At 50.1% G+C, this 136,461-nt stretch overlaps 9 protein-coding genes, 1 non-coding gene and 1 pseudogene across 15 annotated transcripts; 8 read left to right on the forward strand and 3 right to left on the reverse strand.

The window, feature by feature from the left end:
* The first annotated feature begins 4,915 nt into the window (after positions 1 to 4,915).
* Positions 4,916 to 6,760, forward strand: CLDN7 (claudin 7). The gene is made up of 4 exons (XM_037808655.1): positions 4,916 to 5,138; positions 5,992 to 6,156; positions 6,260 to 6,344; positions 6,434 to 6,760. The coding sequence occupies exons 1-4, from the start codon at positions 4,916 to 4,918 to the stop codon at positions 6,594 to 6,596; spliced, it is 636 nt and encodes a 211-aa protein (XP_037664583.1). The 3' UTR covers positions 6,597 to 6,760.
* A 264-nt stretch (positions 6,761 to 7,024) lies between these two features.
* ELP5 (elongator acetyltransferase complex subunit 5) lies at positions 7,025 to 13,144 on the reverse strand. Of its 2 annotated transcripts, none has more exons than XM_037808652.1 (8): positions 12,431 to 13,144; positions 12,203 to 12,263; positions 12,033 to 12,113; positions 10,235 to 10,455; positions 8,923 to 9,104; positions 8,288 to 8,383; positions 8,055 to 8,160; positions 7,025 to 7,427 (listed from the first exon to the last, which is right to left on the reverse strand). In XM_037808652.1, exons 1-7 carry the CDS (start codon positions 12,564 to 12,566, stop codon positions 8,056 to 8,058), a joined length of 882 nt encoding a protein of 293 aa, XP_037664580.1. In that variant the 5' UTR covers positions 12,567 to 13,144; the 3' UTR covers positions 7,025 to 7,427; position 8,055. The 2 variants fall into 2 exon arrangements, with proteins under 2 accessions (XP_037664580.1, XP_037664579.1); XM_037808651.1 differs by having other exon boundaries at positions 8,060 to 8,160; positions 12,431 to 13,131.
* Positions 13,145 to 13,376: 232 nt separating this feature from the next.
* Positions 13,377 to 19,346, forward strand: CTDNEP1 (CTD nuclear envelope phosphatase 1). Of its 2 annotated transcripts, XM_037808653.1 has the most exons (9): positions 13,377 to 13,793; positions 15,676 to 15,765; positions 16,453 to 16,519; positions 16,618 to 16,736; positions 16,930 to 17,001; positions 17,435 to 17,551; positions 17,780 to 17,891; positions 18,322 to 18,406; positions 18,709 to 19,346. In XM_037808653.1, the coding sequence occupies exons 1-9, from the start codon at positions 13,692 to 13,694 to the stop codon at positions 18,767 to 18,769; spliced, it is 825 nt and encodes a 274-aa protein (XP_037664581.1). In that variant the 5' UTR covers positions 13,377 to 13,691; the 3' UTR covers positions 18,770 to 19,346. The 2 variants fall into 2 exon arrangements, with proteins under 2 accessions (XP_037664581.1, XP_037664582.1); XM_037808654.1 differs by lacking the exon at positions 15,676 to 15,765 and having other exon boundaries at positions 13,383 to 13,793.
* A 1,132-nt stretch (positions 19,347 to 20,478) lies between these two features.
* Positions 20,479 to 22,518, forward strand: LOC119513446 (GABA type A receptor-associated protein). Its single transcript, XM_037808656.1, has 4 exons — positions 20,479 to 20,686; positions 21,227 to 21,305; positions 21,449 to 21,567; positions 22,028 to 22,518. Exons 1-4 carry the CDS (start codon positions 20,597 to 20,599, stop codon positions 22,091 to 22,093), a joined length of 354 nt encoding a protein of 117 aa, XP_037664584.1. The 5' UTR covers positions 20,479 to 20,596; the 3' UTR covers positions 22,094 to 22,518.
* Positions 22,519 to 23,569: 1,051 nt separating this feature from the next.
* Positions 23,570 to 27,951, forward strand: PHF23 (PHD finger protein 23). Its single transcript, XM_037809041.1, has 5 exons — positions 23,570 to 23,706; positions 25,303 to 25,334; positions 25,502 to 25,594; positions 26,191 to 27,037; positions 27,143 to 27,951. The coding sequence occupies exons 1-5, from the start codon at positions 23,673 to 23,675 to the stop codon at positions 27,355 to 27,357; spliced, it is 1,221 nt and encodes a 406-aa protein (XP_037664969.1). The 5' UTR covers positions 23,570 to 23,672; the 3' UTR covers positions 27,358 to 27,951.
* A 483-nt stretch (positions 27,952 to 28,434) lies between these two features.
* On the forward strand, positions 28,435 to 36,111 carry DVL2 (dishevelled segment polarity protein 2). Its single transcript, XM_037808207.1, has 15 exons — positions 28,435 to 28,859; positions 31,160 to 31,229; positions 31,481 to 31,626; positions 31,756 to 31,853; positions 31,958 to 32,093; positions 32,200 to 32,290; positions 32,443 to 32,512; positions 32,619 to 32,758; positions 32,850 to 32,926; positions 33,495 to 33,562; positions 33,723 to 33,851; positions 33,955 to 34,086; positions 34,224 to 34,403; positions 34,796 to 35,014; positions 35,136 to 36,111. Exons 1-15 carry the CDS (start codon positions 28,666 to 28,668, stop codon positions 35,582 to 35,584), a joined length of 2,199 nt encoding a protein of 732 aa, XP_037664135.1. The 5' UTR covers positions 28,435 to 28,665; the 3' UTR covers positions 35,585 to 36,111.
* Positions 36,112 to 36,202: 91 nt separating this feature from the next.
* Positions 36,203 to 41,371, reverse strand: ACADVL (acyl-CoA dehydrogenase very long chain). Of its 2 annotated transcripts, XM_037808210.1 has the most exons (20): positions 41,293 to 41,371; positions 41,141 to 41,216; positions 40,839 to 40,901; positions 40,682 to 40,754; positions 40,526 to 40,590; positions 40,290 to 40,424; positions 39,730 to 39,874; positions 39,374 to 39,503; positions 39,147 to 39,272; positions 38,592 to 38,790; positions 38,288 to 38,392; positions 37,761 to 37,847; positions 37,615 to 37,677; positions 37,425 to 37,526; positions 37,253 to 37,350; positions 37,102 to 37,174; positions 36,941 to 37,013; positions 36,783 to 36,855; positions 36,599 to 36,674; positions 36,203 to 36,507 (listed from the first exon to the last, which is right to left on the reverse strand). In XM_037808210.1, the coding sequence occupies exons 1-20, from the start codon at positions 41,352 to 41,354 to the stop codon at positions 36,367 to 36,369; spliced, it is 1,965 nt and encodes a 654-aa protein (XP_037664138.1). In that variant the 5' UTR covers positions 41,355 to 41,371; the 3' UTR covers positions 36,203 to 36,366. The 2 variants fall into 2 exon arrangements, with proteins under 2 accessions (XP_037664138.1, XP_037664139.1); XM_037808211.1 differs by lacking the exon at positions 40,839 to 40,901 and having other exon boundaries at positions 36,367 to 36,507; positions 41,293 to 41,369.
* A 2,400-nt stretch (positions 41,372 to 43,771) lies between these two features.
* On the forward strand, positions 43,772 to 65,235 carry DLG4 (discs large MAGUK scaffold protein 4). Of its 2 annotated transcripts, none has more exons than XM_037808209.1 (20): positions 43,772 to 44,133; positions 51,510 to 51,575; positions 55,004 to 55,057; positions 55,209 to 55,259; positions 55,407 to 55,531; positions 55,630 to 55,799; positions 55,903 to 56,039; positions 56,174 to 56,318; positions 59,160 to 59,455; positions 59,641 to 59,743; positions 59,844 to 59,958; positions 61,141 to 61,317; positions 61,619 to 61,655; positions 61,748 to 61,775; positions 61,892 to 61,939; positions 62,020 to 62,121; positions 62,475 to 62,647; positions 63,577 to 63,686; positions 64,202 to 64,293; positions 64,493 to 65,235. In XM_037808209.1, the coding sequence occupies exons 1-20, from the start codon at positions 44,104 to 44,106 to the stop codon at positions 64,597 to 64,599; spliced, it is 2,166 nt and encodes a 721-aa protein (XP_037664137.1). In that variant the 5' UTR covers positions 43,772 to 44,103; the 3' UTR covers positions 64,600 to 65,235. The 2 variants fall into 2 exon arrangements, with proteins under 2 accessions (XP_037664137.1, XP_037664136.1); XM_037808208.1 differs by having other exon boundaries at positions 43,773 to 44,133; positions 55,200 to 55,259.
* Positions 65,236 to 74,486: 9,251 nt separating this feature from the next.
* On the forward strand, positions 74,487 to 78,074 carry LOC119513838 (asialoglycoprotein receptor 1). 2 transcript variants are annotated; one of them, XM_037809290.1, is made up of 9 exons: positions 74,487 to 74,701; positions 74,996 to 75,107; positions 76,245 to 76,361; positions 76,499 to 76,594; positions 76,705 to 76,776; positions 77,010 to 77,096; positions 77,198 to 77,349; positions 77,426 to 77,532; positions 77,649 to 78,074. In XM_037809290.1, the coding sequence occupies exons 2-9, from the start codon at positions 75,038 to 75,040 to the stop codon at positions 77,803 to 77,805; spliced, it is 858 nt and encodes a 285-aa protein (XP_037665218.1). In that variant the 5' UTR covers positions 74,487 to 74,701; positions 74,996 to 75,037; the 3' UTR covers positions 77,806 to 78,074. The 2 variants fall into 2 exon arrangements, with proteins under 2 accessions (XP_037665218.1, XP_037665217.1); XM_037809289.1 differs by having other exon boundaries at positions 75,019 to 75,107.
* Positions 78,075 to 89,091: 11,017 nt separating this feature from the next.
* On the forward strand, positions 89,092 to 89,616 carry LOC119514986 (annotated as a pseudogene).
* A 39,927-nt stretch (positions 89,617 to 129,543) lies between these two features.
* On the reverse strand, positions 129,544 to 129,647 carry LOC119515064. The gene has a single exon (XR_005212959.1). It is a non-coding gene; the product is annotated as a U6 spliceosomal RNA (small nuclear RNA).
* Between the last annotated feature and the right edge of the window lie 6,814 nt (positions 129,648 to 136,461).

Here is a 136,461-nt window from a genome sequence, read left to right on the forward strand (position 1 = left end):
TTAAAAAAAATCAGTTGGATTTTTTTATTGGTAGTATAATTAATTATAAATTGTTCTGGGAACAATTAATATTTTTATATTAGGTCATCTCATTCAAGAGCATGGGCTATTTTGCTATGTATTCAGACCACCTTCTATGTCCTTTTTAAGACTTAAAATTTTTTTCCACTGAGGTCTTATAAATACTTGGTTAATTCCTAGATGTTTTCTAGTTTTTGTTACTGTTGCAAATTGAATGCTATTGTTTATTACATTTTCTAAATGGTTATTGATCTTGTATATAGCAACCTTGCGTAGCATCCTTGCTGGTTCTAATAGTCTTTCTGTTGATTCCATTGGTTTTTCCAAATAGATGATTATATTGCTGCAAGTAATCTGTTTTATTTTGTCCCTTCCCATCGTTGCACTTATTTCTTTTGCTTTCTTGGAGCATTGGTCAAGACTTCCAGGACTTTTTCAACCAAAAGTGGTAACAGTGGGCATCTTTGTCTTTTTACCATGGAAGGTACAGGTCTAAAATGTCTTCATTAACTATAAGAAGTCCTTTTTTACTCTTTGTTTGCTATGGGAGTTCTTATCATAAGTAGGTGTGGAATCTTATCAAATCCTTTTTTAAAATATTGATTGCTTTTTCCTTTAGTCTATTAATGTAGTGAATTACACTGATGAATTTTCTGGTATTGAAACACTCTTGCATTCCTACGAGAAACCATCCTTGTTTGTGATGGAATATTCATTAAACACACTTTTGCATTTGGTTCAGTAATATTTTATTAAGGATTTTTGCATCTAAATTCATAGATTAAATGGGTCTATAGTGCTTTTTCTTAATTAGGCTTAATTGAACTCAGAGGCAAGATTACCATAGTCTCATAAAATAAGCTGGTCACTTTTTGCACTCCTTTTCCACATCTCAACTATTTGCTCCAGAATGTACCATAAGAAATCACCTGAGCCAGCCTTTTGTTTCCCAAGCAGGCAAAATATTGTCACTTCTGTTTTATAGGTGAGGCAGTTGAGGCCCAAGAATAAGGCCCTGAATGAGGTGGATTAGAACTCAGAATATTCTAACTGCCTTGGTCTGGCCAGTAGAATAATCAATGGCCAGTCAGTTTTTAAATAATACTGCATAATGTTAAAATAATGCTGCAAGTTGGCAGTTTCCAATTTGCAAACAGATTGTGTTTCCCAAATCAATTTATTTATCAGTTGTTCAGAACTCAGAACCCATTTTCCCATGGAAACAAGCAAGTCGATTGGGTCGGAGTAGGTTGCTTAACTTGTAATATCATCATCCACCATCCATGCTGTGATGTATTTCACATCAGCCTTGATCTTTCAAACTCTTCCACTGTGACCTCTGGCCTCAAGATTTGTCATCATCCTTATCTACTTAGCCCCTTCTCTGAACATTCCTTTTCTAGACCTTACTGCAACCTTGCTGTCCTCAGGGACACACTCTTCCGGAAGCCCAGTTTATTGAGGCTTGATTTTCAGTCTCAGGGTCTGAAGTTGGGAGTATATGTTTTCCTTGCACCCCGACATTGCATCTATACCATTATTCTCCTTCATCCTTCAAAAGCCCTTGCTCCTTTGACAATCAAGTCTTGAAGTATGTCCCTACTACCTCTACTTGCTCATTCACTCATGTTGATCGATAACTTAGCACCTAGCTCATTGTCTTCCTCTTTACACTTATTTTACTGATAATCATTGTGCACTTCAAAATCCATCAGGGTAATCTATCTAACTGTAGCCTCTCAGCTCCTCAGTCTCATCTCCAGTGGTCTTTCTTTTCAGCCCATCCTCGCCCCCTACCCCAGGCTTTGTCATCTCCAAAACTGATCTCCTCTAATTTCTTGAATTTGATCAAGCCTCTCACCTGTCTGGAGACATTTTTGAGTGTCACACTGGGGAGGGGGGACGGTTCTACTGGTACCTAATGGATTTCAGCAGCTGGAGATGCTGCAAAATATCCCATCAGGCACAGGACAGCCCCCCACAACAAAAGAATTATCTGGCTCCAAATAATAGTGCTGAGTCTGAGAAATTCTACTTTAAATTAGTGACAGGTCTCAAAGGGGTCAGTCAACACAAGACCCTTTGTTCTGCTCTTCCCTCAGCCTGTGACATGGTTCCTTCCCTCACAGCTGGTTCCTTAACACGCTCCTCCTCGGAAGTGTACCTGGCTCATCACATCACCCTGTTTTATTGCCTTCGAAACAATCATGTCATATGTCTAAGATTTCATTGCCTTCTTCCTTCCTCTAGAACTTGAACTACTTGACAGCAGTGTCCTCATCTGTTTTGTTCACAGATGTGTTAATGTCCGGCACATTACAGGCACTCAGAAGACATTTGCTGAACAAATGAAACGGAATATTGTTTATCTGTAATTTATTCATTCATTCAACAAATGCTTATTGGTGAGAAAATCCAAGCACATCTCCACTCTCCTATGGAACTTATGGTACAGTTGGGAGATCGGCAATGAATAAATAACCACACAATGTAGTTTTAAACTATGATAAGAACTTGGAAAGAAAAGTCCAGGTAGCTGTGAGAGCATTTAGGAGGGGACTTGACTCAGTCTGGGGTGGGGTGGTCAGGCTTCCCAGGAGTGACTCTTGAGCTGAGAGCTGAAGTCGGTGTACTGGTGGGTGGGGGTAGATGGGGAAGTGCGTCCAAGCATAGAGGACGGAGCGTGCAAAGGCCCTTTTGTGGGAAAGAACATGGTGTGTTTCAGGAACAGGGAGAAGGCCAGTCTGGCTGGAGCACAGAGAGCCATTGTGGTATGGCGTTTACTTGCCAAAGCCAGTGGAGCAATAGAAGCAAGAGGGTGCCATTGAGAGATGAAAAAAAAAACAACAACAAAAACCAAAACCAAAGCAAAAACACAAAAGAACAAACTCCTCAGTCAAAAAAAAAAATACAACAGAAAAAATGAATATCCAAGCATTAGTCAAAGTCTGCATTTTATAGAAAAGCATGCTCATGAGCTTAGCATGGGAGGGGCCCTTCAATATGTTTACTGAATAAATGAAAGGAAGATTTAGGGAGAAATGTCTGAAAGGGAGGAACAGTGGTGGGAAATGAGAGAGCTGAGATCAAAAAAAAAGAGAAAAGAAAATTTTAAGGGAGAGAGACAGGGCAAGAAAGGTGTGTGAAAGTCTGAGAGGTGTGAGGAGGTTGGAGGAGAGGTAGATTGGGAGGAAAGTACACAAGAGGACAGTATGGGGCCAGCGATGTGTACACGGGAAGACGAAAAGAAAGGCTAATTGGTGACGCTGGGCTCGGGGGTTGGAGACGGGACGTGAAGGTAGGTGAAGAGATGGGAGTGGGATACCGAGCGGAAAACACGGGAAGGGAGAGATGACGAGATGAAGGAAGAATGAGCAGATGGGGATGCTTGGAAGAGATGTCTGGAGGAAGAATGGGACAATAGCCTGGGGACGGTGAGAGAAAGAACATGAGGGTGAGGTGGAAGTCCTAGGGCTGCCCCAAGGCCATGATTAGTGTCCAGATGTTAGGGAGGACATGGCCCTGAGGGAATGGGAGAGTGCACACAAATGCACACAAATAGGCAGGTCCAGGCTCACGTTGAAGGAAAGAGGAATGGGGGGGGGGGGCAGGTTTAGGAAATCTCCAAGGGAGGTGAATGAGGAGTGTGGCCAAGACTGGGACCTAGGCCTTACCCTGCCGCCACCCTGTGCAGGCTGTTTCCCCAGTGGGTCCTTCTGCTAGAAGGAAACTTTGATGTCCTAGGGGATAGCGACAGGCCCAGAGTGGGGCAAGAAGTGGTCCCGGCACTATCTTGTCAGGAATGCGGGGGCTGGAAAGATGGGGGATGTTGGGGACCAAGGCCAAGTCGGGTTGGAAGGTGGTGGGGACAGCAGAGGGAAGCTGTGTGGGAGGTAGCTTTGGGAGTGGAGACCCCAAAGACGCCAGCTGAAGAAGGGAGTCTGAGGGATTAGTGCCCCCGCCTGAAGGTGGAATTGGCTATGGGAGGAGACTGAAGAAAAAGGAGAAGAGCAGAGGGTTGGGGCGAAAGTAGGGCAGGACAAAGAATATTTAGAGCAGAAATCCAGGAGTCCCCGCGGGAGAAGGCGGAGCCGAGGCTGGCCTGGGGCTGCCCTAGGCACACCTGTCGGAGAGAGGGGAAGGGGCGTTGCAGGTTGCGGAGTGAGATCCAGTCCCGAGGGGCTGACTGAGCCCGGGACTCCAGAGAAGCCACCGCCTCCCCACCTGCGGCCACAGCCCGGCAAGTGAGAGGGCGTGACCCTGGTGCTCAGGTTTCTTCCTCTTCACCTGGGCGCGGAGGGGTAGGGGCCATGACTTCCGGTTCAGGTGAGTGTCCCTTCGATGACGTCAGGTCACCCTCGGCCGCCCCTCCGGTCCCGCCCCCCACCCTCCCGCGCGCCGGGTGCCCGCGGGGGCGCGTCCCCGACGTCCTACATATACTCAGGTGCGCTGCACCTGCCCGCCCACCGCAGAGGAACCTCTACGCGCGCCGCAGGCTCGGCCGACAGCCCCGGGGACTTTGGGGCCTGCCAGAACCCACAACCGCGCCCAGACGTCTCTCCACCTTTTATTTGAGTAGGGTCGCTGGGACGGCGCGCTGAGAGCCCCGGGCGGAACGGCCGGGCCTCGCCGGACCGCTTTGGTTAGAACCACTCCTCTCGGCGTCACCTGTTCCTTCTGCTGAGCGACCCTCGTCCCTCCCGAGCGAGCGATTTGTGTTTACTTTGGGTGGCAAGAGGATCTGCAGTCACCCGACCCAAACTTTTTTTTTGGCCTCTTTGAGGGACTTAAAACTCTACCCCAAGTTGCTTTTTGGAGGGGTCGCTCACCCCCTCCAGGTTTGTTTCCGGCAGGGTCGCCCGCCCGGTGCCCCCAGTCTTTTCTGAGGCCGGGAATGGCCAATTCGGGCCTGCAGCTGCTGGGCTTTTCCATGGCCCTGATGGGCTGGGTGGCCCTGGTGGCGTGCACCGCCATCCCGCAGTGGCAGATGAGCTCGTATGCAGGCGACAACATTATCACGTCCCAGGCCATGTACAAGGGGCTGTGGATGGACTGCGTCACGCAGAGCACGGGCCTGATGAGCTGCAAAACGTACGACTCGGTGCTCTCTTTGTCGGGTAAGGCCGCGGGTCCGACGGGGCGGACGCGCCCAAGGGCCGAGGGCGCGGGTGGGTGCGGGGCAGGGCCCGAGGCCTCATGGCCGACGCCCGGGGTTGCTGGGGAGCCGGCGGGGAGAGGAGGAAGCGGAAGCGGCCGGGCCTGGGCAGCGGGGCTGGGCAGGAGCTGCCCGGGAGCCGGGACGGGAGTCGGGGGCGGCCGGACGTGGGCCTGCACCGAGGCTGGCAGCGCCCCTCTCCCGCCCACCGCGGGGTCGTCCTCCCCGGCTGGCCGTCCGCAGCCCTCTCCTCCTCGTGGGGGTGTTGGGGTGGCAGCCAGGTTAGGCCGGGGTCGCCACCCCCCTCGCCGCCCCGGGCGGGTCCTGGCCTCCACCATCTCCCGCCCTTTTCTCCCGGACAAAAGGGGGCTGGCGTCGGTGGTCGCGGGCCGGGGCCCAGGAGCCGCGCCGGCTGCCAGACGCGGGCGGCCGCCTGTGGCCTCTAATCTTATCGGCTGATTAGGCGAAGCCACAAGCCCCGTGGCCTCGATAGCGGGGTCAGAGCTGGGCCGCGGCCGGGATCCGCGGCGGGTGCGGCGCTTCGGGCCGCCGCCTCGGCTTCTCTTCGCCGCTCCCCCCTTCCCCCTACCCGGGGCTGTTTCATCGAAACCCTGGCGCCCCGGGCGGGTCCCTGGGCAGGGAGAGGGCGGGGCGGGGACGGGAAGGCCGCGGTGTCGCTAGGGGGCGGGATCCAGCCGGTTCTGGCCGCGGCCAGACCCGACTCCCGGCAGGGCGAGGGTCCGCGGGTTAGCGGGCGCGACGGCCGGAGCTGCCCAGTGTCCCGCAATGACGGCGTCCCCCCGCGTTCCCCGCAGCGGCCCTGCAGGCCACTCGAGCCCTAATGGTGGTCTCCCTGGTGCTGGGCTTCCTGGCCATGTTCGTAGCCACGATGGGCATGAAGTGCACGCGCTGCGGGGGAGATGACAAAGTGAAGAAGGCCCGGATAGCCATGACCGGAGGCATCGTTTTCATCGTGGCAGGTGGGCCCCAGGGCCAGGGCAGGCTCACCTCGGCACACCGAGGTGGGGGCGGGCAGGGTGCCAGGTCGGGGCTCACACATCTCAACCCCCCTTCTCTCCCCAGGTCTGGCTGCCCTGATAGCTTGCTCCTGGTATGGCCATCAGATTGTCACAGACTTCTATAACCCCTTGGTCCCCATGAATGTTAAGTAAGTCTGGGAGCCCTGCCTCCCAGGGTTCTGGGATGAGGAAGGCAGAAGCATGACCGAGTTTCTCACCCCATCCCATTTCTCCACAGGTATGAGTTTGGTCCTGCCATCTTTATTGGCTGGGCAGGGTCTGCTCTGGTCATCCTGGGGGGTGCACTGCTGTCGTGCTCCTGTCCCAGGAGTGGCAACAAAGCTGCGTACCCCTCGCCCCGCTCCTACCCGAAGCCCAACTCTGCCAAGGAGTATGTGTAAGCTGGGACCCCCTCGGCCCAGCCTGTGGGCAGGGTGTGGGGCAGAGCCGACCTGGTCCCTCCCGCTCTGCACACCATGTACAGTTCTCCGAGGGGGGTGGGGGTGGGGACAAAAAGAAGGGAGGGTGTGCTTTTTGTACAGTAATAAAAATGTTTTGGAAAATAGGCTTTTTTCCCTTCAGGGCCTCTGCTTTCTTCTGGTCCAGAGTGTTGTACCTAATGTACACATACCTCAGCTCAGACCAAAAACTACTTACTAAGCACCAATGCTGTGCAAGCCCCCCCCCCCCCATTTTACTTTCATTGTTAATTCAGGCCCCGACACCTTGGCTATGAACTGGCAGATCCAGTGCTCTTCACTCATCTATTTCCACCCTCCATCCCCGGCCCACCCCTTTCAACTCTTGCTTAAAGAGCTACCAAAGAGTCTCTTTTTTTTTGTTAAAAAAATAAAGATTTTTATTAGGCATGGGGGGAGCCCTATTTGCTCACCTCCTCCTATGCCCTTATCTCACTTTCTGTCCTGATCAGCCGCTGCTCCCTGGCCCAGAAGTCACAGGGGAGGGCCTCCATAGACAAAGGGCACAAAGCAGGGGGCAGGGACAGGCAGGGGGCAGGGACAGGCACAGGCCAACACAAATGGCAGAAGGATGCTCCTAGGCCCAATTTCCCCACCCCCACCCCTCCAGTCACAGTCTAGCCAAGACTCTTGGCCAGTCAAATATCTAGGTCATCATCTGGGTCTTCTTGGTCCAGGTCATCGTAAGCATCTGGCTCGTAGAAGATACGGCTGGTAGCTTGCTTTGGCCCGGGGCACAGCAGAGCCTGCTGTCTGAGGAGGGATAAGGCGAGAATTGGTGCTGGTGACAGTGGGTAACGTGGGTCATGTCTGGATACCACCCCTCTTGGGCCTCCATGTTTTCTTGGTCCAAGTCTGCCTCCCCTTTCTCTGATCTCTGTTTTAATTAGTACTAAAACACCATATGGTACTGGGATAGATATTCTTGTGCAACTGTCCCATACCAAATTCTCAGCAGCTTGAGGGCAAGGATTCTGTCCCAGTCTTGCTTCACCCACCCCCACACTGGGCACGGAATAGCAGGCACCTGCTAAACCCTTGTTAAACTGCCTGCACCACACCCATCTGGCTTCCTGTGTTCTTAGCTCTGTTGCCAGGAGACAGGGCCACCTTCTCAGGGTATGGTCTGGCTCAGCCCAGGCCCAGGTTGCTTGGGGGACAACTGTGGAGCCGGGGCACAAGGCTCAAATGGAGAGAAAAGAGACATAAAGGCCCTTTGCCACAGTCGGGTAGTGAATGGATAGAGAACCACTCCCTGAACTTGTCTCTGGAGGTGGACTTCACCCCTTATAAAAGAGTTAATCAATAACCTGCTGTCACTACCTCTTCCTGGCCCAGATGCTGGGCTCTGCTCGGGGACCCAGGTGCCTAGGCCCTAACCTTACTTTTCAGAGCTGAACTGGAACGGCAAGGTCAGCCTATCTCTGGCTTCTCTTTCTTTCTTGGACAGGCGAAGGTTAAAGGTCAAATGAGTCGTAGGGTCCACCTGTGGGTACAAATGATGCTGCCACTCTGCCCCATCCCTGGAACCCCTGATCCCCACCCGCAAACTCTGCACTTTTAATTCTTTCCAGTCCTTCTGCCCCATTTCCTTGCTGTCCCTCTTAAGATACCGGGGATGTGTGAGGATCTGGGTGGGGCTCAGACTCTAGGGGAGGCTCCCCTTGGAGATCCAGGCTGAAGTCAGGCAGGATAGAAAACCACTGGGTCTGAGGAAAAGAAAGAAAGAAGTAAAGAGTTTTTTTTCCATTTTCTTTTCCATTTTGCTGAATAAACCAGGGAGAGCAACTCAGAACCTAACTTTAGCCCCTCATCTTTGTCTAACATGCTGCTTTCAGCACTTGCCCTCAAGTTCTAACCCTTCTTCAAGCTGCTCCACACAGGCTTGAGCCTTTCTCCCTCTAGTAACCCCAGTCTTTTCTTCTTTACCATTTCCTAGGAGGCAGTCTTTCCGTGGTTAAGCACACAGGCTCTGAGTCAGACAATCCTGAGTTTAAATCCTGGCTCTGCCACTTACTCTCTGTACCCTTGGGTAAGTGACTTAAATTTAAACCTCCTTAGACTTCTTTCCCATATGCAAAATGAGACTAAGATGATCTTCCTCACAGGGCAGCTATGATGATTAAATGAGGTAAACGACAGAATGGACAGGGAAGTGCTCATTCATATGAGCTTTTTTATTGCTCTTCCCATCGTGTCTTCTCTCTCTCTGACCCCAACCTTCAATCCTCCCGTTGCTCCTCCTGACCTGGTGGGTTGGGCGCTGCTGGGGTCTCCGATAGAGGATGTGGGCGGAGGTCCGGCCCAGCATGCCACCCAGGGTCACCTCTGCCTGAGCAAGGCTGCTCAATGCACCCACTGGGCCTGGGCCATGAAGCTCTTCATGTAGCAGGCCCAGCACCCGCACTTGATCCACTGGGGGGCTGCCACCTGGAGAGCAACAAGAAATTAAGGACAAAGGACAGTGGGGTGCAGTCAAGGCCGAGGACTGGGATCAAATAGTGAAGAGGAGAAAAGGAAGAAAAGGCCCGTATTCCACTGCAGCTCTGCCACAATCCTGATTTCTTTGGCCAATTTCATTGCCCTTCTGAGCCCTCTTCAGCCCTCACTTCTAATACACTTTCTTATTCAAATATAAATCTGATCAAGGCTCTACTTCAATCCTCAGTGGCTCCTCTTGGCCTTCAGTATGGTATTAACACTTTGATCATCTGGTCTCTGCTTCTTTTCCAACCTTATCTCATACACACTGAGCTATTTTTGCAGGTTTTAGAACTTGCCAAGATTCTACTCAGTTGCTTTCAATTCCCTTCCTTCCTCCCCTCCTTTTAGGGAGTATTTACAGTATCAGGAACCGCACTCAACACTTTCATGTAACATTTTAATCCTTCCAAAGGTCACCATTTTTTAGGTTGAATCATATGACACTGCTGATAATCGACATTTGATCATTTCTGACCTACAAAAAACAGCAATTTCAAGTGCTTTATGAGAGATCAACAACTTAATACAAAGCTAGGAGTGTCTAACTCCAAAGCCCTGTCTTTTTCCTTCACGCGCTTTAGGCTGTTCCCAGAGCCCCTGCCTTGGCCAAATTTGCCTGGCTGCCTCCTGCTGTTTCAAGACAGTTCCTTCACTAAGGTTTCTTATGTGTGTCTCTACAGCATCACGGTCCTTAACGAACTTTCTTATTTACTCATCCGTATCTTTTATGGAACTCTGAGCTCTGGAAGACAAAGTTAGTCCTTATTTTCCAACTATGTATTATGGCACCTGATATTCTGTATGTGCTTAATGTTTGAGTGAGCGAATGAATAAAAAGGAATTTGGAGAAAGAAAAATACAGTGATTAGTAGATGACTTTGTGGAAAAGTCAAGAACTACAAAAAAGAGTTAAAAAGATGGAAGATTGTCCAATTGAAGAATCTGTGATACGTTTCCCCTTAGGTTAGAAAGGAGGAGGGGCACATTCCTTGGTTTCCCCTTAGGTTAGAAAGGAGGAGGGACACATTCCCTGGCGGGGAGATGTACAACGGGAAGCAATGAAGGCGCTGACTCACCAGGGCAGGAGTCCCAGTGGCTCAGAGCACACAGGGTCTGGCAGAGGGTGGTGCAGGGAAGGTGAAGCAGCAGCCAGCTGAGCGAATCGACAGCAATGGTGACATGACCAGGACCCGTCTTCCTGCCCATGGCTCTCAAGACTCCCAGGGGCCCCCCAGGAAGGGCCTTCCCAGTCTTGGACCAGTTGAGAGGGTCTCTGAAGAGGTCATGGTAAATCAGCCTGCAAAGGGAAAAAAGGAGACAATATAATATTGCTCTTCCCCCTCAATCTCAAACTTCACCCTCTGATATTCGTGATTGTTTCAGCTGTAACCTAAATACAGTGGTTGAGAGTGCAGACTTTGGTGTCAGAACAGCCCTGAACTCCAAGTTTGGTTCTGCTACTTCTCCAAGGTCACCCAATTGAACTGATCAATTACTTAATCTCTCTATGACTCAGTTTATTTGTCAAACAGGGATACTTGTCAAACACAAACGAAATACTTGATAAATGTAAGCTGTCACCATTATCATATATTTCTGGGGTGGTGCCTAAAGGGCATCATTCTTTGGGTGGATAAAGAGAAAATGAGACACGGTTCTTGCCTGTAGAGCAACTTAAAGAAAGTCACGGTACTACCTATAGATAGGGTACTGCCTATAGACAGTCAATGGAGCAGTTCAGGAAGGGGAGACTGGTGTGAGCTGGAGATCCTGGGAAAACTTCATGGTGGTAGAACTTGTTCTCAGTCATCTCCTTCCTTGTGAAAGCCATCTTGACATACAGCACCACCTCTATCAGAACAATGGCTGATACAAAATTAGGACTCAACAAAAGGGGGTAAACCACTATTATCATCATCCACTCAGCTGCCCAGGTTCTTAATCTTTCCTGATGGACACAAAGGTGGGTTCTGAGATGCCCTGATCTGGATGCTTTCCGCTACTCCTTTTACATGTACCAAACTCTCTATCCCTACTGCTACTGCCTTAAGCCAGGCCCCTGTCACCTCCCACCATTATTCTCTAAGCTTCACTGCGGCAGATACCATGTCAGCCTCATTCACTGGTGTATCTGCAGTGCCTAGTGTGGCACCTGGATTACAGCTGGTGCCTAACGACTGAACCAGATTACTGAGATAGCCTTCCCACCTGGGCTCCCTGTCTCCAGGCTTCTCCTTTTAATCTTTTCTCCACACTGTGATCACCAGAGTAATCTTTCTAATAGGTATGACCTTATCACTCTCCTGCTCCTGAATTTTCAAATGTATTCCCACTTAAGAAAAACATCTAAACCCCTTTCATGTTCTAGAAGACCTTTTATGATCAGGAACCAGCTTACTGTTCTAAACGTGGGTACTCAGGAAGTTCTTCCACCTCCCATGAACGCTTTACCACACACCCCTAATTTTGCATATGTTCTTTTGGCCTCTAGGACAAGTTCTTCAGCAGCTTGCAGTCAATAATGATTGATCTGGGATCCATCTGGTGAATTAAGCACCACCAGATTCTGAGTAACTCAAAAAGCAGAGCGTATTTATTCTTATCCTCTAATAGCATCTAGTACTAAACTGTACTATCTGCTTTCTATTACTCTGTCTCTCAACTTCTATGGTCTCTGCTTTGGATTGCCCAGACACCACTCCTTGAGATCACTCCTTTCTGTAATTTCCTCCTTCTGAAAGAGTCATATCCATTCCCTCAGTAAATATTACGTGGCGGCCACTATGTAGCAGGTTCTGTGCTTGTTGCTGTAAGCGAAGTCCCTTAGCAATACAGGTTCCACGCCCAATTACATATCTCCCAATCTGTACTTACCGGCTGTTGACATCCGAGTCAAAACCTTCACGAAACTCTTGCTCGCTCACTTCACAGCCCAGGATGTGGACTTGCTCCCCACTGAGACAGAGATGAAGGGGCATGTCAGAGGGTGGGGCCCAGGCTCCCTTCCCGGGGCAGAATAGGGGGAAGGATGGCGGGATACTCACCTGAGTGCAGATTTCTTGATAAGAGCCTTCAAGAAACTGCGCCCCTCCCACTCTACGCAGTCTGGAGAGAGCGAGGGGCGGATAAACAGAGCGTGAGAGCGCACTGCAAAGGTCTCCGCCTTCGCGAACCCGCCGCGACCTCCACCCCTAGCCCGTAACTCACGGCCCTTCCTCTCCACTTTCACCCCCTGGGCCAGGCCCTGAATCCCCTGTGCCTCTGCCCCTCACCCCGAAGTAGCACCAGGCCACCAAGGGCCAACAGAGACTCCAACATCTTCGGCTCGCGTCCCGCCACTGCGCGGGCGCTCTCTGATTGCGTCACGGAGAGCTGCCCCGCCCCGTGGGGGTGACAGACACTGGGCATTCACGATTCCGCCCACCATTATGAACCGACAGTCTGGAATGAGAGGTGATTATGCTCCATATTCTCAGGAGAGCTCACGCGGAAGGCCTCCTCCCAAGCCCTGGCACACAGACGAAGGGACTACAGCCCAGTCGACATTTTCTCCGCGCCTGGGGCGGGAAGAACCGTTGGGTGTCGCGGGAGCGGGCGGAGGCCGCGCGAGCCACTCGGACCATCAGAGCTCAGGAGGCAGAGGACCGCCCTCCGCCCCGCCCACGCCGCTGGGGCGGGGCCCGCGTCGCCACTTTCCACGCATGCGTGGTACTGCGGCCTTGTTCGGAGCACACTCCACCTTCCTCACCCCACCCCATAGAGCAAGTGGAGGGAACATTGGTCCGGCAGAAGCGAATACACGTCACCACCGGAAGTAGTGTCAGAGGGGAAGAGGAGGGGGGAAGAGAGGAGGAAGGAGCCCTCTGGGCGGCAAAATGGCGCCTGTCAGAGTGGGAAACCCAGCTGCAGAGGCTGCGGTCCCGCTCCCCAGCGGCTAAGGCACCCCTGACCTCGGGGAGGGGGAGGCCGCTTCCGCTCAGCGCTCCGCGCCCTTCGGCTCCCCCTCCCCTTCCTCCGCTCCTTCCCTCGGCGGACCCGTTAGCCGCCGCCGCGGCCCTGGGCGCGTCGCTGTCCCCTCCCGCCCCTTTCCCGCGGGCAGCCCCCTAGTGCGCCTGCGCAGCGGGCCACCTCTTGCTCCCTCCTCCCCTCCCCCTCCTCCCTCCCTCCCCTCTCCTTTCCCCCCTCCCCCACTGCCCCCTCCCCCAATTCTCTATCCCCTTCCCCCTCGGGCTCCGAGGACCCCGTCCTGGCCCGACCGGTCTCGGCCTGCGACCTCCGCGAAGCCGTCGGTGCCACTCCCTGCCCATGTGGGCCCCCGCGGGCTGCCCACGCCTGGGCCCAGGCTCCCCGCTCCGCTGGGCTTCCCCCTTGCCGGGGGTGGCGTTCTGAGCCGCCCGCTCCGTGCCCCTCTCTGCAGCTTCTCCTGCCACTCGGGGCCCCCGTTTCCCCTCCCGGCGGCGGGGGGCTGCCCCCGGGGGGCTGGCGGAGCTGGGCCGCGGGGGCCCCGGGGCCGGCGGTGCCGGGGTCATCGGGATGATGCGGACGCAGTGTCTGCTGGGGCTGCGCACGTTCGTGGCCTTCGCCGCCAAGCTCTGGAGCTTCTTCATTTACCTTTTGCGGAGGCAGATCCGCACGGTGAGCCTGGGTAGGCGCTGGTGGCGGTGGAAACCTCTGTCTGCGGTGCCCACAGGCTTTCGGAAAGTGGCGGGCCTCCGTTTGGGCCTAGAAGGGAGTCCTGGCGGGGTCTTCTCCCGTTGGGTTAGGGCATCCCGGGCGGGGCGTGGGGGTGGTGGGGAGAAGAAAAGGAAGACCTTTGTAGGAGAATTGGGATCTGGGGGCTTTGATGGAGCCAGAAGGGGAAGCGATTTGGTCTCTTGGGGTCTAGGGTGGTGGGTGGGGCGCTCTTTAAGAAGGCTGAAGTTGTTGCTAAAGAAATCGAGAGGCGGGCAACACCTGTTTGATGGCAGCCAGATCTGTTGGTGTGGGTTTGTCAAAGACCCTTCCTATTGGGAACCTCCGTGTGTGCTTGGTCTTACAAGGGAGAGCTGGTTTATGTGTCAAGGGAGAGGATGGGTGGAGAGAGCAGACATTACAAACATGAATGGAGACTCAGGAAAAGTCTTGGGTGTGCAGGAGAAACACTTGGGGTTAGCTATAAGGGAACTATTCCAAAAAGGCTGGGAAACTTAATAGTGTGAGTGTGGGTATCTGGATTTATTGAGACCCTGAGACTCAAAATGATGCTTTTTATGATGGGCTTCTTTAGTTGCAGGAGGGAGCACATTCAAGTTTGGGGTCCCTTATCAGAAGATGCCGCTTGTTTGAATCTGAGGGCACACATTCTTCTCCAGAAGACCCAGTATCTCATTGTGAGGGATACTATGGGATCCAAGCCTGTGTATATCCGCGAGCATCTCTGTGTCCCTCTCCCTTATCATTTCCCCAAGGTCAGAGCTTCTTAGGCTAATATCATTTAATGAATGTGCCCTTGTGTTCTCATCACCACTGGGGAGACTTCTCTTAAGGAATGTGGGGAAAATTCAGTGAGCTGGGGCACAGAGGTTCTGAAAACTCAGTGAGCTGGGGTACAGAGCTCCTGTGAGGGGTACAGAGCTCCTGTCTATACTGTCTGGCATGTCTCAATAAAATTTGAAAGAATAAAACCAGTGGGAAGGGGCTGTCCAGGTCAGGGAAATTTCCAGAAAGCCGTGGGTGATAGGGGTCCTTGACTTCTTGATTTGGGGGAATGTGCCTGGCTTTTGATTCATCCTCTCCTTTATGAGTCTATTCCTTTCACTTTCTGATTTAGGGTAAGGATTGTTCTGCGTGGTGGTGGTTGTAGCTAGGAGCATTTTCCTGAAAGGAGAGCTGGGAGTGAAGGAGAGTTTAGGGTCCGAGATGCTAAGATGCCAGCTCCTGGGGTTTTTCTTTACATGCTGGCTACTATCCTCTCTGCCTGACCTTGTCCTAAGCTGTCCTTTGGCATCCCCCTCGGCTTCCCCTAACTTCCGTTTGTTGTTCCTGGGTGTGGAGAGTAGTGCTCCCAGAGGCTAGTTACTTCCAAAATTGCTCTCCTTTGGGCAGCTCTGACCCCACAGCCTTTTGTCTTCCCTTCCCTTCCCTTCCCATCTGGCTTCTCCCCCCACCCCCTTTCTGGCAGATGCGTGACACATTCCCTGCATGCCCAGCATGTGCAACCCGAGATAGCAGGGCAGGACACTCGAGCTGTTCGGCCCTCATCATGGCCCAGGGAGGAAGGAAGAGGGGCCTTGGGATTAGGGGGAGAGGGCCCTTTGGTTTGCAAGGGGGGCCTTGTTGGTGAGGCTGGGGCCTAGGGAATGGACAGAGAGCACTTGTCTGTGCCTTAGAAGGAGAGAGCAGAGGAGGGAACTACCAGGCTTTGCATGAGATGATCATGGGTGTTAGGAAATCGGAGGCCCAAGAGAAGGCTTGGAGAAGCAGAGCTGGAAAGCTTAGGTGATGATGTCCTTGTCCCTTCCTCATCTCTCCCTCACAGCCCTTACTTCACCCTGGCTTTCCTGATGCCCTGTCAGTCTGCCTGGCGGGTAGGGCTTTCCAGTGCTCTCTGTCTGGCCTTGGTACCTGGGTAAGGAGAATGTTCAGAGGGCTGAGGTTCTCTGGAACTTGTGACTTAGCTGGTAGAGACAGAAGTGGACAGGTGGTTGGTTAAAATAGGCCTAGAGGAACTTAGCCAGAGGAACTTAGATGACCTGACAACCTCTGGGTTCCCTCATCCTCCTTTCTCCTCAGGTCCAAGGACCTCCCCCCCTGACTCCTACTCCTTGTCCACTAAGAACTGTGGCTCTTGGTTCCCAGCACAAGATGATGGGAATTCCCACGCAGAATCCTTGGGTGGAGGGGAAGAGGGCTGTGTGTTTCCTTATTCATTGTAGCAGAATAACATCCTGGGTCAGAGGGCAGGTTCCCGTGTCAGGCTGCGTGGGCCCGGCCCCGGCCCCCCTTCACGCCTTCTACTGAACATCCCTGTTCTTGGCACTGGAAATACAGCCGTAATCAAGACAAATCCCTGCTCTCAGGGCGTTTTCAGTCTAACTGGGGAGACAAATAACTAAATGAGGTAATTCCTAGCAGTGTGACCTCAGGCAAGGTATTCAGCCTCTCCAAGCCTTGGTTTCTTCATCTTTAAAATGGGGATAATAATACTATTATAATCCTTAGGGTTGTATTGAGGGTTAAACGATACATGTTCCCTGGTATGGGTACTGGGGAAGATTTCCCTCTGGGTTCAAGTCCTCTCCCTTGCTATTCTTAGGTAATTCAGTACCAAACTGTTCGATATGATATCCTTCCTTTATCTCCTGTGTCCCGGAATCGGCTGGGTGAGTATGCTGGCTGGGATGACTTCCTTTAAGGTGAGGCGGGGCCCAAGCTCTGGGCTGGAGATTGGTTGGTATTATCCCTTCCCATCATGGTTCAGGCCAGGTGAAGAGGAAGATCCTGGTGCTGGATCTGGATGAAACGCTTATCCACTCCCACCACGATGGTGTCCTGAGGCCCACGGTTCGGCCTGGAACGCCTCCTGACTTCATCCTCAAGGTGTGTGAGGTGGCAGTGGTGAAATGGTCACGTTTGTTACTCTGTTCAGACTCGGACCCCCTTTCCCAATCCCACATCATCTCATTCCCATCCCTTGGCAACACAGCCCAAAGGAGGGAAGTGGGGAGTGGGGGATCCTCTAGGCCTGGGTTGTCCTCAGGACTTCCCCCAGCACTTCCCTGTTACTTTACAGGTGGTAATAGATAAACATCCTGTCCGGTTTTTTGTACATAAAAGGCCCCATGTGGATTTCTTCTTAGAAGTGGTGAGTTTGCAGGAGCTAAAGGGAGCTGTGGGATGAAGGAATCATTTTAGGGCTCTGGGAATTTAGGAGATTTGGAGGAAGGGGTAGGAAAATGGGTAAGGGCAGTTTTGGAGAGGGGAGGCCGTAGGATAATAGGGGAATAGATTTTACTTCAGGTTCATTTGTTGTGCAGATATAATTCCATTTTCCCACAGGCACCCTGCTCTTTTGTTCTTGGATCTCTGAATCTTAAAGGGTCTAGGATGCCTGAGACTCTTGAGTTTGGGGGTTTGGGATGGGGGTGGGGGGAAGGTTCAGAAGTTTTCCCAGAGGTGCATGATGTTGTTGGAGGGTCTGAAGGACTAGGCCAGTGTCCTGGGGGAAGATAACTGTATGTCTAAATGTATGATCAACTTTACTCCCTGACACCTCCCTCTCCTCCAATCTGTTTCAGGTGAGCCAGTGGTATGAGCTGGTGGTATTCACAGCAAGCATGGAGATTTATGGCTCTGCTGTGGCAGACAAACTGGACAACAGCAGAAGCATTCTCAAGAGGAGATACTACAGACAGGTAAGGGGCTAGAATTCAGGTCTGAGAGGGATGTTTGGAAGGCAGGCCAGCAGGGAGGGACCTGAATTTGAGGCAGTTGCCCTGGAATGGGACGTTCTGGGGGCGTGGGGGAAGCATACTGCATAATCCCCTTTGTGGAAGTCAGTTGTCCATGGGCGTTGCTGGGCTTGGGGGAGCAGCCATAGAGGGTTAGTCTCCTTTTGATGCCCAGCTCATCCTGCCTTCCAGCACTGCACTTTGGAGTTGGGCAGTTACATCAAGGACCTCTCTGTGGTCCACAGTGACCTCTCCAGCATTGTGATCCTGGATAACTCCCCAGGGGCTTACAGAAGCCATCCAGGTACGGGGGAAGGTGTGAATCTGGCAGGACCAGGGAGTGGTTCTGAGAAGGGATTCTGATTGCATGAAACTAGGAGCCTTGAGAGCTGGGACTCTGATTTGCTGGGGGTTAAGATGCAAGACGTTTCTCTGTTTCAAATGAGACACCCCCCTTAAGGTCCATTTCGTAAATTGGATTTCTCACATCAGATTTGTTTTAAATTGGGCAAAAAGGCAGTAAGTTTGACTAGAAGCCTCATTGTAGTAAGAGATCTGGGTGATTAAAAATGTAATCTGACTTTGGAGGATGAATCAGGAAGGTTTTACATAGGCGTTGGTGGGGGGGGGGATGTACTCTTAGTTATGATTCCACCACCCCCCAAATCAAAGAAAAAGCACCCCATCTCTCTTCAATCTTTATTTCTTCCCATCTGCATTTTCACCCACCCTAGACAATGCCATCCCCATCAAGTCCTGGTTCAGTGATCCCAGTGACACAGCCCTTCTCAACCTGCTCCCGATGTTAGATGCCCTCAGGTAAGAAAATGGACTCTGGGTATTTGGGGATCCCAGGAGCGAATAAAGGTTTGTATTTTTTTTTTTTTTTTAAAAAAAGACTTAACCTGTCTTCCCTTAAAAACTTAGCATTTGGACCCAGGTCATGTTTAATTCCAAAACTCATCACTTATAGTCACTGGGTTTTAGGTAACAGAACCTCAGTCTCATCATCTGAAAAATGGTGATCATTTCTGCCCCATATCTCTAATGAAACTACCTGACGTTGTTGGGAGGATTTAAATTATAAGGCACTCTACCAACACAAGTTCTTGTCAACCCAGGTTCACCGCTGACGTTCGTTCTGTGCTGAGCCGAAATCTTCACCAACACAGGCTCTGGTGACAGCTGCTCCCCCTCCACCTGAGTTGGGGTGGAGGGGAAAGGGAGGGTGAGCCCTCGGATGCTGTCTGATTCCCTGTCCAATGGTGAGGACTGCCTGGGCAGGGTCTGCCCTTCCCACCCCTCTCTGCCCTGAGAGCCCTGCACTCCACTTGGAGTCTGGATGGATGCGTGGGCTGGACTCTGAAGCAGCCTCACCCTAACTTCGTGTTCACGCTCCCTGGAAACCCCAGACTGGGACACAAGCCAAGGCCTAGGAGAGCCGAAAAGAAACTGTGGAAATGCAGAACTGGCCAGAGTGAGCAACAGGCCGATCCGGGAAGCTCAAAGAGAAGCCAAGCCAGCTTTGTTGTGATTTGATTTTTTTAAAAACTCTTGTATAAAACTGATTTAATTCTTCACTCCTGCTCAAGGGCTGGGCTGTGGGTGGGAGACTGGGGTTTTGGGCTACTGGGTTTTTCCCAAACTTGTCCCCCTTTCTTTCCCTCTATTTTTCTCTTTTCTTAGATTCCCTTAAACCTGTAACCAACTCTCTTTTTCTTCTTTCTTTTCTTTTAAACCATGCATTATAACTTTGAAACTGGAAGCTGCCCTAGGTCCTTCTCTGCAGTTTTGGGGAAGGGGAGGGGTCTTTGTTCACATCCACCCTGTCTGGAGACAGACAGGCAGAAGACTGCTGTTGGCCCCTCGCAGTAGCAGGAAAGGTGGTGGGGGTGGAGTAGTGAAGGTTGAAGCGAGATGCTTTGGCGGGAAGGACTCAGCAGGATGGAGCCCTGGTGGGGAGTGGGAGATGCGTCTCTGGGGGAACGTGAGCTTCCCAGCAGTAGGATACAGAAGTATGAAAGGATGCGGAACCTGGACGCCCGCAAGAGCATACGGCTGGAGAAAAGCCGGGCTTCGTCCGGGTCATTGACATGGACAAGCTAAGCTGTTCCCCCGGGCCTGACCCAGGCACCAAGTGCCCAGACACTGCCGTTCTCCCCGGCCCTGACCCAGGCTTCCTCCCCGCTCCGGCCCCCGCCGGCTCCGCCTCCAAGCGCCCTCCTCCCCGAGGCCGGCTCTACTTCCCTGCGCCCGCCACGTGACGCTCCGCCCTTCTTCGAGATCACATGATTACACGGTAACATTCCTGGACGTGTTCCTCCGCGCTGACGTAGTCCCTACCTTTCGGACCTCCTCTCCAGTCCCAATTGGTCCACTCATTCTTGGAACTTTAGCGTTTTGTGCGTCTCTACAAACCCATATTTCATTTCTGCCCTCCTTTTTTTTCTGGAGACTGCCTCCAACACTTGGGTACTACTTTGTTTTGGTGTCAACGGCCGCCTTCAGCGTAACAACACGTTTCGTCAGTAGCTGTTCTTCTGAATTACCTCCGCTCCTTTCCTCTATTTCCGCAAAGAACTTTTGGAGAATCAAATCTCAAATGATGACTACCATCTCCTACCTCTTTTCATTCCCAGCTTCGTGAAGGAAGGTCGGGAAATGGGTTTTCACTTAACTTCCCACGACAGCAAAAGTCAACCACCTTTGCTACGTCGCCTGCGTAGCCCACAAGTTGATTCCAAAGCGATTACGATGATGGCGTGTGGGGGGTGGCGGTCAGTGGGTGGTGCTACGCCAGGGGCGTTAGGCCGCCACGCTAGTGGCGTACCTTAGCAGGCGGGGCAGCCCCTGAGGGTCGGGGGCGGAGTTGGTGAATAGGGAAGTGGCGCAAGTTCTGGAGATCGCTCCGCTGAATCCGCCTGCGCGTCGCCGCCGTCGCCACCGCCCCCTGTCCCGGCCCCCCCGGGTTTCCTCAGCCCAGCCCGGTCCAGCCCGGTCCCCGGGAGGATGAAGTTCGTGTACAAAGAGGAGCATCCGTTCGAGAAGCGCCGCTCTGAGGGCGAGAAAATCCGAAAGAAATACCCAGACCGGGTCCCGGTGAGGACAGTAGCCTGGGCGGAGGGCGCGGACGCTGACGCTGACGCCAGGCTAGGGCTTGGGTCCGGGACGGGCAACGCAGGGATCAGGCTGGGAGTTGTAGCGGGGTGGGGGACGAGCCTAAAACTGCTGTTCCGGGGTCTAGGGGTGAGAGGAAGGGGGGGGGCGCCAGAGCTGGGGGTGAGAGGGATGTGGGTGGGAAAACTAGACCTTGGGATTCCTGTGAGCGGCGGCTGTAGGGAATTTGACAGTCATCCCTTCAGCCAGCTAGGCTTGCGAGACTGTAGCGCTAATAGGCCCAGTTTGATTAAGAGCGTTCCTATTTATTATGACTCCGTATTCAGGGATCGGGGACGTTTAGCTGAGCTGGAGGCGCTGGGGTCAGGATCTCCGGATTTGGTGCTGCACCGCGTGTGCAGAGACAAAGAGAAATGAGACGGGTTGATTTGGGTGCTGGGAATATTGTCGCTTGAGTTTTTGATAGGTAGAACTGCAGAACTGTATACCTAATGTCCTAATTTTCCTCATCCCTTTTATCAGGTGATAGTAGAGAAGGCTCCCAAAGCTCGGATAGGAGATCTGGACAAAAAGAAATACCTGGTGCCTTCTGATCTCACAGGTGGGAACGTGACCCAGGAGCCAGCTTTGCTTCCTGCGGGTGGGGGTGCAACCTCTGTGGGAGGAAGGAGGCTCCACATAGGAGCTGCTATGCTGGGGCATTGGTGACCTCTCTGACTTTATTGCTCCTTGTATCTTTGGCAGTTGGTCAGTTCTACTTCTTGATCCGGAAGCGAATTCATCTCCGAGCTGAGGATGCCTTGTTTTTCTTTGTCAACAATGTCATTCCACCCACCAGTGCCACGATGGGTCAGCTATACCAGGTAGAGCAACTGGGAATTAATGGAGGCTTTGGAGAGGAGTCTTGGAAGCACTTGAGGGGAAGAAGGTTTTAAGTCGGCAGTTTTTCTTGCTAGCTGGCTTGTTTAGCCCTCAGTTTTATCTTTGACTTGAAGACTGCAGGGTAGTCCTGGGTTGAAGGTTTGGGCAGGGTGGTAGGAGAACAGAGAAGGGAAAGAACGGTCATTTGGAGGAACTGTTCTGACTGGGGACTCTCCTCAATCCCCCTTCCCGTTCTGAGGCACTAGAGAGCAGTTTGAGATCTTTTTGCTAGAGATAAACTGCTGGGTTGCTAGGCCCTAGAGCCAGTGAGGGACAGGATGGATCAGGCACTGGTTTTAGGGGTCTTCAGAAAGAATGATTCTTGAAGAATGTGGGCCATGGATGGTTCCAAGTACTGAAGCCCCCATGCCTGAGCACCACCATTTTCTGCTTTCACCCCAGGAACATCATGAAGAAGACTTCTTTCTATACATTGCTTACAGTGATGAAAGTGTCTACGGTCTGTGAAGCTGCTGCCCCTGAGGTGGGGAGGTCCCATTCTACAGAGAGAGAGGTGGCCCTCCTTCCTTGACCTACCCCTCCTGCAGGCTCAAACACCACCTCCCTTCTTCAGGACCTGCACTTCTTAATGTTTGAAGCTTTCTCTCTAGCCCCTGCTAGCAGGAGAGATGGCCCCTAGTACCCCTCCTTTTTCTTTTCTTCTTTAACTTTCTCTGCCATCTTTCCCACTTTCCCTCAGATTTCTTGGTTGTCAATCTCTGTCACATCTAGTGATTGTTTAGGTTTCTCTTTCTTTTCTAATTGCCCAAGGGGCTCAGAACCCCAACAGTCCCTTCTTTTTACTATCTTCTTTTTTGGGGGTAGCTGGAAGGGACTGAAATCGTGGGGGGATGTAGGAGGCACATCAATAAAGAGGAAACCACCAAGCTGAACTGATTTTTGCCTTGTGTTGTCCCCCTTCCCTTTGATTTTTTAGCTTTTCTCAGGCGTCATGGGCTTCAGTGGTGGGGAAAGAGGAAAGGTTACAAATTGGAAGGATAGAAATACAGTTCGGTTTATTCTGTTGCTGTTAGGATTTTCCCTGTCTGCATAAAAAAGGGTGCTTTCATTATGATGGGTGATGGAATGGGATGCTCGCAGTATCATTTCATGAAATGTCAGTTTTATATACTTGTTTATTGGGTGCTGATGTAAAAAAAAATACTGTTTTTTACTGTGGGTTCCCGTGAAGAAAGTTTGAAAGCACCTGCTTTGGATAACCATATCCAAGTTTGTTACGACTGTCTGGATTAAGGAAGAGTATTTATGTGTGGGAGGTAGTAAAAGAACCGTCCTCAGTTGCTTGTCACTTGGCCAGACGTCGTGTCGGCCTGTGGGATCCAATGGAGTGGAATCGGAGGGAGGGTGGCAAGACGGGGAGGAGGCAGCCATTATCACTAGCAGAACTTCGTCTCCCAGAAATCTCTTCTCCGCCTGGCCGGAAGTGGGGCGGTACCCTGGCTGGGGGGGGGGGGGTGGGGGAGAAAGAAGAGGCCGAATGAGGCCGATGGTGGCCGAGAATTATAAATCCCTTCTTCCTCCTCTTTCTTGGGCCCGCCCAGCCTACATTTCCCAGGAGCCTAAGCGCGCTCTTCCTCTCTAGCCTCTTGCTCCCACTATCCCCGCCACTCCCCGGGGCGGGTAAGGCGCCTTAGTGCGCCTGCGCCAGCCTGTGGCTCGATGGGAACTGTAGTCCCGGAGGCCTATGCTGGCCTCTTTCCGCTGTGCCTTGGAGGACTACAAGCCCCTTGGTGCATTGCGCGTCAGCGCCGGCGGAGGGAGGGGGAGAGAAAAGGAGGGAGGGAGGGAGAAGAGAGAAGGAGGAGGGAGCAGGCGGCCGGCGGCGCGGGGGGAGGGGGCCCGGTCCGGGAGTGCGGGAGGCAGTGGTAGAGGGAGGTGGCGGCAGCGGCTAGCGGACTCGAGTCACAACCGGGCCGAGGCAGACACCTCCTTGGAGCGAGGTAGTAGGAGCACCGAGCACCGGAGGCGGTACCGGGATCCCGGCTAAGGGGAGGGGAGCGCCGGACCCGGAGGAGGGGAGGGGGCGATGCTGGAAGCCATGGCGGAGCCCAGTCCCGAAGGTGAGCTCTAGACCGGCACAGAGCGCTGAGCCGACGCGGGGCGGGCGAAGAACCAATTGGCAAACTTGGAGGTCGAGCCCCAGAGCCCAGCGGGGTAGCGCGGGGAGGGGGCCGGGGGCCGGGCCCTGGGGGTGGGAGAGCGACGAGTTGAGAGACCTTGGAGAAAGAGGAGTGGGAGACTCGGCTGGGAGTAGTTGATCAGACTGTGTGTGTGAGGCGGCGGTGGGGGTGGGTAGAAGCTGGAAACGCGGAGCTTCGGGGGTTATGGGCCGAAAGGGCCTCCCGCAGGCTGGGACCCCGGAGCTGGGAGGTTGGGGGAATCTGGGGTCCGGAGAGTTGCTGGGGAGGGAGAACGTGGAAGAGGACAGAGCGAGGGGCCCGGTAGTTCGCCGAGGTGGGGGAGTTTGTGGTGGTGGTGCCGGGGCTCCCGGTAGTTGCCGCCGGAGATAGCCCAGTGTTTGTTGGAGGGGTGGGCAGGTAGTTGTGGGGGGTGAGGGGCGTCGGGGTATTGTCTGCTGAAGAGGGACCTGAACCGATGGGTAGTTGGAGAGAGGGCCGGGACGCGAGGAGAGCTGGGTAGTTGCAGGGGGCGGTGGGGCGGGGTGGGGGTGGGGGCTGAAGACCGGCGATTCGCCGGAGGAGGGTGGGGGGGTTGGCTGGCGAGGTCGTTAGAGCCTGGGAGTTGCGGAGGGCGAAGGGGGCCGCGGCAGCAGCGGCGGGGGTTGTTGTGGAGGGAGAAAGTCGCTGGTTGGGGGAGGGAGGGTGCTAGAGTTTAGGGGTCCGTAGCCTAGTGACTTGGTGGTGAGTACGGGGGTGGAGGGGGGGGCGGCCTGAGAGAGCTCGGAACTGGGCCCAGGGGCCCGGCGGGGAGCCCAAGGAGCTCGAGACGGGGAGGAGCCAAAGCCCCGGATGGGGGCGGAGGGACGGCGAAATTGTGGGGAGCGCGGCTTGGGGGGGCAGGTGGGGCCGCGTCCGGGTTAGAGCCCTCTGGTCAGTCCCGGGCGCGAAGTAAGCGTTGGATGTGTGTGCCTGTGTGTATTTGGGGTGGGGGTGAGGGGCGCGCCGGGCCTCGTGCTCGAGTAGAAGGGGCTGGAGGGCGGGGAGCGGTTTAGCGCGGTCAGATCGGATCCTGGGAGCCGGCGGGCGGCGTGTGCGATCCGGGAGGCCTGGGGCGGTAGAGCTCGGCGGGGCAGGAACGCGGGACACTGGGCACGTTGTGAAGGACAGGGCGGGCGGCGGAGCGGGCTCAGCCCGGGGTACTGTATGGCCGGGTGCTGAAAGGTGGGGTGGGGCGTTAGGAGATCGGAGTAGTCTAGAATCTGGAGAAACCGTGAGTTGTGGGGGGAGGCGGGGCGCCGGGCCTCCGGTGGGGGGAAGGGGAGCGGTATAGCGAGGCCGGGGAGGGCGCCGCGCCCAGGCTCCGCCCCTCACGGGGCGGGAGGGGAACCCGGGCGGGACCGGCACAGCTGGGGGCCCGCTGGCCCGGCAGACGACCTGGCAGAGGAGGGGGTTCACTTGGGATCTTCAAGGCTTCAAGGTGGGGCTTTGCAAGGACTATTTGCCAGTACCTTGACTCAGCTTTTATTGCTTCCGCAGATCCACCTCCGACCCTTAAGCCAGAGACACAGGTGAGGTTTCCCTTACCTTTACAGCCCATTTTCCCTGCTGGCTTCCCAGCTCTTCTCCCTCCCCCACACCTTTCCCAGATTCCTCACTTTAGAAACTATGTCTTTGGGAATGTCCCTGTTAAACCCGTGTCTGGCCTCCATGTGATCCAGGTTTCCTTCCTTTTCAGCCACCAGAGAAACGCCGGAGAACAATTGAGGATTTCAACAAGTTCTGCAGTTTTGTCTTGGCCTATGCGGGTTACATCCCCCCTAGCAAAGAGGTAGGGGCAGAACAACTGGCTGGAGGCTGGTGTCCTAGGACTTCAGACAGGCTGTTGAGGAAATGGAACTGTATTAGTTTACAGGAGAGCTTGCTAGAAATCATATGTAAGACTAGGAAAATTGGCAACTAGGTTTGTGATGAGAAAATTAGTATATGTGGGGATATTGGAAATAGGTGGCTTGGGCAGCAGCGATAGGAGGCTGGCCAGGCTCTTGGGGTCAAGATTTGGAATGGTATTGGGGGTACTGTAAATGGAAGGTCCTTCTGGATACATTTTAGGGAGCTGAAAATGGTAACAAATGAGGCTATACAGAAACAGCTAAAGAAATATGGGTTCCTCAGGCCCTGGGCAGGGGACCCTGGGGAGATGGTTAGAATTTGAAGGCAGAAGTATACAATGTGATCATGAGGAGATGATGATGGGAATTGGGGTAGGGATAAATTTTCTGAATATAGTGAGATTTGGTGATTGGATACCAATCCAATTTTGGTGACTGGATACTTTGGTGTAGCTCTAGTCCCTGGTTTTCAGCTTAGGTTTATGGAGGGATGATACTGCGTCCCCTGCTGACCCTGGTCTCTTCCTCTTTTAAGGAAAGTGACTGGCCAGCCTCTGGCTCCAGCTCTCCATTGCGAGGTGAGAGTGCAGCAGACAGTGATGGCTGGGACTCAGCCCCGTCAGATCTCCGAACCATCCAAACCTTTGTTAAGAAAGCAAAATCATCCAAGCGAAGGGCAGCTCAAGCAGGTCCCACCCAGCCGGGACCTCCAAGGGCCACCTTCTCTCGCCTGCAGTCCCCTGACAGTGCCACTCTGCTCGAGAAGATGAAGCTCAAGGACTCTCTCTTTGATCTGGATGGGCCCAAAGTGGCATCTCCACTATCTCCCACATCCCTGACACATGCCTCTCGGCCCCCTACTGCTCTCACCCCAGTGTCCCTTTCCCAGGGGGACCTCTCCCAACCTTCTCGAAAGAAGGACCGAAAGAACCGAAAGTTGGGGCCGGGAGGGGGGGCTGCCTTTGGTGTGCTTCGGAGGCCTCGGCCAGCCCCGGGGGATGGGGAAAAGAGGTCTCGAATTAAGAAGAGCAAGAAACGGAAGTTGAAAAAGGCAGAGCGAGGGGATAGACTCCCACCTCCTGGGCCTCCCCGGGCACCCCCCAGTGATACAGACTCTGAAGAGGAGGAGGAGGAAGAAGAGGAGGAGGAGGAGGACGAGGAGGAGGAGATGGCAGCAGCGATAGGGGGTGAAGCCCCGGCCCCTGTATTCCCAACACCCCCTGAAGCTCCTAGGCTCCCTGCCACAGGGCCCCCTGAAGTAGCCCCTCCCACTGACAGTGAAAGCAAGGAAGTGGGCAGCACTGAAACAAGCCAAGACGGAGATGCCAGCTCCAGTGAGGGCGAGATGCGGGTCATGGATGAGGATATCATGGTGGAATCAGGTGAGGGGGTTCGGGGCTGCCCAGGGGCAGCTAGGAGGAGGGGGTTGGGGGTGTTGTGGCCCCAAGAGCTCAAGCAGAACACCAAGCAAACCTTCTCTTCCCCAGGTGATGACTCATGGGATCTCATCACGTGTTACTGCCGAAAGCCCTTCGCAGGGCGGCCCATGATCGAGTGCAGCCTGTGTGGGACGTGGATCCACCTCTCCTGTGCTAAAATTAAGAAGACCAATGTCCCTGACTTCTTTTACTGCCAGAAATGCAAGGAACTGCGGCCAGAGGCCCGGCGGTTAGGGGGCCTCCCCAAATCTGGAGAGCCCTGACATCGTCAAGTCCAGGCTGGAACTTCCAATTGACAACATGACTTGGGAACTGAGCCTCAGGGTCCTCAGCCCATCCCCTGGGGCTTGGACATTGTCCCACTTCAAGGCAGAAATTCCCAAGGGAGGTTTGTTTGGAAGGTGTCTCATGGTGGTCCTGCCCTGCCTTCCTCCCCACCCTCTGGACTTGAACTTGGATCCATTGCAGTTGGGGGTCAGAGGTTGTCTGGGTCCCTAGACACAAAATCCCTGCCTCTGGACCTGCCGCCCCTCACTTTTTGGGCCAGGGTTGAAACTGGGATGGGATGAGGCATTGTCTGTAAACTCTAGTGTAAATACAGCACTCCCCTCCTTCATCTTTTCTTCTCCTATTTCACTCCCTGTTTATTTTCTTCTGTACCAGTTGTATTTTTAATTTTGGGCTTCCCCTTTTGGGCATGGTAGCTCAAAGGTGGAATACCAGAGTCTGGAGGGAGGAAGGAACGTAGAAAGGTGACATTTCTCTCACTCACCTCTTTTGTTTTTAATAATATTAGACAGCTGTATAGACAGCCTGCCTGTTGTAAATAAAGCAGAATGGGCTCTTTTGTGTTTATAGCCCTCACTGATTGTCCTGCTTGGGAGGGACGTTTTGGAAAAGTGGGGAGAAAACTGCCTCTTAAAGTCCCTGCTGGAAACGCCCCTGCTTTGGGCCTTTACCACCCGATTTCTCCACAATTCGAGGGCCTCGGTCGGCATTGCCCTATCGTGTCCCCCGTGTGGGACCCCCACGAGCACACTCCAATGGCATCAGAGTTGCCTCGCGCTCCCCACCCGGGCTGGGTGGAGTGGGGTGGGGGTCGGTTGCCTGCTCCCCCAGGGCAGAGGCCACATTGAGCCCGGGTGCCCCGGAGGACGCAGGTGGGGACACATTTGGGGGCAAGGCCGTGGAGAGTCAGGAGACCGTTGCTGAAGGCAGCGATCATGTGGCGGGGGGCGCTAGGAGGACTCACGTGATCGGGAGGAGTCACGTGGCGGAGAGACCGGGCCGGGAGCGCGAGGCAGGCCGGGCTGGGTCACGTGACATGGGGAGAGGTGGGCGGGGCCGTGGAACGCGTTCGCGGCGGTGGCGGCAGCCGAGTCCGCGGCTTTGGGTCGCGCCCCACGGCCCGCCCCCGCCGCCCGCTACCTTCCCCTTCCCTCCAGCCCCTCTCTGGGACGCCGCCGGGCCTGTCCGCGCGCGCGTGCCGGTGTGCGGGTGTGCGCAGGCGCGGCGTGGGCGAGCAGCCCGGGTGGGTGGGCGTCGGAGCCCGGGAGCGCGCGGACGAGACCATGGCGGGCAGCGGGCCGGGGGGCGGTGGTGTCGGAGAGACGAAGGTGATTTACCATCTGGATGAGGAAGAGACTCCCTACCTGGTGAAGATCCCCGTCCCCGCCGAGCGCATCACCCTGGGCGATTTCAAGAGCGTTCTGCAGCGGCCCGCGGGCGCTAAGTACTTTTTCAAGTCCATGGATCAGGATTTCGGGTGAGCGCGAGGCCTAGATCGGGACAGACGGGGAATGGATTGGATTGAGCCATCCTGATGGGCACGGATCTGTTTTGGACCATGCTGTGATTTTTCTGGGCTATAGTAGAGCAGACTGTTTTAGGCTGGGGTTGATGGGCTCTCCCGGGACGGACAAGGTTATGCTTGGGCGGATGGAGGCACACGGAGCTAGCTGTTAGAAGGACAGACCGGGCTGTCCTACACCAGATTAGAAAAGATTAGGCTATACTGAACTAGATGGGGGCACACGGGCTTATTTAGGGGATATTCTGAGCTGTACTGAGCTAGATGGATCTGTCCACTGGTTACTGAGTACCTTTTGAGCAGTCTTGTAACACACTGAGTGTGTAGGGATATTCTAGAATCTCTTTGAGGTAGATTGGGCTATCTTGGGGCAACTTGGGACAATCGGACCTTTGATGCTACATACAGGGTTTGGGGGCACATTCTAGACTCTGCTAATGCAGACAGTGCTGTTTTGGGATGTTCTAGCTAGGCTGTCACAGAGTAGATTAGGCTACTCTGGAGAAACTTGGGCTGTTCTGGTCTGTACTGGGTTAGAGAGAATTGTATTGGTTGATCCTCGTTTGTATTGGGGCAGTTGTTTTATTAGAACCCTTGATACGGGGGCAGCAGGGGCTGTTTGGGTCTAAACTAGTACAGACAGCTGGATAGGGATATCCCAGTCTATATTTGTGCAGGCAGCTGCAGGTGGGGGTGTTCTAGGCTGTGCTAGGATACAGTAGGCTTTCTTGGGGTTATTTTGGGAACTTCTGGACTCTCCTGAGCTAACTTCGGGCTGTCAGTAATGCAGAGCAAGTCCTTTGTTTTTATAACCTTTGGGACAGCTCCTTGGGGCACTCAGTCTCAGCTTTGCTGGAGGCAGGCTAGATTAGGTTGGGAAGGATAATCTGAGTTCTAGAAACAGAGTGAAAAGGACCGACTGACATTGGGAGAGTGATGCTGTCTGAAGAGTTCCCTTGGAGTTAAATCAAGGTTCTTTTATTTGTCAGCCATGTAAACTTGGACAATTTATTTAACTTTCAGTTTATTTAATTTTCTGCCTATGAAATGGAGATGATCCTCAAATTAAATGCTTGGTAGAACTGCATGGCATACAGTAAATTCTCAGTAATTGGTAGATGTCATTATTTGTATTGAAGCCAACTAGTCCTGGACTAGGTTATGGTGATACAGAATAACTTGTCTTGGAGTCAGATGGGCTGTGCTGAGACTGGGTGGTGTTGGAAAGGAAACTACATTACACTGAGACAGATTGGTAGTGACTAGCTGTGTTGATACAGAGCAGGTCATGCTGGTAGCAAATGGATTAAGTTGGCATATATCCTGGCTCCCAGAACCCGTATTAGGCTAAAGGATTAATCAGACAGGATGTCTCAGTTTGGATGTGGGCATGTGTGTGTGTGTGAAAGAAAACAGAAGAACAGAGTTTCTTGGTTCGTATGTTTATTCATTCATTCAAATATTGGCTAATGCCTCCTACACGTTGGGCATGAGCTTGAGTGGTTGGGGCACGGTGTTGAACAGAAAAGGCATTTGTCGTTTTATGTGGTGCTGTAGAAGAAGGGGCAAGTCCATCTCACCCTCAGGAACCCAAAAGAGAGATGACCCATAGGTCTGGGCTTTGGAATCTGTCAGGCGGACCTTCTGCCTTGGGTAGATTGCTCCGTGCAGAGTTGTGTGCCACGTGAGGCCGGCGGCAACGGGAACTCAGGAGGGCTCAGCCTGACGAGGTGCTGTTCTTTGGGCTAATGGGTGTTTTTACCTGGACAAAGAGCACACGTGGACAGAGCTCTGACAGTGAGTTAGAGACACATAAAGGGTCGCATGATTGGAGAGATGAGGATCAAAGCCTTTATCTGGAAGCTGGTTGAGGAAGAGGGATGGGGGTGGGAGGAGCGACCAGTAAGGCTCCTAAGGTTAGGTGGCTGTTTTGGGCACTGGCGTGGCCGTGGGGGGTGGTCTTTCCAGTTGGCCTGAGGGATGTGACTCAGACTCAAGGAAGTCTTTGGAGTAGCATTGAGCCCCCAAGGATGCACTGGGGAGAGAAGGAAAAATAAGGAAAGGGATTGAGTTTAGAGACTTCTCAGGGGCAAGGGGAGGTGTTGCAGTGAAGAGAAGAGGACTTAGTTCGGGAGAGAGGAAGCCAGCATTCCTGAACTGGCAGAAGATTGGGAGGATGCGGAAACTTTGAAATGGGAATGGGAGCTGGGGAGGGCTCGCCTAGCCTCGTTGACTTTTATCCCATCTCTCGGCAGGGTGGTGAAGGAAGAAATCTCAGATGACAATGCCCGCCTTCCCTGCTTCAATGGAAGGGTGGTCTCCTGGGTAAGGGGCCCAGCTCCCTTCAGCCACAGCCTCGTTCTGTAGCCCTCCATCTGCTCCGTCGTGGAGGCCCTGGCTCTCTGCCTTCCTGCCCATTTGCAGGCTGGAGCCCCTCAGCCTTCTCCCTCTGGAACCTCTGCCTACTTGCTGCTGCTTTCTGGGCTCTTCTCTCGGCTCTCTCAGACCCTGTCCCCTTTTCTAATCCTCTCCCCACCTCCCAGTTGAGCCCATATTTATCGTCTGCACCCTTCTAGCTAGTGTCATCAGATACCCCCCAACCAGAGATGGCTCCCCCAGCCCACGAGCCTCGGGCAGAACAGGTGCCTCCACCCCCACCCTTACCCCCTTTGCCACCGGAGAGGACCAGTGGCATTGGCGACTCCAGGCCTCCATCCTTCCAGTGAGTCCTTGGGGTCCCTGAGTCCAGGGGAGGGAGGTGAGGAGGGAGCACCAGCCGCTTGGGAGGGGGAAGCTGAGGATGTGGAGCCCTGTCCCCCGACTGGGGTGGAAACCATCTCTGCCCCTGTAGCCCTAACGTATCCAGCAGCCGCGAAAATCTGGAGCCGGAGACTGAGACGGAGTCAGTCGTGTCCGTGAGGCGGGAGCGGCCTCGCCGGAGAGACAGCAGTGAGTGTGGCGGTGAGGGGGGCTGGGGCGGGGGGCCCCCGACCCGAGCCTTGGTGGGGTCTGGAGCACGAGGCCCTGCTCTTGAGGTTCCTGTTCACCCTCAGGTGGAGGCCACAGGCCCGGCGGCCCCTCGCGGCTGGAGCGTCACCTGGCTGGGTACGAGAGCTCCTCCACCCTGATGACCAGCGAGCTGGAGAGCACCAGCCTGGGGGACTCAGATGAGGACGACACCATGAGCCGGTACGGCTCCTCAGCTCTCCCCAGGGCGCCCGCCCTCCTGCTGGTCAGTCCTCTCTGTCTTCCTGTTGGCCCCAGGACCACTTCCTCCTTCCCATCCCCCTGGCAGGTTCAGCAGCTCCACGGAGCAGAGCAGCGCCTCGCGCCTCCTCAAGCGCCACCGACGGCGGAGGAAACAGCGGCCGCCCCGCCTGGAGAGGGTGAGGGGCTCCCCATGGGACACTTGGGCAAAGAATTGGGCACGCTGGGGGGATTGGGCCTTGGCTTGGGGGGGTGCTGGGGTGCAGACAGTGAGAACCCCCCGGGGTGCTTGGAGGGAATTCCAGCTCCTTTCCCCCTTTCCCCACTGCAGACCTCGTCCTTCAGCAGTGTCACCGATTCCACAATGTCGCTCAACATCATCACGGTCACACTCAACATGGGTAAGAAGGGTGCCTGGGGCCGGGGGCTGGGAAGGACCTGGTCTCCTTGGGTTCCCCGGGGTCCCGAGGCTGGGCCTCCCCCTCGGCACACGGATTCCCTCCACAGAGAAGTATAACTTCCTGGGCATCTCCATTGTGGGCCAGAGCAACGAGCGGGGAGACGGCGGCATCTACATTGGCTCCATCATGAAGGGGGGGGCCGTGGCGGCTGACGGGCGCATCGAGCCTGGGGACATGCTCTTGCAGGTGTGTGGGGACAGGGCCTCCGCTGTGCTGCCGGGGGCAGGGGCTCCATCCCCTCCTCCCCCTGACCCGACCCACTGCCCCTCCTTGCCAGGTGAACGACATGAACTTCGAGAACATGAGCAACGATGACGCGGTGCGGGTGCTGAGGGACATTGTGCACAAGCCGGGGTGAGCTGCGGCGCTGGGCGCAGGCCCTCGGGCCCCCCTCCTGGCCCCTTTCACTTTTGCTTTGTAACTCAAAAACCTTGTGTAACATAACACTCGTATAAAAGCATATAAAACAAAAACATATAGTGTAACAAATTCAAAGACGTAGAGCATAATGAACATAGAGTGAATACTCATGTAACTGCCTCCTAGACTAGGACAGAGAAAACCCCAGTACCCCAGAAGCGCCCTACCCCCAGGGTCTTCCCTGCTCCATCTCCCCAGGGGTAACCACCCTCCTGACTTCTTTGTTCATCACCATAACGAAGCAGATCTTCGCTTGGCTTGGTAGTTTGTGCCCAGGCACGTGTCCCTCAACAGCCTGCCCTTTCCTTGCTCCGGAGGGACCGTCTGTGCGTGCTCCCTCATTTCACTCAGCGGCCTGGCTTTAAGAGTTGCCCATGTCGTTGAGTCGTCCATGCTGTGGAGCCAGGCTGGGGTTCTGTTCTCTCTCTCTGTCCCCCAACCCAGGCCTGCCCCGTCCCGAGCCCCCGCCACCCCTGGTTCACCGGCCTTCTCTCTCCAACAGCCCCATCGTGCTGACTGTGGCCAAGTGTTGGGATCCCTCTCCCCAGGCCTATTTCACTCTCCCTCGAAGTGAGTGATGCCCAGGGAGGGGCCCGGGAGGCTGGGGGACGGGGTGGGGATGGGTCAAGGAAGGTTAGGGCCGAGGCCGGTGGGAGCCTGAGCCAGGGAGGGACAGGGCTGGCTTCCCGGGACTGGGGAGCGACCGTGCTGGCGGCCTTCCCTGCCCCAGATGAGCCCATCCAGCCCATCGACCCTGCCGCCTGGGTCTCCCACTCCGCTGCGCTGACCGGCAGCTTCCCAGCCTACCCGGGCTCCTCGTCCATGAGCACCATCACGTCTGGATCCTCTCTGCCCGACGGTGAGCCCCCAGTGCCACCCCACCCAAGCCCACCCCAGACAGCCTGACACCCCCACCGTGGGAGCAGGCCCTGCCCCTGATGCCCTGTTGTCCCCTCTGTCAGGCTGTGAGGGCCGAGGCCTCTCTGTCCACACCGACATGGCATCCGTGACCAAGGCCATGGCAGCTCCCGAATCTGGCCTGGAAGTTCGAGACCGCATGTGGCTCAAAATCACCATCCCCAATGCCTTCCTGGGTACAGCCGGGCCGGGGCAGGTGGCGTGGGAAGAGGGAGGAGCCCAGGACTGGGAAAGGTCCAGGAAGAGGTGGGGGGCAGGGGGCAGGGGATCCTGAGGCTTTCCCTGCCTCACTCCCCCCGCCCGGCCTCCCCAGGCTCGGACGTGGTCGACTGGCTTTACCACCATGTGGAGGGCTTCCCCGAGCGGCGTGAGGCCCGCAAGTACGCCAGCGGGCTGCTCAAGGCGGGCCTAATCCGGCACACGGTCAACAAGATCACCTTCTCGGAGCAGTGCTATTATGTCTTTGGAGACCTCAGCGGCGGCTGTGAGAGCTGTGAGTTCCCCTTGGGAGGGCCTTTGGTGGCCTGGCCCTGCCGCACCCACCCGAGACCCCACGCAGAAGCTGCAGTGGGGGCCACAGTTTACCACTGAGCAGCCTGGGCCCTGGCACCAAAAGCCACTCCGCCCCATGGCCAAGCTTCAGGGGCACACTGTGTCCTGTGGGGTAAAGGACGCCTTTTTCTGAGTCACATACCCGTCCCGGCCTTGCCCCTGCCCCGATGGCAGGTGTGGGTGGGGAATCTCCTCCAGGGGCCCTCGTAATCCCAGTTTGAACCCCATCACATGTGGTGCTAGGGAAATGGCTCCCAGTTCCTTGTCATTCTAAGCCTGGGGGGCCTGGCCTTTTCAAACAGCGACTTCTTGGTCTCTTCTCTTGCTTTCTAGACTTGGTCAACCTGTCTTTGAATGACAATGATGGCTCCAGTGGGGCTTCGGACCAGGACACCCTGGCTCCTCTGCCCGGGGCCACCCCCTGGCCCCTGCTGCCCACCTTCTCCTACCAGTACCCAGCCCCGCACCCCTACAGCCCCCAGCCGCCACCTTACCACGAGCTCTCATCCTACACCTACGGCGGAGGCAGCGCCAGCAGCCAGCACAGTGAGGGTGAGTTGCCCCCGGATCTCGCCGTGGCCTGGGAGGGTAAGCCAAGGGTACAGAGGATGGCATGGGGGCTGGGGAGCCCAGGGTCCCGGCTCAGTCGCTCCCATCCCCTCGCCACCCACAGGGAGCCGGAGCAGTGGGTCAACGCGAAGTGATGGGGGGGCAGGGCGAGCGGGGCGGCCCGAGGAGCGGGCCCCTGAGTCCAAGTCTGGCAGCGGCAGTGAGTCGGAGCCCTCCAGCCGGGGTGGCAGCATCCGGCGGGGCGGGGAGCCTGGTGGGACTGGAGATGGGGGCCCTCCCCCATCCCGGGGCTCGCCAGGGGGTGCCCCCAATCTCCGAGCCCACCCAGGGCTCCATCCCTATGGCCCACCCCCTGGCATGGCCCTGCCCTACAACCCCATGATGGTGGTCATGATGCCCCCACCCCCACCCCCTGTGCCCCCTGCCGTGCAGCCCCCGGGGGCCCCTCCAGTCAGAGACCTTGGCTCCGTACCCCCTGAGCTGACAGCCAGCCGCCAAAGCTTCCACATGGCCATGGGCAACCCCAGTGAGTTCTTCGTGGATGTCATGTAGTTCCCAGTGGGGTCGTGGTGGGTCTTGGCCCTCGGCCGCCCCCCATTTGCTTGGTGCTCCCGTCCCATCCTCGGGGGGCTCCCCCCGGGCCTGGGGTCAGCCTCTAGGCCACCGCCGGCCTGAGGTGGTCGCCACTGTGACCCTCACAGCAGTGCCTGGTTCCTTCCCCGACCCTCGGGGTCTACAGGGGACTTTTGGATATTTTTAGCTTTATAGTTTTTTATAAGTCTTTGAGGGGGGTTAAGATAGACTTTTTTTTACACTCCTGGGATATTTTTTTATAGACTTTTCCCTTTTTAAATGAAGAATCCCCATCTCCTGGGCCCCTGAGAACCCCAGAATGTGACCTCCTGCTCCAGTCGCCCGCTGGCTCTGCCCTGCGTGGGGTGGGGGGCGGTCACGGTACCCTGGGAGGAGGAAGGGGTGAGCAGTCCAGGGGAGCCGGGGGATGGGGCATTTGGGGGCTCGTGTAGCTGCCTGTGTTACTCTATTTATTTTAGTCACTTGTGTAAAACACTAAATAAAGCAATAGAGGCAAACTCCCGACGGCCCCTGGCTCCTTTCTTTGGGAGGGAAGCCGGCAGCTCAGGGACGGGAGTGAGGTGAGATGGCAAAGCGTGCTGCTGAGAGACTTTATTTCTGTGAGGCAGTGAGTGCTCCCTCAAGAGCAGCAGGCACATCCTGGGGGCTCACAGCCCCCTTCAAGGCAGACCCAGGCCCTGGGGAGAGGGGCCCAGGCTTTGGCTTGAGAGAAGGCACTTGTCTCTCCTGGGGGGGAGTGTTCAGAAGCCCAGGGGGTTGCTGGTGACCACCCCACCGCGCTCCACCAAGGCCTGGGAGATACTTCTGAAGTTGCGGAAGAGCTTCTGCTGCTGGGGGTCGGACTGCAGGGCAGCCATGTTCTCCCGGATCCGGGCCGCAGCCTGTGGAGAGAGGAAAGGCGGGGGCAGGGAAGGAGGGGTCGGTCCTGGGCCTTGAACCCCCTCCCCTGTACTTGGTAACCCCGAGTCTCACCTCGATACACCAGCTGTCACAGAGCATTTTCTCATGCTGGGCTGAGGGGTGGCCCTCACTCAGGGCTCTTGAGGCCCTGGTGGGAAGTGGGAGGGTGGGGGGAGAAATCTGTGCTGTGATCCTGGCCCAGGACCCCTTCCCCCCAGAACCTCCTGGGGCTCAGGCCCCCCTACCGCCCCCTCACCTGGAGAGAACCACCACCATGGCATAGAGGTCGATGGCAGCGTCTGCGAGGCGCTGCAGCAGGAACTGTTCATCTATCAGGTAGATGGGAAGGGGGGTTAGCTCGAGGTGGGGAGGAGGGAGGGCAGTGGGACGGGTTGGGGGGTAGAGCTCACTTACCAACAATCTCCTTCTTATGTTTTATCAGCTTGGCCTCTACCACCGTGGCAAACTGCTCCAGAGCCTGCACTGCCTGGAGAGATTGGGAGGGTGCCCAGGGCTCGGCGGGTGCTCCACCCATTGGCCCTGCACTCCGGCTGGCCCCGCCCCTCACCACCTACCAGCTCGCCACTCCGACTCAAGTCCTGGTGGATGGTTCCGCTGAGGCTCAGGCCACTGCCCAGCCCTGTCCGCCTGAGAAGGGGAGGACGCCGGGTCAGTTGTCACAGTCATCCCACCCTCCCCGGCCCTAGCCCCAGCCCCTCAGCTCACCGCCTCAGCTGCTTGCCTGCCTCTCCCAGCAGGAGGCTGGCGTTCCCAAAAGGATTCTTCAGAGCATTGCCAAGCCCAGCGAGTTCCTTTCCTTTGTCCTGCGGGGGAGGAGGATACGATAATCAGGGCTCACTGGGCACTCCACTTCCTTCCCCCCAATTCCCCCTCTTACCATACAGCCCTGCAGAGCTACAAACAGCCGGAGAATGTCGTTCGTCCCCTCAAAGATCCGGAAGATGCGAAGATCACGGAGCACGCGTTCCACCCCGGGCTCCTGCCGTGGCAGGAGACAGATGCTAAGCCCTCCACTGAGGGGTGCCTCCCCCAGAGCTTGGCCCACCTGAGGATGCCCCACCCCGTACCTTCATGAAGCCCATGCCCCCCATGATCTGGATGCACTCATCAGTCACCTTCCAAGCCGCCTCCTGGGGACAAAGAACCAGATGAGATAGTTTCCAAGCCAGGCTCCCAAACTGGGGCCTCCTCCCAGTGTGCCCGGGGACCTCACCGAACCAAAGATTTTGCTGATGGCGGCTTCGATCTGGAAGTCCTTGGATCCCTGGTCCATGTTGGCACTCACCATGTAGGCCATGGACTGAGGTTATAAGGTTGGGACATGGGAAAGAAAGACAATGGAACAGGGTGGCATCACACACGACATGATCGCCCAGATGGCTGGACTGGGCGTGACGCAACATCCCTCGCCCGCATCCACCTCCCAGTGTGTGTCAGGCACATCTAAATATGTGTCCCCTGAGGCACTTCATCAGGGACTTCCAGGCATTTGACTTCCTGGAAGGAGCGAAGGGGTGGGGCTGGGGGGAGAATTGACTGCACACCCGGCTGGGAAGCCCCTCAGCAGGAGAGCCCCCTCTCTACTCTGCCATCTCCGCTGAGCTGACTGCGCCTCCCCGCATCCCCTAGGGCATTGGTGTAAAGCTGGAGACCCACTGCCCCAGGTGCTGCTGGGGGTTGTAGTCCCACCAACGGGCAGAAGGCCACAGGGCTCCAGGGGGAGGGTGGCAGGGGCCTTACCTCTGTCACGTACTGCAGCACAGCCATGCGGGCCAGCTTCTCCTGGATCAGCCCGAAGTTGTGAATTTTCTGCCCGAACTGGGTCCGATTAGCAGCATGCTCCACCTGGAAGAGGGCATCTGTGTCCTGGGGGGGGTTCTGCAGTCTCCCCAGGAGAGAAGCTGAGCTCGGGCTGGGATGCACACGGGAAAGAGAACTAAGCTAGCAGGCTGGGAGCTGCCTGCGGGGGGGAGGAGGGGCCATGGGCCAGGTGACCGGGTGACTCAGACCTGGCCTGCTGAGGGAGCCGGGCAGGCACACTCACCGCCTTGGCAATGATGCCCTTCATGGTGCCCGCGAGGGCCGCGGCCATGCCGAACCTCCCGTTGTTGAGAATGTGCATGGCGACCTTGAAGCCGCCCCCCACCTCGCCCAGCACGTTCTCCGCCGGCACCTGGACGCCATCAAAGTACACCTCCGCTGTGTTCGAGGCCTTGATGCCCATCTTCTTCTCGGGGGGCCCGCTAGGACAGCGCAGGGTCAGAAGGCAGGGGTGTGACCCACAAAATGCCACCAGGGGAAAAACTGCCCCCAGATTCCTTCTCAACCAGGGAGGGCCACAGTTCCTCTTGCTATAGGAGGGTACCAGCAATGGTTCCCCCCATGCCCAGAGGGCTGCAGAGGCCTGGGCGCATTTTGCTATCATGTGTTTGGCCCCCCAGTTGCCCAGAGCCAAGGCTTTCCAGAAGCTTCATATGTACTGGTTCCAAAGGGAAGCTGCTTTGGTTTCTGCACACATCCCCAGGGTGACACCTAGCAGCCATCAGCCTTGGGGCCCAGCACGACCCCCCCGCACCACCCTCTTCCCAAACCCACTTACTGGGTAACGCCCCCAAAGCTCCTCTCCACCACAAAAGCTGTGATCTTCTCCTTCATGGTCCCTGTAGATGCATCTGTAACTGGTGTTTTGGCAAAAACGGTGAAGATTTCTGCTATACCCCCATTGCTGTGGAAGGATGAGGGGGCAGTCAGGGCGATGCCAACTGAGGGCTGTGGGGCCTGGGTTCGGGGAGGCGTGGAGAGGGGAGAAACGGGGGGTGGGATTGCCTGATCCAGATCTTGCTGCCATTGAGGGTGTAGTATTTTCCACAGGGGCTTGGCACAGCTGAGGTCCGGATAGAGGCAGCATCCGACCCGCTGGCAGGCTCAGTGAGACAGAAGGCGGCCACAGTCTCTCCTGTTGGGAAGACACCTTTACCAACGGGCCTCACAGGCCTCGATGTCCCCTGTGTGGCCCCTGCCCCCACCAGCAGGTCTCCTTTAATGCCTCAGGCAATATTCAGTTTCTTTGCATTTCCCAAGACTCCCCTCCAGCGTATGGGTGATCTTGGCACCTACCGGTCTAATTGGTGCCAAGCCCAGGACACCCCCCAATCCCCCAATTTCTCCCAGGGCTGCCTCACCAGATGCCAGTTTGGGGAGGTATTTTTCTTTCTGGGCCTTTGTGCCAAAGAGCAGGATGCCTTTGAAACCGATGCTCTGATGGGCCCCTAGGGTGATGCCCACGCCGAGGTCATGCATCCCCACGATTTCCACCAGGCGGGCATACTGGGTGGGGGTGGGGTGCAGGCAGGTGAGTGTGGGTGGCATGGCCTGGCCTGGGCCATCCCCACAGAGTAAGTACAAAGAGGAAGGTTGACTGTGAGAAGGGCACAGCGGAGGACACTGGCTTCCATCCCAGTCTTGGCGGTTGGGGGGCTTCCCGCTTTATTGTCAAGGGGTCCCACCTTAGAGATTCACTTAAACGTGGCAACCAGAGTGAGGTCCGTGGCTCTAGGCGACGGCATGTGTAGTTAGTGTGTTGGGTTTGAGGGTGTGCGTGTGGACGACAGGGAGCCTCAACATCCCACAGATCCCCAGGGCAGTGGCTTGGCAGGGACCTGAACCCTAGGAGTGAAGAAGGAGCTGACTGCCAGGCTGGAGTGGCCCAGGGTTCTGGGAAGTGACTCCGGGTCCCCCTCACCTGAGTATTGCAGAGGCCCACACCACCCAGCTCACTGGGCACTTGCAGACCGAAGGCCCCCAGCTCCTTGAGGCCTTGCAGAGTGGTTTCCTCCACCTGCTCCAGCGCATCATTCTTAGCAGGATCATTCACCTCCTAAGGAAGAAGCCAGGGGATCCCACATGCGGGCTTTTAAACTCTCCAGCCCCCTTACTACCACCACCACCCTCCATCCCGCAGCTCCAGGCATTCCTCACTTCGAAGAAACGGGATACAGGCCCCACCAGCTCTTTGAGAAACTGTGTCTGCTCCTCGGTGAGCACTGGGTGGGGACAGGAAGAGGGACAGCAGGTCAGGCAGGGCTGTCAGGGGAATGCCTGCCCCACCCAGCTCTTGAAGGGCCATCCCCTTACCTGATGGGTATGGGAACACCTGATCCGTGGTGAGCTGGCCCTTAAACATCCCCACAGCAAATGACTTGGATTCCTGGTCAGGGAAAAGGGAGTTGCAGGCAGTTGGCTGGGATGGCTGTTCCCCAACTCAACTCTTCCCGGCCTGGGGACCACGTACGGCCTGGGGCTGCTTCTCCTTGACGGAGGCATCACGGAGGGAGTCTGGCTTCTCCAGAACCGCCTGGGAAAAGGGGTGGTTAGCGAGGTCGGGGAAGGGGCTTCCGGTGTGCCAAGGAGGGCACCAGGAAGGGCTGGGTGCCTGCGAGGGCGCATCCGGTCACCTTTCCCCTAGTTCCACCCAGAGCCTGCCCTTTCCCCTACTTCCGGTGCCAGCCTGGAGAACAGGTGCCGGGGGCGAAGAGGGGGAGCCGTGCCGGACCCCCACTCCCACACCCCTCTCCCAAGTGCGCCCTCACTTACCTGGGCGGCCCCACTGGCATAGGGTCGCCAGGCAGGGGCCGGCGGGGTCTGCCCCAGGAGTGCGCCGCACCGCGAGCTGCGGGGAGTGGGGGTTCAGTCCTGGCCAGGGTTCTGGGCCCCTCGCTCCCCGTCCCGCCCTGTCATGCACATACCTGCCGCCCCCCAATCTCAGCAGCTGCCGCCCCACGCCCGAGGCCATCCATGCCCCCTGCATCTCCGCGCCACTGCGACCGCCGCGGCCCGAAGCTCAGACCTAGCGCTTAGCCCCGCCCCCAGCAGCCCGGGCCCCCTACCGTCGACTCATCCTCCACAATGCACCGCGAGGCGGGCGGGCGGGGCTTCCTGGCGCCGGGCATGCTGGGAGCCGCAGTCCCGGAGCGCCCCCCGGGCCCCGCATCCTAACTGACCTGTAGTGATCTCCAAGCGTCACTTGTCCCCTCAAACTCCCTCATCCCCCCTCTCCTCCTCGGGAGGGATGGTGAGATAGGATGGGACGGAAGAGGGAGGAGCTGAGGCAACTGCAGCCGGAAGGATGGAGGGTAGACTGAAGGGAGGACTTCCCAGGTAGCATTAGAAGGGAGAAGTTGAAAGACAAACGTAAGATGAACTCCAGAGGCAGAGACATGGAGAGACGACTCTTGCATTCCCAAAAGACATCAATCCATCACTTTCCAAACAAAAACCAAAGGGAAGGGAATGGTTGGGTGGGGACTCAAGCTAGGGTGTGTGTGTCCCAAGCCTATCCTCTTGAGACCTAGGAAGTGGCGCTCTCGACGCAGCAAAAATTTCACGGTAGATGGGACTCCCACCCTGTGTTCACTGCCTCCCTCCAGGGCCTCTGAGACCTTGCTGGTCACCCATCTCTCCCTGCCCTCTGCTCCTTCCAGAACCCATTGTGCCCAGGCTAGACCTCTGTGCAGACGGATTCCTCTCAGGCCTGAACAGAGCCCTAGGAATCCTTACGCTCTCTCTTTCTCTCTTTCCCACGCTTCCGTGTCTGCTGACCCTGCCCTGGGTCAAGAAATCCCCGGTAATCTACACCCCACTTCTGCAGTTCCCACTGGGGAAAGGCCCAGGAGGAGAGAGCTGAGCTCAGCTTCCTTTCCTTTTGTGCTGCAGGAGCCTCCTTGGGGGGAAAAAACTCTCTTCCAGCCCCTCAGGCAAGTAGCTAAATTATAGCTCATTTGGGGCAGAGGGGCCAGGGAATGTGGAGAAAGGGGGTGGTGCCTGGGGACCTGGGAAGGAGGGACCAGTAGGGACAGGTCAGTCAGAGACTGATTCCTTTCCCCAGCAGCTAGAACTGGGGGGGGGGAGAGAAGGCAGCTCACCAGGGGATTAGGGAGATTAAAATGAGAGGCGAGACAGATGCCTGAGAGAGATGTCTGAGACACCAAGAGGTGCAAGATGGGGGTCTTTGGGAGGGGACGCCTGGGAGCAGAGTGGGAGGCTGGGCTGAGACTCCCAGATCCTTGTCCTGAATCTTCCCACAGGGTCTGGGGTGAAAGGGCAAAGGGTGACTGTTCGTGTGGGTGTCTCCTGGCCTGACTGTCCCCTCACCTGCATTTCTCCAGCCCCCAGGTCAGCCCTCTGGCTTCTGGCCCCCCCACTATTGCGGTGGGCACCCCCACTCCTCACGGTGCTGCACAGTGACCTCTTCCAGGCCTTGCTGGGTGAGTAGCCCCAATTTTCTGGGGATCAGTGGTGGAAAGGGCTGGCCCAGTCCCCTGAGGGCTGGTTAGGACCCTGGAGCCTGCTGGAGGAGCTGGGGCCTTCCAGACAACAGTGACAGGAGAGACCCGGATGGGGAGGGTAACTCAGCTCCGTTCTGTGACAGATATTCTGGACTATTATGAGGCCTCCATCTCAGAGAATCAGGTAAGGGGGTGGAGGCCTGGGGGTGGGGGCCTGACCTGCTGAGGGGGCCGGTAGGGCTGGAGAGACAGGAAAGGATTGCTAATATTTCATGGAAAACTGGGGGTCCCGGTGAGGGAATCTCAAGTCAGGGGCTTAGGGGCCTGGGGGCACCTGAGAATATGCTCCCTCCAGCCCTTCTCCCTCTCGCTTCCCCCTTTTCTCTGCCTGCCCCAATTTCTGGCAGGAAAGAGTCCAGGACACAATTATTTTCCAGGCTTCCTCCTGGGAACCCTGAGGAAGGAGCAGGTCCCCAGGGATTCCCTCCTGCCAGCCCCTCCCTCACACCCTACCCCCCACCATGGCCTCCCTCCAGGATTTATTCCATGATGGGTGCTCCCGGTCCCAGTGATGGGTGCTCCCTCCCCTAAGAAATGGAATCCGCCCTCCTCCTCTTTGCTGTCGCCCGCTGGTGGCTGGCCAGGTCTCCATGTTTGCCTCGGGGCCCCTCCGCCCCTGGTCGACCTGCCTTCCCATTATCCGGGTTCCTGCCAGCACCGAAGGAGTTAACTCTGCCAAGGCACCCCCCACAATCTCGCTCCTCGCTCTCTCCCTCCCCCTGCTTCCTCTCTCCTCCTCTCTCCCCTTCCCTCCTCGGCTCCACGGCTCCCTCAGCCGCTGCCGCCTCCAGCCCCCCCCACCCCACTCCCCCGCCACGGCCCTTAGCCCCCGGCCTTTAGGCGAGACCCCCCCTCCCCCGGGGCTCCCCGAAATCCACTTCCCCTCCCCCATCCCATCTCATGCCCCAGCTCCCGAACCCCGGGGCTGCCAGCCCCCGGTGCCCCAGCCCCTCCTGAGAATCGGGGTGTGCTCCCCAGACCCCCTCCCCTCCATTGGGGACCCCCTTTTAGGGCCCCCTTTCCCTCCCTCCCACGCTCCCCTCCCCTTCCCTTCTCCAACCCTCTCCTTCCCCTCTCACCCCTCCCCCCATCCTGGCCCCCCCTGCAAAAGTGGGGTGCGGAGGGGGGAGGGGTGAGAACCTGCGGAGGGGAGGAAGGAAACTCCGATGAAGTCAGAGCCCCTTACCCGCCGCCGCGGCCAGGCCCCCCAACATGGACTGTCTCTGTATAGTGACAACCAAGGTAAGCGTGATGGGGGGGTGATGGCTATGAACGCGGGTGGGGTGGGTATGAGTTTGTGGGGGGTTAGGCAGGCCTAATCTGGGGCTGGGAGCTCTGGAGGGCAAGCATCAGAAATAAATGTATCTGGGGGTCATAATTTAGTTTTGGGGTGCACATCTCAAAAAAGGCTGGGTTCGGCCACAGGTGCCCCCTGGAGTGATCCCTTTATACCTGTAGAGAAATTGAAATTTTGGGGTGTTCTGTGGTTTGGGGGGGTCTTGTGGGTTTGGGGGTTCACCAGTGATGTTTGAGGGAGACTTATTTAAGGAGAAGCCTGGCTCACATGGGAGTCCTGCTTGTGTATGTTGGAAGGTGGGCTAAGTGGAGGGGGGTTGTCTGTTTCCCTCCTGGGGGACAAACTGGCTTCCAGGTCCTTTTCCAATTTTGAGGGGTTCTTGTGTGTGTGGGGAGGCAGAAGGTTATTGGTTGTGAGTGCCTGACTGGTTTGAGGGTGTCAGCTGGCAGGGAAGAGGTGGGCCTTCAGTTTATAGAACAAGCATCTTGTGATAAATATATTTGCGGGGTACACCATCAATTTGAGGGAACTGCTAATCTGGGGGTTTGATCATATGGAATGGGGATAGTTGGGAGTTGTCAGAGGGCCAGGGCCTGACACAGGATCACCTGAGGGAATGGACCAGGTGAGGTTAGGATTTCGGGTACTCCCGTGGGAGATGGTGGGTTGCAGCAGCTGAGGTTGCCAGCTCTTGAGAAGGATGAGGTTTCCAGAGACGGGATTTGAGGAGGGGGACCAGGTGGATGGTGTGAAATTTGGGGGTGGCCCAGGCAGGTGCCCAGTCTTCCCATCTCCTCCCACACTGCATCTACCCCTGGACGAGAAAAAGGGAGAAGGGCAGATGGAGGGGAAGGCTCTGGCTACCCCTGACACTTGGGATCAGGGTGGGGGGAGGACACCTGGATGTAAGGGTCCCTGAGGATTTATGACTGAGGTTACTGGGGTGAAAAGGAGTGGGAGGAGGGCAGGGCTGGTGGCAGCCAGAACCCCTTTAAGGTTTTCCCTGTGGTTGGACCCTGGAACGAACAGGAGATCTTGGTGGGATGCAGAATACCTAGGTCTCTGCTGGGAGACTCTGGGATTGGAAAGCTGGGTGCCTGGTGTGTGGAGGGAGGCTTGGGCGGGTGGCAGGCAGCTGGGGGCTGGGGGGTGGGACAGGAAGTGGGGGCCGGGGGGAGGTGGGGTCCGGGTGAGTCACAGGCTGGGGAGGGGGTTATATTTAGTGGGAACTGCAGCTTCTCAAGGGAGGAAGCTGAGGACACACATGTTCCCTGCCACAAACTCACACATGTGTGTACACATGCGTTGTGCACGTGTGAGCATGGATGGAACAGAGTGGTTGAGGACCTTTGGTTCTGGAACCCCTAATGCCTTCCCAGGGCTACTTGCTTGGCCCTCATTCTGTGGCCCATCTGCCTAGGCCACCCCCAAATTTCAGTCTGCTCTCCTCCGTCCCTGGGCCCTTTTCGTAGATCTTTGTGCCTCAGTTTCTCTGGCCCAGCCTCCTTTAATGTGCGCCTGATGCTCTGCTCCTCCTGGGTCCATCAGATCTCTGGCTGTGGTCTCCCCGTGTACAGGTGTATATAGGAAACCCGTTGGAATGTGTGGGCTCTGCTTCCAACACTTGAACACACATATGCGAGAGAGGGGTGAGGGGCTTGCCTGCTCTGGCAGCTATTCTCAGGGGGGCTTATTCACCCCTCCCCCACAGATGCCTACAGAGGGTCATGCATTTGGGGCCTTACAGAGGCGTGGAGACAGAGGCTTGCCACATTCCGTGGCCGGAAAACTTGTTTGCCTCGCGACGGCGGGGACTCCAACTCCCATAAGGCCCCGAGGCACAAGATCCCTTAATATTCGAAGGTTGCTGCCCATCGGGCTTTTGGGAGTTGTGGTTCAACTCTATCCAGGGCAGCAGAGGGTTGCCCAGGGGGAGCCAGCAGGGGGCACACCGCTCCTGCCCCCCCCCCTTCCTAAATGCTGGGTGGAGTAAGCAACGCTCAGGCTGCTTGCGGTCGCCGATCTCCCCAGCACTGTCTGAGAGCCCTCCATCTTTCCTTGCCTATATTTAGGCTCCTGCCGCAGTAATTTAGGGAACCTTTATCCGATACCTACTATGTGCCAGGCCCCGTGCTTTGTGCAAACTCTGCCTTACAGCTTTCACTTGGTCTAACTCCGTGCCTCTCTCTCTGCCGGCATCTCGGTCTCGGCATCTCTTTCTCCCACTCCGCCCCCGTCCCTGCCCCCTTCTCCCCGCGCGGCTGCCGCCGTTGCCATGGTAACCGGCGACGACTGAAGTTGCGTGGCTGACTTGAGGGCCGGACGAGGGTGGCGGAGGGCGGAGCAGAACGAGTGGGGGAGGGGAGAAAGTGGGGAAAAGACGGGGGGTATTTGGCCAGAGTCCCGGAGGCGAAGCGGTTAAACCCTCCGGGTGGTCCTTATTGGACAAAGCTAAGATGCTGGGGGCGGGGCAGTTTGGCCAACGGCCTCATTCATTGGCCGATAGAGGCGTGGCGGAGGGACAGTGTGGGCGAGGCCGGGGAGCGAATGGGCGGGAAGTGGACGGAGGCGTGGTTTCCTGGAGGCAAGTGGGCGGGGTCTGGCGTAGTCTGTTGAGGGAGGCGGAGCAACATCCCCCGGGAAGGGGCGGGGCCTCGGGGCTGGGTTACCTGACCCAAATGGGGCGGGCCTTGACCAAGGAGGGGCGTGGCGTAGTTCCCATGTGTCACCCAGGGAGGCAGGGTGTGAGGGCCTTGAGGTCAAAATCACTGTGGAGGCATAGGGGTCTTTGGAAAGGAGAATCCGGGATCAGGGAGATCTGACGTCTCAATTTTCCTAAGATGGAGGGCTGTTCAGATTTCATCAGAGCACCCCTCCTACCTCAGCTCTGTGTTCCAGGGAGATGGTTGCTAGGCGACAGCGAAGTCCTCGATTGCCGAGTTGCCAGGCAACGGGGAAACGGAAAATGGAGGGAAAAAGGAAATGGGGAGTGGGGGAGGGTCCTAATGGGCCATAGCGCCCACTGGTGGAGAACCAGTGCATTTTCTATTCTAGAAGGAATTTCGAGTCCGGGCCTTTTCCGTACTGGCTGCCTCGAAGAAGCCAATCCCGCTGTGAAACTGGGGCATTGGGGGTCATCTTGGGGGCACATTAACAGATGCCAATCATCGAGAAGAGATGGGGCATGGATGAGATTCTGGGGAAAGTCGGTCCTTTCTGCTATGTGTGGGCATTTTAGAGGAGCCAGAGAGCAAATTTGAGGAGACCACTCTCGGAATTTTAAGGGCTGGAAATGTTGGCGTTCAATGGGAGAATATTTGGAAGAGAGGCTTTCAAGTTCAGGTGTTTGGGAGAACATGGAAGCCTCTGGAGCGACCTGAGGCAGTTGGTTTGGGGTTTTATGGAAGATTTTCAGGTCTCTGCAATTTGCAGGCCAGATCTTATTTGGGTGAATATTTTTTGAGGCTTGGATGTCGAGGAGATATGTTTGGGAGCATCTGCAATCTGGAATTCAAAGTCAGGGAGATGTAGGGAAGGCAGGCAGAAAAAGGAGTAAGGGAATAAGGAAATATCTTTTAAGTTAAGGATTTGGGAATAAATTGAAGAGACTGCAATTGAATTTGGAGAGTCAGCTTTAGGGTAGATTAAGGATTCCCTGAAATGGGAGTGTGATGGTGTTGGGGACTGATATATGAGAAAATCATGAGTATCTCATTAAATTCAGAGATTTGGACCATCCTCAAACAAATCTGAGGACTCCTTTGGATGTCTACATCAGAGAAGGGTAATACTTGCTCTAATTTCAAGGTCTCTGTTAGTGGATTTGGGGATAGATGCGATTTAGAAAGGGCTGATTTATGGGATTTATGAATTTGAGGACACAAGGATCTGTGGCCCCCTTAAAATCTTGAAGCATCGTTCTGGCTGTTAGGTGGGGCTGGACTGCAGGGAGATGTCTTGGAATGTGAGGCAATGCTGTCTCCCTTTAACAATCTTTGGCGAGTTTGGTGTCGGGGCGGGGGGCACTGGTGGGAGAGGCAGTTTAGATCCCTTGGGGGTTCTTAGGAAGTGAGAGAGAAGTCCTGCTTCCTTCCTGGTCCCCTGGGAATGAGGAGAGGACTAGTGAGGTTTTGGAATGGTTAGGGGTCTGGTGATTTGGGGAATGGTGGAAGATTAGATGGAATAAGGGGTTCTTAAGGAGAGCGAAGAATTGGTAAATTTTATGAATGTCTCTATTTGTAGAGGGATTGGAATAGGAGTACGCCGTGGGATGTGAAGTCCACCGAGAAACAGCTGGAACCAGGGAAGTTAGTGGCTAGGAGGGTCTCCCCTCACCCCTCTCTCCCATCGTGACGCTCTCCCGCACTGCGCAGGCGCCGCTCCCCCCTCACCACCCCCCCTCCGGCCGCAGCCTCCTGTCGCCGCGGCCGCCGCAGCCCCCGCCCCTCTGCCCCTCCCCCTCCCCTACCCTGGGACCCTTGCTATCCCACCCATCCCCTCCCCTCAATCCCCTTCCCCTTCTCCATGTCGGCTCGGAACAGATTCGCCTCCATGTGTCTCTGCGTGGTACGTGCCGCGGTATGGGCTCCGGCCCCGCTCCCCTCTTCCCGGACTCCCCAAATCTCGAGGTGCAAGCTTCAAGTGCTGTTGCTCTTCCCTCTGCTTGGCGCAGGGTCTCTGGGTTGCAGCTTTCTCGCGGACAGGCACAGTGGGTTGTCCTTCTTATCATCATCCACTTTTACTCACACCCCTCTATTTTGGGGGTGCCAGCCTGGGTTGCAGGTCATCTAGTGCAAATGGGCTCCAAGGGGGGAGGAACAACAGCAAACCCGTCTGTCTCCCCAGGGCTTTTACTTGTCTTATGCCCTAACATATTGGGGATGTCAACTTGGTCCCAGTAGCCTATGAGTCGTGGTGGGTCAGGGGCCTGAGTCCCAGCCGGGTAAAAGGGGGATCCCCCTTTCCTGCCTCCCTGCTTTAGTGGCCCTATAATCCAGGTTTGAGGAGTACTGAACTGAACCCCACCCTCCCCACCCCACCCAGTTTGCAGTTTCAGAATTACTCCCCCCCTCCCCCAGAGACGACTGCTTGCTTTTTTTTTTTCCTCCCCCTTATTATATATACATTGAAAATTTTCAGGGATGGAACTTAGGCCCTAACCTCCTCCAGTAGCATTCTGGGAACTTTGGTGCTCCTTCCTTGCTCCCCATCTCCCTCTCCCAGACACCCCTCCCTGCCATGGGGGTGGGGCCAGGAGAGACGTCTGGGGTCTCACTGTGATTAAGTTTACCATCATTGCCCCTCTAGAATGAACAATGAAATGTCCCTCTTCACACTTCCATTTCCTTTAGGTGCACCCTGACAGTTTCTTCATCAGATTCAGGAATTTTCTATTTGAGGTGGGATGAAGATGGACGGTGATAGGGCTCAAAACCTCCCCCAGACTCCAAAATTTAGAGGTGCATAGTTGGCCCTGGCTCCTTTATCATGTAGGGAATTGGGGGTCCTTGTGAAGTTAGACAGGAGAGCTGCTCCCCCCCTTTTCCACCCCAAACTCCACCCCCTCTAGTTCTGGGGTACAGTCATTCAGCTCCCGCACTGTCCAGGCTGAAGACCAACTTCTTGGGGTGTGGAATGAACAGCATCGTTCAGTGCATAGAATTCTGTGATCCCCAACAGCTCTTGAGGAGGTCTATTGGCTTCCCCCCTTCTCGAATCTCTATTTTTGTGCGCACAGTACTGAAACTTGAGTTCAGGGAACTCTCTCCAGGTCCGTGGCCCAGAGAATAGACCTATCTTGGTGAGCCCCTATTTTCCTTCTTTAAGGCTCCTTGAATTTATTGGGGCGCATCATGATTCTAGTTGTTTCTATATCCTGGGTTTTGGAGGGCATATCCCTCCTCCCCTTCTCTTAGCCTGGGGCCAAAGATGGGTTACGTCTTCAGCCTTTGTCGGTCATCCTCAGAACTTTCTGAACCATGTTCTAGCATCAGGCATTGCCCTTGATAAGCTTCCTCCAGTTTGATATTGTAACTGGCGCCCTCCAAATGTTGGCGTACTCTTAGCTTCTCAGAAACTTTGGGGGGGGGGGAATTCTGCCTTCTCTTTCTATTCATGTATATTGAGGGGTGTGTTCTGTCTTCTCCAGTTACTGAGGGAGCCCTGCATGTGGTCCCCTACTTCCCCGTTGCTGAGCCTGGCATTTGGGAGGGTCTGCTTCCAGGGGGGTCGGCTCCTGAGGAGAGGGCCTGCAGGAGGGCAGAGGCAGATGGGAAGGAGCCACCCTCCACTGCTGTCTCCATCTGCCCTTTTCCTCTCTCTCTAGCCCTCAGTTAATCTCATTTGCTGGTGTCCCTATTAGGCTAGCACGGGAGGCCCCCGAGCTGGCAGGCAGTTAGCCGGGCAGGGAGTTAGGGGTCATGGTTGAGTCTTTCACCACCCCATAAGGCCAGAGGGAGACCTGGGGATACACTCTGAGGCTCAGCCCTCTACCCCCTTCCTGGGACCCATTCCTGCCCCCCTCCTGAGTCCCCTTCCTTCCTCCCCCTTCTTTCCCCATCCCCTTCCAGCATATCCGGATTAGCTGGCTAGGCTGTGGGCCATGGTGGGGAGGGGGGCTAGACCCCTGGGCCCCTTTGCTGACTGCTTGGGAACCCCTGAGGCCGGGGGAGGCTTAGCCTTGGCCTCCTGGGCAGCTGAGGTTGAAGGGCACAGCCGCGCTCCCTGCCTCGGGCCTGCCAGGTGCCGGGGGGCCCATCAATCCCGGGCTAGAGGCTGCAATGGGGAGACTGAGGCAGTGAGGGTGGGGGTGGGGTGGAATGCAGAGCTGGGGTACTGGAGGAGGGAGGCTGCAAAGTGGAAGTTGGAATGGGGAATGACATTAAGACAAATAGGGAAGCAAAGATGTTAGGGATGGGACTTAGAGAATGGGGGTACAAGTGGCAGAGGGGTTGGAGCTCTGAGGATGGAGGAACTTGAAGAGGAAGATGTGGGAAAGGGTTGAAGAACCAGATGTGGAAGCAGGGCATATGTGGAGGTGGGAAGCCAGGGTCCTAGGATGTGAGGAATGGGAGTTGGGGGGGTGGGGCTGGGACCTGTGGTGCTGGAGCCCCGGCGGGAGAGGGGGCTGCGGGGAGGGCGGCGAGAGGGGAGCCAATGGGCTGGAGGCGAGGGCGGGGGAGGAGCTGGCCAGGCCCCCGGGGGCCTCCCACACTGCGCTGGCGGGGACGCGGGGACGCGGGGACGCGGAGGCGGCCTGGCCGGGCGGCCTGGAGCCCCGGGCGCTGGCCGGCCCCAGCGACGCTTCCGTCCCTGTCCCCAGAAATACCGCTACCAAGATGAAGACACGCCCCCTCTGGAGCACAGCCCGGCCCACCTCCCCAACCAGGTAAACGCCCCCGCGCTGGTGCACGTGGCGGAGAGGAACTTGTCCCACCTCGAGGCCGTCCGTGGGGTCGTGGGCCACGCCCACCTCTCCCCCCTCAAGGTAGGAGACCCTGGCGGCCCCCTCCCAGGTGCGGCCCTCGGAGGAGCCTCGGAGCTGCAGCGACCCCCAAGGGGCCGGTAGGGCGAGTGACAAAGGGGAGGGAGGCTGGAACTGGGGAGGGGTCTGGGGTTGGCCCCCGGGGCCTGACGGCTAGGGCATTTGGGGGGCTGGAAACACCTTGGTCCCAGAGAGGAGAAACCGAGGCCAGGCAAGTGAGAGGGGGTGCTGAGCTCAAAGCCAGGGTGTGTGAGTGTGTGTGTGTGTGTGTGTGTGTGTGTGTGTGCGCGCGCGCGCGCGCGCGCGAGTGTGAGTTGAGATGTGTGCATTCCCCAGGATGTGCCTGCGGCCCTGCCCTCTTCATTCCTTCACACCCCCCACCTCCATTGCTGGTTTTCTGGGTCCCCAGCTCTGTTCAGAGCTCCTGCCGCCCTCATTTGCTCGTCCTTGTCCCCATCCTCCCCACCCCCACCTCTGGGCCTGGCTGTCCCTGTCCTGAGTTTCCAGCCCTTTCCATCTGCCTGGCCTGAGACTGCTTCATGGGGCTTTCCAGACTCGGTCCCCAGTCCCTCCTGCACCCTCCCCCTGCCTTCCCTCCCGCTGCCTGGCTGGTTCCTGATGCGTCTCTGTCTCTCTCTCTTCTTCCCACGCACGCTCATTCTCCCTCTCCGTGGTCCCCGGCTCAGGCCTCTGTGGCCTGATCTGTCCTCTCCCACCGGCAGCCGGCTCCCTGTCTCCCACTTAGCCCCTTCCCTCTCCATCTCTATCTTCTCTCCTCTCCTCCTCCTTTCCACCATGCCTCCCCTCTCTCAGCTCTTGGGCTGTCACCTCCACTCATATCTTCTTTCTGTCCCCCCTCTTGTCCCCCCATTATCATTCACCACTACCTGTTTCCCCTTCTCCCCCTTCTTGGTGCCCACAGTGTGTTTTTCCTTCTCCAGCTCCGGGAAGTCCTTGTTTCTGAGATCTTCCATTTTCCAGGCCCCTTTCCATCTTCTTCCCTCTCATTCTTCTCCCTTTTGGGGACTCAGAATGGGGAGGAATGGAGAGTACCAAGCAAGCTGTGAGATGGAGAGGAACTTGATGGGGCTGTGGTTGGGGACTCCAGGATGCTGTGGGATGTCCCAGGAAGGGGGAGGTTTCTGAGCCTGGGATGCAGAGGCAAGAAGGGGGCAGCAGAAAGCCCCGTGGTGAGAAGGAGGTGGCAGGAGAGGAGCTGGAGGTGGGGGAGAAAGACCATTCTGTGGCATGTAGAGAAATGGGGAGACAACAGGAGGGCAGGAGGCCCTGGGGCAGGGTCAGACAAGGATCAGAGTGTGGAATCAGGGCGGCTGATTGGGCTGAGCGAGAGGAAGGATGGGAGGCTCTGGGGGTGGTGCAGTCTCCCGAGGACCCACTGGGGGCTGTTGAGCCCCTGGGAAAGGGGCCAGGGTGTCGGGTAGGTGTCTGGGGTCAGAGCTCAGGAAGCAGAGGAAAGTGAGGGAGAGAATGCTGGAGGCCTGGATTCAGTGTGGGACGGAGGCCTCAGGACAAGGCCTGCGCTGGGGGACTGGAGAAGCCCCAATTTTCAGAGGAGATGGAGAGTGGGTTGAGAAGTGAAGGACTGTGGTTTGGGGATAGACTCTCGGTTTGGAGATGGGGTAAAGGAGGATGGCGATGATCTCTCTGGGGACTCAGAAACTGGGATGGAGGTTGAGGGCAGAGCATGGTGTAGGGATGGGGGATGGAGAATGGAGGCTAGATTGGAAGACAGAAATGGAAAGGGAGGACCGCATAAGGACAGGGATGTAGTTGGAGAGTGTGGGAAGGGGTAGAGACTGAGATGGGAAGCAGATGAAGGTGGCTGTGGATGAAGCATGCAGCCTGGGGAAGGGTGGGGATGGGGATTGAGGAGGGGGTAGGGATGGAGGGTGGACATGTGCCTGCGATTTGGGCAGGGAGTGGATATTGTTGGACAGCAGCATTTGCTGAGAGTCGAAGAGTCAGAGTATGGTGTTAATAGGTTTATGGGTATGAGCAGCTTGAAAATGGTCAGTGGTTTGTAGGATTGAGCAGTAGGAAAGAGGAGGGACCCCTTTGGGGGGTGAGAGCTGGAAGGAGACTGGGGAATCCGTGATGAGTGCCTCGCGCCTGGTAGGCTCCGAATAAATAATTTGTTGAAGAAGGAGATAGGTTGGGGACCCCGGAAGGAGGCTCTTGGCAGCCTCCCCCATTGCCATGGAGACGTGGCTTCGGTTTCCCTGGCAACCGGGGAAGCCCCTTGGACAGCCCTAAAGCTAGTCTCGCCCGGGTGTCTTCAGCCCCTGCTGAGTCGAGGCCAGTGACGTCAGGGACCCGGACACGCCCCCTTTAACCCTTTCCTGAATGAAGTGGGGGAGGGAGTCGAGGAGGCGGCTGGCACCCGGAAGTCTCTCACCACTCCCCCTTTCCTGGCGTCCTTTGCACAGTGCAGGGTGAGGGGCGTGGGGCAGGAGGAGAAAGGGAGGTTCTTCAAGACGCATTGTGCCCACGACCCTCTTCAGCTGGGACTTCTCAGGACCTGGCTCCCAGGGGCGGGGCCAGGGAGGGGCGGGGCTAGCGGAGCCCTCCCGCATCCGGGAGTCTGGTCGACCCTCGGCCACGCCCCCCGCCCCCGCCTGTTGTCCTGACGACGGGGCCTCCAGGAGGTGGGTCTCCCCAGGCCTCGGCTGGCCTTAGATACCGTTGCTAGGCAACATGGTCCCTAGAGGAAGGGGTGAATTGGGTGGCGGGTGGGTGAGAGGGAGGGAGGGACCTGCAGCTTGGGGGAACCCCGGATTCTCAGGGCTCCGGGTTTAGGGCAAATGTGTGTGTGAAGGAGAGGGGCGCATCCGGGGGAGGGTTAGGAACACATGTGGGTTTATGTGGGGGGATGAGAACAGGGGCGGGGGGCAGGAAGGGGGAGCAGGGCCTTGTGGACATGGGTCCTGGGGTATGTGTGTAGCACATAAGGCATATAACACCCTGCAGTGTTACATCCGGTGAGAAGCTCCCTTTCCCCTCCCCCAAGTCTGCCCCCCCAACCCCCCTTTACCATCTGCTGCTCCCCTCTCCGTCTGGCTGTCTCTCCCTTCCTGCTTCTCAAACACCTCCTTCCACATGCGGGGCCTGGGCTGGGCAGAGAGAGATCCATGCACGTGTGTGTGTACACGTGTGTGTGTAACATGGGTTGAGGCTGGGGCCCTGAGGAGCTCTTGGGGTGGTGCAGGGGGCTTGGCCAAGAGGCTGAAAGGGGAGCTGGGCTGGGAGGACCCTGTTACAGGATCCTTCTTGAACCCAGGCTCAGGCAGCTTTTCATCTTTTTCTGCTCATAGGCCAGTTCTCCTCCTGTGATTGTCAACACAGATACCTTAGAAGCCCCAGGATATGTGAGTTGTTTAGATTTCGGGGCTGAGGCCATTGAAGAAGGGAGGAGGGCGAGAGAGAGGGCCTGGGTCGTGCTGCATGGTCAGGGCAGGTGCTGAGGTAGGAGCATCTGTCTCACTGTTTTTGTGTTTCTGGCCCGTGCTGGAGTTGCAGGTGAACGGGACCGAGGGGGAGATGGAATACGAGGAGATCACACTGGAAAGGGTGAGCAGACACTCCCGTCTCATGCTTTCCTCCATGCCTGTGTGTTCTAGGTGGCCAGCCCCTTAACCCTTGTCCCTTCCTATTCTGGCCTCAGTCTCCCAGCTCAGCTCCGAGGGGAGCTGACCTTCTCCCCCTCTTTCTGCCCAGGGTAACTCGGGCCTGGGCTTCAGCATCGCAGGTGGCACTGATAACCCACACATCGGTGATGACCCATCCATTTTCATCACCAAGATCATTCCTGGTGGGGCTGCGGCCCAGGATGGCCGCCTCAGGTGGGGAGAGGAGACAGAGGTTAGGATGCTGGTTCCCTTGAAGGGGAGGGCCGGGGTGGCAGGGAGCTCCTGGCTCAGGCCCATCCTCCTGCCCCCAGGGTCAACGACAGCATCTTGTTTGTCAATGAAGTGGACGTGCGGGAGGTGACCCACTCAGCGGCAGTGGAAGCCCTCAAAGAGGCAGGCTCCATTGTCCGCCTCTATGTCATGCGCCGGAAGCCCCCTGCTGAGAAGGTCATGGAGATCAAGCTCATCAAGGGGCCTAAAGGTAGTAACCCATTTTGTCCCCACCACTGTCCCGACTGTCTGCTGCCCGAGCCGTCTGCTTCCCAGGTATCTGGGCACCCACCTCTGCCCTCCCCTCCACCCAGGTCTTGGCTTCAGCATCGCAGGGGGTGTAGGAAACCAGCACATCCCCGGAGATAATAGCATCTACGTCACGAAGATCATTGAAGGAGGGGCTGCCCACAAGGACGGAAGGTTGCAGATTGGGGACAAGATCCTGGCGGTGAGGACCCCCACCACTTTTCTAGCCCACCGCTGGCTCTGAGCAGGCTCAGGCTGCCTTATCAGTTCAGCCCTAGTGCATCTGCTTTGGGGTCATGTCTAGCTCTGTCTGAGCTCTACTTCCTTTGACCCCAGGTCAACAGTGTGGGGCTGGAGGATGTCATGCACGAGGATGCCGTGGCAGCCCTGAAGAACACGTATGATGTCGTCTACCTGAAGGTGGCCAAACCCAGCAATGCCTACCTGAGTGACAGCTATGCTCCCCCAGACATCACCACCTGTGAGAGTCCTTCATACCCCAGAACTCCTTGTGACCCTTCCCAGTCACCCCCATGACTTCCAGCCCCATGACAGCCCCTGTGGCCATTCCTCTTTGGATTTTCCCCACGAGGTATTCACAAGCTCTGATATTTCCTGTGGTTGGAGAAATGGAAAATCAGCCACCATAGAACTAGTCTCTCTCCCAGAAGGCACAAGGCCCGGATGGTTTTATGCGAATTTTTATCAAACACTGGAGGGATAGTTAATTCTTCTGCTCTTTCAGAGTACAGGAAAAGGTAAAAATTTTCACATCCTGTTTTCATAAGGCTAGTCCAGATATTGACAAAGATAGCGAAAAAGAAAGAAGGCATTAGTGGATTTTGCTTATAAATAGAGATGCAAACATTTAAAGTTAACAGAGTAGCAAACCAAACACAGCAGCATGTTAAGGGAATAACCTAGTCACAAATCAGGGTTTATAGCAGGAGACCAAAGGTGGTTGAAGATCAGGAAACCTGTCAATATGATTCATTGTACTAAAATAATTAAGGAAGAAAAATTACTTAAGATGACTGTAAATAGATGTGGGAAAGGCAGTTGATGAAATTCAACTTCTGTTTTCATATAAAAACTCTTGGTAAACTAGGAAGAGAAGAAATTTTTCTTTACATGATGAAGGGTAGTTAACAGAAACTACAGCAAACATATTTATAATGATAAAATCGTAGCCATGTTGTCCATTATGTCAGGGACCGGGCCAGGATGCCTCATTACTGACGTTACAATTCATTGCTTTAGAACAGGGTTTGTTAACCTCCATGCTGTTGTCATTTGGACCCGATAATTCTCTGTTGTGGAGGCTGTCATGTGCACTGTAGCATGTCTAACAGCGTCCCTGGCTTCTACCCACTAAAAGCCAGTAGTATCCCTCTCCTCCACCAGGTTGTAGCAGTCAAAAATATCTTGCAGTATTAACAAACATCCCTCTGGGGGGCCTGATCACCCCCGGTTGACAACCACTTCTTTAGAGATTTCAGGCAGTATGATAAGACAAGAAGAATAAATACATTTTGAAATGGAGAAACAGAATTATTCTTCTTCATAAATCATATTATTGTCCATGTAGATTAAAATCCCAAGTGAATTAACTGAAAAGCCTCAAAATAATATGGAAGGTTAAAAATGTGACCACGTGTAAGATAAATAACAAGAATTAGTAACTTCCTAGCAATAAAAAAAATGTGATGGGAAAAATCTCCTTTTTACTGTAAGAACAAATTATATAAAGTTCCTCAAAATATAAACTTGAGAAGAAATGTGTAAGATTTTTATGAAGAGAAGTCTGAAACTTTACTGATGGACTTGAAAAAAGACTGGAAGAGATGGGGTGTCACCCCAGGTTTCCAGATGGAAAAACTTACTATTCTAAAGCTCTTCACCTTCTCTGAATTAATCTGTACATTTTATGCAATCCTCATCAGAATTTTAATGTTTGTTTTTCCCCTGGGAACTTGGCAGGTTAATTCTGAAGCTCAATGGGGAAAAATACATTTGGGAAAATAGCTAAGAAATTTTTGGAAAAGAATAATGAGGTGTAATTGCCCTCAGCAAATATTAAGCCTTTAACTGTAAAAACATATTAAAATCACATGACACTATTTCTAAATGCTATAACCTACCAAAAGGAACCTTGGCCCCTTGGAACAAGGGCTGATTCCACACACTGGGCAAGGAAGGATGCAAGATGAGTTTGTAACATCTTTTTATGCTACAAAGCAAGGAAGGTATCCAAGATCACTAGAAGCACATCAGAGACACAGGGGCCTAACTGAAGGGGCTTCTGCTGACCAAGGAGGGAACAATTTGAGAACATTAACCACTGGCCAAAACTCATTAAATATGGTAAAATCCACAAGACCATAATGATACTAAAAAATAATTGGGTACCTTTGGAGGATGCTAGGGAACCAGTTTGTACCGAAAACTGGTAAATAAAGAGAATCAGCAAATGTCCTCAGAGTAACCAATGGGGAAGAAATTTGCATGAATTAATGCTATCCCCTCCCCTGCCTCCAGAAAATAACCAAGTTAGACTATCACCCTTTTGCAGTCTCTGATGAGATAGGAGAACCAGGAGTGACCATCAGTGGCTGCTAAAACTGTTAGGAACAAGGCTGCCCTTGCAGAAGGGTACCAGCTGAGCCCACAGAGGGACCATAACAAGAGACAAGCTGACGGATTGAACCCGGTCGTGATGTGATTGGAAGCACCGAGCATTAGCTATGAAAAACTCTTCTCCCCAAACTGAACTTGAAATCTGATTAAGCTTCTAGAGCAAACCATTGGTTTACAGGAAATACAGGGGCAGAGGCACAGGTTAAACAGCACCCCTGGGAGGCAATCAGTAATTTCCCTGTTAGAATTTCCCTAATAGAATGTGGGGAATTCTATTAGACATGTGACCTAGTTCATTTTCACAAATGAATGGCCAAGGGAGGAAAAAAAAAACAGAGGGAGAGGAATTTTACAGATTGAGAGATGTGAGTGAAACTACCAACAAAAGAAAACCCCAAAAGCATGCTATCGATACCCCATCACCATACCTGGGACATCCTGTAAATTTTGAGTCCAATATCCCCTAGGGGAAACAGCCTCATTGTCACCTGTGAATTCCTGACCCCTGACCCCTGTGATCTTGACGACCCCTTTACCACCTCATCCTAGAGTCTCTGGCTGAGTAACTCTCCCATAGCCTGCGTCTGGCTCCCTGGTTCCCTGGTTCCCTGGGGAGAGGGTGGGGTAGTGGGTGCTTGCTCCCTCCATCCATGCCCCTCATCCTTCCTCCCACATCTTCCCTCAGCTTATTCCCAGCACCTGGACAACGAGATCAGCCACAGCAGCTACCTGGGCACCGACTACCCCACAGCCATGACCCCCACTTCCCCTCGCCGCTACTCCCCGGTGGCCAAAGACCTGCTGGGGGAGGAGGACATTCCCCGAGAACCAAGGCGAATCGTGATCCACCGGGGCTCCACCGGCCTGGGCTTCAACATCGTGGGTGGCGAAGACGGTGAAGGCATCTTCATCTCCTTCATCCTGGCTGGGGGCCCCGCTGACCTCAGTGGGGAGCTGCGGAAGGGGGACCAGATCCTCTCGGTGAGGGCAGGTCTGCCCCCTGCCCACCCCAGCCACTGCCCTCCCCGCAGGGCTCAGCCTACAGCTCCTGGGGTGGGGCTTGGGGTGCGCCCAGGCCTGGGTTCTCTGGCTGGACTTCACTCTCCCGGGACCTGGGAAGGGCCGCTCCTTGCCTCCTGCCTCTCAGACCCTCGTCCTCCCTCTAGGTCAACGGGGTTGACCTCCGCAACGCCAGCCACGAGCAGGCTGCCATTGCCCTGAAGAACGCGGGTCAGACGGTCACCATCATCGCTCAGTATAAGCCGGAAGGTACTGGGCCTGGTGCGCTGGCAGCTTCTGCGGGCTGGGGAGTGGGAGCGGCAGCAGATGGGGGGCAGAGCTCAGGGGCCTCTCTCTTGTCCTTCCTCAGAGTACAGCCGATTCGAGGCCAAGATCCACGACCTCCGGGAACAGCTCATGAACAGCAGTCTGGGCTCAGGGACGGCCTCCCTGCGGAGCAACCCCAAAAGGGGTTTCTACATCAGGTCTGAGGCCCCTGGGCTGGGCTCTTCAAGCCCCTCTAGACTGTTCTTCACCCTGCGGCCACCGCCTGCCGCAGCGGGCACTGCTCCTCCACCCGGCCTGGGCCTGGGCGTGGCCGCACGGGTTCTAAACACTTGGAAATACTCCGTCGACTGGACAGTGGCCATTGTCCCAAGTATCCTCTTAGCACCTGGTCACCCTGGCACTTCCTCAAGGACTCCCAGAGGGTCCCACGTTTTGGCATCTTCAAAGTTTAATACTTGGCATAGCAGGAGGCCTCCAGGACCCTGGTGCCAGTTGTCAACTATTTTGAATAGTGTGAATCCCTGTGGCTGCCCAGCTGTGTTGCATGTGTCTCCCATCTCTTCTTCTGCACTTTGGCTCCTTTGTGGGGCTCCTTGTCCCCAGACTCCTCTTTCTTTCCCTGCCAGCTGTGGGCACCCTGTTTCATGTTTCTGCCGTCACTCCTTCTCTTCTCTCCCTCTGCGATCCTACCCATTCACACAGCCCCCTGGCGCCATCATCTACCCAGACACCCAGCTCAAGCCCTGGTCCTTGCTTGACCCTCTCCTCCCTCCTGGGGTTCAGTTGGTCCTCAAGGTCCTTCAGTTCTGTCTCTCAGGTGACTCCAGATGCTCCTGGAGTTCTTTCTAGTTCTGCGGCTCCGCTCTGTATCTTTGCTGCCTTAGAGGTTGTTCCTTCTCTTGTCCTGACCCCAGGGTTTGGGATTTATTGCCAGGCATCTTATACTGGTAGCCAAAATGCAAACAAGAGCCTTTTTTTTTTTTTTTCTTATTAATTTGAGCAGATTCAAGGTTACCCCCGTGACTTTGTGAGGTGTACATGTATTGCAAACTGCTTTCCTGAGAGGGTGGAGTTCTATCTCTCACAAACCCACAGTTGGTCCCGACCCTGACACACTGTGGACCGAGTGACAGTTGACAGCAGTGGCGATTACAAGTTAGAGTTGAGCTGTTATTTTCCACACACATTTTTGGGGTTCCTCAGGATCTGTGGCACGCATGGGAGGGCCATTATAGGCCCATGCTCTGCTGCAGACCTTTAGCCCAGAATCTCCGGGCTGGGTTCTCCAAGCGGCCGGTGCCCTCCCTGGCCAGCCTCCCGGGCCCCCGCCTTCCTGGAGTCCTCAGCCAGGCCCTGACTGATAGCCACTTGCCCTCCAGGGCCCTGTTTGATTATGACAAGACGAAGGACTGCGGCTTCCTGAGCCAGGCCCTGAGCTTCCGCTTTGGAGACGTGCTGCATGTCATTGATGCCAGTGACGAGGAGTGGTGGCAGGCCCGGCGGGTCCACTCGGACAGTGAGACCGACGACATTGGCTTCATCCCCAGCAAACGGCGGTGAGGCTCCCAGGGCCCACACCCCCCAGCCTCCCTGCCACGGGCCCTGCAGCTCTGCAGGTCCCCCAGGGTGGACCACCCAGAGGGGATGGGTGTGCCCTCTGATTTCCTGGGTTCCGTCTGCCGGGCCCTCCTGGGTTCCATGACTCCCATGAGCCTTTGGGGCAGACAACTCATTTAGGAGCCCAGGGGCCGAGAAGCCGCTGGGGGATGGGGTTTTCAGCTTGGTCCAAAGGGTGGGGGCCTAGGGCTTCTTGCTGGGTGTTTCCCAATTCCCCCATCCCTCCCATGTATCCCACAGGGTCGAGCGACGAGAGTGGTCAAGGTTAAAGGCCAAGGTAGGCGGAGGAGGGGGTGAGCATGCTTGGAAGAGTGGGGGGCTCATGGGGCTGAACTCTAACCAACCACGTGGCCTGCTTTTTCTTCCCAGGATTGGGGCTCCAGCTCTGGATCACAGGGTAGGTAGGGTCAGTTTGGGTAGCCCTGAGTGTCTCTTGACATCCTCAGGAAGGTGGGGCAGGGGCTCAGGGTCCCCCGTCTCAGAGCCCCTCACAGACACCTTAACTCCCACCAGGTCGAGAAGACTCTGTCCTGAGCTACGAGACAGTGACGCAGATGGAAGGTGAGCCCTGGCGTCCACCTCAGCCCCGGCCTCCCAACCCCCCGACTGCCCCCTCCCTGAGCCGGGCTCTCTCTCCCCAGTGCACTATGCTCGCCCCATCATCATCCTCGGGCCCACCAAGGACCGCGCCAATGACGACCTTCTCTCCGAGTTCCCCGACAAGTTTGGGTCCTGTGTTCCCCGTGAGTGCTGGGCCTTGGATGGAGGGGAGGGTCGGGCTGGGGGAGGGCCGAGAGCCCCTTCCATAGGGGCCGTAGGCAGAGCCCTCTGAAGGCATCAAGGAGGAGGAGGTCAGAAGTTTGTCAGAAAGGGGGCTTCTCAGCCACCCTCATGTCGTACATGTCGTACACTCGCCCTTCTCAGGCCAGGGACACGGGAGACCCCAGAGGGTTCTGGGAAGGGCTGTTCTATCACTCCTCAGTCTTCACCTCCCCAGCCACCCTCCATCCCTGAAGGACTGATCAGGCAGGGTGGGGTTTCACGCGCTGGAGGAATGGTGGTCAGATTTCTGGGGGGTGGGCTGACTTCCTGGCAGATACGACCCGGCCGAAGCGGGAGTATGAAATCGACGGCCGGGATTACCACTTTGTGTCATCCCGGGAGAAAATGGAGAAGGACATTCAGGCGCACAAGTTCATTGAGGCCGGCCAGTACAACAGCCACCTGTATGGGACTAGCGTCCAGTCTGTGCGAGAGGTGGCTGAGCAGGTAGGGTCTGCTGGGCACCCGGTCCTCCTCCCCCCCACCGCCCCCGTTGCCTCCCCCCAGCTCTCTCTAACTCTCTTTCTCTCTGTCTCTTTCCCTGCTGGGTCTCGACTCCGACCCACTCCTCCATCTCCTTCTCCTCTTGGGCCACTCTGCCTGCCTGCCTGCTCCTCTGCACCCCCCTCCCGCCTCCCTCGCTTCCTGACCCCAAACTCCCCGCCACCATCTGTCCCCTTTCTCTCCTTCTCCCTCCACTGCACCCCATTTTTCCTCTCTTCCTGTGGCTTCGTCTTTGACTTCGTCCCTCCCTCTTTTCTGACTTCCCTCTCCGGTCTCTCCCCTTTCCCCTCACCTTTTCCTGGGGTCCCCTCTCCCACTCCTCTGCTACCTCTTTTTCCCTGCTGCTCCCCACCCTGCCCTCCTTCCTCCACGGCTCCTCCTTTCTCCATCTGCCTCTCCTTCCTCCCATCTGTCTCCTTGTTCCTTCCATCTGTCTGTCCTCTGTCCGTCCTCCCTCTATCCTACTTCTTTTCTCCTTTTCCTTTACTATTCCCCACCACCTGTATCATTCTTGCCTTCCACACCCCACCCTGCTCACTGCCACCCCCTCTTGCCCCTGCTCTGACCCCCTCCTTGGGGCCCCTACCTGCCTCTTCCTTACCCCTTCCCCATTCCGTGGCGGATGCCCTCCCGCCTGGCTGGATCTCTTGCCTCGCTCTCTGTCTTACCCTTTCCTTTTTCTCTCTGTCACTCTGCCTGTCCATACCCCCTTCCCACCCTGCTTCTCTCTGCCCGTCTTTTGACATCCGTCTCACTTCCCTTTTGGCCAATGCCCATTCCCCACTTTTCCATGCACCGTATCCTGTCCTGGCCCCTCTGTCTGTCTTCCTGCCACCTGCCGGTCCCCCTGCACCCGCCCTGCCTGCCCCCAGGGGAAGCACTGTATCCTCGACGTCTCGGCCAATGCCGTGCGGCGGCTGCAGGCGGCCCACCTGCACCCTATCGCCATCTTCATCCGCCCCCGCTCCCTGGAGAATGTGCTGTGAGTATGGTCCCGGGGGCCTCCCCTCCCCTCCCCACGCCTGCTGCCCTGCACTTTGGAAGGCCTCAGCGTCGCGTTGCACTTTCCCCTCCGAACCCCGGACAGTGGCTCCAGCAGCCTTTGATGGGCATCTGCACCGGAAGCCAGAGGATTCAGGGACTTCAGGCTTTCCGCTTTCTCACGCTTGCTCCTGCCTTGGGCAGGACTACAACTCCCAGCAGCCCACGGGGCACATATCCGAGGGGTGAGCCGGAGTCGCAGGGTCTTCTGGGAGTTAGAGTCCCAGTCCCTGCCCTGAGGCCCAAGGCAGTTAAGGACGAGGCTCTGCAGAGGCCCCCTGGAGAGGCCGCGCCCTCTGGGGTGGGTCAGCTGTGGCCCCAGAGCATACGGGGAATTTTAGTTTCAGGCACGTGCAACATATAAAAAAAATCAGTTGCAATGTCACATCTCTGGAGGGAGGAGAGAAAACGCAGGATGGGACCCACCCTGAGGCCTGCACCTCTCCTCATTCACAGAGAGATTAACAAGCGAATCACAGAGGAGCAAGCCCGCAAAGCCTTCGACAGAGCCACCAAGCTGGAGCAGGAATTCACAGAGTGCTTCTCAGGTGAGGCTGCTCTGCGGCCGCTGCCAGCACCCGTGGCACCCGCGTCCACATTTGGGACAGGTGGCCCCGCTGGGGGGCAGTTTAGAAAGGTGCCCCCTTTGGGTGGGGCAGCTCCGTGGGCATGTGGCGTGGAGGGTCAGAAAAGGGGGCCACAGCCCCTGGCACCCAGGCCTCACTCCCCACCCCACCCTGCCCCCAGCCATCGTGGAGGGCGACAGCTTTGACGAGATCTACCACAAGGTGAAGCGCGTCATCGAGGACCTCTCAGGCCCCTACATCTGGGTCCCGGCCCGAGAGAGGCTCTGACTGCTGCCCGGCCTGGCCTGGACTCACCTCCCTTGCCCGGGCCCCGGTCTGGACTGAATCGCTCGAGCCCTTCGCAACCCCAGCCTCCCTCCCACCCCTTCTTATTTATTTCCTTTCTAACTGGATCTAGCCCACTGGAGGGGGGACACTCCTCTGCATGTATCCCTGCACCCCAGAACTGGGCTTCTGAACCCCAGGAAACTGGGGTCTGGGGGGGGAGCTGGGCTCCTGGTCCCGAGCCCTTGCTCCTCAGGACCCCCACCCCTGCCCGCCCCCAACGCACACACAAACCCATCGGGGGCCACCTGCCCTCCCCCCTCTTCTCCCACACACATTCCAGAAATCAGGGGCCCCCCTCAAGGAGCACCCTGTTGCAGGGGTGCAGGGCCGCAGGCCTCCGCTTCTCCTGAGGCAGGGTCTGGGCTCACCCCTGTCCCCATCATGACTCCCCATGTCCCTTAATTTCTCATTTATTTTTTTCCATTTTTTTCCTTCTCAAAGGTGGTTTTTGGGGGGATAAGTGGGGGGACTCCACTGTGGGCCCCCTGCCTTCCACATGCCCCTCACCTTTTTTCTTTGCCGGTTTGCATGAGTGGAAGGTCTAACTGTGGCTTTTTTTTTTTTTTCTGGGATTTTTTTTGGGAAAGGGGAGGGATGGGTCTAGGGTGTGGGGAAGTGGGAGGGAGGGTGGGGGGCAGGGGTCGGGGGTCTGGGAGCCAGGGGATGACTGGAAATGCTGCCGCCTTCTGCGATTTATTTATTTTTTTCTTTTGAGAGAGCGAAAGGAAGAGATAGATACTTGAAACTCGGTGTGTGGCCTGGTTATTTGGGGCCCCGGAGTGGAGGGAGAGGGGGTGGGGATATGGGGGTGGGGGGTCTGGTAAAGTTAGATCTTCCTTATTCCCAAGCCAGAGGAGGGAACCTGCAAATCAAGGTCCAGAGTTGCGGCAAAGAATGAGCCCGGGAAGGGCTGGAGGCTTTGAGACCCAGAGAGAGGAAGCTAGACTTGTGTGGGTTCCTGCTAACTTAGCCCAGCCCTGGTCACTTCCTTGGCCTTCTCAGTCCTATCAGGGCAGCACAGTGGTCTCTGAAGGAAAAAATACAGGAAACTCTTCATTCTTGTTCACAGTTTTGTGGACAGAGCTTGACTGGAGATGACCTTTGCAGAGGTTTGCTGGCTGTGTATTTACATCTTTATGCTCCATAGGAAATGGAGCATAAAGATGGAACATAATGAGGGTAGGAAGATAGAAGCTTGATACCAAGCATAAAAACAAGAGGAACCAACATACTAGCTATGAGAATAAATAATGATCTCTGAGCTTCCTGGTAGCCAGGGCAAAAAGGCAAATAATCCATTTCTAAGTTCTTTAATGGTAAAGGAGAAAGAATTCTAGTTGTTTAGGGAGACTTTTTTCCTGGCCCTAAATCATAGCTGAAACTTCTCAGAAGCTGCTACATAGAGTCCAGGCGCCCGCCACAGAGTCCTCCACTGTGGCATGTATGAAATAGGCTGTTGCTGGCACCAGCTGTGTTACCACGCCTTCCTTCCTCCAATTCAGGGGCCTCAGTCGGCAAGGCTGAGGTGGAGGGCCCTGAAGGTTATGGGGGGTAACTCCTGAACAGTGCTAAAGGGGCAGCTTTAGCTGCCACCCCTGATAAAAGTTTCAACTTGGACACAAAAGACCAATCCAGAAGCAGCCAATCTGGGGAGGGCATGGCTAAGTGATCCAAGGATGGGGCAGAGATCTTGGAAGGTGTGGCACTTAAACTGGTGGTCCCCTCTAAGGACCAAAGTGCAGAAGGTTCTGTGCAGAGCCCTGTCAACACAATCCCACCCTTTGAATCCTGGGGGTTGGGGTGGGGTTGGTACAGGGATCTGCATTTCAGGAAGTCTCCCAGGTGATTCTGATGCCTTGCTTGGGGGAGAACCCCTGCTTTGCAGAGGATGTTTTCCCAATCATCTTTCTCTTAGTTTGGATCTGCGTAGGAGCAGATGGTTTGAGGCTGTGCCGATGTTTTCCACAGTTGGCTGAAGGGAGAAATCTGTGAGATGAGGAAGGTGTGTGCAGGTAACGTTTCTGTTTCTAAGGGGTTAAGGATAGTTTATCTAGAAGAAGTAGAATCTCTAGGTTCTGCATACATTAAGTAAAATTATATAAGTAATACATGTACCTTACAAACTTCAAATAAATATAGACATACATATGATTAAAAAAAGCTCAGTTCTGTCACCATCTCATATCTCATTCTGCATATCCTCAGAGGGAAGCACTTCAGCGTTTTGGGATGTATTCTTCCAAATCTATAGGGAGCTCTTCCCTGGCTGTTTAAGGAGGTACTGTGTTTAGTGGGTTCCCAAACAGACTGGGTTCAAACCCCAGCTCCTTTCCCCACTTCCTTCCTTTCTTTCCACAAATGTTCATTTTGGTCTTTCTTGGCGCCAGACAGTGCTTTAACTGCTGGGAAGGCAATGGCCCAGCCCTCAGGGAACTCACTGTTCATCCAGCAGGATGCGGATAATGGCAAGTAAACGAATGTGGATACTTTCAAATGATGCGGCTGCCAAGCAAATAGCGACCGCGGGGTATGTGTCCTCGCTGGTGGTGTAGACAGGCTGGTCAGGGGAGGCCTCTTGCTGGAACAACACTGGAGCTGAGACCTGGAGGGTGACAGAGAAGCAGGAGGGGGAGATTGGGGTGAGGGAGGGTGCCAGGGAGAGAGGCAGCCGGGGGGGAATAAGGTTGGAATGTTGGAGGACAGGAAGAGGTCATTGTCCCTGGGGAGGACTGAGCTGGGGGGTGTGGGGGGGGGGAAGAAATAGGAGATGGGGTCAGAGAAGTAAACAGGGACTTTGTAGACGGTGTAAGGAACGTAGATTTTATTCAAAGTGCTGCAAAAGGTCCTTGGAGGGCTTTAAAAAGGAAGCGTCGGGATTTGTACTTTGACAGCCTTCCCTGGGTGTGCAGAGAATGGGCGGCAGGGGGCGATAGAGAGCCAGCCGGGAGGCGGGAGGCTGCTGCCCGGGTCGAGATGAGAGATGACGGGGCGCCCCAGAGCGTAACCTCTCGGAGCCTCAGTTTCCCTAGCTGTAAAGTGGGACTAATAACTCCCTACACTGGATTCTTTTGAGGAATAAAGGAGATAGGACATGGAAAGCCCTCAGTGCCGTGCCCGGCACATGGTAGAAAATGATACTGGTCTCTTGTTCTCTCTTCAGTTATTGGATAAAACTGGAAATAATAAGAATAAGAATAAAACACCTGGAAACAATTGGAATTTTAAAATTTTCTAAAATTTCACCCTCTAAAAGTAGGGTCTTGGGTCACAGAACCCTGGCTGGCCCCACCGTGAAAAGTTGGGGTGTGCCTGGAGCAGACAGGGTGGAGTTGGGTGGGGGCAGCATGGAGGGAGCAAGACCCTGCCCCAGCTCCACAGCCAGGTTCCCGCCCAGCTGCAGGGTCGGGCTGGGTTTTATCATCGCAGATTTTGAACGGGACGGTTGCGGCCGGCCACCTCCTCTCCTTTCTTCCCTTGGCCTTGACCCCCGGTGCTGGGCCCTCCAGCTGCCTGCGGCCCCTTCGCCTCTCCTGCTCCACCTAACCCCAGCCCTGCTCAGCCCTTCCGCGTGGGGAGCCACGGGGCCCCCTTTTTGGCAAGTCAGAGCTTGGCTTCCACTTTGCCCCTCCTGCCAGCTGCTTGGTCATTCCTTTCTGAGATCAGCCGGGTGCCTCAGGGAGTGGAGAGGCCCGAGGTGTAGTCGCATCCTCTGCTTTGGGGTGAGGGCTAGGCAGGCCGGGTCTGGGGGGCTGAAAGCACTCAGAGGGGTGGCCCCAGCTCTGGGATATGGAGAGACATCCTCTGCTACCCCGTCCAGACCGTCCCCCATTGCTGCACACTCTAAAGAGGCCCTGGGGGCCTAACTCAACTCTTGGTTGCGCTGCTAACGATTGTAATGAAAAGAACAGCTAGCGTGTACCGCTGCGCGTTAGTGTGTGCTCAGCATCCTTCACTCCTAATCTAACCTGGACCTTAACTCTGAGACAGGCATCAAACCCACTTTCCCCATGGGGTCAAGGTAAACGCAGCTCCGTCCGCTATCGGGCTTCAGGCTCTTCCCGCCGCGTTAGCCTCCCACTCCCTGCACGTCCTTCCTGGGGGCCACCAGCCTTCGGTTGTCCCCCTCAGCATCCTCACACTCTCTCCTACCAGCTCAGTCTCTGTTCACCACTGCTCGGGCCTCCCCCAGCTCGCTAAATTCTTCCCTCTTCCTGACTCACCCAGATGGGAGACCCAGCTCCCTCTCTCCTCCTTGTCAGTCTAACCAGGTCCTTGGAGCTGCTCCTGAGGGTCACCCACTTCCTGGCTTGAATGACTGGTGGTCCCGGGGCTCTTTCTTCTGCTTCCCCTACTGGCAGGGGCCTTTATTTTCATTGAGCCCTCTCACGAAGTGGGGTCCACATCACAGGGCCCTTTCTGCCAAGTGTTTGCCACATCTGGGCCATGCCCAAGACTCTGCCTTCAGTGTCTTCCAGCCTAGAAATCTCTGCGGACTCCAGACCCACCTCCAAAGGCTCCCGGACTCTGGTCAGGTGCACCCCTGTGGCCCCCATCACTCCCCTCCCCCGCCTGCACTTTAGCTGCCATCAGGTCCCCTCTATTCCACTCTTGAAGTCCTGCCTTATGTGACCACCCCTGACCTCAGGCCCCCACCCTGCCTTAAAGTTCACAGATTCTTACTGGGACCAATATGGCCGCCTCCCGATGATCTCTCTGTCTCCGACCCATCACCCATACCAAGGTCAGGCCAAGGTCAGGCCATTGTTCAACTTGGAGATCTGACCTCACTGCTGTCCTTGCTTGCAACTCTTCATCTGCCCCGTAGTCCACAGTCACAGCCTTTAAACTTTGTTAATCATGTGCCCCATCAGCAAAATGTTTTTGAGCCTGTGTCTCTCAATCTATATTGTTCTAGTTTGCTAATGCTGCCAGAATGCAAAACACCAGAAATGGATTGGCTTTTATAAAAAGGGGTTTTTTTGTTAGACAGTTAGTCTTAAGGCCATAAAGTGTCCAAGGTAATGCATCGACAGTCAGGTACCTTCACTGGAGGATGGCCAGTGACGTCCAGAAAATCTCTGTTTAGCTGGGAAGGCATGTGGCTGGCATCTGCTCTGTAGTTCTGGTTTCAAAATGGCTTTCTCCCAGGACGTTCCTTTCTAGGCTGCAGTTCCTCAAAAATACCACTCTTAGTTGCTCTTGGGGCATTTTTCCTCTCTTGGCTTCTCCAGAGCAAAAGTCTGCTTTCAACAGCCATCTTCAAACTGTCTCTCAGCTGCAGCTCCTCTGTCAGCTCCTGTGTGTTCTTCAAAGTGTCCCTCTTGGCTGTAGCAAGTTCACTCCTTCTGCCTGAGCTTATATAGGGCTCCAGGGAGCTAATCAAGGCCCATGCTGAATGGGCAGGGCCACACCTCCATGGAAACTATCCAGAGTCATCACCCACAGTTAGGTGGGGTGCATCTCCATGGAAACACTCAAAGAATTACAATCTAATCAACACTGATATGTCTGCCCACACAAGATTACATCAAAGATAATGGCGTTTTGGGGGACATAATATATTCAAACCAGCACATATATTTACTCATTTATTAATTGTATGCATGTTGTGGTCACCAGCCTTCAATTTGTCCCTCAATTAGCCTCACCTCCTGCTCTGCATGCCCTTGTGTAGGACCACCCTGAACAGGGGTTGCCCCTGGGACCATCAAGATGTTGAGGAAATGATGGAGTGTAACTTCTGAGGCTAGGTCATAAAAGAAATTGTGACTTCCACTTTATGCTCTTGGATCACTGCTTTGGGGTACACCAGCTGCCGTGTTGTGAGGACACTCAAGCAACCCTCTGGAGCAGCCCGTGTGGTGAGGAACTGAGGCCTCTGGCCAATAGCCGGCGCCAACTTGGCCAGCTTTGTGAGCGAGCCGCCGTGGAAGCAGATCCTCCAGCCCCAGTCAAGTCTTCAGATGAACAGAGCCCTGGCTGACTTCTCCACTGCAACCTCCTGAGAGACCCTGAGCTAGAACCAACCAGCTCAGCTGCACCCAGATTACTGATCCTCAGAAACTGAATGTGATAATAAATATTTGTTGCCTTAAGTAGCCAAGTTAGGGGGTAATTTCTTTTGCAGCAATAGATAACTAATACACATGTACGACCCTACAAGTCTATTATACACATTATGAAATTGACTCCCAAATAGAAATCAAAAGAAAAAGGATAAATACATTCTAATATTTTCTTCCCCCACTCCTAATGGATTATCTTGTGACCCCCTGGGATGTGTGTCCCCTGCTTTGGGGATCTCTGTGTCCTGAATGACGTTGAGAACACCTTCACTCGGGTGCAAAACCCCCTCATGTGGCCCAAAGTACCTCTCTGATTCCCTTCCTGTTCCTAGTCCCTCTCCCCAGGCCACCACTGATGAAATCCTACCTGTTCTTCTAGGCCAGCCCTGTAGACCTTCACTCAGCCTTTCTCAGTTGCCCCAGTGGGTGGCCTCCCAGGTTCTGGCCCCAGCTAGGTCTGTTTGCCTTGCTCTCAGGACCTGCTCCAGACCAAGATTGCCTTCAAGGGGCGTGCTACGGAGAGGTGCACTCAGGGGTGATGGATGGTGAGCAGAGCCCTGCAAACGGAGGCCCATGTTCCAATCCCTGGAACCTCTGACCACTATGGGAGATCCCTCTTGTGATTATATTATGCTATGCTCTATAATAGCACAGTGGAACTTTTTTTTATTTATTTTGTTTTGAAATAAATTCAAACTTACAGGAACAGTTGCAAAAACAATACAAACCCCATACACAGAACTCCAGCATATCCCGACCCCCCTCCCCCGATACCCCAATCCACCAACTTTAACATCCTGTCACGTCACCATTTCTTTCTTTCCCTTCCTCCCTCCCTCCCTGTCATCCATCATCTATTGCTCTGTCTTCTGAACATATGAGAGCAAGCTGCACACATCCTTGAACAAACAATATAATTCACATATACACTTCCCATGAACAAGAACATTCTTTTATATGATCCCATTAAGCGCAACTAAGAAGTTCAAGAGATTCAATATTGATACAAAGCTTAGATTCTATATTTCTTTTTTTTTTTCTTATGTCCCAACTGTGTCCCTTTGAGCCTCCTCTCCTCCATCCTCAGATCTCAGCCAGGATCATCCTTGGGATTTAATGGTCATTATCTATTTAGACTGTCTTTTTTTTTTTTCAATTGTGGAATCATATACAGCCTAAATCTTCCCATTCCAACCCCTCCCTAGCATTCCATTAGTGGGATTCATCACGCTTAGAATGTCGCAATGCTATCACCTTCCCATCCATTACTAGAAATTTCCCTTCACCCCAAACAGAAACCCTACACTCATTTCTTAACTCCGCATTGTCCCTTCCCCCGCTTCTCATAACCCATACTCTACTTTTCATCTCTATGGTTATATTCTCTGATACTTTCTTTATGTTTACCGTGGGGCTTATATTTAGCATCTTAAATCTATAACAATCTTGTTTTTCTTTGATACCAACTTAACTTCGAGAGGACACATAAACTATGTTCCTATACTCCTCGCACAGTGGATCTTAAGACAGGGAGATGCCCTTGGTGAGCCTAATCTAATTACAGGAGCCTCTTGAAAAGCACAGGATGGTCAGAAGGAGGAGTCAGCGGGAGGTGAGGGTCTACGCAGCTCACCACCTGTTGCCGGGTGGGAGGATGGAGGGGCCCCATGATGAGGGATGTGGGTGGCCTCTAGAAGCTCTGTCTTACAGCTGTAAGGAACTGGATTCTGCTAACATCCTGAATGAGCTTGGAAGTGAAATCTTAGCCTCCACAAGGGGACACAGCCCTGCTGATGACAAGACGATGACCTTGATTTTGGCGCTGGGAGACCTGGGGAGAGAAACCAGTTGGGCCTGCTTGGGCTTCTGACCCACAGAGCTGGGAGCTAATAAATGAGTGTTGTCTTAAACCACTAAGTTTGTGGTGAATTGTTACTTGGGAATCTAACATGCAAGGCTCTGTGCCCGAAGACTTGCACAATTCAAGGTATCTAAAGGAGTCCATGTAAAGGGTGGATAAGTTCTCGGAGCTCAGAAGTGTGGCATAGTTTTGGTTTTAGCCACTTTTTAGTTTCTCAGCCTTGTCTCTAGCATTTTGCAGAAGGCTTGCTTGTAAATTAGCAGCCCAGGTAACATGTTTGTTTGACTTTCTTTACAATGTTTTCTCACCCCCTGACTCCCATGCTAAAGTGTGATTTTCAGCACTGGTTCCACGCTGAAATGACTATTGTGGTTATCAGATTTCACAAACTTCTTATTCCAGTTTAACATATAAACCGAAATGCACACAGGTCATAAGTGAATAGCTTCCTGCATTTTTACAACCTGAACACATTTGTGTAATCAGCATCCAGATCAGGATGCAGAATATTCCATCACCCCAAAAGCCCCCGTGCACATTTCCAGTCATTCTGCAATGGTAATCACTGTTCTGACCGAAACAGCAGACATTAGTTTGCCTGAATAAGCCAGATTTTTTTTTTTTAATTGGAGAAGTTGTAGGTTTACAGAAAAATCATGCAGAAAATACAGAGTTCCCATGTTATCCCTGATTATCGACACCTTGCCTTAACGTGGTACCTTCGTTACAATTGATGAAAGCAGATTATTATCATAATATTAACCATAGTCCATAGTTGACATTAAGGTTCACTGTGTTTTACAGTCCTATTGAATAAACCAGATTTTAAGCAATAATAAGGGTGATTGTTGAATTAACACCCCAACAGCTGCCAAAATTATTGGCCAGTCTCAGCACGTGTAAACAACACTGGGGTTTCCATGATTCACACAAACGCGGGCACACATTTTATGCAAGAGATGTGTTCCTGAATATCCCACATAATTCAAAACTCCCATAATCCAAGACTAGTTCTCTCATTGAAATTACCATAAAGGTAGGATTTGTATGACTTCACTTGGGGACCTAAAGCAAAGCTTTTTAACCTCTTTGATATCGCCCAGCTTCCAACGAGCACAATACTAATCCATAGGCTCCTCTCCGGACCCCCCCACCCCCAGGGGCTGGGAGGGACCCTGGGGCCAGCCCTGCCAACACGATGGGATCTGGTGGTGGGTCCGGAGGGCAGAGGGGTTCTGGGGGCAGCGCCTGGGCCCTGGACTCAGGCTACCCAGATCCCCGTCCTCCCTCGGCCGCTCCCTGTACTGTGACCTGGGTCAGCTCCTACTTTTTGGGGTGCCCTCTGCGGGCGGATGTGACCTGGGGAGAATGGGGGGAGTTAAGGCCTGAAAATCCTCTGCACGCAGTAGGAGTCAAGTGGAGGTTGGGTGGGCACCCAATCCCAACTTGGGGGGGGTGGGGAGCCAGCTCTCCCGCAGCCCCCTGCACTCGTTCCCCTTCCCGCCCCCTGCTGCGGGAGGACTTTACTCCCCTGGAGCCATCAGGGGAGCTGGGGAGCGTGGCCTCTGAGCCCCCCGGAAGCCGGGGCTTGGGAGCCAGGGTCACAGCCCCAGGTTGGGCAAGAGCAGAGGGCCGGCGCCTCTGATCCTGCTCAGGGGTATTTGGAGACACCAACAGTTCTGGGAACTTCGGAGGCGGGATGTGAAAGGGGGGTGGGGGAAACAGCGGCCGGCAGCCCCGGCCCCTCCTGGCCTGGCTCCCCCCCAGATCATGAATGAGGAGGGAGGTGACTCCTTCCCTCCCAGGGGAGGAGAGCAGAAGCCAGCCCGTCCCCCACTCGCACCCCCCACCCCCCGAGTTCTAAATTCGTCTCCACTTCTGTTTACTGTTCAAAGTCCTGGGCACAGGAGATGCCAGGTTAGGAGTGCTTGGACACACGGACACGCGGACGCACAGACGCCCAGGGCTCAGGGCCCTCGCATGGACACTGCCCCCTCCCCGACCACCGTCCAGTGCTGTCCACGCACCCCAGTTCTCCAGGCTTTTAGTCCCCTCCTTAGCTGGGATCTGCCCAGCACTGAGGGACCCAGGAGTCAGACCTTGAGACTTTCCACAAGTAAAACGGGAAGAAAGACGGGGACAGGATGGGGGAGCATGTGGGGGACGGGATGGGGGAGCAGGTGGGAATGGGATGGGAGGTCGGGGGGACTGACTGGGGGGGAACTTGGGGTCAGGGAGGGGTGGGGTTGGGTGGGGACACTTCAGAGGATGGATTTTGAATGTCAGGCCTGGGAGGGAAAGGAGGAGAGAAGGGAGGTCTCCAGGCAGCCCCCAGCCTCCGTCAGACCTGGAAAGGAGCAGGATCCCCCTCTCAAGCTCCAACTCAGGTCAGCCCCACCCTCACCCCCAGCCTCGGCCTTTTCGTGGTCCCAGGGCCAGCCCCAGACCGATCATGACGAAGGAATATCAAGATCTTCAGCATCTGGACAATGAGGAGGGTGACCACTACCAGCTGAGGAAAGGTGAGGGGTTGCCTCTCCCCCCATTTCCTCAGCACAGCTCCTGCTTTCCTCTACTTCTGGGTCTGCCCCCCTCACTCGGAGAGCTGTGACTGAGCCCCTCGCAGGGGGAGTGCAGGGTGCGGGGTTGGAGTCCCTTTCTGGGTGGCAGATGCCCAAGGCCTCTGCGGGCCTCCTGACCCTCACGCTGGCACCCACCTCTGAGGACCCTGGAGTGTGGGAATATCTGGAAGCCAGAGTGGTGAGGTCGCCCCTGTTTGTTTTAAAAAATTAGGCCCTCTTCAGACACCCAGTGGGCCTTGGCCATGTGTGTTCATGTGTGAATGGGATCAGTTTGGTTCTGGGGGGAAGGTTTCTGGGAGGAGCCTGAGGCGAGAGCTTGTGAAGGAACAGGAGCTTCTAAGGGGCAGAGCTGGAGAGGGTGAAGAAGCGGGAGCGTGGGAGACCCTGAGAAAGGGTCATTCCTGGAGGGGCCTGCTCTGGGGCCACTGTTTAGGGTAACAGGGCAGCGGAAGGGTCTGGCCTCGGGGTCCTTAGGTGTGGAGTGGAGGGAGCAGGGCCGGGTCTCTGGGGGTCTCTAGTCTGAGAGGGGATGAGATGCTCCTGCATTAAAATCCAGCTCCCTTTCTTTCTCATGTGAGCAGGGAATGCTGTTTCGGTTGAGGAAGGATGAAGTTTGGGGGGATGGGGAGTGGGCAGTGCACTTTGAAGGGGGAAGGGGCCGCAGGGGAGGACAGCATGGCAGGGAGCATGGTGAGAGGCGTCGTTTCTGGTCTCCCTGGGATGGGGGGCCACGAGGAGCCTGATGTCTGGCTACCCCACCTTCCCTGCCTGCACCCAGCCAAGGAGGGTTAGGATCCAAGCGACGCCCTTGCTGGCCACCAACCCCACCCACCCCAGCCACCTCTGCTGCACAAACCCCACCCTTAAGTCTCTGCGCCCTGAGGCACACCAGCTGCCTGCCCCCCACCCCTCACCTCTCCAGTGGCCTCTGACCCCTCAGGTCACCCACTGCCCAGATTTCTTTTCCTACTTGGGTCTTCCCAGTTCTGGCCCTTGCCTGCTCGCCCCGCAGGACCCCAAGGCCGCCCCCGGCTCCCCGCTGGCCCCGCGCCCCTGACCCGCGCGCTCCTCCTGCAGGGCCGCCCCCGCCGCAGCCCCTCTTCCGGCGCCTCTGCTCCGGGCCCCTCCTCCTCCTGCTCGCCCTGGGCCTCAGCCTCCTGCTGCTGGTGGTTCTCTGCGTCATCGGATCCCAGAGTGAGTGGCCCGGGGTGGGCGGGGAAGGGCGCACAAAGAGGGGTTTGGTGGGGGACAGGGGGGAGGGGGAGTGATGGGTGCCCTGGTGCGGGACGCGGCGCCCTCATTTTGTCCTGTCCGCACCCTCTCCTGCCCAGACTCCCAGCTGCGGGGAGAGCTGCGCTCCCTAAGAGAGACTTTCCGCAACTTCTCAGACAGCGCCGAGGCCGACGTCAAGGAGCTGAGCACGCAGGGTGTGGGCCGGGGGCGGGGCCGGGGGCGGGGCCGGGGGCGGGCCGAGGCCGGGGGCGGGGCCTGGGGCGGGGCCGGCGGCGCGGGGACACTGAGCCTGTCCCTCCCCTAGGAGGTGGTGTGGGCAGAAAGATGAAGGCCCTGGAATCCCAGCTGGAGAAACAGCAGAAGGAGCTCAGTGAAGGTGGGAGAGAACGCGTGTGCTCGCGTGTTCATGTGCTTGGGCAAGTGTGTGCATGTGTGCGTGTGTGCAAAGTACAGGGGGGTCTCACGCCAAGCCATGAGGTCTTGGGGCTGGGGCATCTGCTATTGGTCTCCAGGCCCCTGTATGGCCCCCCACCCCCAGCCCACACTGACCTCATCTCCCTGTCCTGGCCTCCCCGCGCTGCCCCGTTTGTCTGTCTTCTGTCTCCCCAGATCACTCCAGCTTGCTGCTCCACGTGAAGCAGTTTGTGTCTGACCTGCGTAGCCTGAACTGTCAGATGGCCGTCCTACAGGGCAACAGTGAGGAGGCGGGGGTGCCAGCCCCTCTTTCCCGCCCTCCCCCTCCTTCCCCCCCGGGCAGCAGCCCAGCCCCTCTACCCTCCCTCTGCCCTCTCTCCCAGGCACTGAAAAGCCCTGCTGCCCAGTTAACTGGGTGGAGCTGGAAGGCAGCTGCTACTGGTTCTCTCGCTCCGGGAAGCCCTGGGCCGAGGCGGACAAGTACTGCCAGCTGGAGAACGCCCACCTGGTGGTCATCACCTCCTGGGAGGAACAGGTGAGCATCCCAGAGGGCCTCCCTGGGAGGCTGGCTGGTCTACGACGACGTCACCATCACCCTCTTCTCTCCCCAGAGATTCCTCCATCATCACATAGGCCCTGTGAACACCTGGATGGGCCTCACCGACCACTCTGGGTCCTGGAAGTGGGTGGATGGCACGGACTACGAGACGGGCTTCAAGTGAGTGCGTGTGTCCCCGGCGGCCCCTCCAGCCCAGCCTGGCTGCTCCTGGGGGGCTTCTCAGGGACTTGGCTGAGGGTCTGCTCTACTGGGCCCACGTCTTCCCTTCAACTCAGGAACTGGAGACCAGAGCAGCCGGACGACTGGTACGGGCATGGGCTCGGGGGCGGCGAGGACTGCGCCCACTTCACTGACGACGGCCGCTGGAACGACGACGTCTGCCGGAGGCCCTACCGCTGGGTCTGCGAGACAGAGCTGGGCAAGGCCAGCTAGGAGCGCCTCGACCCCTAATTTATTCCCTCAATGTCTTGACCTGCCAAAGGGGTCCGCGATTGGGAGTCCTCCTATCTGGGGGCCTCCTCCACCTTCTCAGAGATTTTCTTCTAGGATTTTAAGGGAAGGGGGAAGGATGGTGTCTGAGGAGTGTAGAATAATGTTTGGAGGTGTCGGGAGCTTGGAACCCAGGCCATGTTCTGCAATTTGCTATAAAGATTATTATTGCCAACTTTTTTTTTTTTAGAGTAAAAGGAAGAGATATGTACTTAAAAATTGTATGAGTTTTTGCTTATTGTGAATAATGAAATGGGAGAGGGCTGCTTGGCCTGAGGATGCCTTTGGAATGCTGTGTGTTGTCATGGGAACTGAATGGGTTTTGGCCCAGAGGGCCTGGGTTAGGAGCCCAGTTGTGTTATTTACAGGTATGTGAGTTTGGGCCACAGCTATAAAATAGTATCGTTACTAGGGAGCATCCTACTTCCAGCAATATCCCCAGGAAGCTCCCCAATGGGTTGAGTGTTTCAAAAGCTTTGAATGAAGCTCATTGGTATCCGTTCATTCATTACAGTAAACAGAGGCAGTGTCCACAGACCCACTAACAGGGAACCTCCAAGATGAGCCCACAGCCAAGAATCACCAAACATAGAGGAAAACCGGGATCATGGAGGAGAAACACCAAAACAAACAGAATCCGCCACCGAGAGCAGGTGACCAGGACAAACTGATTAAGACACTTGTGGGATTAAACAAAAATTGACAAGGCATTAGTCCACAAGTAAGACCCCAACCCTTCCCAAAAAGGAGATATGCTCTGACCACAATAAAATTACAAACAAACACAAAAGTACAGCCAAAAAACATCTATCAACATATACATTTCTCACCATCTTTCTAAATAGTTTTGAGTTGAAGAAAATCAAAATGAAAAAGTCAAGTGACTTAGAAATGAATGATGAGGCCACTATATATTGAAATTGGGGAAGAAGTGTGTAGCCTTCAGTGCATTTATTAATAAACAAGAAAGGCTGAATTCAAATAAGCTAAGATTTAAACTCAAGAAGCTGGTTAAAGAATAACAAAATAAATCCTCCAAAATAGGAGGAATTTATAAAAATGCTAGAAAAATGAATGAAATATAAAGTAAAAAGAGTAGATACGATCAATAAAGGAAAATCAGATTCCTGGAAAGGCCAATGAAATAAACAAATCTGAAGGTGAAAGAAAAAGAAAACACAAGTAACTTTAGAAGGGAAAAAGGTTATATAATATGGATATAGAGAATGTAATTATGTAACACTTCCATGTTTAAAACAGCAAGGTAAAGATAGTGTTTCCCAACATTGTTGTAATTTCTAGGTTACTCTCTTGGAAACAGAGGTTATAACTTCCAAACTTATAAAGAGAAAATAGAGAAAAAAATATTAATCCAAAGGAAGGCAAAAAACAAAACAGAAAGATTAACCCCCCAAATATAAATTAGTTATGAATCCCAAATATGTTGCTGATTATATTAAATGCAAAAGACTAAATGATCTAAGTTAAAAGACAAAAAATTCCAGACAGAATACAAAATAAAATCCTACTCTATGCTCAAGAGACACATCTAAAACAGAAAGGCTGACAATAAAAATGTGAAAAAGATATATACCCGGAGTTAACCAAACTGTGAGTTAAGGGTACAGTCCTCTAGACGGCGAAGTCCACCCAAGACTTCTGACACCATCTGCAAGTTGAGGGGTTCCCCCAAACCACTCTCCAATTTGATAATGCCATAGACTCACAGAACTCAATGAAACCTGTTATACTCATGGTTATATTTATTACAGGAGAAGGATACAGATTAGAATAAGTCAAAGGAGAGATGCTTAGGTCAGGATCTGGAAAGATTCCAAATGTGAAGCTTTCTTTGTCTTCAGGGTTGTGTTACCCTCCGGGCATTTAAGTGTTACAATATGCAAGGAGTATTGCCAAACTTGGGAGCTCACACGAATTTCTGTATCCAAGTCAGAGGTGGAGCTCATGTCAGATGACCCAAAGCTTCAACCCTCTAATCACACGGTTGGTCTTTCTGGCATGGCCAGCCCCACCCTAAGACTCTGGTGTGGATGGCCCCACCTGGCATCGTCTCTTACCATAAACTATCAGGTATGGTCCTAGGGGCCCACCATGAAGACAAAAACCCACCTATCACTTGGGGAATCCCAGGTGTTAGATGCTACCTCTCAAAGGCCAGGCCTCTCTTTGGGGAGGCCAAATTCCTTACTGAACACTACATTGGGTAAATCCTAGCTAAAGTAATTTTATACAAAACATACTTCATAACAAAAAGTATTAGTAGAGATAAAGAGCATTAGTTCCTAATGATAAAAGTTTCAATTCAACAGCAGGATACAATAGTGTTAAATATGCATATATTGAACAACAAAGCCACAAAATATATGGAACAAAACTTTAGAAGTTTAAGAGATAGATAAATCTATATTTGTAGTTGGAGATTGTAACACATCTTTCTCAGTAACAGATTTTCCAGCAGACAAAAATTCAATCAAGATACAGAAGTTTTGAACCCCAGAAAGAACCATCACAACTCAATGGACATATTCAGTATGCTGTACCCACCAACTACAGAATACAAGTACACTGGAATTTTTAAAAAATTGAACAAATTCTGGGCCATAAAGCAAGTTTGAACATATTTCAAATAAACAATTTTCACTAAAGTGACCAGAAATGTAAAATTCCCATATAAAATATCAGCTAACCAAATCAAACAGTGTGTTAAAAGAGACATGTTTAAAGTAGCATTATATGCCAAGAGTTCAAAGATGGCTTAACATCTATTGATATAATAGATTTAGAGAGTTCAGAAGATTAAAGGAGTACAGAGGAAAACATTTACACACTGCAGAAAAAGCACTTGGCAAAATTCAATCTTATGATAAGATTGTGTAGCTTCCAGACTTCCCCTGTCTTTTTGCTCCAGACAAAATGTCTGCTCCACTCCAGCCATGGAACAAGAGAAATGAGAAATGAGAAAAGAGAAGGAAAATGGATCTTTCTTTCTCTCTCTCTTTCTCTCTGAGGATACTTCAGGAAATACTACTTCAGCTTACATTCTCTTTGCCCAGAACTAGTCCCGGGGCCACAGTTAGCTACAAATAGGGCAGAGAAGTGTACTCTTTTTTTTTTTCATGGGAACCATATTCCAGCTAAAAACCAGGAGATTCTATTAAGGTAGAGCAGGGGTCAGCAAACTATGGCCCACATGTATTCTTGTAAATAAAGTTTTATTGGAACATGGCCATGCTTATTTGTTACCTAATCTCTGTAACTGTTTTCATGCATCAAGAGCAGGGTTGAGTAGTTGGGGCAAAGACTGTATGGCCTACAAAATCTTAAATATTTACTATCTGATTCTTTGCAGTAAAGGTTTGCTGGTCCCTGGTGTAGAGAAAAGGGGGGAATGGATAATGGGAGTCAGTTAAAAGCCTCTGCCACGCTGCTATTACTGCTCCTGTTTAACAATGTGCTGGGCCCAGCACCAGGAAAGAACAGACTTTTTCTAACCTGTATCCTTCTTCTGGAAAGGAAGAGATAAAACAAGATGATCGTCAACATAGGAAATCAACACCATCAAAAGACAAACCATTAGACTTAATAAGAGACTTCAGCAGGTGTATTAGTCAGCTGCCACTGCAATAACATGTAAAGAATGTAGAAGAAAAAATTAAAATTCTTTCCAAGTCAATGTATAAATTCAATGCAATTAACATAATCTTTTTCAAAAATGAATATGGAAAAGTGAAACTCAATTTGGGAAAAAAAAAATCGGGGGAAGAGAAACTAGCCCAGGCAGACATTAATATAGTATAAAACCACATGAATAAAAACAGTATGGTAATGAAACACACAAATAGACTGATGGGATGGAATAGAGAGCCCAGGCAGATCTAAGAGTAAATGGAACTTAAAGACATAATGAAGGGGGCATGTCAAATTGTTGGGGAAAAAGGCGTTATTGGGAAAGCTGGCTTTCTATATAAAAAATAGCATCACATACAAAGGTGGACCCTGGGGCACTGCCGAGATGTCCACTGGATGCTGTTGGGCAGCCAGGAACCAGAGCAATCGCGGCGCCTACAGATGGCAGAGTTATCCAAATGGGGCAAGTGTGTCTGATGGGTCAACACCCAGTGTTTAGAAACAGTGAACAGATGTACACTCAGCAACAGGGACAGACCAAAAAGCAGTGCTGAATGAATGAAAAAAGTAAAACAAAAACAAAAACAAAAACCAGGATGTCATCGATAACACAACATTACTCAAGTTACAAGCATGCTCACCCAATAACATGACTTAATTTTCAGAGACTCACACATTTTCAAGGACATATGTTAGACCCATTCGAATGGTTGCTTACAGAAGGGAGAAGATGGGAGATCGCAGCCAGGATGAAGGAGAAACATGAATGCAGGAGAAGGGGTGTGTGAGGTTGATGCTGAGAGCAGGTCTGAGCCTGGGGGTGTGAGAAACTCCAACCCTGTCCCAACCTCTACACCGGGCAGCTCTGAGAAACCTTTCCACTAAGTCAAGGTCAAAATCAGGAGGTCTAGCACCACCTGGATAGCTCCAGATATCAACCCAGAGAAAGAAGTAAGAATAGAAATATTCCTAATTAAGCTTCTAGCACTCACTACCTGCTTAAAGGAAATACAGACGAGAGAGAAACATGAACGTGGAGGTGCCTTCAGGCAAATTCTGATGGTAGAAAATTTTGCAGGGCAAATTTCTTTTTCTTTTCAACAGATAAATGGCAGGAATGAAAAAGAGGGAGGGGGAATTGTAATAGATCAAAAGAGCATGAAGAGACATATCAATTACATGCAATGTGTGGAATTTGGATCTTGATTTGAATAGACTAATTGCAAAAAGGCATTATGGGAAAAGCAGATAAACTTGAGAATTGAATAAAGTGTTGGTATGATAAGAATATCGTAGTCAAGTTAGAAACAAGAGAATCTTCTGTTTTGAGAGAGAGAGAGAGACCTGCTGTAATACTGACAGGTGAAATTGTCTCTCTGGGATTTGCTTTGAAATGATTCCGCAGGGTGGAGGGAGAAAGTGGGAGGGGCCGTACATTGATAATTTACGTTGATAATTGTTGAAGCAGGATGGTGGATACAGTACACAGATATTCGTTATACTCTTTTCTCTACTTTTTTTAAAATGAAATTTTATTGAGAGATATTCACACACCGTATAATTCATCTTCTTCTCTCTCTACTTTTATATATATATATTTATTCAGTAGCGCTGAATCAGAAACGGTAGGGCCCAACAATATAGAAGACAATAAAAAAAATTGTAGGTAATAGATTTTACACATAGAGGTATAGAGGTATCATATTCTGCTTCTACAGAAGGGATAGATGACTGGGACAACTGAAATTAGGGGCAAACAATAGAATGGGATGAAATATTTGCAACATTTATAACAAGTAAATAATATCTGGAACATACAAAACTACAAAATAGCAAGAGAAAACCAACTCAGCAGAGAAACAGGCAAAAGATATTACAGTAAACATGTGTCATCTCTGCTTTAGGGCACCTCTTGTTACGTGGGTGCTAGAGGGGCACAGGTGACCAGAAGGACGACATTCTCCCTCATCTTCCTGGTGTAGCTGGAGGTGAGCATGTGCTTTAGGTATTGCTCAATGGATCCTCTCTCCCAGATCATGGAGTCTTCTTTTTTCTCTTAAAATTTTTTTTTTTTTATTAGAGCAGTTGTAGGTTACAGAAAAATCATGCATAAAGTGCAGAGATCCCATATAACACCCCCACAATAGTTTTCCCTATTATTAACATTTTGCCTTAGTGGGGTACTTTTGTTACAATTGATGAAACAATATTGTAATTATGTTATTAACTATAGTCCATAGTTTACATTAAGGTTCACTCTTTGTGTTGTAGGGAGGTTGAGTCTTTGAGTGCATAACACAAATTTTTGGTAATCGTTGAGGGGTCGTGTTTAAGTCTTTAAGAAATTGTTAAGTAAAAAATGCAAGCTGCAAAATAATATACACAGTTTGATCTTATCTTTATGTATTTCCCTCTGTATTAGTCAGGGTTCTCCGGGGAAAATGAACCAACAGGATATAGAATGTAAATTGAAATACAATGTAAAGATTATAATATAAATATTACGTAAAGATTATGAGATTCATTATAGGAATTGGCTCATGCAACCATGGGGATTGGCAAATTCAAATTCCGTAAGGCGGGCCTCAAGCTGTGAACTCTGATGAAGGTTTTCAGTGAATTCCCTGGGAGAAGCTGGCTGGCTGAAGTAGACAGGGAAATTCTTTGTTCTTACTGCAAAAATAATCAGTTTTCCTTTTAAGGCCTTCAACTGGTTCGATGAAACATCTCTCATTGTTGAAAGCAATCTCCCTAGTTGATTGTAGATGTAATCAGTCATAGAAGCACTCAATTTACTGGTGATTTAAATCCATGAAATAGCCTCACAGTAACAATCAGGCCAGTGCTTCCTTGACTAAACAACTATGAACAATAACCTAGCTAAACTGACACGTGAACTTAACCATCACAGTCCATCCCTTGTCAGATTGGCACCCATATGCATCTCCTTAAATCATATTTAATCTCTAAATAAAAACAATAACAGTTATGTTTTTGTCTAACAATACTCAACTACACTGTGTACAAACAGAAACACACTCTTTCCCTAGAAGACGGTGCAAGTCTTTGGGTAATATTCAGTCTTAAATTTAATATGCTGTAAAGTTAAATATTATGACATAAAGTTAATACAACTTACCTTATATGATAAGGGGATAAGATAGGGAAGAAAGTGAAGATATTTGCTTTATGTATATATACAAAAATATCCATAACAAAACAAGGAAGAAATATTCATAATCATTACAGTCCTCGTTTCTGTAACTGATCACATGGTCATAGCTTGTATTTATGGCTGCCTTCTTCCACTACCCATTCCATATTCCCTTTACCCTCAGCTGTCCATAGTTTTTGCCTGGTGGGGTGAGCCAAACCTTCATTCCTGAAGTTTCTGGGCTATTAGGTAGTCTACCCTTGATTGGGTTGTTTCAGTTTTCCATTGACTCTAATCACAGGGCATGGAAATACTGAGAGATGCCCTAGGGGATCTCCTTGTCTTCCAGGAAACTCTTCTTTATTGAAGCAGCAGTCCTATTTCCCCTTGATAGTCAGGATCAATCGCCCCAGCCAGTACAATAATTCTCTTCTTTAGCTGTTAATTCAGAGGCATGAGGAGCCCAAAGTGACCAAGTGGCAGTCTTAACTTCCAGTTCAATGGAGTTATTGTTGTATCTCCTGGTGAAAACACTTCTCCTTTTGGAACTAAGACCTATAGACCAGTAGAGCTTAAGGTTGCGGGGACAGTGGAAAACTAGGGGTGATAGTCAGTGGTGCCACTCCCATTTCCACCCCTAGATTCCTGAATCCATGAATCCTGGCTATGGAAGAAACACCACCATAGAATGGATGCTGATTCAGAGAATACGCAGCCTCGTGGAGAACACTGCCCCAGCCCTGCAAGGTATTGTCACCCAGATGGCACTGTAATTATCTTCAAAATGCCGTTCCACCATTCTGTCAGTCCAGCTGCTTCAGGATGATGGGGACCATGGTAAGACCAGTGAATTCCACGAGCACGTGCTCATTCTTGCACTTCATTTGCCATGAAGGGGGTTCCTTGATCAGAAACAATGCTGTGTGGATTACCATGATGGTGGATAAGGCATTCTGTAGGTCCATGGATGGTAGTTCTGGCAGAAGCATTGCGTGCAGGGAAGGCAAACCCATATCTGGAGTATGTGTCTATTCCAGTTAGAACAAATCACTGCCCCTTCCATGATGAAAGTGGTCCAATGTAATCAACCTGCTACCAAGTAGCAGGCTGATCACCTCGGGAAGTGGTGCCTTATTCAGGACTGAGTGTGGGTCTCTGCTGCTGGCAGATTGGGCACTCAGCAGTGGCTGTAGCCAGTTTGGCATTGGTGAGTAGAAGTCCATGTTGCTGAGTCCATGTATAACCTCCGTCCCTACCACCATAGCCACTTTGTTCATGAGCTCATTGGGCAATGAGAGGCTTAGCTGGGGATAGAGCTTGATTAGTATCAACAGAACAGGTCTTCCTATCCACTTGATTATTAAAATCCTCCTCTGCTGAATCCACCCTTTGGTGAGCATTTACATGGGACTCAAATATCTTCATGTTTTTGCCCACTTGGAAAGATCTAACCACATACCTCTCCCCAGCTCTCTTTGTCACTGATTGCCTTCAACACCCTACTCCCCCTAAAAACCCCCCACAACAGGTTGCTTTCCTCTTGTGTTTGCTTCTCTCCTTCTCCGTGGATCTCCATGCTCAAACACTTTTCCATTAAAAAACCCATCCTTGACTGTCCTTCTGCCTTCAACCACTGTCTTCTCTCTCCCTCTTTAATGCCTCAAGTTAAATGTGCTTTGGGAATAAAGGGAGGGGCCTTGGCCTGGAATTGGGGTGAAGGAGACCAGAGAGGGCTTCAGTACTGTAGAGGGGTTACAAGCTTGTCAGAGTTGTTAAGGGGTGGGGGGTGGGGAGTAAGGCACCTAAACCTGGAGAACTGAGAATACTTGGTTTACGGCAGGACATACGTGTGTGTGTTCACACACATCCTGGGGAGAAGGGTCAGAGAAAGGAAATTGTGTCTATCCATCAAGGATTGTTGATTCCTCTACCCCTGGTTCTCTGGAGGGCCAATTTAGCCATTCTTGCTTCTTGCCCTAGCCAAGTGGAGGCCCATCCCACAGCAGCTCACTCTCTCCTCCCTGAAGCAACACCGAGCATGGCTTCTATTTCTCGGCCAGGCCATCCAACAGCTCTGTAGGGGTGGGTGGGATCTTCTTGGCCGTAGGGAAACCAGCTGGCTCGAGAGATCCTCCTATAAAACCCAGTTATCTCGATATGAACCAGAATCCCAGAGGAAGCCTTAGTTTGAGTGTTCCCTAAGAGCAGAGCCTGAGAGAAACGCTGAGTCCTTTGAACTTGAGCAAGCACTTGGAGGCTTCTTGGACCCTTCAGGGTGGGCAACCCAAGAGGCAGAGCCTGTACTTCCCACTCTCCGGGGAGATGGGAGCTTGGGTGTTGTCCTTTGCAACACCACTGGGGACCTGGCATCACACCCAAAATGCTACTTTGGACATTGCATCACACATTTAATTTTATTACTGTCTGAGATTGAATTCTGATTGTTGAATGTGGTTGCATATTTTAGTGGTGATAATCCATGTTGACACCTTGTGTTTAAGATTTAGTTTCCAGTTTATAGATTAAAATGGGAGGAGCAAGTGAGTTGATTGCTCTCTTTGCTTTATTAAGCATGTGCTTAGAACAAGGAGGGGAATATGGTCACAGAACCTAAAGGCACTGATTGCTGTGTGACAGGAAGTAACAGGTGGTAGCATCAAAAGAATGACCAAGTCATTTGGGTGAAAAGAATGAAAAAGGGGAACTCCAGGATTGCAATATTTCCTACTGTCTGCATCCCAAAGGGGAAGTAGTCACCATTCTGGAGAAAACCCCTGAATCCAGATTTTTCATCACCTGACATGTAGACGAGCCAGTCTGGGAAGTGGGGGTAATCCAGCCTGAGCAGAACCTTCTGTGGTCACTCCTGAGTTGCCTCTGGGGCCAGCACCCTGTGGTAGAAAGGAGCCCTGCAATATCTTCTCTCACTTTAACAACAAGGTGTTATATTTAATGGCTAACTCTTCCTCAATCTCATCTGCATGATACAATCTTCCTTGGCTAAGGGACAGACAGATGATCAGGGAGCTTTTGGTGGGGCCCGATGAGGAATACATACTCTTGCATCCATATTACAATCCTTAATTTTGGTTATCTCTAAGAAGGAGCTTTTTGGCACCATCTGGTGACCCTGATCTGGATCAGGTCCCACTGTGGATCCAGCACTACAGGATGCACCTTTCTGAGAGCTTGGATCCGGTTTGGGGAGCAGCAGCCAGGAGTATGAGTGACGGTCCAGGTGGGATGGGAATGGTATGTGTGTGTGTGGGGGGAGGTATGAGCACCATATGGAGGTGAACACTGACACGCCCGATGAAGCAGAAGGGTGTCAGGATTCAAAGGGGTTGCCCGATTCCCACAAGCCGGGGTCCGTGCCTGCCAGCCCACTGTGGTGGCCTGTTTTCTAGTAGGACAAAAATCAAATCGTGTTAAACATCAGGCTGGGGCAGCAGGCCTATGGGGTTGGCTGGGAAAACCAAGCCTAGAGACAGGATTACCAGAGAGTGGGGCCACTTTCTCTGCATCTTGGTTTCACTCTTTCAGATCAACTCCTCCATAAGGCTATAACCACAGCTGCTGCTGCAACTCTGTTTTAGTGTCCTAAAATCGCCATGAACACAGAACAAAAGGGACACCCAATATGAGCAGGTCCACATAAGTCAGCTTTATGTTTTTCTCCTGAAAATCATATAAAAGAAATAAAGGGAATGAAAACACCTGGAAAACTTATTTTTTAATGACACTAGAAAATAGACAAATCCATAGATTCCAAAGCTCCAGCTGTGATTCGGCAGAAACTGCACAGGAGGAGGTGAAGTAGGGGACATGGCAAGAGGAAGAAGGGGCTGCAGTTTTTTTGAAAACCTGAACAGAGATACACGCCCTGAAGGTGAGAACATCACCGTGGTGTATCCTTGGGGTCTGGCAGGAGAACGGGGACTGAGGGAGCAAGGCTGGGGCTATGTCCTGTTGTCTGGCCAGAGAAGCAGGAGAGCTGAGTGCCACACAAACTTCTACAGCTGAGCCCTATTTGGAGGGTGCAGTCTGTCCCTTCTGCAGCCAAGGAGAGCCCCTTAGGGCTGTGCTGTTGGAGGCCACCTGTGAATGGTTGGCCCAGGAAAATACAACCCATTAAATAATAAGCACGAGAAAAGTAACTAGCACAGCATCAAAAGAAAACAAATGTGGAAAATGGCAGTAAAATTCACCAATGGGTGAAAAATACTCAGTGGAGAAATTTTGCCGTGGAGCGGATGGAAACTGTAACTAAACATTTTCCTAGGAATTAGAAGAATGAATGAAGCAATTATCCTGATTAAGGAAGGTAATATGTCATTGGTGTCTGTTGAATGGCTCTTGGAAGTTGTGCGCTCCAAGTAGGGGGTTAAAAATGGTTCTTGAGAGGAATGTTTCTGTCCAAAGAGAAAATGAGTTTAGCTCTGAGAAATGAGTGTGTAGTAGACAAATCAAAAAGGAAAAAAAAAAAAGGAAAAATAAAAAGAAGAAGAGAACTCCCTGGGGAACAGAAGCAAGAAATTAAAGATGCTTCTGAACTATTTGATACAGACAAAGATGAAGCAATAGTGTATCATGAGTTAAAGGTGACGATGAGAGCCCTGGGGTTTGATGTAAGAAAAGCTGATGGTGAATTACTGTCATAATTCTTAAAGATTGTGACAGAAAAGCCATATGGAAAATCACCTTTGAAGATTTTAATGAAGTTGTGACAGCCTGGATATTGGAAGGAGATCCGCATAAAGAAATATTGAAGGCATTTAAACTATCGATGATGATGATTCGGGTAAAATAAGCTGGAGGACTTTTAAACTTGTTGTCTGGGTGAAAATATGAGTTATGATGAATTTCAGGCTATGAGAAGTGAATCTGATAAAGACGGCAATGGAGAAATAAATCAAGAAGAGTTCATTGCCATTTTGACTGGTGACATTTAATGAATTACAAGGACAATCTCTAAGAAAGTTGCAGTTAACATCTTATATTCTGCTTTTGTGCCTGGAGCCATGTTAAAAAAAAAAAAAAAAAAGAAAAGAAAGAAATCAACTTAGTTCTTTTTTCAAAAAGGACCAAAAATCAGCATTTTATGTATTTGTATTTTAAAACAGTTTGGTTCATACCCAAACAGTTCCATTTTCTATTTATAATATAGCTTTTGTATAAAGTTTAAAAAGTTGGATTATGCTATACAGATTCCTTGAAGTATTATATTATTTAACATTAGTATTCACTTTTGTTTTGGTATAACGTTTTTCAGATTTTCATTAATCAAATGTTTATTTTATTAGTTAAAAAACCAAAAAAGGTAATAAAAAAAGCAGAAATGCAAGAGCCTGGGAATGAGATTTTTGGACAATAAGAACAGTTGAAATGCGAGCTGGCTGAATATCGGGAAGAAATGGAAGGAAAACGTCACAATCATTAGAGAAATGAAGATGAAAAAGGAGAACAGACGCTGGAAAATGCAGTAAGGGACATAAAAGAGAGACATGAAAGTGAACAAATGAAATGGAAATAAATGTAGAGTTAAAATGAATAACAGAAACTGATATATATCATATAATACATACAATATATTAATTTATTACATATACATTATTAAGACAGTGTATGTTATATTAATTGCATATATATATTTTAAAGCCCCGGGACTTGATCATTATTTCCCACACAAGGGCGGGTCTTGGCAGGACGCTGCAGGAGGCCCCCACTTGCCGGCCGTGGGCAGTTCTGCAGGACCGCGAAGACCCGGTCCCGCGCAGGAACATTCTGGAGATGCAGCGGTCCTGCCTGCCTGGCGTGGACGTCTCGCCCTTGCCGCACTTGGGGACCTCGACTCACGTCTCCTGCAAGTCTCCGAGTTGCAGTGCCCGTGGGAAGCCTTCACGTGGCCCCGGGGCTTCTTGTTGCGACGGTTGGTGCGCGCGTGGGTTTTGTTCTTGACCGACTGCGCGAGCGTGCGAGGGTGCCTGGGTGCAGCGCGTCCCCGCCGGCTCTTGGGCTTGTTGAAGAGGCTCAAGGTAGCAGGTGCGTTCTCAGCTCTCTCCCTTCTCCTCCGCGTTGCTGCTCCTTCTTGCAAATTAATATATTAACATATAATATATATTGTTACATTATATATTCTGCACATGACATGCAAAGGAGATTTAATAGATGCAGAGTTGGAATCTCCGAAGAAGAAAACCAAAGCAGTAGAACATACATGTAAAGCAATAATTCACGAAAGTTTTCCTGAAATAAGGAGACTTGATCTACATCTTGAAAGAGAACGCTGTATCCCAGGGAAAATTGACCACGAATGTTCATCACTAACACCTATCCTAGTAAAGTTACTGGATTTCAAAAATAAAGAATATTTTTGGAGCTGTCAGAAAAATAGATCAAGTCACTTATTGGGGAGGGGAGGGTGTAAAAATTAGGTTAGCCCATGCTGTTAAAAAAAACAAACAAACAGAAAATAACAAGTGTTGGAGAGGATATAGAGAAATAGGAGCACTTGCTTATTGCTGGGGGGAATGAAAAGTGGTGCAGCTGCTGTAGAAGAAGCTGTGGGAACTGTCTTAGCTCCTTGGAAAGCTCAGTATAGAATTACCACATGACCTGGCAATTCCACTACCAGGTATATACCCCCCCCCCCCAAAAAAAAAACAGAAAACAGGGACTCGAACAGATATTTGCACACTGATGTTCATAGTGGCATTTGCCAAAATATGGAAGCAATCCAAGTGTCCATCAACCAATGAATGGATAAATAAAATGTGGTCTATACATGCAATGGAATATTATTCAGCCATAAAAAGGAATGAGGTCCTGATACATACAACAACATGAATGAACCTTGAAGACTTCATGTTAAGTGAAATAAGCCACACAAAAAAGGACAAATAGTGTGTGACCTCACTGATTTGAAACAATTGGAATAAGCAACCTCATAGAGTCTGAATCTAGAATATAGGTTACCAGGGGACAGGGTGGGGAAGAAAATGAGAAATTGGGGCTTAAGATGTACTGGTTCTGTTTGGAATGATAGAAATGTTTTGGTAATGGATGGTGGTGATGTTAACACAACATAGTGAATGCAATTAACAGCACTGAAATATATATCTGAATATGATTAAAGGGGGGAAATGTTAGATTGTATATAGAGTAACAGAATAAACATTTTTTAAAAATCCATCGAACTAAACTACACAAACAGTGAACCCTGATAAACCATGGACTTCAGTTAATAGTACAAAAATGTGCTGTCATCAGTTATAACAAACGTTTCACAGCAATGCAAGGTGTTGGTGGTGGGGTGGTGTATTTTATGCATGATTGTTCTGTAAACCCACAACTTCTCTAATAAAGAAAATACCGCCCCCCCCCAAAAAAAAAAATCAGGCTAGTCTTGGATGTCCACAGACCCACACTGAATGCCCAAAGAATAAATCAGTAACTACAAGATACTCAAGGACAGAATATATGAGTTAGGCATTTTATAAGAAGGCGATTTTGAACAGGCTCGATATCAGGAAATATGGTCCCTTCTTGAAGAAATTACTGGGGGGTGAATTTGAGTCAATTGAGGGGTAACCAAGCAAATTTTGGCAAAAGAAAGGCAGCAAATGTTGGATATATTTGACATAGAATGAAGTCCAAAACAAAAGTTTGGTCATAGAATTGAGAGAGGGAGGAAGGGAAGATGGGGATATAAGTTAATTTATTCATTGTTCATAAAAAAATAAATTTGAGAAGCTGGATAATTTTCTAGGAAAATAGTATTTATCAAAAAGACCCCAGAAGCACATGCACTGCAGGCAGGGAAGGCAAACCTGTACACTAAATGATGATTCCAGTGGGGATACGCTATTGTCCCCCCAAGATAGAAAGGGTCTATGTCATTAGGTGGGTGACTGACTGGTCTTTTTCAACTCCCCGACCCCAGCCCTGGAGACCCAGCTTTTGTATTCCTTCCTTTACATTATACCAGGGAAGTTGGAGTTTCATTTTAATCTCATTCAATACTGGCTGCCATTAACCAACCAACCAAACTGTTAGAGCTGCTCTAAGTTACTTTAACTAACAGGGTGATCCCAGAATCTCTAGTAAGTGCACCGTATCAACCAAGTAACTAGGCAACATGTAGATCTGTCTTTCTCACCTGGTGGCTCAAAGTGGGCAATGGTTAAAGGGCAGCTTTGCCAGATCATGAGCAAGGACACTTGACCTTGATCAGATCCAGGACAGCATCACCGTCAGAGCTGCTTTGGCCATGGGTCATTCCAGAGGGCCACAAGGTGACTGGGGAAGGAGAGATGCCCGGTAGATGCCCCCAGTGGGGGGAGTGAGGCCTAGGCATGTGGCAGTGGCCAGAAACATACCTCTCAGCAAAAGCAAGGGGAGCTAGTGCGGCTGCAGAGTTCTAACCCACCTGGACATTTACAACCAGAGACTTCAGGAGAAGGGCATTTCCCAAATCTGGCACAGCCAATAGAAGTCACAGTGAACCAGGCTGAGAAGGAAAAGAGGATTTACTTACGCCAGCAGGAGACAGGGGAAGCTTTCCCAAATCTGCCTCCCAGATATATTTCTTCAGTTGGTTTTTATGCAGGTTCAGAGACAAAGGGAGATAATCATTTAATTAACATGCAACAAGAGTGATAGATGAAAGGCTTACCTATATAAAACTGGGAGGTTTGGGGCAATCTCCCCGAAGTGATTCTTTAATTGGCTAAACCCATTAGAGCAGGACAAAGAGAGTGAATCATTTTAGTTAACATGTGTGCCAGTTTGGATGTTTCATGTCCCCCAAAATGCCATTATCTTTGATGCAGTCTTTTGGCAGCCAATGTATTAGTGTTGATTGGGTTGGAACCTTTTGATTGGCTGTTTCCATAGAGATATGACCCACCCAACTGTGGGTGATGACTTTGATTGGATAATTTCCGTGGAGGTGTTACCCCATCCATTCTGAGTGGGTCTGAATTAAATCACTGGAGCCATATAAATGAGCTGACAAACAGAAGGAACTAGAGCAGTTGTGAGTGACATTTTGGAGAGCAACTGAGAGTGACACTTGGAAGAGGAGCTGCAGCTAAGAGAGGACAAAACGCCCCAAGAACATTTTGGAGAACGCCATTTTGAAACGCAACCTGGGAGCACGCAGACGCCAGCCACGTGCCTTCCCACCTAACAGAGGTTTTCCAGACATCATTGGCCATTCTTCTGTGAAGCATTAACAAACCAGAACAACATGTAATAGAGGTTTGGAGAACCCCAGCAATCTAGCCATTTCCTGTTTCCTTTAGGAACCAGGTGATACCTGTGAACGGTGCAAAGTTTACATTTACAATTTACATATTGTTGCAGACTTTACATCTTGCTTTTTTGTGAGACTAAATGTTTTCACCCCCTGCCTACTTCCCATTTTAAGATTACATTTAAAAGCTATTTTAGGTTATATTTTAAGGTTAATTTATAATTTTCTGCTTGTTTACAGTTTTAGGGTTCTATTTTAAAAGTCAGTGCTACAACTGGCCTTCTGGCTACAAGGGGCCTTGTCATTTAAGAGGCCAGGAGAGCAGATACCAGCATTACAGCAATCAGTGAGAGGTGGGGAGTGTTGGGGGTAAGAGTCACAAAAAGGACCATGTATTCATAGAGGCCTCTGTGCAAATGCAGAAGCTGTCCAGGAAGCAAATCTTTATGTTGGTCGTTAGAGGCTATGCTCATAAACTCTGCATTATACGCCCTTCCTGGACGGTTGCACATAAAATACACAGTCACCTCTGAAAATCTTGAATGCCATAAAATAACCAAATCCTCTAATAAAAAGCTCTCTCCATACAAATTAGGATTATTAAGTAATAAAGCCCTGCAAATGAGGAATGCAGCCAACAAGATTTGCCCGCTAATGGCTTCCTATGCTGGAATCCCAATTTAATTGATTAAATTCTTCATTTACAAGATGTTAGCACTGGCAGAGAAAGCCAGGTAAAATGATATCACTGCTTTCAACAGCTATACCCACTTGGAATGTTTTTCCTTTTAAGATCCCCCATCCCTCCAGCCCACCCCGGTGGACAATATCAATTAACTTGAGCTGCCACCATCCCTCTACCTCCTTATTTTTCTCTGCATTTCTAGGCCACACGTGGAGAAAATTCATTATTGTCTCTGGACAAGTTCTTGTAATTCAAGCTTCCATCATCATAGTGACCTGCCTGCCAACCTCCAGTGGCAAAGGAGTCCCCGGTCATCAAACAAGCTTTGGTTGTATTCTTAGTGGTTTGTTTTTCTGTAAAAAAAAAAATCCTGGGATGGGAGGAGCAAAAGTGAAACAGGCAGTTTTTAAATTCGATTTGGAAACTGTAATCCCCCTTCTTTCCTAGCTCCCCTTTCTCCCCTGGGGTTGAAAGCCTCTTGCCCAGGGTTCTGCCCTCCCAGAATCCTCAGGCCAGGGCCCTGTCTCCTGCTTTTGCAGAAGGCAAGGAAACAGCTTACAAACTTCAAATTCAAAATTAGTTCTTTAAAATTCAATTCAATTTACAATAAAAGTTTTGGTCCCACAGCTGGAGTTCTTTTCCTTGGATACTGTCTAGACATGTAATGAAGATAATCTAACGTCCCTAAAAGAGGAAGTTTCTCAGCGGAACAATATAGTTTGTTGTTCAGGGAGATGCTAGATCCTTAAACAAAGACGTCATTTAGGTACACTGATTAATTGTATTTTCATTGCAAACATTTTATGATCTCAAAAAAAAAAAAAAAAAAAAAAGAGGGTCATACTCCCACTGGCAAAATAAAAACTTAGGCTTGTTTAGGAACAAATTAACTCTTCACTATCTCAGGGTAGGGGGCATGGAAGTGTGTTTAAAAAAACAAATTAGCCCGTTACAAGTGTTTAAAACATGAATTCCATACCAGAGGTACAACCTACACCAACAGACATTTCAAACAAATCTACCACAGTTTCCTAAGTGGAAATTCATACTTTTCATTGTCATTTCACTGTGCATTTAAGGAAAAAAAGTCACTTCCTCAAATAAATCAAGACTTTTTAAGTCTCTGGTCAGCTCACCTGGTGGTGAGGAGGATTGGGCCAAGGACAGTGCTTTGGTTTCCTTGGCTACTTAAAGCAAATACCATAAAATGGTTCAGCTTAAACAATGGGAATCTAGTCACTTTTTGTTGGAGTCTGGAAAAATATCCAAATCAAGGCATCATCAAGGCGATGCTTTCTTCCCGAAGACCAGTTGCCGGCGATCCTTGGCTCCTCTGCCACATGACAAGGCACATGGTGGTGTCTGCTGGTCTCTCTCTTCTCTTCCAGGTTTTGTTGATTTCAGCCTTTTGCTTCCCTGGCTTTTTCTTTCTTTCTCTCTGTATTCATTCTGTTTATAAAGAACTCCAGTAAGAGGATGAAGTCTCATCCTGAATGATTTGGTTTACATCTTACAAGGCCCTACTTACAATGTGTTCACACCCACAGGTATGGATTAACTTTAAGAACATGTTTTTCTAGGGTCCATAGAGCTTCAAACGAGCACAGGCAGCAAACAGACTAGGGACCCAGGGAAGACCCAACGTTGGATCTCAGGGCTGAGTGCGGGGTGCTGGGGTTGAGGAGGCTCTGATCCTACCTGCCAAAGGTGTGTCCACGAGGTGCTGCAAAGATGAGGCAAGAAGCAGCAAAACGGCTAGGATGGCACTCGAGGCAGCCCTGCAGCCAAGACTGGCGGGAGATGTAGGAAGAAGGGTGTTCTAGGGCAAAGAGCACACAGGCGAGGGCTCCAGGCCAAGAAAAGGGCAGAGTCAAGAAAAAACGCCTCCTACCCTGGCAATGCTCAAAACCCCCAGGCCCCAAGTCTGTGGTTCCTTTCCAAGTGTGTGGTAATGAGGCAGGATAGAATATAGCATCAAGGCCGTGGTTCCTGATCTTCTATTCAGCCTCAAAAGAGTTGACACAAACCTGCAAAACTTCCACTGCAGACTTCATATGGAGCCAAAATTTCCCCTAAAGCTCTGAAGCCTCCCCAAACCATCAGCATTTGTGAAATCATGGGCTCAAAGCAAATTCTCAGTTAATGAAAAATAACATGGGGTCATAAAGGTTTTTAAACATCTGCCCAAAGACAAATTTTAGATATGCAAGGGCAGGTCGCAAGTTCTGATGACTGCAATAACTATCTCCTCCTAGAACAAAGAAAATATCTAGTGTTTGAAGGTTGAGATAAGAAAATCACTGTAAAATTTCCCTTTATAAAAAGCCAACCCATTCTCACTCAATGTATGTTTCTCCCTTGAAGATGCCCACCTTATCTCTTTAATTGTCTTCTTTGTCTCTCTCTTTAATAAACTACTACTTATTCCTACTGACCCCTCTTGTCTCTGAATTCTTTCTGCAGTGAGAGTCCTGAACCTGGAACGGGGTTCTGCCTGGCACTGTTGCCAGCAGGGTGCCGGCTACACTGGATCATATGGTACTTGGATGTTTAACTTTTGAGGAATCGCCAAACTTTTCCGCAGTTGGGCTGCTATTCACTCTTCCTTAATCTTTGCAGTAAAATACCTTATTGGATGATGTATTAGTTAGGGTTCTCTAGGGAAACAGAATCAACTAGAGATATCTATAAATATAAGATTTATAAAAGTGTCTCACGCAACTGTGGGTTTGCACGAGTCCAAATTCTGTAGGACAGGCAGCAGACTGGCAACTCCAATGAAGATGTTTGATGAACTCCTCAGACAATGAATAGGCGACTTCGATGAACTCATGAACCGCCTCGCTGGTCAGCCGAAGAAGTGAAGGTCCTCTGTCTGTCTTGCTTAAAAGTCTTCAACTGATTGGATTAAATCCAGCAGATTGCGTTCTCTCTTTGTAGAAGACACACCCTTCATTGATACAATCAGTCACAGCTACAGCCAATTGACTGATGATTTAATACACCAGCCTTCTGGTTCACTAACCAGCCACAAATGTCCTTGCAGTAACGGTTAGGCCAGTGCTTGCTTGATCAGACACCTGGGTACCATTACCTGGCCAAGTTGACACATGAACCTAACCATCACAGATGTGTAAGATGATAATGGTTTTATAGATGAAGAAATTGAGTGTCAGAGAGGTTAAGGGACTTGACCAAGGTCACTTGGCTCTAGCATAGTGGAGACAAGATTGGAAGTCTGTCTCAAGAGCTTATAGTGATTCTCTGCATCATGTTTTTGAGTAGTGGAAACAAGGCACATTTATTGTTACCCATATGACTGGCTTCCCCTGCATGGAGCACTAAGGTTACTACTCTTTTTAATCTTCAAAGTTATTGTGCGGGTCCTTGTCAGCCCAGATTAAGTGGGAAATCCCTTATGCAAATTCTTGGAGAATACAGGGGGACTCATGCAATTCAGAAGGGCCTGACCTGCCTCATGTACCTTGCAGAGAAGACCCAGGGAATGTGATCAGCCCACCAGCAGGCCCCATTTCTGCTGCCACTGTCATCAGCTGCTGCGGCTGGAGACAGGCTGCGCACAACCTCTGTGCTTCGCCGTGGGGGGCCTCGCTGCAGTTTCTCAGGGTACAATAGGAAGAGGAAAGGGCCATCTAGCTCCCTCATGTCCTGCTCAGCTCTGGCCCCCCCTAAGCCACCAGATGCATGGGCTGTGAGAGTTTTGACTCTTTAGCCACCAGTGCTAAAGATGGTGCTTGCCCAGATGGCACCCCACCCTCTCAGCATCACCACTGACCAAGAGGATCATGCCCTTGGGCCCCTGCACTTTTGTTCCATTCACTTGCTGTGGTTCCCAAAGCACATCTTCCAGGAGTCTACTCAGAGGACACTTGCAACCTGTGCCAAACCTGGTGGCCCCCACGTCCCATTCCAGGCCTTAGGATCGATTCAGTCACCTGTCCTGTCTCCTTCACTCAAGGTGGCCTTCCCTTGGGGCCTTTGACAGCCTTTCCTGCCAGCAGATCTCAGTCAGAGACTTCTCTGTCTGCCAGGGAAGTTATAGTGATGTTAAACCTCCAAGGGGAAGGGATTGAGGTCTCGATCTCTTTGCTACAAAGAAGTTCTTTGGCTCCTCTTATGGGTTGAATTGTTCAAGTCTAAAAAGACATTTCAAGTCATAACCACAGTCCTATGAGTGGGACCATATTTGGAAATAGGGTCTTGAAGATGTTATTAGTTAATACGAGGCCAAAACGGATCAGGGTGGGCCTATTCCAAGATGACTCGTGTCCCTGTAAGAAGGGGAGAACTAGACACGGACAGACAGATGAGGGGAGAATGCCACGTGACGACGGAGACAGAGAACGCCATGGAGAGCCGCAGACCACTTCCAGAAGCCAGGAGAGAGGCCTGGAAGAGATTCTTCCCTAGAGACTTCAGAAGGGACGGACATCACTTGCAAGCTCTTGCGAGATCACTTGCTGACTTTGCCTGGACTGAGAATTTGTTAGCAACTTTTAAATATCAGCTTGGGTAAACAAAGCAAGTTTAAGTTCCTCTAATCTGGCATTATGTTTCATCATTGAAAGTTACTTAGAAGAGAAGCTATTATACTGCAGGTAACCTGTGCCCGGATGGGTGGGAGGCAGGCCAGGGGCCACGACGGGGGCCCGGGGCAAGAAGGGTGGGGCTGGGTGGGGGATCGGGTAATGGAGATGGGCAGGTCCGAATCAAGGAGGGTGGGTGTGGGTGTGAGGGGGACGGGAAGCAGGCGGTAGGGCTCACCAACTACCAGCCGTCTAAGATCCAGAGAGATAGATACATCCAGATTGGGCTTAGCAGCAAGAACGACAGATTTGTGCGGACCTGAGGTCCTGAAATGGGGATCCCAGCGCCTGGGGCTCACCCTGAGTCTGGAGAGGGCCAGAGGGGTCCGAGCTGAGGCCGAGGGCTGTGGAGACCAGCAGGCCCCAGGAAGCTACGTGGGGCAGGGCCGGGAGGGCCTCTGGATCTCCTCCTGACCTCCAAGCAGCAGCCTCTGGGAAGGGAAGGAAGAGCCTGCGCGGGCCGAGCCTTCCCGTCCCTCCCGCCTGCAGCGCAGACACCCGCGCTCTCCGCCGACGGCTCTCGTGCTGTGCGCTCAGGCGGATGTGAGCACCCCGAAACCAGTGTGAGCCTCTGTAATTATGACCGGTGCAGGTATGCTCGCATCGAACTTGTAGGAAACAGGTGTGAGGGGTCACTGAGGCAGGCTGCAAGCGGGCAGGCTGCCGGAGCCGCGTCGGTGCTGCCCGGGGAAGCGCCTGGTTTACGCGGGCGGCGGCGGGTGCTGAGGCGGAGTGGAAGGCGCTGTTGGCCCGGATGGGAACAACGTGGGGCGCTCTCTCCTTCTGTGAGGGAGGACCCGATAGGCTGAGAGTGGAGGTGCTCTGTGTCGATGCCCTTGTTTACTTGCCCTTCCTGCCCCCTCCTTCGTTTCCTAATTTTACTGTAAGAGAGAAGGGAAGCCCAGATCTGTTAGAGCAGAGAAGCTGTGGGGTGGCTGGGGGCCCCCAAGGGTATAAGGAGTATTCATGGAACATCAAACCCAAGAGGCCCCTTTTCACTGAGCTCCTGAAAACCCGGGGCTTATAAAAATCGTCCTGGTATTGGAACTTGAGTTCAATAGATCTGGGGGATGAATTAGGATGCCAAGCTACCTTGACACCTTCAGAGTCTTTGCCAGCCTGTGTAGACTCGGAGTTGAGTCGGAACAACCAGAAAGTGCATAGGATTCAAGCTAGAATAAGTTAATAAAAAGAAAACAAATCAGAGGAAAGAGTTGCCATATTGTTCTCAGGAGTTGATTTACTGAAAATGTGTAGCTATAAGAAGAACCCCTTTGTTTAATGTTTCAGTTCAGCTATTTGGTTGGAGAGAGGCGTAAATATTTTTAAAAACTGAAGATGGAGAAAGAGATTAAGTGAGAGGAAGGGGTAGCGACAAATGCAATAAGATTTAACAAGGGTCTATGAATACTGAAACTTTATCTAAATATACATATATATATTTAGATGCTGGGGTGTTAGAATAGCTGGAAGGAGGTAAATGACATGGTGGAAATGTAACCTTTAACATCCTTTGAAATTTGCTCTATAGCTACTCATTGAATTGTGCTTTTAAAGTCTTCACCTTTCTGGATATACCCTATATTGCTTAGTAAGGAAAGAACTGAAACTGTGGAATGGTAACCATAATAGTTTTTAAAATTACCTATATAACTGCTTGTTGAGCTGTACATCAAAAGTTAACATTTTTCTGTATGTATGTTATTTAAAAACAAACAAACAAACAAAAAACACAAAAAACTGGGGGCGGGATGTCCGGCTCCTTGCAGGCGGGTGCATGTAGCAGCCGGGGCCACACGGGGGCGCCGCCACCCTGCGTGCGGGAAGGTGAGCGCGGAAGGACGGGAAAGGAACCTGACACTCTTAAGCGGTGAAACAGGAACCCCCAAAACGCCAAATGCCTTTTAATTTCCTACTACACTAATTTTTAAACATTTTATTGAAATATAACACACAGAAACGTGCACAGGCCAAATATCACAAATTGATCACCCTTGTGCCACCAGCCACGGGATCCCAAATAGAACGTTTACCAGGAGCCTGGATGTGTCGTGGACAAGGCCCTCTCCCTTCCCTGTCTTCTCAGAGCACAGGCTCCTTTCCTCTGCTTTCCTTCTTGGATAAACCCATCCATGCGGTCCTCCCCTTCTGAGGCTCGCGTTGTTGGCTCATCCTTGTTTGTGAGATTCATCCCTCTTGCTGTGGGTGGCGGCGATGGTTCCTTTTCATTGCTGTGTAGTATTCCACTGCATGAATACTCCCCAATTCATCTGTGCATTTAACTGCTGATGGGCATTTGGATAGTTTCCCATTTTGGCTATTAGGAAGAGTGTTGCTGTGAACAATTTGGAACATGTATTTGGTAGAATTAAGGATGCATTTCTGTTGGTTGTGCCCCAGGGATAGGAATTCTTGGGTCAGGCATTCAGATTTAGTAGAGGCTGCCAAACAGCAGTCCACAGTTGCCCTGCCATTTTGCATTCCCATCATTCTTAGAGCTACAAGTTTTCAATAACTTAACTCCTAAGAAGAATTTGATAGCTCTTTCCTTGGATTATTTTTCTTTTTATTTAGGCATTCTAGCTTGAATCCTCTACACTTTCAGGTTTCTGTGACTCATATCTGTCTGCACCAAAACCTCACCATCACCTTTCCTACAGCAATAATTTTAGAACATCATTTCTTCAAACAAAAGTCATTAAATCAACATTTCTTGAGGTATGTCCAGGAGCTTTCCTAAAGTGCTGGGAACATAGTACTGAGTAGGACTGTCAAAAGTCCTACTTCTCAATAAAGAAAAAAAAAATTTTTAAGAAAAAGTAAAAAAAAAAAATACAATAAATAAATTAGGAAAAAAAGTCCTACTTCTCTGCAGCCAATGCTCTGGGGACTCCTATACGGTCATCCCATAAGTGGAACAGGTTTGACAGGAGCTGAGGCAAGCGGGTGTGGCAGAAGAGATGTGGCTCCAGATACCTCTTGGGAGCTTCTGGTTGAAATTCCGCCTCCCCCTTCTCCACCAACAACTTCTACTCTGTCCTAGGAGGGCCCAGTGAGTGACGAAATGCAGAGGCTTGTAAAGTGGGGAGATGAATCCCATTGTTCCAAGCTTTTTGATGAGCTGTTTCCTCAGACATTTCCAATGTTCGTACTTTTCGCTATCTTGACTCTAAAAGCGGAGTGGAGGAGGGGAATCAAGGCAAGGTTTGTGTCCAGTTCTGTGCAGGGTGTTAGAGACACAGAAATGAAAAAGTCGTGTTTGCAGCCCGGAGGGTGTCATGGGGCAGCAGGGAAGACAGACAGTGTAGCCAGAGCAGTGATAACATATGCCCAGCCTGGAGGTGAGCTTTGCTTGGTGAATCAGGGAAGGCATACTGGAAATGGGGACATGTCCTGGTAGAGGAGCTCTTGAGTTCTATCTTGGAAGATGAATTGGCAGTCACTTGATGGACACCGGGGCTGGGATTCCAGGAAAAGGAGAAACTTGTACAGAGGAACAGAGAAACAAACAGCCTGCTGCATTCTGGGGACTCTGAGGGCTTGTGGTTTCCTGCAGCTGGAGTGTAGGACTCAGGCGAGATCAGTACTTGGGAAGCTGGGAAGCGTGTGCGGAGAGGCAAGGCAGGGGCAGGGGTGTTTCTTATCTTGTGCTTCTCAAATGGTGGCATGCCTGTGCCCCAAAGGATGCCCCTCACGGGTGCTCGGTAGCCAGAGCCTTGGTTCCGAGTCAGGCAGAACTGGGTTTGCATCCTGCTCAGCCACTGATCTCGTGAGTGACTTCAGGGAAGTTCTTTGACTTCTCTAAGCCTGCATTTGCTCATCTGGAAAATGAAGATGCTAACTGTACCTCCCCCACAGAGTTCTTATTAATCATAAATGAGACAATGGATATAGCATGTGTGGCACATAATAAGCTCTCAATAAATGTCAAACTAGCACTCATTACATTATTACTTGGTATATAAGCTCAGACAGAAGGAGCAAACTTGCTACAACCAAGAGGGACACTTTGAAGAATGCACAGGAGCTGAGAGAGGAGCTGCAGATGAGAGACAGTTTGAAGACGGCCATTGAAAGCAGGCTCTTGCTCCAGAGAAGCTAAGAGAGGACAAACACCCCAAGAGCAACTAAGAGTGACATTTTTGAGGAACTGCAGCCTAGAGAAGAATGTCCTGGGAGAAAGCCATTTTGAAACCAGAACTTTGGAGCAGACGCCAGCCAGATGCCTTCCCAGCTAATAGAGGTTTTCCGGACACCATTGGTCATCCTCCAGTGAAGATACCCTTTGATGATGGATACTTTATGGCCTTAAGACTGTAACTTTGTAACCAAATAAACACCCTTTTATAAAAGCCAATCCATTTCTGGTGTTTTGCATTCTGGCAGCATTAGCAAACTAGAACACTTGGCAATAGTATAATTTAATAATTACATTATTAAATGGCAATGTGTTGGGTCCATTTTATTTTCTGGAGAATCCATTTTGAATCAGCAATATTTAAATTAAAACTTATTTTTATATTAAAATGAATACAAATATATTAAAACAAACCTATATGCTTGTGGCAGGAGTCTCTCCTAGAGTTTACTCTGCTCTGACATTTGGGGCACTTGGGTAGAAACGTTTGGGGGGGGGGTGGTCTGGGCTCTCTCACTGGCTGCAGTGGGCCCATCTTTTCTAGAAAGCTCTCCCAGAACACCCTTCTGGGCTGCCACTCACTCTGAGCTTTGTACCATTCAGGAATTCGTCCAATCAGTTACCGTTTATGAATTCGTGTCTCCCTCTTGAGGGTGGGGTCCCATGTCCGTTTCTGTCCCCCGGCTCTAGCCCAGAGCTGTTTCACGTGAGCTGATCCCACCACCAAGTCGACCTCTTTGTACTGGCCTCGAGAGTCTCATGATGATGTTGAGAAGATGGGCAACAATCCAGCTCAAAGATTCTGAGGAAGATTCCTCATGTTTGCCTTTCTCACCTCCTCTTCGGCATTTTGTGGTCTCTAAAACCCCATGTGGCTGACAGTTCCAACTCTTCTGGTGCCTTTGGGACATTTTCAAAGCATCATGTCCCCTCAGTGTGGAGTAGCCATTCCACAAAAAGTCTCCGGTAACATGAATTTTTTATACGAGGTGGGGAAAACTAGGTCTTCATCATCAAAGTCACAAAGATGGTAGATGCAGATAAATGCAGAACGCAATAGATCAAGGAAAGGATGATACGGACAGGGGGGTTCAGGGAAAGATAGGACACATTTTTTTTAATGGGAAAAGGAGAAAAAGGCACAGAGTTTTTAAAAAATGCTTGCCCCTCAGCAGAGTTCTCTCAAACGCAGTGGGGAGACAGGTAAGTCATTATTTACAGGAAACATCATTCCAGGTAAGCTGGTGACATAACTGGGGGGCTTTCCAGTGTTTGAGCTGCTGTTTGGTTGGTTTTATTGAGACTTCCGGTCCTCCACTCCCCTTTCCCAGTGCACCCACCGGAAACTCTAGGAAGTGGGTCTTTTGGTTTGCTAAAGCTGCCAGAATGCAACATACCAGAAATGGACTGGCTTTTTCAATGGGGATTTATTAGGTTGCAAATTGACAGTGTTAAGGTCATAAAAATGCCCAAATTAAGGCATCAAGAGGCAGCAGTTTCTTGTCACATGGGAAGGCACATGGCTGGCTCTGCTGAGCCTTCTCTCCTGGGGTAAGCTTCTGGCTTCAGTGGCTTTCTCCAAAATGTCTCTGGGCTTCTGTCTCAGCTTCTCTGAGCTCGCTCCAAAATGTGCCTGCCTTTTATTATCTCATAGTCCTCTCAGAGAGGACTCCAGCAAGGGGATAAAGACCCATCTTGAATGGGTGGGGTCACATCTCCATGGAAACAGCCTAATCAAAAGGTTCCACCCACAATATGTCTGTCTCCACAAGATTGGATTAAAAGAACATAGGCTTTTCTGGGGTACAAAATAGGTTCAAAGCAGCACAGTGGGTTTCCCACACAGAGCCCCAAGGGACCAGTGACTTGGGAAGGACACATAGACCTGAGGCCAGCAGAGCCAGCTATCAGGACTAGCCAGGCAAGAGCAGAGATGTCTCTCCAGGAGAACGGGGCCCTTGGGAGTAGGGTGGAGTGTGTGTGACCCTCCCCAGATGGCATATTCAACTTCCTACCTGACATCTACACCTGGGGGTCCAGCAGGCACCTCGAGCTTAACATGCACCAAATCAAGCCCTTCTTAGTTCCTCTTCTCACCCTGCTGTTTTCCTCCATCTTCCGGCCTCAGTTTCTTTGCCATATCCTCGAGACTATCCACATGCTTTATGAGGAGAAAACTCAGCAGGGGAGAAGCTGGAAGTCAACAGAGCCTGGAAGAGAAAGGAGAAGACATCACCATGTGAACTGCCATGTGTTGGGATAGCGAAGGACCAAGGATCGCCGGCAGCCAGCCCCAGAATGCCACGGTCGTTGGAGAGAAAGTCTTGCCTTGCTAATGTCTTGATTTTGGACTTCTCCTAGCCTCAAAACTGTGAATCAATAAACTCCCATCATTTAAGCCAACCCACCATTTGGTATTTGTCTTAGCAGCCAGAAAACCAAGACCAAGACTAAGTCATTCTCTGGAACTATCTTGCTTTTCATTTAATTACTTGTTTAGTATTTGTCACCCACGTCGAGAAGGATTTCCTTGGGTCCGGGAACCATGTCTGTTTTGTTCACCCCTTGTTCCCAGCACTTAAATCCGGGTCTGTGAAGTCGTTTGTGGGGTGAGGACAGGAGGCCCAAGGGGGTCCTTTGACTCCTGGCCCTCCCTTCCCACCCTGGGTTTGTCCCCCTCGTCAGGGGCCTCACACTAAGCACATCCAAATTCCATCCACACCCAGTGAGAGCATGACTCCTGGCTGCACTGAGGCCAAGGCTGTGCTTCCTGGAAGTGAGTTCTGCCCTCGGGAGAACCCACTGGCAAAGAGAGGTGGGCAGGCCCCAAATGAAGGCAGGGCCTCTGAGGTCCCGGAGCTGGACTACAAGGGGGGGCAAAGGCTGCAGATCCCTTGACCCAAGGGACTCCTTACCTGGAGGTTGGAGGGCACGAGGAGGGTCACAGAGGCTCTTTCTAAAGTGTGGACCCAATTGCCCGGGGGCTGAGGGCAGAGCTGCCTAAAAGCCTGCCTGGCAGACAGAAGGAGCTAAATAAGTATTTTTAAATAAAGCAATTCCCATGGACAAAAGAGAAGTCTTAGTGCTGAGCAGGGCTGGATTTGGAGAGAGCAGTTTTCCTCTGACGACTCCTTTCCCAGTGCACATGGTGTGCAGGTATGAACACACACACACACACACACACACACACACACACACACTCCCAGATAGGAGCTCTCTGTTCCCGGCTCCTCCTTGGAATCTTGTCCAGATTCCTGGGACAGGCTCTGGAACCACTGGCCTCGTGAACCTGGGCCCAGTCCTCCCCTCTGTGGGCGTCACTTTCTTCTCCTTGGGGGGACACAGCTGGCCTGGGGGCGGCCTGGGGTCCCTGCCAGCCTGGGTATTGTATGTTTCTATGACTCACACCTCTGGTCTCCCCATAAAGGATCTTAAACAGAGGCTCGGCACCTCCCCCATAGTCAATGCTCAGTAAATATCTGCTGCAAAATGCATGCATGAACAGGTCGGAGAGAGCAGGGAGAGCAAGGTTGTGGCTTAGAATGAGACTGGGAGAAACAGAAAAAAGGCAGCTGAGGGATCGGGGAGCCCGTGGGGGCCCCCAATCTCTGCAGGGCCTTAGGCTCACTTTGTTGGACTTGGGCCTTGGATTTGGCTGCAAGTGGGGCTGATTTGGGCTGGCAGAGGCCTTGGGCCTGGAGCTGACCCTGGGATGGGGCCCTGGGCTGCAGGTGGGGCCTGGGGTGGGGGTGGCAGATGGTGCCACCTTGACTGTCCTGCGGGATGTCTCTGATCCCCTTCTCCCTCCTGTTGGCTCCCCTGGGCTCCTCATTTTGGTGACTCGGTGGGGCAGGATGGTGGTGGCAGTGGGGATGTGGGGTGCCGCCCAGGAGGGGCTGGGATGTGGGTTGTGGCTCCCTCTTGCCCCATACCTCCTTTCACATCCTGCTCTCGAAGTTCCCAGAGTTGCTGGCATCTCCGAATCCCCACCCAGGCACCCAGCCTTCTGCTCCCATCCCCCAGCCCTGCTGGTTCCCTATTCCTTGAAATAGAGACCCTCCTCTGCAGCAACCGAATTCCCACATGAACAACCCCAAACGGGTATGACTACACCCATTTCCAACTGATGAAACTGAAGTTCAGAGATCTTCCGTAGCTCCCTTAAGGTTTACTTAAAGTGGATAAGTGGCAGAACCTGGAGTCAAACTTATATTCGTCTGACTGCAAAGGCTGTTGTCCTCCCCACACTGCCTTCAAATAAGGAGTCACTTTTATACAGATTGTGTGCTTGCTTTTTTCCAGCTGTGAGTAGTATAGTCCCCAAGCTCAATGTGGTCCAGATGGGGAGAGAGACACAAATCACAATGAGAAACAAAGGCCACCAGGCCACTCATTCACTCACTTAGCGACAGATATTGATTGGGAGTGGTGGCGGCAGGAGCAGAGCCAGCCCATGTGGTGGGAGCACGTGGCCGGGGCAGGGGTGTCTGCCATCTTGGCCTCTGCTTCAGGGGCTGGCGCTGGGGCCGCTGCACAAATCTCACCCAGTCCATTTGCTTGGCAAGAGCCCGAGGGTGGTTTCCACTGTGGCTGGTGCCTTCTCTCAGACAGCTTGCCCCTTGGCACATGGTGAGTTTTGGACATTTATGGTGGTATTTGTGTGTGGAAAGGACTATTTTACTGTTACTTTAAAATTAATAGTCAACTTGTTCAAATGCATTAAAAACTTGTTTCCTTAAGCATCTGAATTCAACTTATAGGTCTTACTATTTTTTTTCCAAATCAAGCAAAACAAGAACGACTTACTTCACTTTCTCATTGATTATGGCACAAAAACTTCAGAGAAGACACACAATCTTAAAAAATCCATCCTATTAGCAATGTCGTTAAATGCCTGGAAACATTTTAAATTGAATTTACAGTTCATTATATTTTGTTTTAAGCACTTAAAAATGCCTGACCTAACCAAAAGCAAAGCAAGCAAGTTAAATTAATGTTCAGAATGAATCTCAAGTTCTCTTAGACATTCCAATACTGTTTACAAGCACAAATTATTTTATACCTTTTGACTTAAAACCACAAGTCGGAAATCAGTTGTTCAGTTTTGAGTTTTAATTGTGTCACAAGGCTAATTTCAGATTCTTTAATATGTTACATTTTCTTACACAGTGCAATATCAAAAAAAGATCTTTCTGAAATTGAACACAAATGTATTATTGCCATGGGTTTCATATACTTTGTCATCTATGTATTTACGTTCAAACCTTCCTGGGTTTGGACTACACTTCCCAGAAGAAAAAGCATTACCGTCCCACGTAACCTGGGTTGGCCATCCCCAGTGCGTTGGGGCTGCTTGCTGGGCAGATTCTGAAATTGGGGTGCAGGACCTGGGGCTGCTGAAGATCAGGATGAGTCTCCTGAAGCCACAGGGCAGAGTTTTCCAGTTGTTCTTCAGCCCCTACTCTCCAAATGGGATTGAACACACAGCTCTCATCCCCTGGTGTTCCCGTTAGCTAATGTTGCCATTTTGCAAAACACCAGAAAATGGATCAGCTTTTATAAAAGGGGTTTATTTGGTTACAAAGTAACAGTCTTAAGGCCATGAAAATGTCCAAATTAAGGCTCCAACACGAGTATACCTTCACTGGAGAAAGGCCATTGGCATCCGGAAAACCTCTGTTAGCTGGGAAAGCACGTGGCTGGCATCTGCTTGCTCCTAGGTTGCGTTTCAAAATGGCGTTCTCCAAAATGTCAGCATCAGGCCTTCAACGACTGTCTTCAAAATGTCTCTCTAAGCTGCAGCTGCCCTGAGGTCCTTCTGTTTGTGAGCTTTTATAGGGCTCCAGTGAACTAATCAAGACCCATGCTGAATGATGGGGCCACACCTCCATGGAAATAATCCAATCAAAGGTATTACCCACAGTTGGGTGGGTTACATCACCATGGAAACAAACTAATCCAAAGATTACAACCTAATCAACACTAATACATCGGCCCCCACAAGACTGCATCAAAGAACATGGCATTTGGGGGACATAATACATCCAAACCAGCACTTATTCTAGTCTATATTTTTTTGTTGGGTTTCAATAGATGGAATTATGCATAACCCCTAGGATTGCAAATAATTTCCTTCGCTTTGCTGCTTGTTTGAATGTGGAATTCTTAGTCGTTTGTTCAGTCTGAGCTGGATCCGATGCTACCAGACATTTATGTGATGACTGATTGGCTTCACTCCACAAGGGGTGCCGTGTCTCCTCTCGGCTGCAGTGGTTCCCACTCTGACCCATCCTGGGTTTGTAACAGAGAAGTTAGGATTTAGGGGATGATTATGATTACTGAATCACTATATAGATATTTCTTTTTACCTTCTGGTGTATTAGAGTAGACAGAGGGAAATACATGAAATCTCGGAACTGGAATCCAGCTGCCTTGATCTCTGATGAAGACTGTGTAGCTGTACAGTCTTTATCTTGTGACCTGTGATTGTAAAAACCTTGTGACTGACCTTCACTGGTACCCATTTTATCTGGTTTTTCAACCTTAGAGTCTTATGATCACTAAAGACAGCCCCTAGTGTTTATTAATGAAGGGCCTTGAGTCAGTCCAGAAATAACCTTCTCCAATTCCAAAGCTATCTTGACAGACGGAGCTGGATCTAACCAAAATTGGCCTGCCTGTCACGCTCAGTAGCTTAAACTTTAATCTAGAAGTGACCTATACCTCATTATAACACTAAAAATCATACTCATTGTCATATTAAGGCCACCGTTTTTCTACATTCTGTGACTAAGCAGGTAATCAAAATGCACATGCTCAATAATTAGATCACCTCTAGCCTCATCATCTCGAGCCATCGTGCTCATTATCCTAAAACCTGCCCATCTTTTTATACTATAAAAGAATCAGAGTACTGGAGCTCCAGGAGACAGATTTTGGGCTAATAGTCCAGCTGCTCTCCTGTTTCTTGCCTAGCAATAAACTCTTTCTCTCTTTGAAGTCCCGTGTCTCAGGAATTGGTCATTTGAGTGCATCAGGCAGAGAATCCACTGCTTTTGATCAGTATCAGGCTGGTGGCTTTTGCGTAACCAGATGGCTTTGTGTAGGCCACTGATTGTTCCCCAGGGTATTTCATGCCTTCCCTCCACACTGTGGTGTTGCTCTTAGATGAGCTCCTTGTCTTGGCTAGGCATGGTTCACTCAGGCTTTGTTTGAACAAGGTGGTTCTGTGGTCCCTGACTCTTGGAAAACTCTGGCCGAGAAGCAGCTTCACCCTTACCCTGATTCTGAGACCATTGCTAAACTTCTGATAACGTTCTCCTGGAAACCCCCACGTCGTAGGGGGCCACCACTAGCTCCTCCTTCCTCCCGGGGCAGGGGCGGGGACAAAGCCCCTTTCACTTACATAAATTCTCCTCTCCTTGGGCCTTCCCTTTTTCCTTCCAGTTCACATATTTTTGCTTATTTTTGATTTTAAACATTAGCCACTGTCATAAAGAACAGCCACTTTTTCGAGTTCGTAAAACCCATTTATTTCCATTTCACACTTGGCCTTCACTGAATTGGGCTGTGCGTAATTTGCTCTCTTTGTTCCTGGCTGCCTGCAGTGTGGGATTTGGTGGGGTGGGCAGGTGGTGTAAGAAGAAAGTGAGCAGAACTCTTTTTCCATGTCTCAAGCTATTGCTAAAAGTAAACACTACATCTCCTATCCTGTCCTGAAAAAATTTCTGCCATGAAGCAGAAAGAGGGCTTGAGGTAGACTTTAAATTCAGTTTGGGAAAATAAAGGAAGATTTTTGAGCCTTGAGCTGCTATGGCTAAAACAAGGGTTCTCCGGGCACAGCAGGAGAGAAGGGTCAAGGGTAATCTTTAGGCTGTGTATGGGAATTTCCACACAGGGGAAGAGCCGGTGGGAGGAGCAGGGAGGTGGGGGTGGTAGATACAGTCACTTGTTCATATTCTGTTTTCTTCCAGAAAGTATTTGAAGGATTTACAATACAAATAGATAACAGAGAGAAAGTATCTCTAGTATCCTTTCTAGTATATTTCATATAGAATAAAGAATATGGACCAGGAAACACTGAAATAAAAGGAAGTCAAAACAGGGAGAAAAAGATAAACAGGTAAAAACAGGCTAGAAAACCTACAAAGTTAATGTTTAGTCTCTCACTTAATGCTGAGATTTCTGGAAGCTGAAGTGAAAAGGGAGGCACAGTTACAGAATGCTTATTATCAGAGAGAAAGAAATATACCTGCTTTATTTGGGCACTAACAGAATACAGAGTGCAAATGTTCAGAGCTTTCATTAATGCCTGGTGCATGGAAGACTTCTGATATCTGTTTTTGTTTGTTTGTTTGTTTTGTTTGAGTAAATGAGCAAATGAATAGATGAATGGGGTTGCACTTGCTTCAGAGACTGCTTTCTAGATGAATCTATTGGAAATGAAGACTAAGGCTTTACACAGCTCTAGGTAACGTTTTCTGTTATTTCTAAAGAACTCTTTTTCCATGTCTCAAGCTCTTTTTCTGATTTCTTTTTCTATGACTCTTATTATACGTATTTTGGATGTATTGGCTCTTACTTGTCTCTTATTTTTCTTATACTATCATTTAATTGTTTTTATGATGTACATTTTTTATATCAAACTTTCTGAAACAGGGATGCCTTACAGTTGACATCACACCATCCCTTCCATCAGGTTCTTGGTGGGACATAGCCATCGTTGTCATGTGGGCTTGAACTTGGCTGTCAGTGCTGAGACTCGATTCGTCATTGCAGTGCCTTGATGTTTCGGGCAATCAACCACTTACGGATCATTTATAGAAAGAATATGCATTCCTTGACACTTTCTGGTAAGATACAGAAAGCATCAGCACTAAAACCAGATGCCAGCTGCTTGAAAGAAAGTACTGGAGGCCATAATGGAGCCTTCTTTTAAGAGATGCTTCATTAGCAACACTCTTGTTGGGACATGGGACAACATTGTGTAGGAAAACACAGAAATCGACAATTCTGAGTCCAAAATGATTCAGAAGAATTGGGCTCTGAAAATAAGGAAGTTTTAGAAATGCTCTAACCAACTGGTTTCATCAATAGTTCAACAATTTATTTCATATGAATTTATGAATACATTTGAATGAGGTGGGATAGAATGTGTGCTTGAATAAATCTGAAAGGCCTTTTTTAATGAGTATACAGCAGAAAGTCCAACGGATTAGAAATAACTTTGTTATGGTTTTTCCTTAGCAGCACATAAATAATGGTGTATCTTACAATTGATGGTAGCCTAAATTTGATGAAGTGTGATCATTTAAATCCCTCTTCTTTAACTTTGAGTTTTGAGAAAATTTACCACATCTGTCTTGTAAGTTGCTAATTCAGTTTCCTGCTATTATCAACTAATTCATGTCCTTAATTTTTTTATTAGAGAAATTGCAGGTTTACAGAAAAATCATGAAGAAACTACAGAATTCCATATACCTCCCCTATTATTAACACTTTGCATTTGTGTGGTATCTTTGTTAAAACTGATGAAAGAGGAGGGGCAAGATGGCGGCATAGAGAGGTGTGGAATTTAATTAGTACCCTGGAGCAACTAATAAACAACCAGGAACAACTAGTAAATAATCTGGAACAATTGTTGGGGGACAACTGTGACTGTCCACACATTGTACACCAACCTGGATTGGGTGGAATGGATGAGATCGCAGATAAAATCTGTAAGTAAAAACTGCGGAACCGTGCTGAGAGCCCCCTCCCCACCACAGCAGGCTGAGCTGAAAGACCACTGTGGGAGAAAGGAGCATTCCTGGAACGAGTGAATGTAGTGCAACCTAGCTTCAACTGGGGTTTTTTTTTTTAATTGAGATTGTTCACGTTCCATATAATTATCCAAAGATCCAAAGTGTATGATCAATTGCCCACGGTACCATCATATAGCTGTGTATCCATCACCACAATTAATTTTTTTTTAATTTTTAGAGCATTTTCATTATTCCAGAAAATAAGTAAAGACCAAAAAAAAAAAAAAAAAAAAAAAGGAAACTCAAATCCTCCCATACCCCTAACCATTCCCCTCCATTTTTGACTCATGGTATTGGTATAATACATTTGTTACTGCTGATGAAAGAATGTTAAAATACTACTAACTGTAGTATATAGTTTGCAATAGGTATACTTTTCTCCCTATATGCCCCTCTATTATTAATTTCTAGTTATAGTGTCATACATTTGTTCTAGTTCATGACAGAGATTTCTAATATTTGTACAGTTAATCAGGGACATTGCCCACCACAAGGTTCACTGTTTTATACATTCCCATCTTTTAACCTCCAACTTTCCTTCTGGTGACATGCGTGACTCTAAGCTTCCCCTTTCCACCACATTCACACAGCATTCAGCACTGTTAGTTATTCTCACAATTTTGGATGATGGTAGCACAGCAATGTAAGTACACTAACAAAGATGACTGTGAGTATGGTTGAAAGAGGAAGGTTAGGAGTGTGTGGGACACCACATGCTCTGTCCATTTTCAACACTTAAGTTCAACCTAGTTAAACATTCTGCTCCTAATAAGCAACCACTCCCCATTCTTTAGCCTCGTTCTTTATCCTGGTAACTGATACTTCATGTCTATGAGTTTAAATATTATAATTAGTTCATATCAGTGAGACCCTGCAATATTTGTCCTTATGTGTCTGACTTATTTCACTCAATATGGTGTCCTCAAGGTTTCTTCATCAAAACATTTTTTTAAAAAACAGTTCTGTTCACACCCCATGCATTCCATCCCAAGTAAACAATTGATGGTTCCTTGTATAGTCACGTATTTATGTATTCACCACACTTACCACTATCTATATAAGGACGTCCCCATTTCTTCCACAAAGAAGGAGGAAGAGTCAAAGAAGGTAGAGAGACAAAAGAAAAAGAAAAAAGAAAGAAAAGAAAAACAAAACAAAAATGACAGCTACGAAGCACCAAAAGGAAAGATAGCATTAAACTAAAGTAAAATAAAAGAGTCAGACAACTTCACCAATGCCAAGAGTCCCATACCCCTCCCTTAATGTCCCCCTCTTATATGAAGTTAGCTTTGGTATATTGTCTTTGTTACATTCAAGGAAGCATAATACAGTGTTTCTGTTAATTATAGTCTCTAGTTTGCATTGATTGTATTTTTCCCCCAATACCACCCTATTTTTAACACCTTGCAAGGCTGACATTCATTTGTTCTCCCTCATGTAAAAAAACATTTGTACGTTTTATCACAATTGTTGAGCACTCTAGGTTTCACTGAGTTATACAGTCCCAGTCTTTATCTTTCCTATTTCCTTCTTGTGTCCCACATGCTCCTAACCTTTCTCTTTCAGCCAGACTCACAGTCATCTTTGTTAATGTACTTACATTGCTGTGCTACCATCACCCAAAATTGTGCTACAAACCTCTCACTCCTGTCTTTTCCTATCTGTCTGTAGTGTTCCCTGTAGTATTTCCTGAAGAGCAGGTATCTTGTTCACAAACTCTCTCACTGTCTGTTTGTTTGAGAATATTTTAAACTCTCCCTCATATTTGAAGGGCAGTTTTGCCAGATACAGGATTCTGGGTTGGCAGGTGTGCCGGTTTGAGTGTATTGTGTCCCCCAAATGCCATTATCTTTGTGGTCTTGTGTGGGGCAGGCATTTTGGTGATGGTTGGATTTGCTTGGAATGTGCCCCACCCAGCTGTGGGCAATGATTCTGATGAGATGTTCTCATGGAGGCGTGGCCCCGCCCATTCAGGGTGGGCCCTTATCGGTGGAGCTATATAAATGAGCTGACTCGGGGGGAAGAAAGAGAGTGCAGCTGGGAGTGATGTTTTGAAGAGAAGCAAGCTTGCTAGAAAGGAATGTCCTGGGAAAAAGCCGTTTTGAGGCCGGAGCTTTGGAGCAGACGCCAGCTGCCTTCCTAGCTAACAGAGGTTTTCTGGACACCACTGGCCGTCCTCCGGTGAAGGTACCCGATTGCTGAGGTGTTATCTTGGATGCTTTGTGGCCTTAAGACTGTAACTGTGTAGTGAAATAAACCCCCGTTTTATAAAAGCCTGTCCATCTCTGGTGTTTTGCATTCTGCAGCATTAGCAAACTAGGACAGATTTTGGTACCAGAGAAGTGGGGTGCTTTTGCTGCTGAGTCTGTAAATACCAAACATGTTGGAACGGCTTTTTAAGTGGATAAGGGGAAGATTCTGGAAGAATTGTGAGGAGCTTGATAGAAAAGGCCAAAACTGCTTTAAAGAGACTGTTTGTGGAAATATGGACTCTAAAGATACTTCTGATGAGGCCTTGAACAGAAATGGTGAATGTGTTGTTGCAAACTGGAAGAAAGGTGATCCTTGTTTTAAAGTGGCACAGAATTTGGCAAAATTGAGTCCTGGTGTCAGATGGAAGGAAGAATCTGGAAGCAACAACCTGGAATACTTAGCTGAGGAGATCTCCAGACTATGTGTGGAGGACGTATCCTGGCTTCTCCTTGCAGCTTATAGTAAAATGCGAGCAGAGAGAGATAAACTTAGAACTGAACTCTTGGGTTCAAAGAAACCAGAAGTTGATGGCTTGGAAAATTACAGGCTTCCAGGGGGTGGAATCCCAGAAGCTACAGCCCAACATGAGGATGTAACCAAACATGGAACCCAGCCGCCATTTCAGTACAAGCCAAGATTGGAAAAGGAGTTAAGCAGAAAGGATTTGTGGAAAGTCCTATTGTCTGATGGCTTTGACCCCTGCATGCTTCATGCAAAGCCAACAGAATTTTTGCGAGATCTTTATAGACAGAGCCATTGCCGGTCTGGACTGGAGGAGACAGACAAGGAAAAATTAAAGGAAAAATCTCTTCAAAGACAGAGCCATGGAGGTTGAGGTCTGGAGTCAGGAGGTCTCGGGCTGGGAGAGCGGAGCAGCCCACATGCATGGAAAGGGTGAGTTTGCCCTGGAGGTCAAGGGCGGGCTTTCCGCCTCGATGCTCTGGAAGAGTTTTGCCACCTCAGGTCCCAAAGAGGGTGGAGCACATTTCCAGGGAATTGAGGAGAGCCTGGCTGCCACCACCCTGTTCTGAAGGGGTTGAGCGTGTGCCCCGGAGATGGAAGGGAATCCGGGAGCTGCCCCGAGGTTTGAGGAGGGTGGAGCCGAGAAGGTGGTCTCCCCAATGTGTGGATATGTTGGAGCACTCACCCAAGCATTTGGAGAGGAAACAGCTGCCAAAAAGGCCCTTGGGAAGGGTTAGGCTCCTGCTCTCTCAAGCCCCAAGGATGCAACATTGTTCTGTAAATGACTCTTGGACTTTGAAATCTAATGGAGTTTGTCCTGCGGGTTTTAAGAACTGTTTTGCTCCTGTTAACCCTGTTTTCCTTACTGTTTCTCCTTATGGCAATGGGAATGTTTATCCTATGAATGTCCCTCCTTTGTATACTGGAAGCATATAACTTGTTCTAAGTCCACAGATCCAAGCTAAAGGAAAAGTATGCCTTAGGACTGACCACGCCTATATTTGATTTTGATGGGATTTTGTACTTAACTTTTGTTACTGAAATGGTTTAAGTTTTTATGATATTGTGATGAAATGAATGTATTTTGTATTTGGAAAGATAATGTCATTTTGGGGTCCAGGGGGTGGAATGTGCCGGTTTGAGTGTATTGTGTCCCCCAAATGCCATTATCTTTGTGGTCTTGTGTGGGGCAGGCGTTTTGGTGATGGTTGGGTTTGCTTGGAATGTGCCCCACCCAGCTGTGGGCAATGATTCTGATGAGATGTTCTCATGGAGGCATGGCCCCGCCCATTCAGGGTGGGCCCTTATCGGTGGAGCTATATAAATGAGCTGACTCGGGAAGAAAGAGAGTGCAGCTGGGAGTGATGTTTTGAAGAGAAGCAAGCTTGCTAGAAAGGAATGTCCTGGGAGAAAGCCGTTTTGAGGCCGGAGCTTTGGAGCAGACGCCAGCTGCCTTCCTAGCTAACAGAGGTTTTCTGGACACCACTGGCCGTCCTCCGGTGAAGGTACCCGATTGCTGAGGTGTTATCTTGGATGCTTTGTGGCCTTAAGACTGTAACTGTGTAGTGAAATAAACCCCCGTTTTATAAAAGCCTGTCCATCTCTGGTGTTTTGCATTCTGCAGCATTAGCAAACTAGGACAGCAGGTTTCTCTTTCATTCTCTTAAATGTATCACACCACTTCCTTCTTGCCTCCTTGGCTTCTATTGAGAAATCTGCACATACCTTATCAAACTTCCTTTGTATGTGATAGATTGCTTTTCTCTTGCTGCTTTCAGGATTCTCTCTTTGTCTTTGATGTTTGATAATCTGATTATAAAGTGTCTTGGTATATGCCTATTCAAATCTATTCTGTTTGGGGTATGCTGCACTTCCTGGATCTGTAATTTTATGCCTTTCATAAGAGATGGGAAATTTTCGTTGATTATTTCCTCTATTATTGCTTCTGCCCTTTTTCCTTTCTATTCTCCTTCCAGGGCCCCCCATGACATGTACATTCATGTGTTTCATGTTGTCATTCAATTCCCTGAGACATTGCTCATATTTTTCCATTTGTTTCCCTATCTGTTCTTTTGTGTGTAGGATTTCAGGTGTCTTGTTCTCCAGTTCCTGAGTGTTTTGTTCTGCCTCTTGAGATCTGCTGTTGTATGTCTCCATTGTTTCTTTCATCTCTTGTGCTGTGCCTTTCATTTCCATATATTCTGCCGGTTTTTTTTTCGAACTTTCAATTTCTATCTTTTGTTCACCTTGTGTTTTCATTATACATTTCATTTCTTTTGCCATGTCTTCCCTAAACTTTTTAAATTGATTTAGCATTAATTGTTTAAATTCATGTATCTCAGTTGAAGTGTAACTTTGTTTCTTTTGACTGGGTCATAACTTCATTTTTCTTAGTGTAGGTTGTAGTTTTCTGTTGTCTAGGCATCTGGTTTCCTTGGTTACCCCAATCAGGTATTCTCAGACCAGAATGGGCTCAGATCTCAGAAGGGGGCAATATTCAGTGCCAGGTTTCCCTGAGGGTGTGTCTTAGAAGATTGACAGGCTTTCCTGTGAGGCCTCTAGCTGCTGTGCTTTTCCTAACCTGCCCAGCAGATGGCACCTGTCAGCCTGTAGCACCTGACTGGTGTAGGGATGTGTGGCCTCCTTCATTTCTGTTTTGGCTGTTTTCCCCCAGGCTCTGGGGTCTGGTTCTGAATGGGAGGCTGGTAGTAGGGCTGGGACCCACCTCCTTCCTCTTAGGGAAGATACAGCACCTAGAGAGTGATCATCAGCATTTAAATAGGTTCTTTGTCTCTCTGACTCTGCTATTTCCACCCTTGTCTGGGTCAGAGCACTGTGAACTGAAAATGGCTGTGGCTTTCTCCACTGAGTTGACCAGGTTGAGAGAAAAAGGGACATAAAGCCTCCCTTCAGGGCCAGTCCATGGTCCCGCCAGCTTCAACCACAGCCAGAGATAGCATCTGGTCCTCTGGGCTCCTCCTCCTGGCACAGAGAAGTCCTCTGGCTCTTTAAGGTCAGTTGTCACTAAAAGCCTCTGTCTGCTGGTTGGGGATTTGTAGCTTGTATTCAGCAGTACATGTTTGTTAATCAAAACCCCAGTTGGAGCTAGAGTGAAGTATATTTGCTTGTTCAGAGAGTGCTGCTCTCTATCACAGTGAGGTTTTGCAGTTTGGTCTTCCATGGGGGGAGGGGGATCCCAGCTCATGTCCCCAGCCTTTACTTACAGATTTTATGCTGTGATCGCCTTCCAGTCCAGGTTGGTGTATGGTATGTGGACAGTCATGGTTGTCCCCAGTAGTTATTCCAGATTATTTAGTAGTTGTTCCTAGTTGTGTATTAGTTGTTACAGGGGAACTAAATAACTTCCACTTCTCTCTATGCAGCCATCTTCTTTCCCCTCCAACTGAGGTTTTAATTAACAAATGTGGACTGCTGAATACAAGCTACAAACATAGACAAACCTCTAACAAGTAGCAAAGTACCCTGAGGTTGCTCCCAGTGGAGAGGAGGTGGGGCTGCTGGACAAAAAATTAATTTAAAAAAGAAGGAAAAAATACACAGGCTTTTAGAGACCACTGATCTTAGAGAGCAAGAAAATGCCTGTGTCCTGGGAAAGGGAGCCCAAAAGACCAGGTGCTGTCTCTGACCAATGGGTGAAACTGGGGGGCTGTGGACTGCCTCTGAAAGGGGGCTTTCTTTCCCTTTTTCTCTCTCTCAACCTAAGTGGTTCAGTGGAGAGAGCCTCAGTCATTTTCAGTTCGCAGCGCTCTGACCCAGACAGGGGTGGAGTTAACAGAGAGACAAAGGAGTAATTCAAATGCAGAGATAGCTCCCTAGGGGATGTATCTTCCCTAAGAGAAAGGAGTTGGAGCCCAGCTCTAATGCTGGCCCTCCCCTCAGAACTCAGACCCCAGGGCCTGGGGGAAAACATCCAAAACAGAAACAACCTAAGCTGAGAACTAAAGGGGCCGCACCTCCTTACACTATTCAGGAGTGACAAGCTGATAGGTGCCACCTTCTGGGCAGGTTAGGAAAAGCACATCAGCTAGAGGCCTCACAGGAAAGTCTATCAATCTTCTAAGACACACCATCAGGGAAACTTGACACTAATATAGCCCCATTCTGAGACCTGAACAGTTCTGGTTTGGGGAAATCTGAGTGGGGTAATCAAGGAATCCAGATGCCTTGAAACAGAAAACTACAAATTACACTAGGGAAAACAAAGATAAGGCCCAGACAAAGGAAAAAACTTACACCTCAATTAAGATACAAATGAGATATTATTTCACTTTAATGAAACAATCAAAGAGTTTCAAAGAAATATGCTAAATCAATTCAAAAACCAAGTCAAGGAGTTCAGGGAAGATATGGCAAAAGAGATGAAGCAAATACTGAAAACCCTGGGTGAGCATAAGGTAGAAATCAAAAGTTTGAAAAAACAACTGGCGAATCTATGGAAATGAAAGGCACAACACAAGAGATGAAAAACACAATGGAAACATACAACAGCTGATTTCAAGAGGCAGAAGAAAACACTCAGAAACTGGAAAACAAGACACCTGAAATCCTACACACAAAAGAACAGATAGGGGAAAGAATGGAAAAATATGAGCAATGTCTCAGGAAATTGAATGACAACATGAAACACATGAATGTACATGTCATGGGAGTCCCAGAAGGAGAATAGAAGAGAAAAGGGACAGAAGCGATAATATAGGCAATAACCAATGAAAATTTCCCATAACTTATGAAAGACATAAAATTACAGCTCCAAGAAGTGTAGCATACCCCAAACAGAGTAGATCTGAATAGACCTACATCAGGATACTTAATAATCAGATTATCAAACGTCAAAGACAAAGAGAGAATCCTGAAGGCAGCAAGAGAAGAGCGATCCATCACATACAAAGGAAGCTCGATAAGACTATGTGCAGATTTCTCAGTAGAAACCATGGAGGCAAGAAGGAAGCGGTGTGATACATTTAAGATATGAAAGAGAAAAAACACCAACTAAGAATCCTATATCGGGCAAACTGTCCTTCAAATATGTGGAAGAGTTTAAAATATTCTCTGACAAAAAGACAGTGAGAGAGTTTGTGAACAAGATACCTGCACTACAGGAAATACTAAAGGGAGCACTACTGACAGATAGGAAAAGACAGGAGTGAGAAATTTGGAGCACAATTTTGGGTGATGGTAGCACAGCAATGTAAGTACACTAACAAAGATGACTGTGAGTATGGTTGAAAGAGGAAGGTTAGGAGCATGTGGGACACCAGAAGGAAAGAGGAAAGAGAAAGACTGGGACTGTATAACTCAGTGAAGCCTAGAGTGCTCAACAATTGTGATAAAATGTACAAACATTTTTTTACATGAGGGAGAGCAAATGAATGTCAACCTTGCAAAGTGTTAAAAATAGGGTGGTATTGGGGGAAGAATGCAATCAATGCAAACTAGAGACTATAGTTAACAGAAACATTGTATTATGCTTCCTTGAATGTAACAAAGACAATATACCAAAGCTAAATGCCTACAAGAGGGGGATATAAAGGATGGGTATGGGACTCTTGGCATTGGTAATGTTGTCTGACTCTTTTATTCTACTTTAGTTTAAGTCTATATTTCTTTTTGTTGCTTTTTAGCTGCCATTTTTTCTTTCTTTTTTTTTTTTTTTCCATCTCTCTGCCTTCTTTGACTCTTCCTCCTTCTTTGTGGAAGAAATGGAGATGTCCTTATATAGATAGTGGTGATGGTGGTGAATGCAAAATATGTGATTATACAGGGAACCATCGATTGTTTACTTAGGATGGAATGTATGATGGATGAACAACAACAACAACAACAAATAGTTGATGAAGAAACCTTGAGGGCACTATATTGAGTGAAATAAGTCAGACACATAAGGACAAATACTGTATGGTCTCACTGATATGAACTAATTATAATATGTAAACTCATAGACATGAAATATAAGTTACCAAGATAAAGAATGAGGCTAAAGAATTGGGAGTGGTTGCATAATAAGAGCAGAATGTTTAACTAGGTTGAACTTAAGTGTTTGGAAATGGACAGAGGTGAAGATGGTAGCATGTTATTGTGAGAATAACTGACAGTGCTGAATGGTGTGTGAATGTGGTGGAAAGGGGAAGCTTAGAGTCACGTATGTCACCAGAAGGAATGTTGGAGGTTAAAAGATGGGAATGTATAAAACAGCTAATGTTGTGGTGGATGATGTCTGTGATTAACTGTGCAAATATTAGAAGTCTCTTTCATGAACTAGAATAAATGTATGACACTATAACTAGAAGTTAATAATAGAGGGGAACATAGGGAAAAAGTACCTATTGCAAACTACGTATTACAGTTAGTAGTATTTTAACATTCCCACATCAACAGTAACAAATGTACTATACCAATACTATGAGTCAATAATGGTGGGGGTTGGATAGGGGTAGGGGATATCTATGTTTTCTTTTTTGTTTTTATTTCTTTTCTGGAATAATGAAAATGTTCCAAAAATTGAAAAAAATTAATTGGGGTGATGGATGCACATCTGTACGATGCTACAGTGGGCAACTGATTGTGTACTTTGGATGATTGTATGGTATATGAACAATCTCAATAAAATTTAATTAAAAAAATTGATGAAAGAAGATTATTATAATTGTAGTATTATCCATAGTCCATAGTTTATATTAAAGGTCATTGTTTGTGTTGTACAGCCCTATAGTTTTTCTTTTTAATTTTTATTCTAATAACATACACACAACCTAAAATTTTCCCTTTTACTTACTTTTGTTTTGAAATCATCAATCATGATGTTCCTCTCCAAAATTCACTTTTCTGTTATCTCTTCCGTTTTTTTTTTTTTTTGATTTCCTGCTCTGCCAAGTGAAGGTCACAAGTATTGTGGGATATTCTGGCTTGCTTTGCCTCCATCATCCAGAGCACTTCTTGCAGGCTTCAGTGGGATTGAATTTGCCTCCCCAAACTGCCCTTGTTTCCAGCTCCCAACCCTGACAGGGCAGGGATATTTGGGGCATTTCCTTGGTGTCCTTACATTTACTCCCCAGATGGGGTTCCTTCCACCACAGCAAGTCCTAAGTTGGTCTTTCCCTGCTCACCCTTATCTACTCCACAATTTGCAGAAATTTCTCGAAGTTTGTGGCATGTGGGTGAAATCCTTTCTTAATTTCCAATATTGATATGGATATTTTTCTCTAATAAAATATTACTTTTGTACTTTCAGTGGGAATTTGCAAGTGGTATAGAGTGAAATACACAGGCCCAGATATTCATCTTATACTGCACGCCTTTACTCCTCTCTTGACCCTCTTTAGTTGCCTTCCCTCCCACTTTTCCTTCTACCTCTCTGGCTGTATCTTCTCAGTCTCCTTTCTATCTAGGACCTCTTTCTCTGTCCATCCATTCAGAGTAGAGGTTTTTCAGTGCTCTTTCCTAGACCTTCTCTACCCATTACAGTAGCTTTATTACCTTTAGTGGTTTCCAGTCTCCAGCCCAGACCTCTCACCTGAGTTTCAGATTTACCCACCTTGTAGTTGGCTCCTCCCAAATGGACCACTGGCACAACAAACCCAAGACCCAGATGAAGCTCAGCAACTCCTCACCCTGCCACCAAACCACATCTCCCCCTGGGATCCTCGGCTGAGGAGTGACACCACCAGCCACCCACTTGCCTCAGCCAGAGGTTCAGCCTCTGCTCCCCATGTCCAACCTGTCATAGCCAAATCCATAGCCCTCCTCTGTGGTTGTGGCCCCCAGATTTCTTGCTGTCACACTTTACAATACAAGAGGCAGAGACTGGAGTTCACAATTTGTTATGATGCTGTGTTCTCCAAATGGCTTTCAATCAATGCGCAAGAGTCATGCCAAATCCCAGGGCCAAGCTTAAAGCAATCATGTCAGGTTTCCTTTAACTAGTTTCAATACCTTAGAAAATAAAATGGAGGAGGAGACTTATTGAACTTAGACAATTTATCCCGTGCTCTGAATTATGAAGATTTGCTCTCTTATACCACTGCCATCTTCCAAACGTAGTCATAACAGTTTCTTTAGTTAAAAAATGAATTGTTCATGCTAGTATGTCTACATAAATGCTATTTCCTGCAGAACCTAGTACTCTACTATGTTGTTTTCTTCCTTATACGGTTTCTGTTGCTTTTACTGGAGATATTCCAGATATTCTTTTCATTTTGCAGTGCTTTCCTTATAACAATTATCTATTTCTTTTTTTAAAATCAGTTTTATTGAGATATATTCACATACAAAACAATCATCTAAAGTTTACAATAACTTAACAGTACCATCATATAGTTGTGCATTCATCACCACAATCAATTTTTGAACGTTTTCATTACTCAAGAAAAAAATAAAAGTAAGTATAAAAATAAAAGTAAAAAAGAACACCTAAAACATCCCATCCCCCTCAAACCACCCTGTTTTTCATTTAGTTCTTGTCCCCGTTTTTCTACTCATCTGTCTATACACTGAATAAAGGGAGTGTGAACCAAAAGGCTTTCACAATCACACAGTCACACCATGTAAGCTACATAGTTACACAATCATCTTCAAGAATCAAGGCTACTGGGTTGCAGTTCAACAGTTTCAGGTCTTTCCTTCTGGTTATTACAATACACTAAAAACTACAAAGGGATATCTATATAGTGCATAAGAATACCCTCCAGAGTGACCTCTTGACCCCATTTGAAATCTCTCAGTCACTGAAACTTTATTTTGTTTCATTTTGCTTCCCCTTTTTGGTCAAGAAGACTTGCTCAAGCCCATGATGCCGGGTCCAGGCTCAGCTCCGAGAGTCATATCCCACATTGCCAGGGAGATTTATTCCCCTGGGAGTCACGTCCCATGTAGGGGGGATGGCAGTGAGTTTACCTACAGAGTGGGCTTAGAGAGAGAGGCCACATCTGAGCAACAAAAGAGGTTCTCTGGGGGAGAGTCATAGGCATGATATAAGTAGGCTTAGACTCTCCTTTGCAGTAACAAGCTTCATAAGGGCAAGCCCCAAGACTGAGGGCTCGGCCTACTAAATTGTTCATCGTCAATGCTTGTGAGACTAACAGTAATTCCCCAGGTGGGGAAGTTTAATATTTCCACATTTTCCCCCCATTCCTCATGGGAATCCTGCAAATATATTTTTATTCTCTGCCCAAATTACTTTGGGATGTATTGGGGCTTCACACTAACCTATACAAACCTACCAGATCTCACTCCCTATTCAAAGTTCCATGTAATTATGGTGTTTGAATAAACTGACTATACAAGTTAAATTATTGAGTGTGCTACAGAAAATATAGATCCTGTACCAAATAGACATCTCTTCCCTTGGTCTCATGCAGAAGTTGAAGTTTTAAAACATAGTGAATATCATCCTTTACCCTTTGGCCCGATTTGTCTTAGCCCTAACCAGATCCACTTCATTCATACCTCTCATTGAAGTCTGAACTCTTTTCAGCTTTTTAAACAGTTCTGTATGAGGTAATACTGACATTCATACCTGCCAAGCTCTGTCTCTGAGCCCCAGGTGTCACACAGATACCTGAAGTTCCAGAGACCAGCCAGGTTACACACAAAGAGCTCAGCATCTCAGAATTCAGAGATAACCACTACAACTCAGGAATAGATGTAACTGCTGTAAGAACTTACAATCTAGGGACCTTTACAATAAGCCTTCCCCTGATAACCTGTGCTCGAAGATTCAATTCTCAGAGTTTATAATTTATAAGTTCATCCATATTAGTGAGGTGTTACAATGTTCGTCTTTTTGTTTCACGCAAAATGCTGTCCTCAAGATTCATTCACCTAGTACTATGTCTCACAACTTCATTCCTTCTTGCAGCTGCTCAATATTCTATTGTACACATACACCACAATTCACTATTCTGTTCATCAGTGGATGTACCTTTAGGCCACCTCCATCCATTGCAAATCGTGAATACTGCTGCCATAAACACCAGTGTCCCTGCTCTCAGATCTTTCAAATATATACCCCATAATAAAGCTTCAGGACCTTATGGCCTCCACATACTTAGCTTCTTGTGGAACCACCACACTGTCCTCCAGATAGGCTGCACCATTCTACTTCTCCACGAACAGTGAATAGGTATATCCCTTTCTCCATGTTTTCTCCAGCCCTTGTATCTCTCTTTTTACCTTTTCCCCCTGCAATCTTTTTTTTTTTATTTTTAATGAGATTGTTCAGATACCATACAATTATCCAAAGATCCAAAGTGTACAATCACTTGCCCCTGGGTACCCTCATACAGCTGTGCATCCATCACACTTAATTTTTGTTCAATTTTTAGAAACTTTTCATTACTCCAGACAAGAAATAAAGTGAAAGATGAAAAAAGAAAAAAAAGAAAAGGAAACTCTAATCCTCCCCTATTCCTAACCAACCCCCCTCAATTGTTGACTCCTAGTATTGATATAGTACATTTGTTACTGTTTATGAAAAAATGTTGAAATACTACTAACTGTAGTATATAGTTTGTAATAGGTATATAGTTCTTCCCTATATGCCCCTCTATTATTAACTTCTAATTGTATTGTCATACATTTGTTCTGGTTCATGGAAGCGATTTCTAGTATTTGTACAGTTGATCATGGACATTGCCCACCATAGGATTCAGTTTTATACATTCCCATCTTTTGACCTCCAACTTTCCTTCTGGTGACATATATGACTCTGAGCTTCCCCTTTCCACCTCATTCACACACCATTCGGCGCTGTTAGTTATTCTCACATCTTGCTACCAACACCCCTGTTCATTTCCAAACATTTAAGTTCATTCTAGTTGAAAATTCTGCTCATACTAAGCAACCACTCCCCATTCTTAAACCTCATCCTATATCTTGGTACCTTATATTTCATGTCTATGAGTTTACATATTATAATTAATTCCTATCAGTGAGACCCTGCCATAATTGTCCTTATGTGTCTGGCTTATTTCACTCATTATATTGCCCTCGAGGTTTTGTCATCAACCCATTTTTTTTTTTAATATGGTTTTGTTCACTCACCATACATTCCATCCCAAGTAAATAATCGATGGTTCTCTGCATGGTCATACATTTATGTGTTCACCGTCTTCACCACTATCTATATAAGAGCATCTACATTTCCTCCACAAGGCAGGAGGGAGAGTCAAAGAAGGTAGAGAGGCAAAGGAAAGAGGAAAAAAAATGACAGCTAGGAAGCAAAAGGAAAAATAACCTTAAATCAAAGTAGAATAAAGAATCAGACAATACCAATATCAAGTGTCTAACATGCCTCCCCTATCCCCTCCTCTTATCTGCATTTACCTTGGTATATCACCTTTGTTACATTAAAGGAAGCATAATACAATGATTCTATTAGTTACAGTCTTTAGTTTATGCTGATTGCATCCCTCCCCCAATGCCTCCTCATTTTTAACACCTTGCAAGGTTGACATTTGCTTGTTCTCCCTCGTAAAAGAACATATTTGTACATTTTATCACAATTGTTGAATACTCTAGATTTCACCAAGTTACACAGTCCCAGTCATTATCTTTCCTCCTTTCTTGTGGTGTCTCACATGCTCCCCACCTTCCTCTCTCAACCGTATTCATAGTTACCTTTGTTCAGTGTACTTACATTGTTGTGCTCCCATCTCCCCAAATTGTGTTCCAAACCACACACTCCTGTCTTCTATCACCCTGTAGTGCTCCCTTTAGTATTTCCTGTAGGGCAGGTGTCTTGTTCACAAAGTCTCTCATTGTCTGTTTGTCAGAAAATATTTTGAGCTCTCCCTCATATTTGAAGGACAGCTTTGCTGGATACAGGATTCTTGGTTGGTGGTTTTTCTCTTTCAGTATCTTAAATATATCACACCACTTCCTTCTTGCCTCCATGGTTTCTGCTGAGAGATCCGCACATAGTCTTATTAAGCTTCCTTTGTATGTAATGGATCGCTTTTCTCTTGCTGCTTTCAGGATTCTCTCTTTGTCTTTGACATTTGATAATCTGATTATTAAGTGTCTTGGCGTAGGCCTATTCATATCTCTTCTGTTTGGAGTACGCTGCACTTCTTGGATCTGTAATTTTATGTCTTTCATAAGAGATGGGAAATTTTAATTAATTATTTCCTCTATTATTGCTTCTGCCCCCTTTCCCTTCTCTTCTCCTTCTGGGACACCAATGATACGTACATTATTGTACTTTGTTTCATCCTTGAGTTCCCGGAGACGTTGCTCATATTTTTTCATTCTTTTCTCCATCTGCTCCTTTGCATATAGGCTTTCAGGTGTTTTGTTCTCCAGTTCCTGGGTGTTTTCTTCTGCCTCTTGAGATCTGCTGTTGTATGTTTCCATTGTGTCTTTCATCTCTTGTGTTGTGCCTTTCATTTCCATAGATTCTACTAGTTGTTTTTTTGAACTTTTGATTTCTGCTCTATATATGCCCAGTGTTTCCTTTACAGCCTCTATCTCTTTTGCAATATCTTCTCTAAACTTTTTGATTTGATTTAGCATTAGTTTAAATTCCTGTATCTCAGTTCAAGTGTACGTTTGTTCCTTTGACTGGGCCGTAACTTTGTTTTTCTTAGTGTAGGTTGTAATTTTCTGTTGTCTAGGCATGGTTTCCTTGGTTATCCAAATCGGGTTTTCCCAGACCAGAACAGGCTCAGGTCTCAGAGGGAAGAAATATTCAGTATCTGGTTTCCCTGCAGGTGTGTCTTAGAAAATTGCTCCACCCTTTGATGCCTCGGGTCACTGTGCTTTTCTGCCCAGGAGGTGACTGACGCCTGTTAGCCTATAATTCTTGACTGGTGTGAGGAGGTGTGGCCGTGTTCCCCCAGGCTCTGGGGTCTGGTTCTGAATGGAAAGGGCCCCACCCCTTTCCTCCTAGAGAAGACAGACCCCCCAGGTGGAGGTCATTAGCATTTCAATGGTCTCTCTCTGCTTGTGCTGTCTCCGCCCTTCCCCGAGTCACAGCCCTGGAAACTGAAAATGACTGGGGCTTTTTCCACTGAGCCGAAAAAGAAACAGATAGTCCCCTTCAGACCCAGTCCAAGGCGACCCTCCGGCTCTCCCAGGTCAGTCGTCACCCAAAGCCTCTGTCTGTTTTTTGGGGATGCGTACCTGTAGTGAGCAGTTCACACTCGCTACTTAAAACCCCAGTTGGAGCTCAGCTGAGCTATATTCGCTTGCTGGGAGAGAGCTTCTCTCTGGCACCACGAGGCTTTGCGGCTCGGGCTATGGTGGAGGGGGTCTCACGTCTTGGATCCACAGGTTTTACTTACAGATTTTATGCTGTGTTCTCGGGCATTCCTCCCAATTCAGGTTGGTGTATGATGAGTGGATGGTCTCGTTTGTCCCCCCGCAGTTAGTCTGGATTATTTACTAGTTGTTTCTGTTTTTTTGTAGTTGTTCCAGGGGGACTACTTAGCTTCCCCTCCTCTCTATGCCGCCATCTTGCCCCACCTCCCCCCCTGCAATCTTATAGAGATATATTTACATACTATACAAGCATCCATGGTATACAGTCAATTGTTCACAGTATCATCATATAGTTGTGCACTCATCACAACATATCCATATTCATTACTCCAAAAAAATTTTTAAAAAGAATAATAAAAAAGATAAAAGAAAAAATAAAAATAAAATACAATAATAAGGTAAAAATATGGAACGCGTCATGAATTTGTGTGTCATCCTTGTGCAGGGACCATGCTAATCTCTGTATTGTTCCAATTTGAGTACATGTACTGCCAAAATGAGCACTCTATTTCTTAAAAAGAAAAAAAATCCATAAAATTAAATTCTCTTATCTTAGAAGTACTCCTCTTCCAGAATGCTCAGTTCTCTTGCTACTGTTTGGGCTGGCAGATTTAGGCTTCACGCCTCGCACCCTGGAATTGAACTTGGCTGTCCTTCTAGGCTAGAGCTACTGTACTGGGTATCATCTGCTAACTTAATTCCAATTTTTTGCTAATCACTAATCTATCAGAGTCATTGCTCTTAGTTATTCCATTATCCCCCCGGGAGAAGAGGAAAGGGCTAGTGAACCTCTTCTAATTTGAAAGAAGAATCTTATCCTTTCTTAGGTGTTGCAGAGTAGCCAATTATCAAGATAGACAATTGTTCTTTGATTATTTTTATTTAATTTCCCACAGACATCTTTGGGAAATTATTTTCAGCAGGGATGGCAACAATTTCTTTTGAAATCTTGGGAGATTTCATTCTTACAAAGACAGATTTAACATAACAGGGAACAGAATAGGTCGGCAAGAGTTAGGATTTCCACCGAGATCTCCATGTTCCCAGGATAATGAGAAACGTCTGCTTGTGGACATTCTCATTGTAAACCCTATCAAATGACTCTCCATCTCTTTCTTAGACTCCTTATGTTCATTATAATGACTTGAGTTTTTCAGCCAAGGCTCTGGGATTTCATTAGTTGGCATAAAAAAGGCCAACCTGTAAGCAGAAACAGAGAAAGAACTGATTAAGATTTTATTTAATAGTAATGAAAAAGACTCATATTGAGATGTTCTTCTACACATCTTGATTTTGGACTCTTCCCTCGCTTTCTAGAGTAATTCCTGACTGTGTGCGTAGGAAACAAATATTCTCGGTAGTGGCATAACTAAAAGTTTTTAATTTTATCCTCTCTTGCCATTGGTTATTTGACTCTAGAATTCTAGATTGAAAAACATTTCCCTTGGGAGTTTGAGGGCATTGTCTGGTTGTCTCCTAGTGCCCAATGGAAGAGCTGAGAACTCAGAATCCATTCTGATTCTTGCTTCTCTGTGGGTGAATTTTCCCCCCCTCTAGTAGTATTTAGAATCTTCTCTCTCTGCTATTCTGAAATTTTGTGATGGTGTACTTTGGAGTGGGTCATCTAAATGGGGAGACACAGCCTTTTAATTCTAAGTAACGTTTATGTGTTGTTTCTTTGATAATTATCTCTTTCGTTTCTCCTGATTTATCTTCTATGGTTCCCTATTAGTTAGCTGGATGTTGCTTCTCTGGATTTTTTTCTGTGTTACTTATGGAGGTTTTAAGGAGCTAATAAAAATACCCTTCTTTCTTAGATTTGAAACCAATTCAGGACTAAACCACAGTAGATGGATAAGTGGATATCACGATGCTCTCTTTATTTCTGATAGGCAATAAAGAAGGATTTGGCTTAAATTTGTTGCCTAAAGGACCTGTTAACATCTTACCCAAGAATTAGGCAGATATCTCTATCTAGACCCAGGTGGGGCTGGGCAAAACGGACAAAAGCTCACAAGGCATGTTCACCAAATAGAACCCCTAGGGGTTGAGCTACATGTACCCAATAAGTCAGTCTTCCTCCCCTGGGAAGGGGCGAGTGGGGGTGGGGGTGCCGGATGCAGAGAAGCTTGGAGCGTTTCCCTAACGGAAGTTCCTTCATTAGGCCAAGGAAAAAGGGATTTCCTTCCAATATAGCTATCTGTGTTCTTGCTTTTATTTTTTCATCTTTGTCCTTTTATTCTCCTCCCCCCCGGAAAATCTCCTAAAATTTGATCTTTCAAAGCTTCTATTTTTTTTTAACAATAAAACTTTTTAATTTCAAGAGAACTTTCTTGTTCTTTGATTATTTTTATTTATAGCATTCTGTTCTTGTTTTTACAAATCTCAAATCTCTCTGAAGATACTAATTTTTTTTTTGTTTTTCTTTTTAAAATTTTCTTCTCTTTCCTTAGTTAGCTTGGTTTCCCCTGGTTACCCCCTTGCCCTGGTTGTTTTTCTCGGTCATTGTCCTTTTGCATGGAGACTTCCTCCACGTGCCTTGTGATCTTGGTTGTCTGTTCCAGTAAGAAGGGGATGGGAGCTTATCTGAATGTCTTCTGTTTGCTTGTTCAGAACCACTCTGCACGCCACTGCATGCCAGGTGAGGCTGACCCATTGGACTGCACCCGTGGGTTCCCTTGCCCTCCGGCATCTGGCAGGGTTGGCCAATGGAGAGTACAGGCAGGAGATGGGAGGGAGGGTGGAGAGTGAAGCCAGGGTGCTCATTCCTTTAGCTCCTTCCTGTGGGGCGCCATGGGCTGGAGGCTGCCCCCAGCATGCAACAGCCCCCTCCACACAGCCTCCATGTCCAGGCCTGGGGATTGTTACCACCCACACGCATCCATGCATGCAGACAACAGACGGGAGAAGGTATTTCAACATCTAAAACAGGAACAGCGTCTAGAATATACAAAAAGTTCTGGCTAATCAGATTCAGGAAACCCAGTAGAAAAATGGGTAAAGTGGATACAAAAGACAATTCACACAAGGAGAAACCTGAATAGCTAACGGATGAAGACATGTTCAAACCTACCATGAATGAGAAATGCAAAATAAAAGTTCAATGAGATGGCATCATAGTAACAACTGGAAAGTTGAGTAAAGCCAAGAGTTGGCAAGTATGCAGCTAAAAGGGAAACCTCACATACTGCTGGTGGGAATGTCAACTGGCATAGCTGTTCTGGAAAATGGTCTGGCAGGACTTGGTGAAATTAAGTATAAGAATATTCTGGATTGAGAAACCAAGATGGCGGCTAGGTGAGACAAGGCTAAGGAACACCACCGTGGAAAACACTAGATAAGGACCAGAGAGTGACCCAGAATACTGGTTACAGCGATGTGCCAGCTGGACAAGATCTGCTAGTTCCCAGGGGCTGTATACTTGGTGAAACTGGGAGTCTGCATTCTGAAACGAGTGAGTAAGCTGGCTGGAAGACCCACAGCCACGCGGCGATCTGGGGAAGCCAGGGTTTGGCGTCTGGAGACCAACAGGCTCTTTTAATTAAAAAAATGGGGGGGAGCCCAGGAGCGGCTGCAGGTGTGATCGTGGGAACCACACAGTAAAACACAGCAAGTGGGGGCTGGGCCAGCCTCTTAGTGTCTGGCCTGAAAGATAGCCCACTGCAGATATCCCTGGGGCTGGGGGAACGGAGGGAAGAGCCAGAAGCCGAAAGAAACCCCGCAGCTAGCAGCTCGCTGCTGGGAGAGCTGGATAAACTCCTGCCCAGGGCTGTGCCCATAGCCCAGAGCCCTGCTAGTTGTCCCGAAGCTGGGAAGGAGGAACTGTGTGAGGAGGGGGGTGTGGAGATGCCCTGTTCGGCCATTTTTGCATAAGGCTGAAAGCGAGCTGGCTCGGCCTGGCGGCCCGGGGCTTCCCTTGAGGGATGGCGTGCACTGGTGACATAGCATGGCATTCCCTCAGCAGAGGTCCTGGAGGATCGCGGCTGGGCAGGGGGACCCGCCCGGAGATCCCAGGGACACTACACCAAGTCCGGTGGTTTGTGAGACAGCGAGAGAGAGGGGCTGGGGCTGAAATGAAATGAAGGCTTAGACTCTTGCAGCGGCCTTGAATCTCCGGGAACCGGGGGGATTTGAATATTGAGGCTGTCCTTCCTCCCTGACCACCCGTACAAGCGCCTTGCATTCAGGGCGGACAGCCCCAGCAACACACTGAGGCTGAGTTCTCCGGCTGGACCCCACAAGAATCATTTCCCCACACACCGTGGGGACAAGGTGGAGAACTGACTTGAGAGGTATAGGTGACTCACAGACGCCATCTGCTGGTTAGTTAGAGAAAGTGTACGTCACCAAACAGTGTTTCTGAAAAATTAGATAGGTTTTTTTTTTTTTTTTTGCAAATTAAAAGAACCGTTGAGGAGAGTAAATGCCAAGAGGCCAAAAACAACAGAAAATCTCAATGCATATGATAAAACCAGACGATATGGAGAATGCAACTCCAAACACACAAATCAAGTTATCAGAAGAAACAAAGTTCCTTGCAGAATTAATCAAAGAAATGCAATCAAGGAATGAAAACATGGCAAAGGATTTAAAGGATGTCAAGAAGACCATGGCCCAGGATATAAACGACATAAGGAAGACCCTAGAAGAGCATAAAGAAGACATTGCAAGAAGATCTTATGGAAATAAAAGAAACTGTTGGCCAAATTAAAAAGACTCTGGATATTCACAATACAAGACTAGAGGAAGCTGAACAACATCTCAGTGTCCTAGAAGTCCACAGAACAGAAAATGAAAGAACAAAAGAAAGAATGGAGAAAAAAATCGAAAAAATCGAAACGGATCTCAGGGATACGATAGACAAAATAAAACATCCAAACTTAAGACTCATTGGTGTCCCAGAAGGGGAAGAGAAGGGTAAAGGTCTAGAAAGAGTATTCAAAGAAATTGTTGGGGAAAACTTCCCCAACCTTCTACACAATATAAACACACAAAGCATAAATGCCCAGAGAACTCCAAATAGAATAAATCCAAATAAACCCACTCTGAGACATATTCTGATCAGACTCTCAAATACTGAAGAGAAGGAGCAAGTTCTGAAAGCATCAAGAGAAAAGCAATTCACCACATACAAAGGAAACAACATAAGACTAAGTTGTGACTACTCGCGGCCACCATGGAGGCGAGAAGGCAGTGGCATGACGTATTTAAAATTCTGAGAGAGAAAAATTTCCAACCAAGAATACTTTATCCAGCAAAACTCTCCTTCAAATTTGAGGGAGAGCTTAAATTTTTCACAGACAAACAAATGCTGAGAGACTTTGCCAATAAAAGACCTGCCCTACTTCAGATTCTAAAGGGAACCTTACCAACAGAGAAACAACAGAAAGAAGAAAGAGATATAGAGAATTTTAACAGAAATGTATAGTACCTTACATCCCTAAGCACCAGGACATTCATTTTTCTCTAGTGATCACGGATCTTTCTCCAGAAGGGACCATAAGCTGGGACATAAAACAAGCCTCAATAAATTAAAAAAAAAATTGAATATACTCAAAGCACATTCTCCAACCACAATGGAATACAAATAGAAGTCAATAATTTTTGAACTGTAACTCCACTATTTACTTCCTACATGATATAAATTACACAAACCCTAATGACAAATCAGTGGTTTTGAACTCAATGTAAAATATGTAATTTTAGACAACTATATAAAGGTAGGGGAATGGAGGAGTATAGGAACATAGTTTATGTGTCCTATTGAAGTGAAGGTGGTATCAAAGAAAAACAAGATTGATATGGATTTAAGAGGTTAATTTTAAGCCCCACAGCAAACACAAAGAAACTATCAGAGAACATAACCATAGGGATGAAAAGTAGAGTTCGGGTTAAGAGAAATGGGGGAAGGAGCAATGGGGAGTTAAGAAATGAGGGTGGAGTTGCTGTTTGAGGTGAAGGGAAATTTCTAGTAATAGATGGTGGGAAAGAGCATTACAACATTCTAAAGGTGATTAATCCCACTAATGGAAGGCTAGGGAGGGGGTGGAATGGGAAGATTTAGGCTGCATATATGTTTCCACAATTGAAAAAAAAAAAAGACATTCTAAATAGATGATGATTGAATGCCAAGGATGAACTTGGATGGAATTGGAGGATAGAGGACAGGAGGCTCAAAGGGTCACAGTTGAGACATAAGGTAAAGGAAATATAGAATGTAAGCTTTGTATCATCGTTGAACCTCTTGTACTTCTTAGCTGCGCTTAATGGGGTTGCATAAAAGAATGTTCTTGTTCATGGGAAGTGTATACGTGAATTATAGTGTATGTTCAAGGATGTGTGCAGCTAGCTCTCATGTTCAGAAGACAGAGCAATAGATGATGGATGATAGGGAGGGAGGGAGAGAGGGAGGGAGGGAAAGAAATAGTGATGTGACAGCATGTTAAGGTTGGTGGATTGAGCTATCGGGGGAGGGTGGTCAGGGTATGATGGAATTCTTTGTATGGGGTTGGTATTGTTTTTGCAACTGTTCCTATAACTTTGAATTTATTTCAAAATAAAATTTAAAAAAAAATGAATATTCTGTGACCTAGCAAATTCACTCCTGAATTTATTTCCCAGAGAAATTCTCACCTAAGTCCACATGGGAACATGAGAACATCAGTCATATCTGGGTATTGAGGAGCAGGTCATAAATTATGATGGATTCACACTATCAAACATCACAAAGTCAGACACACAAATAATAACATGAGTAGATCTTAAAAATTTACTGAATGAAAAAAGTAAGAAACAAACGAGATTTATAAACATTCCATTTATGTATATAAAAATCCAGATAAATAAACAAACTACACCACCTATTTTATATGGATACATACATATTTAAGAACCTATATGATTTCAGTTACCTATTAATTTGTAACAATTAACCTCAAAATGTAAGTGACTTAAAACAAATAGCTATTTATTATTTCTCAAGTTTCTTTGGGTCAGGAACTTGGGAAGGGCTAGGCCAGGTGGTTCTCTTGGCTGAGGTCACTCACTTGGATGTATTGAGGTGGTGGCTGGCCTGGGCTGGAAGCTTCCAGAAGGCTTCTTTCACATGTCTGCGTCTCAGCGTGTGGCCTCTCTCTCTCTCAGGTGGTATCTCATCTCCCCAGGCCTGTCCACAAAGTCTCTATCTCCCCAGCAGGATAGTCTGGACTTCCTTACAGCATGGTGGCTGGCTTCCAAAAGTGAAAGCTGGAACTTCCACATCTCTTAAAAACTAGCTCTGGGACTGTCAGAGCGTTACTTCCATACATTCTATTAGTCA

This window comes from Choloepus didactylus, chromosome 18 (genome assembly GCF_015220235.1).
Source record: "Choloepus didactylus isolate mChoDid1 chromosome 18, mChoDid1.pri, whole genome shotgun sequence".
NCBI classification, from domain to species: Eukaryota; Metazoa; Chordata; class Mammalia; order Pilosa; family Megalonychidae; genus Choloepus; species Choloepus didactylus.

Bases quoted from the DNA above. Each gene is read 5' to 3' on its own strand.
- LOC119513838 (XM_037809290.1), top strand. From the start codon at position 75,038: ATGACGAAGGAATATCAAGATCTTCAGCATCTGGACAATGAGGAGGGT. The intron at 76,362-76,498 runs GTGAGTGGCCCG...TCTCCTGCCCAG, and splicing joins CTGCGTCATCGGATCCCAGA to ACTCCCAGCTGCGGGGAGAG. The intron at 77,097-77,197 runs GTGAGGAGGCGG...CCTCTCTCCCAG, and splicing joins GGCCGTCCTACAGGGCAACA to GCACTGAAAAGCCCTGCTGC.
- CTDNEP1 (XM_037808653.1), top strand. From the start codon at position 13,692: ATGATGCGGACGCAGTGTCTGCTGGGGCTGCGCACGTTCGTGGCCTTC. The intron at 16,520-16,617 runs GTGAGTATGCTG...ATCATGGTTCAG, and splicing joins TGTGTCCCGGAATCGGCTGG to GCCAGGTGAAGAGGAAGATC. The intron at 17,552-17,779 runs GTAAGGGGCTAG...CCTGCCTTCCAG, and splicing joins AGAGGAGATACTACAGACAG to CACTGCACTTTGGAGTTGGG.
- PHF23 (XM_037809041.1), top strand. From the start codon at position 23,673: ATGCTGGAAGCCATGGCGGAGCCCAGTCCCGAAG. The intron at 23,707-25,302 runs GTGAGCTCTAGA...TTGCTTCCGCAG, and splicing joins GGCGGAGCCCAGTCCCGAAG to ATCCACCTCCGACCCTTAAG. The intron at 25,595-26,190 runs GTAGGGGCAGAA...TCCTCTTTTAAG, and splicing joins ACATCCCCCCTAGCAAAGAG to GAAAGTGACTGGCCAGCCTC.
- LOC119513446 (XM_037808656.1), top strand. From the start codon at position 20,597: ATGAAGTTCGTGTACAAAGAGGAGCATCCGTTCGAGAAGCGCCGCTCT. The intron at 21,306-21,448 runs GTGGGAACGTGA...TATCTTTGGCAG, and splicing joins GGTGCCTTCTGATCTCACAG to TTGGTCAGTTCTACTTCTTG. The intron at 21,568-22,027 runs GTAGAGCAACTG...CTTTCACCCCAG, and splicing joins CGATGGGTCAGCTATACCAG to GAACATCATGAAGAAGACTT.
- ELP5 (XM_037808651.1), bottom strand. From the start codon at position 12,566: ATGCCCAGTGTCTGTCACCCCCACGGGGCGGGGCAGCTCTCCGTGACG. The intron at 12,264-12,430 runs GTGAGGGGCAGA...CGCTCTCTCCAG, and splicing joins TGGCCTGGTGCTACTTCGGG to ACTGCGTAGAGTGGGAGGGG. The intron at 12,114-12,202 runs GTGAGTATCCCG...TCTCTGTCTCAG, and splicing joins ATCAAGAAATCTGCACTCAG to TGGGGAGCAAGTCCACATCC.
- DVL2 (XM_037808207.1), top strand. From the start codon at position 28,666: ATGGCGGGCAGCGGGCCGGGGGGCGGTGGTGTCGGAGAGACGAAGGTG. The intron at 31,854-31,957 runs GTGAGTGTGGCG...GTTCACCCTCAG, and splicing joins GCCTCGCCGGAGAGACAGCA to GTGGAGGCCACAGGCCCGGC. The intron at 32,513-32,618 runs GTAAGAAGGGTG...TTCCCTCCACAG, and splicing joins CACGGTCACACTCAACATGG to AGAAGTATAACTTCCTGGGC.
- CLDN7 (XM_037808655.1), top strand. From the start codon at position 4,916: ATGGCCAATTCGGGCCTGCAGCTGCTGGGCTTTTCCATGGCCCTGATG. The intron at 5,139-5,991 runs GTAAGGCCGCGG...CGTTCCCCGCAG, and splicing joins CTCGGTGCTCTCTTTGTCGG to CGGCCCTGCAGGCCACTCGA. The intron at 6,157-6,259 runs GTGGGCCCCAGG...TTCTCTCCCCAG, and splicing joins CATCGTTTTCATCGTGGCAG to GTCTGGCTGCCCTGATAGCT.
- DLG4 (XM_037808208.1), top strand. From the start codon at position 44,104: ATGGACTGTCTCTGTATAGTGACAACCAAG. The intron at 55,260-55,406 runs GTGAGCAGACAC...CTTTCTGCCCAG, and splicing joins AGGAGATCACACTGGAAAGG to GGTAACTCGGGCCTGGGCTT. The intron at 56,040-56,173 runs GTGAGGACCCCC...CTTTGACCCCAG, and splicing joins TTGGGGACAAGATCCTGGCG to GTCAACAGTGTGGGGCTGGA.
- ACADVL (XM_037808210.1), bottom strand. From the start codon at position 41,354: ATGCAGGGGGCATGGATGGCCTCGGGCGTGGGGCGGCAGCTGCTGAGA. The intron at 39,273-39,373 runs GCAATCCCACCC...ATCCTTCCACAG, and splicing joins GGCAGCAAGATCTGGATCAG to CAATGGGGGTATAGCAGAAA. The intron at 36,675-36,782 runs GTGAGGGGGCGG...ACTTCCCACCAG, and splicing joins ATGGTGGTGGTTCTCTCCAG to GGCCTCAAGAGCCCTGAGTG.